The sequence below is a fragment of the Carcharodon carcharias genome, chromosome 13, assembly GCF_017639515.1.
Source record: "Carcharodon carcharias isolate sCarCar2 chromosome 13, sCarCar2.pri, whole genome shotgun sequence".
Lineage (NCBI taxonomy): Eukaryota > Metazoa > Chordata > Chondrichthyes > Lamniformes > Lamnidae > Carcharodon > Carcharodon carcharias.
Genome location: NC_054479.1, coordinates 107,030,081 through 107,174,259, shown reverse-complemented (window position 1 = coordinate 107,174,259; position 144,179 = coordinate 107,030,081). Strand labels below are relative to the sequence as shown.

General features: G+C 41.9%; 1 protein-coding gene across 3 annotated transcripts; it reads left to right on the top strand.

The window, feature by feature from the left end:
- The first annotated feature begins 28,623 nt into the window (after positions 1–28,623).
- cerk (ceramide kinase) lies at positions 28,624–98,076 on the top strand. 3 transcript variants are annotated; one of them, XM_041203535.1, is made up of 13 exons: positions 28,624–28,905; positions 39,986–40,117; positions 47,929–48,051; positions 58,079–58,204; positions 67,109–67,172; positions 70,787–70,932; positions 78,095–78,169; positions 79,382–79,534; positions 80,933–81,038; positions 82,209–82,282; positions 85,503–85,708; positions 88,098–88,306; positions 95,339–98,076. In XM_041203535.1, the coding sequence occupies exons 1-13, from the start codon at positions 28,785–28,787 to the stop codon at positions 95,424–95,426; spliced, it is 1,623 nt and encodes a 540-aa protein (XP_041059469.1). In that variant the 5' UTR covers positions 28,624–28,784; the 3' UTR covers positions 95,427–98,076. The 3 variants fall into 3 exon arrangements, with proteins under 3 accessions (XP_041059469.1, XP_041059468.1, XP_041059470.1); XM_041203534.1 differs by having other exon boundaries at positions 39,983–40,117; XM_041203536.1 differs by lacking the exon at positions 47,929–48,051 and having other exon boundaries at positions 39,983–40,117.
- The last annotated feature ends 46,103 nt before the right edge of the window (positions 98,077–144,179 follow it).

Genomic DNA, 144,179 nt, shown 5'->3' with positions numbered 1-144,179 from the left:
AATAAAAGCAAGTATCCCATAAGCCTTCTTACCTACCTTATCTACCTGCCCTGCTACCTTCAGGGACCTGTGGATATAGACACTGAGGTCCCTCTGATCTTCAATACTTTCCAGGGTCCTACCATTCATAGTGTAATCCCATATCTTGTTAGCCCTCCCCAAGTGTATTACCTCACCCTTTTCCATGTTGAATTCCATTTGTCACTGCTCTCCCCACCTGACCAATCCTTTGATATCCTCCTGCAGTTTACAGCTATCCTCACTATTTACCACCCAACCAATTTTTGAGTCATCCGCGAACTTCTTGATCATACCCCCTACAATTAAGTCCACATCATTTATGCATACCACAAACAGCAAAGGCCCCAGCACCGAACCCTGCAGAACCCCACTGGAAACAAACAGGAGAAATTAGTGCTGTTTAAATTAACCCCCCTCCTGTCCATAACATGTATGTTTGGGCTTTCCAGGGAAGCAAAATAGCCCCTCAAGATTTTTTTCAAGCCATTTGATGGGCCAGTTTTTGTCAGCCACTTCCAGATCAATTATGGTAGATCTTGCAATGTGTCTTCTGACATTTGGCTATTTGAACAAATGAGCTTAATTAACTGAATAATTAATAGTTCCTTCAGTTGATCAGAGTGATACTTCTTACATAGTTAAACAACAACAGATATGAGTTTGGCACACTGGATTGTGTATGCACATGGAAGGCACAAGGCATTGAATTAGGTACCTAGACATATATACCTAGTTCATTAAATATTAGGTATTTAATTCCCTCACCATTTCCATCACTGACCTCATCTCTGGAAAACTTCCCCTCCATGGCCTCGAACCTCTGTCCCTAATCTCACACAACCCACCTCTTCCTCCTTCCCAAGATCCACAAGCAGGACTGTTCCAATTGACCCATCAATTCAGCCTGTTCCTGTATTGAAAAATCTTGTTCTTCTTATTTCAACTCTGTTTTTTTCCATGTCCAGTCTCTTCCACCCTACATCCCAAACTCTTCTGCTTTAACCTTTTCCATTTTCCTGGTCCTAACCATCTCATTTTCACCAAGGACATTTAGCACCTCTGTACCCCCATCACACCAGGGTGGCCTGTGAAGTTTCAGGTTCTTGAACAGAGGCTCAATCAGTCCGTGACCTGCCCCCACCAGCCAAACTTTTTTTTCTCACCCTCCAAATAACAAAGCGAGAGACATTTTTCCTTACTGAAATGCTGGGGGCATGGTGGGAATGGTGCAGTTGTGTATGGGATACCCAGAAATCTGGGCCTCCCTGCATGCTACGGAACCACACAGTGGGGTCTAATCCCAGACCCTGAAGGGGTGGTGCCCAATCCACAATCTCAGGAGTGAAGGGTTTATGTGGGAAGATCTAATTGTGGGGGAGCTTTGGGATTAGGAGGAAGCACTCCTACTCCTCCTAGCACAGAAATAGTGCTGTGAAGGCACTTGCCTTGACCCCAGAACTGTCCTTGCCTTCTTGCGGCTACCAGGTTTCCTGAGGCCCGGAAGACCCAGCCAACTGCAGTTAAACCTGGCAGTACCAGGCATATCTAAAAATGAGGTGTCAACCTGGTGAAGCTATAACACAGGACTACTTGCATGCCAAACAGCATACTCAGCAAGTGATATACAGAGCTAAGTGATCCCAAAACCAACAGATCAGACCTAAATTCTGCAGTCCTGCCGCATCCAGTCATGAATGGTGGTGGGCAATTAAACAACTCACTGAAGTAGGAGGCTTCACAAATATCCCCATCCTCAATGATGGAGAAGCCCAGCACATCACTGCAAAAGCTAAGGCTGAAGCACTTGCTACAATCTACAGCCAGAAGTGCTGAGTGGATGATCCATCTCAGCCTTCTCCGGAGGTCCACAGCATCACAGATGCCAGTCTTCAGCCAATTCAGTTGACTCCACATGATATCAAGAAATGGCTGAAGGCATTGGATAGTGTGAAGGCTATAGCCCCTGACAATATTCTGGCAACAGTACTGAAGACTTGTGCTCCAGATCTTGCCGCGTCCCTGTTCCAGTGCAGCTACAACACTGGCATCTACCTGGCTATGTGGAAAGTTGCCCAGGTATGTCCTGTACGCAAAAGGCAGGACAAATCCAACCCAGCCAATTACTGCCCCATCAGTCGATCATCAGTAAATGGAAGGAGTCAGCAACAATGCTATCAAGCAGCACTTACTCACTGACGCTCAGTTTGGGTTCCGCCAAGGTCAGTCAGCTCCTGACTTCAGTACAGTCTTGCTTCAAACATGGACAAAATAACTGAACTCCAGAGGTGAGGTGCGAGTGATTGCGTTTGACATCAAGGCAGCATTTGTCCAAGTGTAGCATCAAGGAGCCCTAGCAAAACTGGAGTCAATGGGAATCAGGGGGAAAACTCTCCACTGGTTGGAGTCACACGTAGCACAAAGGAAGATGGTTGTGGTTGTTGGAGATCAGTCATCTCAGCTCCAGGACATCACTTCAGGAGTTCCTCAGGGTAGTGTGCTTGGCCCAACCATCTTCAGCTGCTTCATTAATTACCTTTCTTCCATCATAAGGTCAGAAGTTGGGATGTTCGCTGGTGATTGCACAATTTTCAGCACCATTTGTGAGTCCTCAGATACTGAAGCAGTCCATGTCCAAATGCAGCAATACCTGGACAACATCCAGACTTGGGCTGACAAGTGGCAAATAACAATCGCACCACACAAGTGTCAGGCAATGACCATCTCCAACAAGGGAGAATCTAACTATCGCCCCTTGACATTTGATGGCATTACCATCACTGAATCTCCTACTATCAACATCCTGGGGATTACTATTGATCAGAAATTGAACTGGACTAGCCATATAAATACTAAGGCTGCAAGAGCAGGTCAGAGGCTAGGAATCCTGCGATAAGTAGCTCACCTCCCGACCCCCCAGAGCCTGTCCACCATCTACAAGGCACAAGTCAGGAGTGTGATGAAATGCTCCCCACTTGCCTGGATATTTGCAGCTCCCACAACACTCAAGAAGCTCGAAATTGTGCAGGACAAAGCAGCCTGCCTGATTGACACCACATCCACAAACATTCACTCCTTCCATCACCGACACACAGTACAAACAATGTGTACTGCAGGAATTCACCAAGGCTCCTTAGGCAGCACCTTCCAAACCCACAACCACTACCATCTAGAAGGACAAGGGCAGCAGATAGATGGAAACACCACCACCTGGAAGTTCCTCTCCAAGTCACTCACCATCCTAACTTGGAAGTATATCGCCATTCCTTCAATGTCGTTGGATCAAAACCCCAAACTCCCTAATTGCACTGTGGGTGTACCTACACCACATGGATTGTAGCGGTTCATGAAGGCAGCTCACCACCATCTTCTCAAGGACAATTAGGTATGGGCAATAAATGCTGGCCCAGCCAGTGAAGCCCATATCTCATGAATGAATAAAAAAAACATAGGCTTCCAGCTTATACTTAAAATGCCAACCCATTTCCTGTAAACAAGTTAGCTGCCCACCCCTTGTTCCACCACAGTAAAACCCAGAACTCAGCATGTTAGAACCAGCTTAAATTTTTTAACCTGTTTAATACCCCCACTTTCACCCAATCTCACTCATTCACCCAAGGTGTCCCTACAGGAATCCCTGTGGATCCTAGCTGTACTGGCCTCTTCATGAGATGTATGGAACATTCTTTGTTCCAGCATTACTCGGGTCCTCTCCCTTATTTCTCTTTTGGTAGGTTGATGACTGTGTTACCATTTCCTCCTCTCACCCTCTCAACTTGGCATCTCATTTTCACCCCTTCACATTGTCCACATCTGATTTTCCCCTCCTTGGCTTCTCTATCTCCATATCTGTGGTTAGGCTGTCCACAAATGTCCACTACAAACCCACTAACTCCACAGATACCTTGATTATACTCCTACTTTGCTTCCTGTAAGGGCTCTATTCCATTCCTCCAGCTTCTTCGTCTCAATCACATTAGTTATGATGATGCCAGCTTATGCATCAGGCCTTCTGAAATGTTTCCCTTTTGGCTCAAACAAGGGTTCCTATCCAAATGCTTGACAGTGCCATCCACCATATCAATTACTAAATTTCTACTGTCATCCATTCTCCCCCCTCGTCGACCCATGATAGGGTTCCCCTTTCTCCAACGTCAACACCACCGACCTTCACATTTCGTAGATCATCCTCCACCATTTCCACCAATTCCAGCAGTTTTGTGGGCAACAGTAGCCTTCTCCTCCTTAATAGGTTTTCAAGGCTTCCTTCCCCTCTGCTACACTGTAACCATTTACACTTTCTTTAGATCCATTATCACCTCCTTTTGCCTTTCACCATCATAATTTTTGTTATTTATCACTCCTCCCTTCCACCATGTCACAGACATCTTCCTTTTGTCCTTTTCTTGCTTCCGCCCCCACCCCATTCCATTTTCCTGGTTTTGTCCTTGCTTAAACAAGGCTCATCTAACATCTTCCAGTTCTGACACATGATCGTCAATTGGAATGTTAACTCTGTTTCTTTCTCCACAGATGCTGCCTGACCAGCTGAGTGGTTCCAGTATTTTCTATTTTTTTTTGGATTTCCATCATACTTTTATGATCCAATCTGAAAGAACTGAATTTAACAAAAATCCCAACAAGAAAAGCAATGGACAAGATTTCACTTTTAAAAACTTTTACTGTAACAAACAAATCCAAAATCAGCATAAATTAGACTCGAATTAACAGGCAAATTGCAGTCAATTATAAACCATAAATTACACATTAAATGGCAGATACAATAAGACAGATCTTACAAATTTACTCAGCAGTCCACTCAGCATATGTGTCATCAATCTCAGCTCAAAATTCTTTCAAACACTGTCTTTCTGATGAAGAATTCCAGCTCTTCTTCCAGGATTTAACTTAATCCCCAGCTGATTGCAACACACAACCAACTCGAGTTCCACTTTCACAGTGTTCACCCAAATAGCACAGGTCTGCAGAACCTCCTCAACTCCGCTCATGACAATCTTGATGGTGTAGATTCACGAATGTTATCTTCAAGTAACAGAAAAAGCTGCAGCAACTGTGTATTTACCTTCTCTTAGTTTCTGGATCGAGATGCCATCTTCTTCTGGTACAAGAGGAAAGTGGTGGTGTAATGGTAATGTTACTAGAGTAGTAATTTAAAGAACCAGGTTAATGCTCTGGAGACATGGGTTCAAATCCCACTACATCAGCTACTGAAATCTCAGTTCAATTAAAAATGGTATTGAAAGCTAATCTCTGTAATGGTGACCATGAAACTATTATTGATTTTAATAAAAATTCAGCTTGTTCACAAATGTCCTTTAGAGAAGAAAATATGCATCCTTAGCTGGTCTGGCCTATGTGTGACTCCAGACCAAACAGACTCTTAACTGCCCTCTGAAATGTCCTAGCCAGCCACTCAGTTCAAGGACAATGAGGGATAGGCAGCAAATGCTAGCCTTGCCAGTGATGCCCACACCCCTTGAAAGAATAAAAAAGAGATTTTATCAGGACCAATAAATGCATTATGAGCAATGCCAAAAATACTATATACACCACACCAAGCGATAGGAATTAATCTCAGGTGGTAGCTCAAAACAGGCACTACTGGATTGGCCACCGGTTTTGCGCCACTGCCCAAAACAAATTTTTACCGCCTATACTTTTCTCCTTTGAGATTTGTCATTAAAAAATGTAGAAACCATTGAATAAAATAAAAACAAACACAGCACCAAAATGAAATGCAAAACCAAATGGAGATACTATAGTTAAAAGAAAAAACTTACAAATAACAGAGTCAAATATAAATTAATCTCATTGTCAGATAGATTTAAATCCGACCTCCATAATTCAGCACTACACATCTGCTTCAATAGCAGTTTAAGATTTCTTACCCAAAAATTCAAGAAAGCACAAGAATCTAATGAGATTTGTAGCACTACAATAATAAAGCCTCTGAGAATTGCAAACAGGACATAAGGTACCATAAAGCTTATGGTTTTACCTAGTTTGAAAAACGAAGGGTCATTATCAGGCCTTGATGTGAAAGTTAATATTCCCCCCATGGATTTGGAAGAATATATCCCAATTTATTTGACAGGCTGTAGAACAATGCTTATCCAGCATTTTCTTATCTCATTAAAATGTATTATTTTTCATTTCATGCTTAAAAAAAGACTATAAATAAGGTAGAAAGAACTCACTGAGGAGTTTTGTTTCTTTTTTTGAATACAGTAAAGCCACAGACTGAAATCCATGGGTGAGTGAATTTCACACTGCAGAATTCTGGCTGATACTTCAGTGCAGTAGTGAAGGAGTGCTGTACAGTAAGATGAGCCCTCTTTTTGCTGAGATATTAAATTGAAGCAAGAGGAAGTGAGGGAGGAGTGAAGTAAAAAGGCACTTCAACCATAAGGTTCATGCCTTCTTTTTCTCATTGTTGTTTCTTCAAATTACTCACAATCACTCTTACAGATTGCACCACATCTGCACAATGCACAGTATATTAGCATGTAAATACTGAAGGATATTTAACAGCCATCACATAAAACAACACTCCAAGTGACCATATGCAGCCCAATTTGGCTGTGAGCACATGAATCATGCAGCGAGATTTTGTTGGAGGATTTTTTTTAGCTGAAGCCCTTTTATAATTTCAGTGTAATAAGTGTTTCACGTGGAAGTTTCAATGGCCGGAATCTTGCAGCACCTCTTGTGTCAGGGCTGGCAAACCGCTGAAATCTCAGTTCGCATCAGTGAGACCAAAAGACCCCATCAGGGTGAGGGGCTGGAAAATTCTGGCCAATGTGTTATCTTGTGCAGAATGCACATACATGACAAGCATTCAAGGGACTTTAAGGTAGCACGAGAGGGAGAAAACACTTTATTGTGTTCATATCTCATCCATCTGCTGGTATAAAGTAATGAATATTCTTATTTTTGCTGATTTGATCACTCTTTAAACTTCTTGAAATTATCAAAGAAAAGGTGGACAATTATTTCAGCCAGAAGTTAGAGGATCTCATTAGAAAATACATTTTCGGAATCTCAGAAATGCAGTCAGAAATCAGTTTACTGAAACCCACTCAGTTGATAGAGAAATCTATTGTATTATAGATTAAAATTATTGATTTGTCTCAAGATTCCAAAGGTGCTATGCAAGTAGGAAACACATAAATTTAATCTAACATAGCACATTGAAAAAAGTGCATGCCATCAATCATTGCAGGACAGCTCACTACCTAACCCTCAACAATCAATTAATGCTTCTTAAAAAAATACATTAGCCAGCTCTCACAGACAGCAACTAAGTAGATAGTACTTTAAAACAACTCCTATTCCAAAAAATAAAATGAGATTGCCTGACCGAAAACAAACATCCAAAGCCAAAATCAAAGATGATGTCACAAAATTAATATTCAACAGCAGGAAAGCCAACATCCGAAACCCTAACAGTCTGTCTCTGAAATATTGAATTAGGAGTGAACAACTGAATCGAGAACCAGAAAGTGAAAAATGTATTGATTTGTAAAAAATGAGCATAATACAAATTAAGCTGACAAAGGCAAAACTAAGCCTTGAAACCCCAAGCTGTGCTTTGTTCATGGACTTCAATCATACCCAAATCACCTCCATCTAAGTAGAAATTTTGGCAAAGGATAGGAAACTTGAACCTAACATTAACTCATCTCCTCCTCACTGGTCAAACATTTTGGGAACACCAAGCAATCTTCTCCCATTCCCCCCAAACATAAAAATCATAATTGTACCCAAACCCCACTTGAGATATCCCCTCTCCTCCGCCTTACTGAGAATTGAAAATAGATTATGACCCATCCCCAAGTTCTTGCTCCCTCCCTTTCTCTACTCCCACCCTCCCTCAGAAATTTGCAATATAGACCATTTCACAAAGCTACAAAAGAGGTCTTGTGATGAACATGGATTCCAGAACCAAAGAATCAAGAGTTAGAAGTGCAGAAATTAAAAAGTCAAATTCCAAAGAGAGCTACGGCAATTTGGATCAGACTGTTAAAAATTACAGTATTCTTACACTGTAGATCAAACTGTTGTAACATATGTTCATGTAGGAATCTCTTCAAATCTTGATTTGTATACCATGGCATGTGAAGCTGACTGCCTCTGCAAAACTTGGAGAATTAAATTAATTATGTGGATGAAAGGCATTAGTTCTTTGCAAGGGATCGTGTCTTATCCCAGCTCACAAGAGTTTCACAGCCTTTCAGACTTTTCATTCATATTACTGTATGTATAGGAACTTGCAGAAATTATCACAACATATTGCAGTGTGATAAGACGCTTGCCCTAATTATGGAGAAGCTTTCACAACCCATTGGGATGTAGCTTCCGATCTCCCCCAGCATCGTATTTCCCAAAGATGCGCTGGGGAATCTCCTTTGAAGTTCGCAGGTAAGGTTTGCATGACAATTACCCAGAAAGCAAACTTCCCCTGGACAACTGCCCTACACCAGGAACCATCCGAAAATGCAATTTAAATCGCAAACTTTGGATGATTCAACTGGGTTACTTCAATAGTTAGCCAGAAAAAGTTAGAAGGATTAAAACCACTTCTAACTTCTGGATAACTATTGTACAGACCCAGGGGATTACCCCCACAACCCCGACTACCCCCCCCCCCCGCCTCCCCCCCCCCCCCCCCACCCCCCCAATGGGACTCCCCCACCCCCAAGGGACTACAACCCCTGACAGGAACTTCCCACCCCATGGGATTCCCCACTGTCACGGGGATTCTTTCGCCTATCCCTGCAAGGCCCAACCCAACCTCTGAGCAACCCCCCACCAATCTCTAACCCCATGCGATCTCCAAACCACCACGACCTCCCGCCCTCCAAAAACCCCTTGATCTCCAACCCCCAAGGCCTGACCTAACAGCCCCCTGCCCGAAGCCCAACCCGACAGGAGGCCCAACTCTCCCGACCTCCAACCTCCGAGATCCCCCAGCCTCCGACCCCGTGATCTCTGATCCCCCCCACCTCCTAAATCCTATCCATTTACCTTTGAAACTTACCTTCTTCCTGGCCTGTCAAGGACCTTTAAACTTCACTGGACCTTTCACTTAACTGGTTTAGACCATAAGACCTTAAGACATAGGAGCAGAAATTAGGCCATTAGGCCCATCGAGTCTGCTCCGCCATTCAATCATGGCTGATAAGTTTCTCAATCCCATTCTCCCGCCATCTCCCCGTAACCTTTGTTCCCCTTACCAATCAAGAACCTATCTATCTCGGTCTTAAATACACTCAATGACCTGGCCTCCATAATGAATTCCATAGATTCACCACTCTCTGGCTAAAGAAGTGTCTCCACATCTCTGTTCTAAAAGGTCTTCCCTTTACTCTGAGGCTCTGCCCTTGGGTCCTAGTCTCTCCTACTAATGGAAACATCTTCCCCACGTCCACTCTTTCCTGGCCTTTCAGTATTCTGTAAGTTTCAATCAGATCCCCCCCTCATCCTTCCAAACTCCATTGAGTATAGACCCAGAGTCCTCAAGCATTCCTCATATGTTAAGCCTTTCATTGCTGGGATCATTCTCGTGAACCTCCTCTGGACCCTCTCCAGGACCACAACATCCTTCCTGAGATATGGGGCCCAAAATTGCTCACAATATTCTAAATGTGGTCTGACCACAGCCCTATAAAGTCTCAGCAGCACATGCAGCTAGTGCCGTAAAAAAAAAAGGGTCATTGCCTCGTTCTCTTCAGTTTAGCTGCACTTGGATGCTAGGCCCTGGGATTGTGCTGCATTGCCTGGATCTTGCCCAGCCTGAATTAGGAGGTTGGGTGAGATAGGAACGGAAAAAAATTAAGGTAAGAAATTGGGCACTGAATGGCAATCCGACGCTGCTTGCCATTCTGAGGAAGTTCAAGTCCTATAAGCAAAGAGAAGAATATCTGTTTGATTTATGAAGGAGACTGATTTAATTAACTCAGGAATTAGAAAACGAAAAGTTAGTCAGCACAATGAATGGTATGTTTTGTATTACATTTATTAGATGTAAAAACAATTGCAGTAAAATTTTAATTTAAATTATATTTTATGTATACATCTTAAGGAAGCATCAGCTCAGAAATTGCCAGTAAAATAATAGCAAGTTCACCAGGCCTGCAATTATTAATGTATACAAACTTGTGATAGAGAAGAGCTATGCCATGAATTCCAATTTGCCACAAATTGCTGGACAATTACCACCACTCCACCTAATGGAGTCAAGTCAAAACCAAAAAAATTACCATCTCTCCATGAATCTGCCCATTATTGGTCATGAACAAAGAACAAAGAACAAAGAAAAGTACAGCACAGGAACAAGCCCTTTGGCCCTCCAAGCCTGGTCTGATCAGATTGCCTGGCAACTAAAACATTTTGCACTTCCGGGGTCCATATCCCTCTACTCATGTATTTGTCAAGCTGCCTCTTAAACACCACTATCATACCTGCTTCCACCACCTCCTCTGGCAGCGAATTCCAGACACTCACTACCCTCTGCGTAAAAAATTTGCCCCGCACATCTCCTCTACAGTTTTCTCCTCTCACCTTAAATCTATGTCCCCGAGTAATTAACACTTCCACCCTGGGAAAAAGCTTCTGATTATCTACTCTGTCCATGCCACTCATAATTTTGTAAACTTCTATCAAGTCGCCCCTCAATCTCCGTCGCTCTAGTGAGAACAATCCGAGTTTCTCCAACCTCTCCTCATAGCTAATAACCTCCAGACCAGGCAGCATCCGGGTAAACCTCCTCTGCACCCTCTCCATCCCTCCATATCCTTCTGGTAACGTAGCGACCAGAATTGCACGCAATATTCCAAGTGTGACCTAACCAAGGTTCTATACAGCTGCAGCATGACTTCCCAACTTTTATACTCAATACCCCTGCCAATGAAGGCAAGCATGCCATATGCCTTCCTGACGACCTTATCTACCTGCGTGGCCACTTTCAGTGACCTGTGGACCTGTACACCCAGATCCCTCTGCCCGTCGATGCACTTAAGGGTTCTGCCATTTACTGTATAATTCCTGTCCTATTAGACCTTCCAAAATGCATTACCTTGCATTTGTCCGGATTAAGCTCCATCTGCCATTTCTCCGCCCAAGTCTCCAACCGATCTATATCCCTTTATATCCTTTGACAATCCTCTTCACTATCTGCAACTCCTCCAACCTTAATGTCGTCTGCAAACTTACTAATTAGCCCAGTTACATTTTCCCCCAAATCATTTATGTATACTACAAACAGCAAAGGTCCCAGCACTGACCCCTGTGGAACTCCATTAGTCACAGCTCTCCATTCAGAAAAGCACCCTTCCACTGCTACCCTCTGTCTTCTATGACCAAGCCAATTCTGTATCCATCTTGCCAGCTCACCTCTGATTCCATGCGACTTTGCCTTCCTGAAGTTATTGGAGTTGTGGCCATTAATACGCTACACTTCACCACAGCGATTTAGGCACGGTAATTCTTTTTTAAAATTTGTTCTTGGGATCTGGGCATCACTGGCAAGGCCAGCATTTATTGCCCATCCCTAATTGCCCTTGAGGAAGGTAGTGGTAAGCCAGCTTCTCGAACCACTGCAGTTCATATGGTGTAGGTACACCCACAGTGTTGTTTGGGAGGGAGTCCCAGGATTTTAACTCAGCGGCAGTGAAGGAATGGTGGTATAGTTCCAAATCAGGATGGTATGTGGCTTGAAGGTGGTAGAAGTTGTGGATTTGGAAGTAGCTGTTGAAGGAGCCTTGGTGAGTTGTTACATTGCATCTTGTAGATGGAACACACGGCTGCCTCTTTGCACAATGTTTACATTTTTATTTAATTTTTCATAGCTGTTGGAAACCTCATCCCGCCTGTGGATGAGATTTCCTAAAAAATCCAAGACCTTCTGACCTTTTTGCCTGCCTGCCAACAGCAGCAAAAATTTCTTTCAATTATGACTTTAATAGGCCTTTTAATTGTCGGCGGACACTCTGCCTATTTGCACCAGTATTGGAGCAAGTGAATGTTTAAGATGGAGGATGGGATGCTGATCAAACAGGCTGTTCTGCCTTTGTTGATGATTTTCATTCGTGTTGTTGGAGCTGCACTCATTTAGGCAAGTGGAGAGCATTCCATCACATTCCTGACTCGCACCTTATAGGTGATGGACAGGCTTTGGTGAGTCAGGAGGTGGGTTACTTGTTGCAGAATTTCCGGCCTCTGACCTGCTTTCCACAGAATCACAGAATCACACAGTGCAGAAGAGGCCTTTCGGCCCATCGAATCTGCACCGACACGTGAGAAACACCTGACATACCTACCTACTCCCATTTGCAAGCACTTGACCCATAGTCTAGAATGTTAGAAAAGCAAAAAACTGCGGATGCTGGAAATCCAAAACAAAAATAATAATACCTGGAAAAACTCAGCAGGTCTAGCAGCAGCTGCGGAGAGGAACACATTTAATGTTTCGAGTCCATATGACTCTTCAACAGAACTAAGTAAAAAGAGAAGAAAGGTGAAATATAAGCTGGTTCGGTGGGGGCGGGGCCGGGGGGGGGTGGCGGTGCGGCGGCGTGGGACAAGTAAAGCTGGATAGAGGGCCAGTGATAGGTGGAGAGAGTCAAAAAATGTCATAGACAAAAAGACAAGGAGGTGTTGAAGGTGGTGATATTATCTAAGGAATGTGCTAATTAAGGGTAGAAAGCAGGACAAGCAAGGTACAGATAGCCCAGTGAGGGTGGGGTGAAGGAATCAAAATAGGCTAAAAGGTAGAGATAAAACAATGGATGGAAATACATTTAAAAATAATGGAAATAGGTGGGAAAAGAAAAATCTATATAAATTATTGGGAAGAAAAGGGGGGGATTTGAAAGGGGGTGAGGATGGAGGAGAGAGTTCATGATCTAAAATTGTTGAACTCAGTATTCATTCCGGAAGGCTGTCAAGTGCCTAGTCGGAAGATGAGATGCTGTTCCTCCAGTTTGCGCTGAGGTTCACTGGAGCAATGCAGCAGGCCAAGGACAGTGATGTGGGCATGAGAGCAGGGAGGAGTGTTGAAATGGCAAGCGACAGGGAGGTCTGGGTCATGCTTGCGGACAGACCGAAGGTGTTCTGCAAAGCGGTCACCCAGTCTGCGTTTAGTCTCTCCAATGCAGAGGAAACCATGTTGGGAGCAACAAATTCAGTAGACTAAATTGAGGGAAGTGCAAGTGAAATGCTGCTTCACTTGAAAGGAGTGTTTGGGCCCTTGGACGGTGAAGAGAGGGGAAGTAAAGGGGCAGGTGTTACACCTTCTGCAGTTGCATGGGAAGTGCTGTGGGAGGGGGTTGAGGTGTAGGGGGTGATGGAGGAGTGGACCAGAGTGACCCAGAGGGAACGATCCCTGCGAAATGCAGCCGGGAGGTGAAGATGTGTTTGGTGGTGGCTTCATGCTGGAGTTGGCGGAAATGGCGGAGGATGATCCTTTGAATGCGGAGGCTGGTGGGGTGATAAGTGAGGAAAGGGGAACCCTATTCTGTTTCTGGGAGGGAGCAGAAGATGTGCGGGTGGATGCGCGAGAGATAGGCCGGACACGGTTGAGGGCCCTGTCAACCACCGTGGGTGGAAAACCTCAGTTAAGGAAGAAGGAAGACAAGTCAGAGGAACTGTTTTTGAAAGACGCATCATCAGAACAGATGCAACGGAGGGGAAGGAACTGAGAGAATGGGATGGAGACCTTACAGGAAGCGGGGTGTGAGGAGCTGCAGTCAAGGTAGCTGTGGAAGTCGGTAGGCTTGTAATGGATATTGGTGGACAGTCTATCACCAGAAATTGAGACAGAGAGGTCAAGGAAGGGAAGGGAAGTGTCAGTGATGGACCATGTGAAAATGATGGAGAGGTGGAAATTGGAAGCAAAATTAATACATTTTTCCAAGTCCAGACGAGAGCATGAAGCGGCACCAAAGCAATCATCGATGTACCTGAGAAAGAGTTGTGGGAGGGGGCGGGAGTAGGACTGGAACAAGGAATGTTCCACACACCCTATAAAGAGACAGGCATAACTGGGGCCCATGTGGGTACCCATAGCCACACCTTTTATTTGGAGGAAGTGAGAGGAGTTTAAGGAGAAATTGTTCAGTGTGAGAACAAGTTCAGCCAGACGGAGGAGAGTAGTGGTAGATGGGGATTGTTCGGGCCTCTGTTCGGGGAAGACGCGGAGAGCCATCAGACTATCCCGGTGGGGAATGGAGGTGTAGAGGGATTGGATGTCCATGGTGAAGAGGGAGCGGTTGGGGCCAGGGAACTGGAAATTGTTGATGTGATATAGGGTGTCAGAGGAATCACGGATGTAGGTAGGAAGGGACTGGACAAGGGGAGAGAGAATGAAGTCAAGATAGCTAGAAATGAGTTCCGTGGGGCAGGAACAGGCTGACACGATCGGTCTGCTGGGACAGTCCTGTTTGTGGATTTTGGGTAGGAGGTAAAAGCTGGCTGTCCGAGGTTGGGAGACTATCAGTGTGAAAGCTGTGGAAGCTGTGGAAGGAAGATCTCCAGAGGAGATGAGGTCAGTAACAGTCCTGGAAACAATGGCTTGATGTTCAGTGATGGGGTCATGGTGCAGGGGGAGGTAGGAGGAAGTGTCTGTGAGTTGACGCTCAGCCTCTGCGAGGTAGAGGTCAGTGCGCCAGACAACAACAGCACCACCCTTGTCAACGGGTTTGATGACAATGTCAGGGTTGGACCTGAGAGCACGGAGTGCAGCAAGTTGAGAGAGAGACAGGTTAGAATGGGTGAGAGGAGCAGAGAAATTGAGACGACTAATGTCACACTGACAGTTCTCAATGAAAAGATCAAGAGAAGGTAAAAATCCAGAGGGAGGGGTCCAGGTGGAGGGAGAATATTGGAGGTGGGTAAAAGGATCTGTTGAACAGGGAGAGGACTCCTGCCCAAAGAAGTGAGCACGGAGACGAAGGCTGCGGAAGAAGAGTTCAGCATCATGCTCAGCCTGAAATTCATTGAGATGAGGGCGTAAGGGTATGAAACTAAGTCCTTTGCTGATCACTGAACATTCAGCGTCGGAGAGGGGAAGGTCAGGGGGTATGGTGAATACAGGGCCGGGTCTGGGATTGGAAGACAGGATGGAGACAGAGGGACAGGCAGGGCTGGAGGGTCCTGGATGGGTGTTGGTGTCGATGAATTGTTGAAGCTTGCGTACCTTTGCACCTGAAAGAAAGAGACAAAGTCCGCAAGCATGACCCAGACCTCCCTGTTGCTTGCCATTTCAACACTCCACTCTGCTCTCATGCCCACATCACTATCCTTGGCCTGCTGCATTGCTCCAGTGAACCTCAATGCAAACTGGAGGAACAGCATCTCATCTTCCGACTAGGCACTTTACAGCCTTCCGGACTGAATATTGAGTTCAACAATTTTAGATCATGAACTCTCTCCTCCATCTCCACACCCTTTCCGATCCCCCCCTTTTTTTCCCAATAATTTATATAGATTTTTCTTTTCCCACCTATTTCCATTATTTTTTAATGTATTTCCATCCATTGTTTTATCTCTACCTTTTAGCTTATTTTGATTCCTTCACCCCACCCCCATTGGGCTATCTGTACCTTGCTTGTCCAGCTTTCTACCCATAATTAGCACATTCCTTAGATAATATCACCACCTTCAACACCTCTTTGTCCTTTTGTCTATGACATCTTTTGACTCTCTCTACCTATCACTGGCCCTCTATCCAGTTCTACCTGTCCCACCCTCCTTAAACCAGCTTATATTTCACCTCTCTTCTATTTTTATTTAGTTCTGTTGAAGAGTCATACGGACTCAAAACATTAACTGTGTTCCTCTCCGCAGATGCTGCTAGACCTGCTGAGTTTTTCCAGGTATTTTTATTTTTATTTTTGTCTTAAATGTTATGATGTGCCAAGTGCTCATCCAGGTACTTTTTAAAGGATATGAGGCAACCCGCCTCCACCACCCTCTCAGGCACTGCATTCCAGACCGTCACCACCCTCTGGGTAAAAAAGTTTTTCCTCACATTCCCCCTAAACCACCTGCCCCTCACCTTGAACTTGTGTCCCCTCGTGACTGACCCTTCAACTAAGGGGAACAGCTGCTCCCTATCCCTCCTGTCTATGCACCTTTGTAGCCACAGTATTTATATGGCGGGTCCAGTTCAGTTTCTGGTCAATGGCAACCTGCGAGATGGTGGTATTGGAGGATTCAGTGATGGTAATGCCATTAAACGTCAAGGGGAGATGGCTAAATTCTCTCTTGTTGGAAATGTTTATTGCCTGGCACTTGTGTGGCGGAAACGTTACTTGCTGTTTATTAACGCGAGCCTAAATGTTGTCCAGGGCCAGAACATTCCAATCTTCGGGCGGATGCACGCCCGACCCGAACAAGCATAAAATGACTTGTGATAACATGGGGCAAGCATCCCGATGTCATCACACGATATTTCAGAAGGGGTGGGAAGTAGGCAGAGTGCCCGCCGACAATTAAAAGGCCTATTAAGGCCATTAAAGTCATAATTGAAAGAATTTTTTGCTGCTGTTGCGGGCAGGCAAAGAGACCAGGAGGCCTTGGATTTTTTAGGAAACCTCATTCACGGGTGGGATGAGGTTTCCAACAGATATGAAAAATTAAATAAAAATGTAAACATTTCATTAATAATTAACGTGACAGAGTCACATGAGGGGACATGTTTTTTAACAATTTAAAATTCTTTATTTTTATGTCCTAAAATCTTCATCTCCCTGAGGCAGCTCTGTGCCTTAGGAAGCTTTTCCTGCGCACACCTGTGCACATGCGCGGAGGTTGACGCTCACCCCCCCCCCACAACTGCCCCCCCCCCCCCCCCCCACCCCACATACAGGCAGCAGTAAGCGCTGCAGCATGCATTTCATGCTGGGCGGACCTTTATTCACCCGCCAGTGTGAAATCGCAGTCCAGCCCTGAACGCAGGCTGTGGTCGGCTTCCCGACCACTCCCACCTGCCCAACAAGGGCAAAATCCTGACCCAGGTCTTGTTGCATGCAGGCATGGATTGCTTCAGTACTTAGGAATTTTGAATGGTACTGAACACTGCTCAATCATCAATGAACTTCTCCATTCCAGACCTTTGTTGGAGTGATGGTCATTGATTGTCAGGAAGATATAATAATTTTCATAACGTAATTGGAATTTATTGCAAAGTAGAGTAATAGTCGGGTCTGTGTATATGGGTGTGTGTGTGTGTGTGTGGGTATGGGTGTGTGTGTTTGTGTATGAGTATGGATGTGTGTGTGTGTTTGTGTGTGTGTGTGTGTGTGTGTGACTTAATTTGCAGCTGGTCTGAAAGCTATGATGCATCAGAAGATAAGCTAGGTTTGAAATAAAGGCAGGTAAACATAGATGTAAAGGGAACATTTGCATTTTCAAATAAACCAGACTGGCTTGAATTCAAAAGAGGGGGTGAAATGTTTCACCTAGCCAGCAGAAGTTAAGAAACAGTGTGTTCATTTTCCCCAAAGATGACTGGTAAAATTGGTACTATGATAGATTTTATTGTTAGAGAGGTAACATCCAAAGACACACTGAGACAATGGGATTTTTTTATTCAAAGGGGAAACTATGTATAAAGGAGAGAAGGCTATGCACAAGGGCAAGCATTCTAAGATCTAACACAAGTGTGAAAAGCCTCTAGCGTCTAAGCCTCAAACTGCTGTCTACAAAGAACTAAAGTTGAGAAAACTCACTTTGAATTCAACTGTTCAGGGTATTGTGTGTCATTTTGCCTGCATCTTTTAAAATCTATGGGCAGAATTTTGCCCTTGTCGGGCGGGCTCATCGGTGGGGCGGGGGGGGAGGGCGAGATTGGTCAGGAAACCAATCGCCACACGCAATCGGGGCCCGACTGCGATTTCACGCTGGCGGGCCAATTAAGGCCCGCCCAGCGTGAAACGCGGCTCATCACTGGCCAGGAAGGGCTGATCGGGTGCAGGGGCCTGTTGGCCGTCGGGTCCAATGTTGACCGGGCGGCCTGTTTAATAATGGCCCAGGCAGCCCCAAAAAGGCTGCCAGGGAAGGACATCTGTCTGCCGTTGTGAAGATGGATTCAAGTGCGGCAGCAAACGCCAGGCGGGAGGGCAGGTTGGGTGGGGACTCGGCCCCCGTTTTTCCAACAAGTTCCTCGCTGTCCTCCTGGAGGAGGTGGATGCCAGAAGGGACACCCTTGTCCCCAGAAATGGGAGGAGGAGGCCACCGCATCTCACAAACAAGGCATGGGAGGAGGTGGCAGCCCGAGTGAACAGTCACAAAATGGTGCAGCACACCTGGGTGCAATGACAGAAAGGTGTACTCAGGAAGGGTGAGTACCGTGTTGGCATGGGTCAGTGTGTTGAATTGTTTTGGGCTGGCCATCCCCCTGTGGAGCTCATGGGTGTTAGAGTCTGAATGCCAACTGTCTATCATGCCGGCACTGGCCAAGGGGCTGAACCCTGGTTGCTTTGACTGAGTGCTTTGCTGCTCAAGGGCCACAACTTGGATATGCCCTGCAAGGTGATCCTCAACTGGGGTTGGCCAGGTTGCAGTGGCGCTGCAGGTAGAGGGTGGACTAATCAATGCTCCTTTGTCCTTCCAGGAGAAGACATCCCATAACAATATTGAGAGGTCACGGACTGGAGGAGAACCCCTACACCTTCTCATCCTCTCCTGGTACGAGCAGGAGGCCTTGGACCTCGAAAGGTTCCATGCACCTCATTCAAGCGGCCGCAGTGAGGCTGGGATGTCAAACGAAGGTAAGAGTGCAGTGCATTGTGAGAATTTCAGCTTGTGCAACCATTCTAGCGTAGTCTTTTCATTGAATAGAGCCTCGAACCTGGAGTCCCCATTGATCATTGGAAGACAAGGGCACCATGATGCAGACCTCTGTTGTCTCACCAGCTGCCTGGCATGCACAGTGACAGTGTGATGACTTTAACTAATGACATGTCCTTCTTCTCCCATTTAGGTTCACCAGCAGTCATTCGCTTTCTGGACCCTGAAGGGCCACCCCTGACCCTGGAGGACCACCATGCTCCTCAAGCACCTGTGTCACACCCACTCTCTGAACCAGGCACCAAAGCAGATACCAGCACCTCGGTGGGCATTAGTTCGGCGGCTAGTATCTCGGTGCACATTGGTGAGGGTGCTTCATACTCGCTTGAGGTGCAGACGGAGGCAGAGTGTGCCCAGGGTGCCGGCAGATGGAGGACTGCTGAAGACCAGGATGATGCTCATTCAAAGACTGATGATAAGCCACTAGAGTCATCCATTAGGCAGCAGATGCTTGACATCCAGCGGGTTGTGCGGGACGATCTGGCAGAGATCCAAGAGGGTATGCATGCTATGGTCTCCATCGTGGAGGAGTCCCTGCGGAACATGAGCACAGTGTTGACCTTCATGGCTGAGCGCAGTGCCTTGTCCATGGAGAAAGTGACAACTCTCATGGAGAGGCTGCTCCAGGAACGGAATCAGAGGTTCCTGGGGTTGCACTTGGACCTGCAAGCCCTCACACAGACACTAACCTCAGCTGGTCAGTATCCATGTGTCAGATGGATGGGGCACCCAGCATCCTCGCTAGATGCCCGTCCATCAATGGCAAGCAGGGAGGTCCACAGCAACCTCACATTGGTGCACGAGCTGCTTGTCGTCTCTGAGGGCTCATCTCCGGGTGCTCTGGATGATGGCAGCAGCTTCTCCGCCCCTCTGCCAGTGACCACTGCATCAGATAAGGCTGCGGCGAATGGCCATTCCCACCCTGGTGGGGCCAGCACGGGCCAGAGGATGACCACCAAGGTCATCAAGGCCAACAGGACAACACAGTCAGCAGGCTGTCTCCAAAGCTGGTGCCAGCGAGGGGGGAGCACCTAGACATAGCACCCATACACGTAAGTTTAAAGCACCTTAAACACAAGAAAGGTGATCTTTTGTTCCTCCATTTTTTCTTTTTTTAATGGTGTGAATACAAACACCGGATGTTATTCCATTCAAGACTATGTGAGTTCCAACCTTAAATTACATTTACTTTTGCGTTATTGGCCTGAGTGTGCTTCATTTGTTTTCTAGGTGCAGGGTAGGCCAGTATGTAATGTAATGGGTGGCTCGAAACTTTATTGCACAGGCACTGAATGTATCTTGAGGGCCAAGGAAAGGGCTGTTTCTATGATCCAGGATGGAGGTGGCAGCCTTAGCATAAAGTGATAGTTCTTATTGGCAGCCCAGCTGAAGGAATGTTGGATCAAGGCGTCCCTGGTGTCCCTGCCTCCCTGGAGGTTACTGAGGTCTGGCTCCATGCCATCAGCGTTCTCCTCACTGTGCTCCTTTTCTGACTCATAACTAGATTCATCCTCTGTGGCCTGTGCAACTGCATCAAGATCCTCTTCCTCCAGTGGTCCCCCCTTGCCAGTGCCAGATTGTGGAGAGCACAGCATGCAACCACTATCAGTGACACCCACTCTGGGGGGTATTATAGTGCACCCCTGAATGGTCCAAGCATAGGAAGCGCATCTTGAGAAGACCTACAGTTCTCTCTACCAATGCTTTTGTGGGAGCATGGCTCCTGTTGCACTGCTGCTCTGCCTCTGTTCTCAGGTGGCAGAGAGGCGTCATGAGCCACCTTTTCAAGGGATAGCCTTTGTCACCCAGCAGCCATCCATCCAGTCAGGCTGGAGCACTGAAGAGCCTTGGCACCTGGGTGTGGGAGTGTTTGAAGATGTACGTCCCCATCATGGGAGCTGCCTGGGTACCTTGCACAGACTTGCAGAATCTGCATCCTGTGATCACACACCATCTACACATTCATGGAGTGGAAGCTCTTCCTATTGATGAAGGCACCGGGCTGACCTGCTGGCGCCTTGATGGTCACATGTGTGCAGTCAATGGCATCCTGGACACGATGGAATCCAGCAATTGCTGCAAAGCCTCTGGCTCGCACAGCCTGGCTGGCCTCGTCTATACAGAAATGAATGAAAGTCAATACCCACCTGAATAGAGCTTCTGTCACCAGCTTGACACAACTGTGGACAGCTGATTGGGAGACTTCACACACATCCCCCACTGAGCCCTGGGAAGAGCCGGAGGCATAGAAGTTGAGGGCCACTGTGATCTTCAGAGCCACTGGCATGGGGCATCCACCTACACAGTCGGAGCTGATCTCAGGGTCAATCCATCACCAAATGGAGATCACTGTCTCCCTTGAGAGGTGGAGACTCCTTTGGCATTGCATCTCGGACATATTGAGGTAGCTGTATTGCCACCTGTAAATCCTGGCAGCAGGATAGCTTTGTCTTCTGCATCCCCTTCTGCCTTGGACTTCCAGCTGGCCCTGCACCCCTTGTGCCTGCACCTCTCCTCCCACAGGTCCCTCCTCTGGAAGCTGCATTGAGATACCTGGCCTCTTCTCCCTCCTGCCCCTCTCTTCCTCCTCAGAGGAAGTGCCTTGAGCGGAGACCACAATCCCCATTACCAGGGTAAGGGAAGGCTGTCTGATACCTGGAAGGGTCCACACAGCCCGAGTCCTCAGGGGGCCTGGAAGACACCAATGAGTCCAGAAGTGAAGCGTGGAAATGCTAAGAATGAAGCCCCAATCTGAGATTAAGCTGCCAAGTCTCAATAAGCCACCAGCAGCAAGTTATCACCAAAACTCCTCACTATGCATATTGACAATGCTACTGACCCTTCTTATCCTGCCCTTGGATGAGGTTTTGTAAATTGTGGCCTGCCCGCCTGCCTGTTTTGCCTGTGTGGTGAGTAAAATATTGCACGCCCAATGTTAAATTGCTGTCAAGGGTCTTAACTGGCCTGTTAATTAATGGCGGAAGAAGTTCCAACTTCTGCCCCTGCCTGCCAAGCGTAATATTGCACAATTGCACAATGATGTTGGGACACTTGCCTGACGTCATCGCGTGTAATTTTATACTCGAGCGGGTCAGGCACATGCCACCCACTCAGCAAAAAATCTGCCCTATGTGGCTCACTGGTGCCTTTACGAAACTGTGACTGTGAGTTAGATAAACTAGGGGATTTAGAAGTTATCATTGTAGTAGTTTGCAGATCTATGTATGTAATTAAAATCATTTCTTCTATTAATAAAAGTTTAATTTAGTTTGAATTCAAAGCACACGTGTCAAAACATTCAAATTGCAAAACAGTTGTGGCAGTTGTTTCAAGTTTCCCTTTAAGACTTGAGTAGCTCAGCATTTACCATCAGCTGTGCCATAACAGTTGAAGGAGCAAAGCTGATTCGGCCTAGAACGTTACCCTGAAGAACTCCTGCAGCGATGTCCTGGGGCTGAGGTGACTGGTTTCCAATAACCACAATCATTTCTCTTTTTGCTAGGCATGACTCCAACCACTGGAGAGTATATCCTGATTCCCATTGACTTCAATTTTACTTGGACTCCTTGATGCCACACTTGGTCAAATGCTACCTTGATGTCAAGGGCAATCACTCTCATCTCATCTCTGGAATTTAACTCCTTTATCCGCATTTGGACCAAGGTTGTCATGTCATAAGTACCAAGTTACTTATGTTTTTTATGGTCCTGGTCACTCACTCTTGGATGCCCAGACAGGAAACTATGAAACTGTGGAGCAGTACTCACTCAGTTGGTAAATATTTCCTAGAAGTTTTCTAAATTTTATTTTTTTCCTTACTTCTCCTTAATGTTTCTTTTTTCTCTCAATATGCCCTTGTTCTCTCTCTACTTTTCAGAGTAATTTGACTCTGATTCACCCTATTTCTTTCTTTGCTCTTTGTACTGTTTCTTTCTCTATCCTAAAATTTCATTGATTAAATGAGCTATAGCATTTGACCAAACATTTATTAGGTGCCAGATGCCTTGTTGATATCAATGCACCATTACCAATGCACATTTCTAATAATTTGTGGCACAAAAGTATGATCTAAAGGGCAAGATTTTAAAAAAAACTTTTCCATTCTTGCCACAAGGTGTACCACTCCAACAATTTCTCAGCTATCATATTACAGTTAGAATTAGTTTCATTGAAATCTATGGTCACTGCATAATTGGAACTCGATTTGCTTTTACAATGATCTGCTTTTGAATTTTAGATTTTTAATGTTAAAGAAAAAAAATCCCATGAACATGGGTAAAATGTTTTTTCCAATACTACTGACTTCTCTTACTTTACATGAATAACTGTATGACAGCTGCTTCCTGCCTTTATCCTGCTAAATTTTAGTTACTTGACCACCCATCTCTTAATTGTATCTGATCTATATTTCATTCTTCCCTCCTGGACTTGTTGCTATCACTGGGAAAGGGATGGCTTCCACAATTTCATGAATAATTCCTCATGACGTCTGCTTCATGCAAGGATTCAATTCATTTCTCCCAATTCCTTTGACTCCATCACATCTATTCCATGCCATTTGCTATGCCAGAGCTTCTGAAATGCACTCCACCTGAGTACACAGGATCCCCAACTAGTCTGTTCCACTTCCTGCGCTTCTGCTTTCACATCTTCCTCCAAGTACAACTCGATAAGGTCATCATCATCCTTCAATCCTTGTCTTCATCATCCAAGCCACCAGCCCTCATATCGCCCCAACTTTAGCTTGTGGTGTGAATCTGGTAGGTGGGGCAGCCAGCAAACCAGGACCTTGGTTCAATGTAAAAAGAAATTCAATGACCTCTCAGCAGCAGCAAGGTTGAATACATCTCTTCATCCTTCTACCTCTTTCATCAGCACCTCACAACAGTACTCTCATCACTTTCTTACCACTGTCAATTATTCCCTCCCCTCCATCACCTCCTTCAACAAATTAAAACATCTCTTTAATTCTCATTCCAAATGTTCACACCCTTTCCTGTCCTCTCTTCACACCATACACTAGCTGAACTGATCTTGCAGAGTGGCACAGACATGACCAGCCAAATGGCCTCCTTCTGTGATGTAACCAGTCTATGGGGTGAATTTTATGGACCCCACTGGGTGTGTTTTAGGAGCAGGGGGGACTAGCCCACTGTCTTCCCATCTACCCAAACCCATTCTCCATAATACAATGGGTGGGTAATGTAGTATAAAGAAAGAGTTAACAAATGTGATATGCTAATGTATGATGTAGATGTTGATGTACCACGGACACTAGTCATGTGTTAGACTCGAGAGAGAGAGGTTGGAATCATGCTGAAGAGCTATGTGCCTACCTGTTTAGAAATACTACTAATAAGCAACTATTAAGCAGATAGCAAAGTATATCTACAGTTTGTCTAAGAACCACACTTAGAGTCCAAGACCGAAGGACCCAATCTCAGAATAGGTAAGGTTCTCACTATGCCATCCACTACCCCCCTCCCCCCTTAAGCTTATTGAGGCCCTTAACTGCCCAATTAAATAGTAATTAAGGTCTTCATTCCATCTCCACTGTCATAATTCACTGGACAGTGGAAGGTAGATTAGTGTGGGAAGCCCACTTTTTCACCATCTGAGGTGAAAAAGTGGGAAAGAAGTGGGTGCACCTCCTTCAGGGATGCCCTGTCTACGTGAACCACCCCCGCCCCAACCCCTCTCCCACTACTCCCTCGGGTGAATGATCCCTCTCCCAGACTCCCTCATTCTGGCATCCATGCTGTCTTCTTCGTGGAACTGCTTGCAATCCTAGCAACACCCATTGTTGAGTTTTGGCGCTGCTGGGACTGCAAGAGATGCCAGCCAATCGGATCTTCCTTCCACTGGGGGGGCGAAGTCCCACTCTCAGTTTGTTAAGGTCACCTGCAGCCAGGGGTGAGTAATATGTACCACTCCCCACCCCCATAAAATTCACCCCTATGATTCACTGGTGTCAATCTCTTCTCACATGGTACCACTTACAAAACCATTAACTACTGCCACCATTCCTGCCTCACTTCACATCTCACACACTACACTTTATACTTAGCACATCTCCATCCTCAATTCACCTTGCTTCTTCAACACCTTTTAAAGCTTCCAATAAATGCACAAGTACCACATAACTACATTCAACTTTTCAACACGCATGACTCTAATTCTTTTTGCAAGACAAGACAGCACGTAATATGAGGAGAAGTAAAAGGATGGGTAGAGGAATCTGTAGCATCATCAAACTCATAGAGGCAGAGCAAGAAACCCTGAACTTCAGAAAGGGCCATGAGCCTCAGGAAAGACAAGCTAGTGGCAACACAGATGTATTAACCTGAGCAACTTCAACCTTCATTCCCATGTACAGCTTATTTCTTCCATCCTAACTCTTCTCCCTGCAGAGACTCCTTCAGAACAACAATCACCCTGAGAATGCACTATGAGAAGAAAACTGCTGCTCTCACAGAAACAACTGCATGGAAAATTGGGAGGTGTGCCAAGGAATTTCACCGCTATGTCTAAGAGCACGCATGGAGGAGTCCACATCCAGACATTTGGTCCCACAATGGAGGGATTGTTGGATCGAATATATAAAGGCTTTGAAGAGGTTGATTATGTTCTGCGATATACTCTCCTTTAGATTACTGAGTATGATGAAGCCCAGCCTAAAGGAAACAGAAGTGGTGTAATGGGAGTAGCACTTGCTGGACTCTGTCAGGATGTCTGCACATTCGCCCGCTCAAACAACCAGAATGCCAGCATATCAGTTGGGCTGAAGTATCCCCCCAGTTGCTGAACTACAGCAGCTTGCAACCTGCCCTCACAGGCCTGAGCATTCAAAAGTTACCAGCTACCAGTATTTCAATGGCTCCCACAGAAGGAGCAGCAGCCCCCTTCCAACTATCACTATGAGTTGATCACCTAAGTGGGAAATGGATGGAAGGCATTTTTTATGTTTGACAATAAATTAATCACCTTTATCACATTGACACCTTGGTCCTGCTGTGTGATTTCATAGCAGCTTGCGAATTAACATTTACAGAATGTCATTGATATAAAAGAGTGGGGAAGTATGTAACAATGGAGATCCACAGTTCTCTGAGCAGGGTGTGAGAAAATTAACAAAATCACTGACTGCAAAATGCTGATGTGGCCCTCATTCCTCTGGTGCTCCCTCCTTCCAGCTGGTTTTTCTTATTTTCGATGACTTTGCTGCAACTCTACCTCCAAAAGGAGATCTCTCTGCATGACACTTCATCTAGGGTGTACTGTAGGTAGATCCCACTGAGCAGTCCAAACACTGAAAACTCTCCTTCAGCATCCCTATCATATCGGAAATTTGCTGGTACACAGGCACTAAAGCAAGGCAGTTAAGCAGGTACTTTACAGCCTTCCAGACTGAATATTGAGTTCAACAATTTTAGCTCATGAACTCTCCCCTCCATCCTCATCCCCTTTCCAATCCCCCTTCTTTCCAATAATTTATATAGATTTTTCTTTCCCCACCTATTTCCATTATTTTTAAATGTACTTCCATCCTTTGTTTTATCTCTATCTTTTAGCCTATTTAGATCCCTTCCCCCACCCCACACCCACTAGGGCTATCTGTACCTTGCTCATCCTGCTTTCTACCCTTAATGTCACCTGTTATCACATTCTTTAGATAATATCACCACCTTCAACACCTCTTTGTCCTTTTGTCTATGACATCTTTTGGTGATCTCCACCTATCACTGGCCCTCTATCCAGCTCTACCTGTCCCCCACCACCCCCCCCACCCCCCGTCCCAGTTAAACCAGCTTATATTTCACCTCTTTTTTATTTTTCCTTAGTTCTGTTGAAGAGTCATACGGACTCGAAACATTAGCTGTGTTCCTCTCCGCAGACGCTGTCAGACCTGCTGAGCTTTTTTTTGTTTTTGTTTTGGATTTCCAGCATCCGCAGTTTTTTGCTTTTATCTCAGTTAAGCAGGTTGCCTTTCTTGTCTTGTGATAATTGAAAGACCAAAAGTGCAGGGGAAATCTTGAGTCGATTTGTGAGGGAGTTTTTTTATGAGTGAATAATAGAATTGTAGAAAGTTTAGAACTCAGAAAGAAACCACTTGGCCCATCATGTCTGCATCAGCTGAAAACAAGCCACGCAGCCAAATCCCATTTTCCAGCTATTGGCCCATGGCCCTGCAGGCTACAGCATTTGAGGTGCATATTTAAATGAGTTGAGTGTTTCTGCCTCTACTACCCTATTAGGCAGTGAGTTCCAGAACCCCTACCACCCTCTGGATGAAAAGATTTTTTTCCTCATTGTCCCTCTCATCTTTCTACCAATTAATTTAAATATATGCCCCCTCATCATTGACCCCTCTGCTAAGGCAAATAGGCCCTTCCCATCTACTCTATCAGGTATCCTCACAATTGTGTACATCTCAATCAAATCTCCCCTCAGCCTTCACTGTTCCAAGAACAACCCCAGCCTATACAACCTTTCTGCATAGCTGCATTTTTACAGTCCTGGCAACATCCTCATAAATCTCCTCTGTACCTTCTCTAATGCAATTACATCCTCTCTGTAATGGTGACTGCACACGTTGAAAAACATTTGAGAACAATAGGATTTGAAGAGTGTAAGGGAATGTAAGTGGAAAGGGAGATGAAATTACAGAATCAATCACAGATTACCTCGTCAGTGCTTTAGGTCTTGAGTGAAGAAATGCCACGGGAGATATTGAGGATGAGAGAGTGGCCACAGGAATGGATGAGGAGTTTGTATGAAAGGTGATATTAATGGAAGAAATTTGAAGGGTAATGCAGTTAGATTAGGAGTGACTTGGTGGAGAAATTGAGAGAAAAGAAAAGCATCTCAGTAAGGAAGTCAACCTGGGCATGGGGGAGGTGGGAATTAACAATGAAGATTTTAAAAGAGAATTGGGAAGGATGGACGAGCGTGAGAAAATAGGAAGAGGAGGGACATGTCACCATCACAGCAAGACCAGTGGTGGAAAATGTAGGCAGTTGGTGAGGTTTCTGTCAAGGCGAACAAGTCACTATCCAGGGGCCATGTTTATGTCAGGGCTAGGGTGAGGTTGTTTTTTGCTGAATAAACACTCTGAATATACAGAGAGAATGGCAATTTTTGGTCTGCCATCAGGCTCAGGCAAGAAGAACCACTTGCATTTCAAGTTCCTCATCGTACCTTTGAGCTACTCCAAAGCACCTCACATGCATTATTGTTGAAATGCAGCTACTTTTGTTCAATGTTACTGAGGGCAGCATCAAGCTTCAGCTTGATAACCCCTGTGTTCTCTTTCAAGGGTTCCACCTGGTGAGATGCCAAGGGTGAATGGCAGCCATGCAACAAACAGATCAATGGAGAGGGGAACCAACTAACAAATTGCAAGTAAGACACAGATTGTAAAATGAGAAAAGACAGGTTGCCATTGATGAAAATGAGTAAATGACATTTCTCGCCACACATTCACGTCAAATATGACAATACCAATGGGCACCGTCCTCCGTTGTTGCTGTCAGTTGAATCTGGAGCGAGCGGGGCCACCTTGGCCCCGCCCCCCCGTGCCAACAGCCTTGGCCCCGCCCCCCGTACCAACAGCCTTGGCGCCCCCTCCCCCCCCCACCCCATGCGAACAGCCTTAGCCCCCGCCCCTCTATTACGTCTGTTTTCTGGGCGCCGGCGTTCTCTTACGGCTGTGCGTGATGACGGAGGCAGGGCGTGTGGGAGAACCGCTAGCAGGTCGGCGGGGAACAACAGGGAAGAACGGATCTGTTCGGGGCTGATTGCGCCCTGACAATCGAACGGAGCTGGTGTCCTTAACCCTCTCCTCCCTCATCCCCAACACCATTAAGCGTCATTACGATCGTTTCCGGCCAGCCATGGAGCGGCCCTTGCCGTTGCTGCTTTCGCGCTTGTTAGTCAATAACCAGTCATTTGAAGTCACCTTAACCGAGTCGGTTTTGTCGTGGCAGCCGCCGTGTCCGAGGAAAGCCGGAGGAGGTGAGTGAAGTGCCGCTGCTTGTTGTCTGCTGTTTCTCAACCAGGGAGAGTGTGAAGCAGCTGTTGGGTATGAGGGAGTGGGGGAAAGGGTTATTTATTTTTAATAAGCACCCCTCTCGCTGTCAGTGAAATGGACGGTAACCAAGTCCGAGCCAAGGTGAGTGGGTGAACCTGGGGGTCACGGCTGTGTTCGTTTGAAAAGCCACACACCTTACGACAAAGGATTAATATATTCTAACGGACAATGCCCTGAAATCCGAGGGTTCCTAACCCGCCTGCTGGCCGGCTCCAGGTACAACCCTCATCATCAGGCATTTACTGCTCGCTTTGAAGTTAGGTACAAAGAAAAGTTGAATGAACTTCACTCAATGAACTTTGACTTAATGTCCACGCACTTTCTTACAACTGTCCTGTCGTTGCGGTTTTCTCCCCCTGTCTTATTTGCTATATCATTCAGAATTCCTAAAATGGTAACTATTTTATAGTTATTTACAATTCATGCTTTTCCCAGTGAGCGCAGGAAACGGTGATGTTCGTTTTTAAAAAAAACGGCTTAGCTGTTAAAAAGCTGCAGTGAACCATTACATGTCTGTCCACACATTTAAGTATACTCATACAAGGGTAGCATTTGGCCATCCCGATTTGCCCTTGAGAAGGTGGTGTTTGCCCATTACCAAGAATTACTGTAAATAAGATTGTATTATGCACTGCATTAAATTGATCAAAAGAACAAGATTTGAATACGTTTACTTTGTAATTGTGTATAAGCATTTCATACTTAGGTGTTCCCACAATGGTTTCAATGCCATTATCCACCTGTTTCAGTAAAAGTAGTGTATACGTTTTCTAGTTGATTTTGAGGAAGCATTGCAAAAAAAATAAACTAGATCTGAAACGAGTAATTGAAGTAATTGGTCTCCGTTTGATTAACAGAAAATAAGATGCTCTGGCTACATAGCAGTGTGAAATGTGCAGTAAAACAAGTCGAATCTTTGTCATTCTGGATTTCTTTGTGACTTTGTAAAGCTTGGTGTTTTAGAATAGGAAGTGAGAATTGGCAACAGAGTCACTTTTATTTGAAAGATGAAACTAAAAGCAGTTGCAGTAGTTCAGATTAACACTTTGTGGAATCAGCCCTTCAGATCTGCAAGGTCTCAAACTTCCACTCTTGGTCACCGTTCAGCGACTCTTACAAGAAGCATGCACCTACAGACGTCAGATGAGACGAAATTCTGCTTCCATTGTGATATTCTCCAGGAGTCCTGTGGGTTACTGGCACTTGTCAAGACTTATATTTGAATAATGGCCACTTGGGGTAGTTTCAGAAGGAAACTTGCATGTAATGGGCTGTAAAACAGCATAGCATTGAGTTCTTGACAGACATGAGAAATTCTTTACAAATTTTTTTTTGTTTAATATTTGAAGAATAACCTTTTACAGCCATTTTTCACTTTTTAGTAAGGGTTTGATTTTTGAAAATTATTACAAATCAAATAGCATCAGTTCCTAAACTTAAATCACATATTGGATAATGTTTTGTATAGATAGCTCAAGCTTTTCACATGGGAATGAATGGAAATGGGGCAGGGATATGTGGCTTGATTTGACATCATGCAAAATGATCTTGGATGTTGCAATGGGAATTTGTGTTATTGTGTTGACATTTGCAGTTGTTGGAGTTTCCATGTTATTGTTGATGTGGAAAAATTGCGCTGCAACAAGTTTATTTTTAAAAAAGCAGCTCTGTTGTGACTGGTTGGAAACATCAGTCCAGTGAAATAGAAGCCAAATCTTTGTAGGTTTCTGTCTGACTTGTAAATTTTTGTTATTTTAGCATAAATTCACATCCCAACTCATGTCTCCTGAAATTTTCATTTGGGCGTAAATCAGTCAGTTCCCAATTATATACTTTTATTCCAAAGTTTTGCAAAAGTGATTTGAATCTGTTTTTGATGTCAGTTCCATAATTCACAAGAACAAGAAGTGATGGGTGTAGGGTGGAAAGATGGTCTTAATGGTGGACAACAGTTCCATGTTTCCTCACCTGTCAGTATCCATATGAGCCAAGACAGTGTTCAGGATATTCCATGAACAAGTGTACAATAATCTGAAAGCCACTTCAATTTATACAGTGCCTGGAGTGCATTTTAACATAGTAAAATATCCCAGGGCATTTCACAGAGAATGTGATAAAACAATGTTTTATACCAAGCCACGTGAGATGATGTTGAGACAGGTGATCAAAAGTTTGGTCACAGAAGCGGATTGTAAGGATTGCCCTAAAGGAGGGGTGTGTGATCAAGAGGTGGAGAGGTTTAGGGAGGGAATTCCAGAACTTAGGGTGTTGCCAGCTGAAGACATGGCTAGGAATAGCAAAGCAAAGGAATTTGGGGATGGCCCAAAGGCACGCAGAAATCCCTTGGTTGTGGGGCAACAGGTGGTTACAGAGAAAGGGGGAGAAGCAAGACCATGGTAAAATTTGAAAACAAGGATGAGACTTTTTAAAATCAAGATGTTGTTCACCCAGGAGTTGGTGTAGCTCAGGAGTGATCAGTGCATAGCACTTGATGAAAGTTAGGATGCAGGCTGCAGAGTTTTGAAGGAACTCATTTTCAAAGGGTGCAAGATTAGAAGCTGGCAAGGGGAGCATGGAAATTGTCCAGTACTGAGGTAACTAAGATGCTAGCATCCCATGAAAGAAAAAAATACAAGGATGAGGGTTTCAGCAGTAGATGAGATGAGGCTAGAGTGGAGAAAAGCAATGTTAAGCTTTTTATTCTGCATCAAAATACTCACTTTCAGTTTGTCATCAGAATGTTACTCTTTAATGCAATCTTTGTTTTTCAGATTTGAAATTTGCTATTTCTTTTCTGTAAAGTTTGGTTTCTTGAGGCCTTTTGGTCATGCTTGCTTGTGTGTTTGAGTCTTCTGTGGGAACCGTCTATACCTTCAATGTAATTCCATCATTGCTCAGTCTGTTTGGTTCATCATATATCAGTGAACTTGGCTTTTGCTATTGTATTAATGAACAGTTTGCATGCAGGAGAACAAAGGTCTAGAGAAAGAACAGCTTTGCTTTAAATAAGAATGTACCCAGTTGTTTAGCAATTAATGCTAGTTGGCTACTATATTCTTGAGCTTTCTTTGGGTTTGGCAGCCCCTTTTTTGTCCATACTTTATTTGCTTGTGGATTCTGATCCTCTGCACTGATCTCTGATCCATGTTTCTCTCTAGCATGTTTATTGCTTGTGTGATGGGTAAAGCACATTTGATGGAATACAAACAGTTCTCACTTTGCTCGTTTTACTGTTGGAAATTTTTGATAACCAATCAATCTGGATTATTTTTTGGAAGAGGGAGAAGCTGAAAACTCACGTGAAAGTTAGTTAATCTTTTTCCGCTTCAACTTTATTGCTTAGCCCCAGAGTCTCTAATTTGTTGTAGCACGAAGACCTAACCTTAGTGGATTTGAAACCGAGCTCTTGTCTGTAAGATACCATTTAAATATTAGATAAAGGTATCAAATGAAGTTCTGTCCTGTAACCTTTTTGAGGTTTTGCTATATTGTATAATCTGCACATTTCAAGCTTGAATGCAGATTTTCAAGAGTGCTAAAGGCTTGATCCTGTGGGGCTTTACCAATCTGCTAAGTGTCCAAGGATATGTTCCAACAATTTTGAAATATTTTCTTTAAAATAGTGCAATTTAGGGGAGGCAATGGTGTAGTGGTATTGTCACGGAGTTAGTAATTCAGAGACCCGGTGTAATGCTCTAGGGACCTGGGCTTAAATCCTACCACGGCAGATCGTGGAATTTGAGTTCAATAAAAAAAAATCTGGAATTAAAAGTCCAATGATGACCATGAAACCGTTGTCGATTGTTATAAAAACCCATCTGGTTCATTAATGTCCTTTAGGGAAGGAAATCTGCTGTCCTCATTTGTTCTGGCCCATATGTGACTCCAGATCCACAGCAATGTGGTTGTTTCTTAAATGCCCTCTGAAATGGCCTAGCAAGCCACTCAGTTGTAACAAACCGCTACAAAGACACAAAAAAGGAATGAAACCGGACGATGAAACCACCTGGCATCAACCTAGGCACCAGAAATGACAACAGCAATCACAGCCCTGCTGACCCTGCAAAGTCCTCCTTACTAACATCTGGGTGCGAAAATTGTGAGAGCTGTCTCATAGACCTGTCAAGCCTGACATAGTCATACGGAATCATACCTTACAGATAATGTCCCAGACTCCTCCATCACCATCCCTGGATGTCTTGTCCCACAGGTAGGACAGACCCAGCAGGGGTGGCGGCACAGTGGTATACAGTTGGGGGGGAGTTGCCCTGGGAGTCCTCAACATCGACTCCGGACCCCATGAAGCTTCATGGCATCCGGTCAAACATGGGCAAGGAAACCTCCTGCTGATTACCACGCACCGCCCTCCCTCAGCTGATAAATCAATGTTCCTCCATGTTGAACTTCACTTGGAGGAAGCACTGAAGGTGACAATGAATGTATTCTGGGGGGGGGACTTCAATGTCCATCACCAGGAGTGCTTGGTAGCACCACGACTGACTGAGCTGGCCGAGTCCTAAATGACATAGCTGCTGGACTGGGTCTGCGATAAGCGGTGAGGGAACCGACGAGAGAAAAAGATACTTGATCTCATCCTCACCAACCTGCTTGCTGCAGATGCATCTGTCCATGACAGTATTGGTCGGAGTGGCCACAGCACAATCATTGTGGAGACAAAGTCCCGCCTTCACATTGAGGATACCCTCCATTGTGTTGTGTGACACTACCACCATGCTAAATGGGATAGATTTTGAACAAATCTAGCAATTCAAGTCTGAGGCGCTGTGGGCCATCAGCAGCAGAATTGTACTCGAACACAATCTGTAACCTCATGGCCCAGCATATCCCCCATTCTGCCATTCTCTCCAAGCCAGGGAATTAAGCCTGGTTCAATGAAGAGGGCAAGAGGGCATGCCAGGAGTAGCACCAGGCTTATTTAAAAATGAGGTGTCAGCCTAGTGAACCTAAAATACAGGACTACTTGCGTGCCAAACAGCATAAGCAGCAAGTGATAGACAGGGCTAAGCGACCCCACAACCAACAAATCAGATCTAAGCTCTGCTGTGTTGCCATATCCAACTGTGAATGGTAGTCAATTAAACAACTCACTGGAGGAGGACGCTCCACAAATATCCCCATCCTCAATGATGGAGGAGCCCAGCACATCAGTGCAAAAGATAAGGCTGAAGCATTCGCAACAATCTTCAGCCAGAAGCGCCAAGTGGATGATCCATCTGAGCCTCTTCTGGAGGTCCCCAGTATCACAAATGCCGGTCTTCAGCTAATTTGATTCACTGCACATGATATCAAGAAACAGCTGAAGACACTGGATACTGCAAAGGCTATGGGCCCCGACAATATTCCGGCAATTGTACTAAAGACTTGTACTCCAGAACTTGCCGCGCCCCTAGCCAAGCTGTTCCAGAACAGCTACAACACTGGCATCTACCCAACCAAGTGGAAAATTGCCCAGATATGTCCTGTACACAAAAAACAGGACAAACCCAACCCAGCCAATCACCACTCATCAGTCTACTCTCGATCATCAGTAAAGTAATGGAAAGGGTCATCCATAGTGCTATCAAGCGGCACTTGCTTAGCAATAAGCTGCTCACTGATGCCCAGTTTGGGTTCCGTTAGCTCCTGACCTCATTACAACCTTGGTTCAAACATGGACAAAAGAGCTGAACTCCTGAGGCGAGAGTGACTGCCCTTGACATCAAGGCCACATTTGACAGTGTATGGCATCAAGGAGCCCTAGCAAAGCTGGAGTCAGTGAGAATCGGGGGAAAACACTCCGCTGGTTGGAGTCATACCTAGCACTAAGGAAGATGGTTGTGATTGTTGCAGGTCAGTCACCTCAGCTGCAGGCCATCACTGCAGGAGTTCCTCAGGGTATGTTCTAGGTCCAACCATCTTCAGCTGTTTCATCAATGACCTTCCTTCCATCATAAGGTCAGAAGCGGGTCTGTTCGCTGATGATTGCACAATGTTCAGCACCCTTTGCAACTCCTCAGATACTGAAGCAGTCCATGTCCATATACAGCAAGAACTGAGCTTGGCCTGAATAGCCAAGTGGTTATGGTACTGGGCTTGTAACCCCAAGATCAAGAGTTCAAATCTCACAATGGCAAACTACGAAACAATGTAACTTCATCTGAAAAACAGATGGAAATGTGTTTGTACTCGAAAGAGTTACAGCAAGACCTGAGTTCTGGTATGATAGCCAAGTGGCTATGCTACTTGGCTTGTAACCCCAAGATCAAGAGTTCAAATCTCACCATGGCAAATTATGAAACAATGTAATTTCATCTGAATAGGAACAGATGGAAATGTCTTTGTACCCGAAAGAGTTACAGCAAGACCTGGACAATATCCAGGCTTGGGCTGAGAAATGGCAAGTAACATTGAGCCACACAAGTGCCAGGCAATGACTGTCTCCAACAAGAGAAAATCCAGTCATCACCCCTTGATGTTCAATGGCATTACCATCACTGAATCCCCCACTATCAACTTCTTGGGGGTTACCAGAAACTGAACTGGACTAGCCATATAAATACTATGGCTACAAGACCAGGTCAGAGGCTAGGAATCATGCGATGTGTAACTCGCCTCCTGACTCCTCAAAGCCTGTCCACCATCTACAAGGCACAAGTCAGGAATGTGATGGAATACACCCCACTTGCCTGGATAAGTGCAGCTCCTACAACACTGAAGAAGCTGGACACCATCCAGGAGAAAGCAGTCCGCTTGATTGGCACAACATCCACAAACATTCACTCCCTCCAACACTGCCGCACAGTAGCAGCAGTGTGTACCACCTACAAGATGCACTGCAGGAATTCACCAAGGCTCCTTAGTCAGCGCCTTCCAAACCCACGACCACTACCACCTAGAAGGACAAGGGCAGCAGATAAATGGGAACATCACCACCTGGAAGCTCAGTCCCCTCCAAGTCACTCACCGTCCTGACTGGGAAATGTATTGTCGTTCCTTCACTTATCGCAGGATCAAAATCCTGTAACTCCCTTCTTAGCAGCACTGTAGATGTACTTATACCACATGGACTGCAGCGGTTCAAGACGGCAGCTCACCATCACCTTCTGAAGGGCAATTAGGGATGGGCAATAAATGCTGGGCCAGCCAGCAAGCCCACACACCGTGAATGAATAAAAAAATAATAATTGGTGCATTCTAACAGTAGTTGCAAATAGGTGGTGTCTTAGACATTGGAAATTTAAACTACAAGCTCCATGTGAAAGGATGAGAATTGATGCAAATTCAAATTTGTAGAATTATAGTTATTGAAAGATCACTTTGACACCAAGTTCACACCTTTCAGCTCTTCCTTCAGCTGGACAGAGGTGGTAACAAACTGACAAGAATTATCTTGGCCTAAAAAGATAAATCACTGGACCAGAAATTTACTTAGATTTGACACCTACGCTTGTTTGGCAATTTAAAAAAAATGTCATGGGTCTGGAAGAGAAGGCAGAATTTTGTAACTTCGGCTGTAGCAAGCATGCATAAGCATGTAAGTGGTGAGCAGTGGAAGCCACCACATGCATATTTGTCTGTCGGTATTTGCATTGGCTATAGCTTTTTTTAGAAGGAGAAATAAAGCTATTCATTAAATCCACTCACCTGTTCCATATATTAAGGCTGGAATGGTTGGAGATGACTCTATTTAGCTACAATTTTAACAAAAACTTAAGTTCCATGAGAATGAACAGTATTGTTTGGTATTAAGTTTGTACTTTGTTACTTAAGTGGTTACAGTTGTTTTGATATTCTTGCATTTGGTTTAATTGTGCCCTCCCTAATACTGCTTTTAAACATTGCTGCTAACAGTCCTTTTTTGCAAGGAAATATCACTATTGTGACACGCACAATGGGCCTTTTATGTATTTTCAGTGAGGTTTGCTATCATTTGTGTGGTTTCCCGGAGTTGGATGGCAACTGAACTGTCCAATAAAGCAAGTACTTGAAATGAAACATGCATCCCAATAACTTCTTTTAATGCTCTGTTGTCTAACAAAAGAAGAAACTCCTTGTGGCAAAAAGTAGGTGGAGGGAGTTTGCAATTACAAGTATCCAGTTGATCATTTCTAGTGTATTTGTATGTCAGTTTTCTTTTCAAAATTATTTTGAAACAAGTTTAAAATATAATAAAAACCAACAATTGAACAAAATGAGTCAGTTCTTAATTTGATAGAAATACTTAACAAAATTATTCACTGCACACAATTAACTAGATCTAATCAATTGTATAAATTTTGTAATGTTTCTGACAACAACGTGGAGACTAATCTAAAACTCTACCTGTCCTATTTTCTACTGCTACTCTTCCAGGGTCCTGCCTAACCACAATGCTATGCCAAGCAAAGAATATTGCAGGCTATTTTACTGATTCTGTAAACCAAGGCTTGAAACATCTTCCTGCACATAAGAAAACAAGAGGAGCAGGAATAAATCATATGACCTGTCAAGCCTATGCTATCATTCAATATGATCATGACCGATCTTGGGCTTCAACTGTACTTTCCTGCCTGCTCCCCATAATCCCTTATTCCTTAGACTAAAAATCTGCTTATCCAGCCTTAAATGCATCAACAATGGTGCATCCACAACCCTCTGATGTAGAGAATTCCAAAGATGCATGACTTTGAGTGAAGAAATTTCTCCTTATCTCAGTCCTAAATAATTGACCCCTTAATCCTGAGACTCTGCCCCGTGTCCTAGGTTCACCAGTCAGCAAAAACAACCTCTCAACCCTATCAAGTCCCTTCAGAATCTTTTATGTACTGAAGATACAAATAATTTGCAGTTAGATTGTCATGCAATGTCCTGAACTTTTTAACCAATGCAAAGTGTTCCACAATTTATATAGTAGTGCAGAATAATGTGTACTTGTTTGCAGTTAATGGACTCTTAAGATTATTTTGTTTTATTATCTTGGTTATTATATATTGTGAAATATCTGAGTGTTATCTGTTGCTAAGTTTTGTTATCTATCTTGAACATTAATGGTATGTTGTGTAACGTAGAAAATAATCAATAGACGGTGTTGTAGCAACTTCAAAGTTCCAGCGCAGTAGAAATAGTGTCACTTGACTGCATTTGTTTTCTTGGCTTAGACACAATTAAGTTGAAATTCACAACCTTGTTTGTAGCCACATGCTTTCCCCAATAGCCAGTAGACGCGGAGGCTGCGAGCCAACTTATCAGTTTACAGAAAACCAAAATATCATCAACCTGAAATGTCAATTCTGCTTCTCACTCCACAAGTGCAGCCTGACTTGCTGAGCATTTCCAGCATTTTCTATTTGTCTTTGTTTTTATTTCAGGTTTCCCAGAGTGTTTGATTTTCTTCTGCATTGCTGGTCTCTTGGAGTAACCCAATTTTCATCTATGGTACTGGAATCTCTTTCTGTGATAAGGTGGTTTTCTAAGTAGTGGCAATGAATTTAAAAACAAGGAGATGATGCTCAACTTTTTATAAATCTCCAATTAGCTGGAATATTGTGTATAATTTGGAGCACCATACTTAAGGATGGCAAGGTCTTAGGGAGGCTGCAGAAGCAATTTTACTAGAATGCTCCAGGGATGAAAGAATTTTGCTGTGTGGAGAGATGAGAACACCTGGAATCCTTCTTACAGCAGAAAAGATTGAGGGGTTACCTGACAGATATTCAAAATTATGGAATTTTGATGAAGCAAGATGAGAGCAGGTATTTGCTTAGGCAAGTGGGTTGATAACCTGAAGTTGAAAATAAAAAATAATTAGCAAAAAAACATATGGGAAATGAGAAATATTTTCACATTGATGTTAATATCTAGAACACAATAGCTTAAAATGGGGCATGCACTTGAAGAGGAGTAATTTGAAATGTTATGGGAGAAAAGCCCGACGATGGAACTAAAATGGGCAACTATTTCAAAAGAGTTGCCAAGATGGGCTAAATGACCTCTTCTCCTCTCCTGTAAGATTCACTGATTAGACACTCTCGGCGATGGTTTTCGTCATTGGCAAGGGACATGATCTGCAAGTCTGTAGGTGATGATATTGCAGGTGGGGAGAATTGCATCCTGTCAAATGCTATCTGTGGCAAAATGTTCTGAAGTGGTTGTCTTTTTGAATTTTTCCCACACCAGTCGGCCACAAAGGCTTATTCCTGTACCAAATGGTGGATAGCTTAACTAGGTCCCAGAAGGCAGATGAATATAATTGCTGGGTCTTTTTTACCTTAAATTTTGGGCAAATTCAATTTCTATACTTTGGATATCTACAGTTCTGAGTTGCTGGTTTACTTTGAGCTAACATGGCTAAAGTATAACTTAAGTTGCAAAACTTAATCTTAACTTCGTTACTAATATATTATTATACACTTACCAATCCAGTCTGGAAATCTGTTGTCCAGAAACATTTTGAGCAGACTCTGATGTCATCAGCATCATTTTGGCACCGTACTTTGGGAACAGAAACATGGAAGATGCAGACTTTAGATAAGTAAATTAAAATGTTGTATGTTTCAGGTAAATATTTATATCTATGCATTTGTGGTGAGGCATTCTAACATGATAATCCTGAAAATTTCAAAATCCAGAAATGGCTTGGTCCCAAGCATTTCAGACAGGAATGGTTACAGTGTATTTACTTTTCCACTATTTTAAAATACATGTTGCACATTGGCCCCAGGAAGTTCAAATCCTGTAGAAGTGTCATGTAGTCGTTGCATTTAGTACAGCCGTTATAGATTAGTTTAATGTAAAATGTTGTTTAAGTAATTAAACTGCAGGTACAACTTGCATTTTCTGCATGAAACATAACCCACCATAACATAGCTGTGAAAATCAAAAGTGGGAAGCAAAGGTATTAACAGCCTTGGACTCAAACAAAATGATTATTTCTTAAGTAATTAGGTATTAGAATGATAAGTCATCTAAAGGTGTTGTCTATAAAAGGAATTGTAATAGAATAACATCTGTTTATTTTTCAAGCAGGGAGCCATTCTGTGCCTATCTGTGAGATTATTGCTGTTCGTGAAACTGAAGAAGATGGAGTTAGTAAAGAAAGTGGAAGATGGCAGAAGATGCCCTCATTTTCCACTGAGCTAACTTTGCATGCGTTCACAGGTACAGTTGTTCATTGTTCGACCAATACTTTACTATAGTTTCATTTAACTATGCGTTATATATATTATAATTCTGTCTGAATTTCAGATTAGTTTTGGCTTGCCAGCTTTCTTTCTTACTGGATAACAATCAGCAAGCCTGGCTGATTTTTTTATTCTACTAAACTCAAGGTTATTCAAGCCAATTTTGGCATTCCTATTGCTTAAATCAGCTAAGTAAGCACAAACTGAAGATCAAACCAGGGTTTTTCCCACTCTCCAGGACTCTACTCAGCTAGTCATCTGGGACATTGAGTTGCATTACTTGAACTTAAAATGCTTACAGACCGTGGTCCTTAAAATTTGTATGCTGGCTTTATTTACATATGTAATTTTCTCCATTACTGGCTCAATTGTTTGCTCCCACCACTGAGAGCTGCCATCAGCTGATGCTTCTGTAAACCCAGCCATTTGGAAGTACCCAGAGACCTCTTTGCAATTAGTTTTGCCAGTAGACTGCTTCCGCCCACATCATTACTTTGTGACATAGTGCATTGGTATAGCATATACTTAGTTCTGTTTTATCTTTTTCAGCTTTATCTCTGTGGGTTCTTGCATGCATCTTGCTTGCTTTTCATACATGGGAAAAATAGTTATTTGTCTTGGTATTTGCCACAGTAATGGACACAATTTTCAGTAGTAGCCTACTACTGTTTGGTCATCCATAGTGAGTCCAAGTATATGGACAGTTATGTAGGTAGGACAAATGTTTGCTTAATATTAACCTTCAGCTGTATTTTTGCTTTGTACCCCTGCTATTTAAATATTGTATGAAACAAAGCTCTGAGCAGATGTTTACTGTATTAACACAAATATTTGTCTAGTATTATCTACCTCCTGATAGTTTCATTTTCTGCTTTGGTGCAGGCTTTCTTTCCCTCAGCATGCTCCCATGCCTTTCCCACAACCAAATTTGTTTTTCCCCCCTAGATTAGCTAAGTTCCTGATGTGGAAATTGCCATTTAGGCTCCAACATGACGTCGTCAATTTGGGTGTGGAATGCCATTCAATCACATTGTCAGAATACAATGTTGCCATCATCCGTTACATCAAATGGTTGTTAAACAAATACATGCAAACTTCAAGTTACCTTCCAGGTAACCTATTCATTTTATGGTCACCCTCCTTTTTAAAACAAAAAAAACCTTCCTCCCATACATCTTAAATGTACAGCCCTGAATCTGTGTGTCTCGTCTTATTGTCCTGGCATTTCTCAACATGTTTAATTTTTACTTCGCCCCTTCCATTAAATTTCTTGTTTACCTCTTTGACTCCTGTTGAGAAGTATGTTTTTGAGGATTAAGATCCCTAGTTTAGCAGGTCATTCTTCACACTTATTTCATTTGACAATGGGGAGAAGTGTCCTGGGAAGAGTGCCCTGCAGTCAGCATCACGATGAAGCAGTCTGGGAAGAGTGCCCTGCAGTCAGCATCGCGGTGAAGCAGTCTGGGGAGAGTGTCCTGCAGTCAGCACCACGGTGAAGCAGTCTGGCGAGAATGCCCTGCAGTCAGCATTGCGGTGAAGCAGTCTGGGAAGAGTGCCCTGCAGTCAGTATCGCAGTTAAGCAGTCTGGGAAGAGTGTCCTGCAGTCAGCATCATGGTGAAGCAGTCTGGGAAGAGTGTCCCTCGGCCAGTCTTGTTGAAAATAACACAAGTGACACCACAAGACAGCACGAGAGAGTGGTGGAGAGATCAGAACTAGTACGAGTGCGGGGAAGCTTCAAAAAGTGACATCAGCACAAAGGTGAGAGCTGATTGGTGAGTAGTGGGTAAGTGTTTTTCTCCAGTTTTCCTCCAGTTTAAAATAGATTAAGCTAAGGAAAGGTCAGAGTTCTGGTTTTTATTTAAAGTATGTAAATAATTTCACGTGTTTTTACTGTAACTTAAAGTAAGGGTTTTTTTTTTTCAACTAGTCATGGCAGGGCATCTCAATCCCGTGTTATGTACCGCCTGCAGCATGTGTGAAGTCCTAGATGCTCCTTGCGCTCTCACCGACCACGTGTGCAGTAAGTGCCAGCAGCTGCAGCTACTTGAGCTCCGAGTTTCAGAGCTTGAGCAGCAGCTGGAGGCACTGAGGTGTATCTGCGAGGCTGAGTTTCATGGATAGCACATTTTTGGACGTGGTCATCCCACAGCTTACAGAAGAGGAGACAGAGAGGGAATGGGTGACCATCAGGCAGAAGAAAGGTGTCAGGCAGGTAGTCAGGGAATCCTCAGGGTGCATCGCGCTCAAGAACAGTTTTTCTGTGTTAGAAAACGGTGAGAGTGATGGTTCCTCTGGGGATTGCAGCCACACTCATGGTACTGTGAATGGCTCAGCTGCAAAAGGGGGGATGAAAAAGAGGGGAAGAGCAATCGTGGTAGGAGACTCGATAAGGGGAACAGACAGGTGTTTCTGTGGCTGGAGACATGACTCCAGGATGGTATGTTGCCAGGGTTAAGGATGTCACTGAACAGCTGCAGGGCATTCTAAAGGGGGAGGGCAAACAGATAGAGATCGTGGTGCATATTGGTACCAATGACTTGGGTAGAAAGAGGGATGAAGTCCTGCAAGCAGAATTTAAGGAGCTAGGAAGCAGATTAAAAAACGGACCGCAAAGGTAGTAATCTCTGGATTACTTCCGGTGCCATGCACTAGTGCGTGTAGAAATAGCAGGTTAGTCCAGATGAATGCATGGCTGGAGAGATGGTGCAGCAGTGAGGGCTTGAGATTTCTGAGACATTGAGACAGTTTCTGGGGAAGGTGGGACCTGTACAAGGTGGGCGGGTTACACCTGAACCGGAATGGGACCAACATCCTTGCGGGGATCTTTGCTCGTGCTGTTGGGGAGGATTTAAACTAACTTAGGGGGATGGGATCCTGAGAGGAGGTTCAGCAGGGGAAGATGCACAGCCAAAATTATAAGAGAGAGCAAGTGAGTCTGGAAGGCATAGAAGTTATAGGCCAGTTAAGCCACAAGGGAGTTTGGCACGGTTGGATGGTATTTACTTTAATGCAAGGAGTCTGACAAATAAGGCAGATGAGTTGAGGGCACAAATTAACACATGGTGGTCTGTTGTCATTGCTGTCACAGAGACATGGCTGAGAGAAGGGCAGGATTAGCAGCTCAATATTCCAGGAGATCGGGTCTTCAGGCGAGACACAGGAGGTAAAAGAGGAGAGGGTATCACAGTATTGATCAAGGAATCAATTACAGCAGTAAGGAGGGATGATATCTTAGAAAGCTCCTCCAATGAAGCCATATGGGTAGAACTGAAAGACAAAAAAGGAGCAATCACATTGCTGTAAGTGTCCTATAAGCCCTCAAGCAGTCAGAGAAATAGAAGAGCGGATATGTATGCAAATTTCACAAGTATAAAAATAATAGGGTAATAATAGTGGAGGATTTCAACTTCCCTAACATGAACTGGGTTAGTCATAGTGTGGTAGGTTTAGAGGGAGTGGAATTCTTAAAATGCATCCAGGGGAGCTTTTTAAGCCAGTACGTAGAAAGCCCTACAAGAGAGGGGACCGTCCTGGACTTAATTTTAGGGAATGAAGTGGGCAAGTGGTAGAGATATCAGTGGGGGGAGCAGTTTGCAGATAGTGATCATAACTCCGTTAGAAAACGACAATGATGGGCCAGAAATTAGAGTTCTAAATTGGGGGAAGGCCGATTTTAATAAGATCAGGTATGATTTGGCCAGAGTGGACTGGGTGCAGCTACTTTTAGGTAAATCTGTGTCAGAGTAGTGGGACTCATTCAAGAAGGAAATAGGGAGAGTACAGGGCCAACATATTCCATTAAAGACAAAGGGTGGGACCAACAAATCCAGGGAACCCTGGATGTGGAGGGATATACAGGATTGGATAAAGTAAAGTAAAAAAGGGAGGCTTATGGCAGATGCCAAGGGCTCAAAACAGCAGAAGCCCTAGAGGAGTATAGAATGTGTAGGGCGTAACTTAAAAAGGAAATTAGAAGAACAAAAAGGAGGCATGAGAAAACATTGGCAGGTAAAATAAAGGAAAATCCAAAGTTATTTTACAAGTACATTAAGAGTAAGAGGAAAGAATAGGGCCCATTAAGGACCATAGTGGTAATTTGTGTGTGGAGCCGGGAGACTTAGGTAGGGTTCTAAGTGAATACTTTTTGTCGGTGTTCTTAAGTGAGAGGGACAACGTGGGTATGGAAATCAAGCAGAAGGACTGTGATATAATTAAAGAATTTAGCTAAGAAAGGGAGGAGGTTCTAAGTGGCCTGGCATGCTTAAAAGCAGGTAAATCTCTAGTCCCGGATGAAATGTATCCCAGGCTGTTGAGTGAGGCAAGGGAGGAGATAGCAGGGGTGCTGGCAATATTTTTCAATACCTCTCTGGCCAGAGGAGAGGTGCCAGAGGACTGGAGGACAACCAATGTGGTACCGTTATTCAAGAAGGGAGGAAGGGATAATCAGGGAACTACAGGCCAGTCGGTCTAACCTCAGTGGTGGGGAAACTATTGGAAGCGATTCTGAGGGACAGAATTAATCTACTTGGAGAGGCAGGGATTAATCAAGGACAGTCAGCATGATTTTGCTAAGGGGAGGTCATGTCCGACCAATTTGATTGAATTTTTCGAAGAGTTGACCAGATGTGTAGACAAGGGCAATGCATTTGAAGTAGTGTACTTGGACTTCAGCAAGGCTTTTGATAAGGTCCCACATGGGAGACTGATAACTAAGGTAAGAGCCCATGGGATCCAAGGCAATTTGGCAAATTGGATCTAGAATTAGCTGAGTGGCAGGAAGCAGAGGGTGATGGTTAAGGGGTGTTTTTGTGACTGGATGCCTGTGTCCAGTGAGGTTCCACCGGGATTGGCGTTGGGTCCCTTGCTGTTTGTGGGTAAATGATTTAGACTTGAATGTAGGAGGGTTGATCAATGAGCTTGTGGATGACACAAAAATTGGTGGAGTGGTAAGTTGTGAGGAGGAAAGCCTTCGATTACAGGAGAATATAGATGGGCTGGTCAGATGGGCTGATCAGTGGCAAATGAAATTTAATCCGGAAAGTGTAAGGTGATGCACTTGGGCAGGACAAACCAGGCATGGGAATACACAATGAATGGTAGGACCCTGGGGAGTACCGAGGATCAGAGGGACCTTGGTGTGCATGTCTACTGATCCCTTAAGGTAGCAGGACAGGTAGATAAGGTAGTTAAGGCATATGGGATACTTGCCTTTATTAGCCAAGGCATAGAATACAAGAGCAGGGAGGTTATGCTGGAACTGTATAAAATGCTGGTTTGGTCACAGCTAGAGCATTGCGTGCAGTTCTGGAATCTGCGTTATAGGAAGGATGTGATTGCCCTAGAGAGTACAGAGGAGATTTACCAGGATGTTGCCTGGGCTGGAGAGTTTCAGTTATAAGGAAAGATTGGATAGACTGGGTTTATTTTCCCTGGAGCAGAGGAGATTGAGGGGGAACATGATTGAGGTGTATAAAATTATGAGGGGCATAGATAGTGTAGCCAGGAAGGAACTTTTCTCCTTGGTGCAGTGATCAATAACCAGGGGGCATAGATTTAAGATAAGGGGCAGGAGGTTTAGAGGGGATGTGAGGAAGAATTTTTTCACCCAGAGGGTGGTGGGAATCTGGAACTCTCTGCCTGAAAGGGTGGTAGAGGCAGAAACCCTCATATCATTTAAGAAGTATTTGGATGTGCACTTGTGATGCCGTGGCATACAAGGCTGTGGGCCTAATGCTGGAAAATGGGATTAGAATAGTTAGGTACTTGTTTGACCGGCACAGACGCGATGGGCTGAAGGGCTTTTTTCTGTGCTGTGGACCCCTATGACTCTGACTGGAAGCCTTAATTGATTGTTTCTTGCACTGTCTTTGGCGCCATCAAATAGACAAATTCAAACTTTAATTTTTCATAACTTGTATTCGCAACACTCTTGAGATCTTGGTAATCATTGGATGCTCATTGTGTGAGCGGTTTTAGGCTTGAAGGCATGTTGTAAAAGTTAATCTGTTAATCTGTTGACTTGCTGTCTCGCCTTTGATTTTTCAGATGCCATTTAATCAAATGTTGGCTTTTTAAAAATGCTTGTGTATTGATAACAAAATACTTACTTTTGTCGTCATGTGTTTGAGGATGTCAGCTACCTCTGATTCATGTAGGGTCAGTAACCTGAGTAATGCTGCTGGCTTCCGCATTGCTCTCTGCCCATGAACAGCAGAGCTTGAGCTTTTTAAACTTGGCTGCATGCCTGGAGTTCTTCCACTTTAATTGAATATTGGTTAGATTTGAATTTTGAGACGTAGCTGAGGGACCATTGTCTCTGCACGAAATGATTGAAAAGCAAGTTTCAAAATTCCTCAAACAACCTAAAATGCAAATTGTTTAAACTTCACACTGGGTTGTAGTTGCATTGGGGTGATTATAATCTTGTTGAGGGCTTCAAACCTCTTAACTGTGCTTTGCTCCAAAATTATCTTCCACAGTTTGTAAAAATAATACTTAAAAATGATTTTTACCAGTGCAAATTGTACCTGACCTATTGGGCAACTTGGCCTTTCTATATCAAATTAAGAACACTTGGCCTTGTTTCAACCAGACTCTCAGTAGTCCTTTGTGTGTTTCTTAATGACGTAAAACATTTTCAGGCAATGCTGTGAAGTCAAAATCAATCAATTGATGGTTTTGAGTAATGGAAAAACAATTTTGAAAGAACATAAAGTGCACTTTAAGCTGTAAATGCAATAAATACCTTTAAAGGCAGGAAAACTAACCTGGACCACGATGCCAAAGTTATGGTGGTTGTTGAATAAGCCTGCATTTAGTAGAATTCAGAATCTGGAGTATTATTCAAGACCTTTTTGTTTAAAATTGCTCATGATCAATACCATTGTTTTATTGAGCACTTTTTATACCACTTTGAGAAAGCTGCCAAGAAGTAACTTAAAATCCTCATTGTATTAATTTAACATGAATGAATGTTGACATCTCTCTGAAGTTCATATCAACTCCAGATCTGAAGAAAACACCATGCATTAGTTCTATCCTAGTGCAAGCTCATGGACGAGTAAGAAATACAAAGACCTCCTTATTGGTTGCAGATGTTAATGACCTTCATTTTGTTGATAGCATGGAGACAAACCTACAAAGATATTTCTGAACCATGTGATGCAGTTTGTAACCAGGCAACTGGAATGCAATGAATTCTTAGCCTGGTAATGACCTGAAACTCGATTCTCAGTTTATGACATACTTAATGGAATAATGGCTCAATTTCAAAATAAAACTTCGCAGTGTTACTTAAGGATTATGTCGATATGTTGAAAAGAAACCTCAGAAAGCCTTGAAAAATGTTTGGTGATGAATTGAGGTAATCTTCTTGGAAATGTGATAATCACTTGGTTCTTTAAATGGACAAATTGAAGTTGTGATCAAGGCTATGGCAGTATACATGTGGATTTAGGCTGCCTGGAGCTTTAGGGAGTAAACAAGTTTTCCCTGAAAATTGTTTTTGTAGAGTTCTAATTACATAAAAATTATAAATGTTCTCTTGTCATCACTGAGGTATTGTACATTTGTATTTTTTACTGCAGAACGACTGGTTTCTTCTAAGATCTGATTTTACAGTATGGTTTGTAGATTTTATAAGATGAAGTAAAATCTGCTTTAAACTTGCCACACTCTGTTGGGGTGCTTATCCAACCACATAAGTACTGTAAATGCACAAAATTGTCTTCAACTTAGATTCAAGTGCTACAAATAATTTCATAACTATTTCCTTTTTTCATCTTTAGTATATTATGTGCAGAGATCAAAAGGGCACCATTGGAGGTGTAGTGAAGTGACCTTTTACTGCAGTGATCACCTACTCTATAACCAGTGGGTACAAACAATTAAGGAACAGTTGGATTTACAAGGTACTGTATGTTTCTGTGAAACAAAGATAAAGCTGCCAAACGCGTGATATTTTACAAGCCAAGATTACCTAAGGTGATGTGGAAAATTAATGATTGTTCATTCTGCCTCTCTGAAACTAATTAAATATGAAATACTACCATTTTACTCTATGTACAATAGTTTTGACTTCAACCTCCATTTTACCCACTCTGCACTACCTAGTTTGTCATGCTTTCATGTTTCACGTACATTTCAAATCCTAAAAATGTTAACACTTTTATCATAGAGGGTTTCGTACTCAAGACACCAGTACGCTGAGCTGCAGATAGGAATGTCATGACAGTTGAAAATGTGTTTAGTGTTGGCTTGCATTGAAGTTGTACCTTCCTCTTTATATTTGGTAAACTTTTTAGTGTCCAGTTTCAATTCAGCGATAAATATCTGGTTAGCTGTAATCTCGGTATTATCTCTATTGACTGGACAAATCAGATTGGCAGGGATAACATGGAAGACGAATTTGTAGAGTGCATCAGGGATTGTTTCAGAGCGATACATTGTAGAACCTACCCGGGAACAGGCTATTTTAGACCTAGTAATGTGTAATGAAGTAGGATTAATAAGAAACCCCATAGTTAAGGATCCTCTAGGGGGTAACGATCACAATATCAGAGAATTTCAATTTCAGTTTGAGGGTGAGCAACTTGGGTCTCAAACCAGTGTCCTCAACTTAAATCAGGGCAATTACAGAGATATGAAGAAAAGAGTTGTCTAAAGCAGGCTGGGAAAATAGACTAAGGGGAAGGTCAGTGGATGAGCAGTGGCGGACATTTAAGCAGATATTTCATAATGCTCAGCAAAAATTTATCCCGGTCAAGAAGAAGGACTCGATGAGAAGGATGAACCACCCATGGTTAATAAAGGCGGTCAAGGAGCCTACCAATCAAAAAAAAAGGCACACAAAGCAGCGAAAGCTAGTGGCAGGCCAGAAGATTGGGAATTTCTTAGGAACCAGCAGCTGATGACTAAAAAGCTAATGAAGAGGGAGAAAATTAGTTATGAAAGTAAATTGGCAAGAAACATAAAAACCACCAGCATGAGCTTGTAAGGGTATATAAAAAGAAAGAGAATGGTGAAAGTGAGTGTGGGTCCCTTGGAGGATGCGACTGGAGAATTCATAACAGGGACCAGGGAAATGGCAGATAACTTAAACTGGTATTTTGCACCAGTCTTCACGGTGCAGGACACTATAAACATCCCAAAGACATCAGATAAGCAAGGAGCTAATGGGTGGGAAGATCTTGTAACAGTCTCTATCACGAGGGACAAACTATTTGACCAACTAATGGGACTAAAGGCAGACAAGTCGCCAGAACCTGATGGCCTGCATCCAAGGGTTTTCAAGGAAGTGGCTGCAGAGGTAGAGGAAGCATTGGTCGAAATGTTCCAGAACTCACTGGATTCCGTGAGGGTCCCACTGGATGGAAAACTGCTAATGTGCCATCCCTGTTCATGAAGGGAGGGAGACAAAAAAAAGGGAATGATAGGCCATTCAGCCTAACATCTGTCATTGGGAAAATGCCCGAGTCCATTATTAAAAAAGAAATAGGACATTTAGAAAAGATTATTGCAATCGGAGTCAGCATGGTTTTGTGAAAGAGAAATCATGTTTGACAAATTTGCTAGAGTTTTTTGAGGTTATAACAAGCAGAGTTGATAAAGGAGAACCAGTAGATGCAGTGTATTTGGATTTCCAGAAGGCGTTTGCTAAGGTGCCACATAAAAGGTTATTGCACAAAATAAGGGCTCACGGTATTGGGGGTAATGTGTTAGCATGGATTGAGGATTGGTTAACACACACAAGACAGAGTGTCAGGATTAATGGGTCTTTTTCAGGTTGGAAGGATGTATCTAGTGGAGTGCCACAAATTATTCAATTATTTACTAATTATATTAATGACTTGGAGGAGGGGGTAGAGTGTAATGTATCCATATTTGCTAATGGTACAAAAATAGGTGGGAAAGCATGTTGTGATGAGGACATAAGGAATTTGCAAAGAGATGTAGACAGGCTGAGTGAGTGGGCAAAAAAACCTGGCAGATGGAGTTTAATGTAGGAAAGAGTGAGATAGGAAGAATCAAAAGACAGACTATTATTTAAATGGAGAGAGACTGTATAAAAAGTGCAGCATAGAGGGATCCGGGGGTGGTGTTGTGCATGTAATACAAAAAGTTAGCAAGCAGGTGCAGCAAGTAATTAAGGCAAATTAAATTTTGGCCTGTATTGCTAGGGGGTTGGAGTTTAAAAATAGGGAAGTCTTGTTATAACTGTACAGGGTGTTGGTGAGGCCGCATCTGGAGCAGTGTGTACCGTTTTGGTCCCCGTATTTAAGAAAGGATATACTGGCATTGGAGGTGGTTCAAAAGAGATTCACTAGGCTGATTCCTGCAATGAAGGAGTTGACTTATCAAGAAAGGCTGAACAGGTTGGGCCTTTATTGATTAGATTTTAGAAGACCTGAGGGGTGATCTTATTGAAACATATGATTCTGAGGGGGCTTGGCAGGTTAGATGTTGAGAAGGTGTTTCCACTAATGGTGGAATCTGGAACTAAGGGACATAAATAGAGAATAAGGGGACACTCATTTAAAACTGGGATGCAAAGGAATTTCTTCCCTCAGAGGGTAGTGAATGTATGGAATTCTCTACCCCAGAGAGTTGTGGAGGCTAGATCACTGAAAGTACTTAAAAAGGAGGTAGATAGATTTTTGAAATATTGGGGAGTTGAGGGCTATGAAGAACTGGCACGAAAGAGGGGTTGAGGCCTGGGGCAGATCAGCCATGAACTTATTGAATGGTGGGGCAGGCTAGAGGGGCCAAATAGCCTACTCCTGTTTCTTATGTTCTTATTCCCCATGCCCCCACCCTAAATTGTATCCTTGACTTGTAATAATTAGTGCATCCAAGTTGAGTATGATGTACATGTTAACAACAGCACTTACTTTGAAAATAATTTGTGAATAGTCATGAAGTTAAGTTGTAGCAGTCAGGGCTGTAAATTCCTCAGAGTGGCAATCGGCGTTGGATTGCCACACCATGTCCACTTGGCTACATCAAATTCCTTCTGTGCCTGTCTTACCCGACCTTCCAACTCAGGTTGGGCAAGGTCCATGCTGCGCAGCCATCTCCGAAGTCCAGTGTTGAAGCTGAGCACTGTCAAATTGGAGGAGGACATGCCCCCTTTTTTTTTTTGCAGCACTAGCTGTCGTAAAGCCAATAAGTTTAAAGGTCACATTGAAATTGACAGGTAAGTGCCTATGGTGAGTGAAAAGGATTTGGGAAGTGGAGGTGTTCAAAGGTCAGGTGGGTATGTGCGCAGGGTGTCAGACATCGGGGATGGTGTGGGACGAGTCAGACATCTGGAGGTTAGAAGAGGTTTTAATTCTTCTAACTTTTTCTGATTAGCTATTGGTATAACGCTGGTGGAACCATCCAAAGTTTGCAATTTAAAGCCGCATTTTCAGATGGTTCCCAGTGCAATGCAATTGTCCAGAGGAAGTGTGCACTTCTGGGCAATTGCTGTGCAAACCCTTACCTGGGAAGTTCCCAGATGGGTTCCCCAGAGCAACTTTGGGCTGCTTGGAGGTAATGTCCGAATAACATCGAGAATGGTCTTACAAGGTTGGGCCTTGAGTTTGTAGGATTTCAAAACGGGCTTGTTTCTCTCTTGGAGTCTTAATTCGGAGCAAGCCCATTGTTCTCCTCTTGGCAGAGTGATCTGATTGTGCATTTTGTCTGGAATGAAAAGGTATCAGATTACCTTCTACTTCAGACTGAGTCCATACTTCAGTTGTCATTTGTCCCATTGATATTTTAACCATGATGGAGTTGAATTTGTGGCCAGCAGTGGCATATGTACCAGCCCTTTTGTTTTCTGTGCTGCCGCCTTGACTGCATGTAACCTGTCTGTAACCAAAACACTAAATAGTCATTCCCCAGGAGGATGTGACTCATCTGTCTGCTCAGTGGTTTAGCATAATGCTTGACTTTGTGCATTCTGCTGTATTGGTTTAGTCCCATGTTTCATGCCAAGCCCCTGCACATTGATAAAATTACTGTTCAATTACTGTTGATGGTGGCTTTGTTGATTTGGCAGGTTTCAGTTAGTCAAGTAGCTTCAAGTTCAATAACTTGGAGATTTTGCAAAATCCATTCTAAGTGGTTCAGGTCGGTAAAGTTGTGAACACGTTGACCTGTGTGATGTGGCATGCAGTTATGGAAGAGACCCTCAAGTCAGAATTTAGGGCTTGGGTAAAATATACAAATTATGTCTTAATACTATGTTGGCAATTTGAGTGTAGGTTTGGTGCAACGGCATGACATACTTGGAATAGAAGTGTGTAAAAAAAAAAAAAAAAATTATTGCCTAGCGTCATGTAGGCTTATATTCCATGTCTAAAATGCAAGTGTTTTCTAACTGCCCCATGCAATTTGAGTCCCAGAACCAATATTTCTTGATTCCTAGAAGCACCCCACACGATCATTGGGTTGTCACCATACCTACTATTGCTTTTATAGAGATTGTGTATTCTGAATTTAGATGACGTAAGCTCCGATGAATTGTTGTGGTCTACGTTTTCATGCAAATGGGAAAATTGTGTGTAGTACATAGCGGGAATGTTATTTGATGTAGCCTCGGCCTGGGACATTACTCCCAAGTCTCTTATTTCATGGGAGTTTAGTATTTCATGGGAGTTTAGTGGCTTCAGTTGCACTATTGATTTTACAGGACCTGAAGACCGTAAAATGCAAAATGTTAGAATTGGATGAGTGGCAGGCACCACTCATGGGCTGAACAGGCTCTTTCTGTTCTGGAAACTTGATATTGTAATGCAAAAAGTGAGATTTTGATTATCAATGAGATCACTGTTTATTATTTTCTTGTTTCCAACTATTAACCCACCTTCAACCTCATTGCCCACCCCCTTCCCCCCAAGTCCCCTCATATCGTTGGAGGAAAAAAATTCTACCCCAAACTTTTCTTCAACAACTGTCAACTGCCTTTTTCTAGGGATGAGAAATTTCTGCCATTTGTTGGAATTCTGGCCTTTTAATTTTTTTCCAGCCTCCTCCTAGCCCAGGGGAGCTGTCACTCAGTACCTTTCTTTAATTTGCCCACCAGTCGCTTTGTGTGATTGGGTGATGTAGAGGCCATGCCCTCAGTTGTTGCTGCTCCCATGTGCAGCCTGCAGAGCACCTTCCTGCACTGGGCTGCCTTTGTGGTCCCACCATAGCTGTTAGAGTCACTGGCACAGAACAGCTTGATCTTCTCTCCCAACCTGAGACCAAATTACTGATGGAGTGACTCGGCCGCCACTCAGCTTCAGGTTCCGATCCTAGAAATGAGGGAGATTCCAGCTGGATGTGGTCTCAACCATATCCTGCACTTAGCAGCAGTGGCCTAGGCCCCCAGGGCCCGAGCTCCTCTCCCCTGGGAGAGGTGGCTCCCCCTTCCCTGACAATGCCAATCCAATTGGTGCCGGCTGAGGAGGAGATGCAGCCACCCACTGACGGGGGGGAGGAGGGGAGTAGTGGCTCAAGGAGCACCTTTTCAGTGGCAAGGAGACGTGACTGGAATGGCTGCAGGTGCAGGCGGGAGTTAGGCCAGAGCAGAAGGGGGAGTAGGGGTGATGGGACGCGGGGCCAAGGGCAGGGATCAGGGTAGTTGGGGAGGGGGTTTTAAAGGAACATAAATGGGTGGGGGTAGGGAGATCATGGGTTGGTGGGGGGGGGCCTTGAGACATGGGGGCAGGGAGTGAGGCCACTGTGGAAGTGGACGGGGGAGTGGGAATAGGGGCGGGGGGTGTCACAGTGCCAGGGAAAGCAGACTTAAGGCCTGGGGGCTGGGAGTGTGAGTTCGGGTGAAGGGGCAGCAGAGGTAGTTGGCTGGGGGGGTCTTGGGGGTCAGAGAAGCAGGACCAAAGCATGGGAGTGGGGTCTTGGGCTGGTGGGTGGAGAAGGAGGAGGGGATGTGTGAATGGATGAGGAGGTAGGCAAGAGTTAAATGAGTGGCGAGGAAGGACATATATGGGGGTCTGAGTGGGGAGGGTAGGCATGAGTGGGGATGATTAAGGTGGGAGGAAGTGCATGAGTGAGCGGAGGGGCTCACTGGGATGGGAGGACATGAGTGGGTGGGAGAGGTGTATGTGATGGGGGAGAGGAGCTGATTACAATTTATATGTGGGTCAGGGGAGAGGGGATTCACTCAGTCTTCTGGCATCAGGGAATGGACAGAGTTTGACTGAAACCTACATGCGCGCACACGTTTTCACAGTACTTCAAAAACAGATTTTCATATTTATATAATGCATTATTACAGATTGATCTATAATATGCAAACTTTAATAATAACACTCCTAATGATACTGTGCTGTTTTGTTGTTGCTTTGATTTTGCTGGCTTCTGGGGTCACAGTTTTTTTATGTATACCCCTTCATGGGATGAAGGTTATTGCTGGCAAGGTCAGCCTGTGTTACCCATCTAAATTCCTCTTGAGAAGGTGGTGAGTTTAAATGGAATCACATTAGAAAATAGTATGATTTGATAGAAATGCATTGGTCCACTGTCTTGATGGTAATAAAAGGTAAACGAAATGTTTCCACCCACTTGAAGTCTAATAATGTTAACCATTTGAAGTGGCCTAGAAGAATTTGCATTTCACTATAATTGCATGATTCTTTGTCTCTCTCAATTTTCAGACCACCACCTCTCAACTTGCTCAAAACCTCCCATGCTTCTGCTTTTGATGCGTGAATCAATGCTGAGTCACTTATTCACTTATCATTTTGTGTTTTTTATTAGTTCATGGGATGAGGGCATCACTTGCTAGGCCAGCATTTATTGCCCATTCCCCACTTGCTCTTGAGTTGATGATCAGCTGCTTTCTTGAACAGCTGCAGTCCATGTGGGGTCAGTACATCCGCAGTGTTGTTAGGGACGGTGTTCCAGGATTTTGACCCAGTGACAGTGAAGGAATGGCGATATATTTCCATGTCAGTATGGTGAGTGGCTTGGAGGGGAACTGTCAGGTGATGGCGTTTCCATGTGTCTGCTGCCCTTGTCCTTCTAGATGGTAGCTGTTATGGGTTAGGAAGATGCTGCCTAAGGAGTCTTGGTGACTTTCTGCAGTGCATCTTGTAGATGGTACACATTGCTGCCACTGTGTGTCAGTGGTGAAGGGAGTGAATGTTTGCCAATCAAGCAGGCTGCTTTGCCCTGGATGGTGTCAAGCTGCTTGAGTGTTGTTAGAGTTGCACTCATCCCGGCAAGTGGAGAGTATTCATCACACTCCTGACTTAGGCCTTGTCGATTGCTGGACAAGCTTTGGAACTGAGGCGATTGACTTCCAACCAACACAGTCATCTACCTTTGTGCTTGGTACGACCCCAACCAGGAGAGAGTTTTCCCTCTGATTCAGGAGGTGAGTTATTTGCAGCAGGATTTCTAGCATCTGACTGACCCTTGTAGCCACAGTATTTATATGGCTAGTCCAGTTCAGTTTCTGGTCAATGGCACCCCCATTGATAGTGGGGGATTCCACGATCATAATGCCATTGAATGTCAAGCGGCAATGGGTAAATTCTCTTGTTGGAGCTGATCATTGCCTGGCACTCGTGTGGTACAAATGTCACTTTCCACTTGCCAGCCCAAGTCTGGATATTGTCCAGGTCATGCTGCATTTGGACATGGACTGCTTCAGTACCCGAGTACTGGAAGGATTGTCATTGATGAAGCAGCTAAAGATGGTTGGGCCTAGGACACTCCCCTGAGGAAATCCTGCAATGGTGTCCTGGAACTGAGGCGATTGACCTCCAACCACCACAATCATCTACCTTTGTGCTCGGTATGACCCCAACCAGGAGAGAGTTTTCCCTCTGATTCCCATTGACTCCAGTTTTGCTCAGGCTTCCTGATGCCACACTCAGTCAAATTCTGCCTTGATGTCAAGGGCAGTCGCTCTCACCTCACCTCTGGAGTTCAGCTCTTTTGTCCATATTTGAACCAAGGCTGTAATGAGTTCATCTGAGTGACCTTGGCATAACCCAAACTGAGTGTCAGTGAGCAGGTTATTGCTAAACAAGTGCCACTTGATAGCACTGTTGATGACTCCTTCCATTGCTGGTGATCGAGTGTAGACTGATGTGGCAGTAATTGACCAGGTTGAATTTGTCTTGCTTTTTGTGTACAGTACATACCTGGGCAATTTTCTACATGGTTGGGCAGGTGCCAGTGTTGTAGCTGTACCCTAATTGCTTAGTTTCATACTGTACCTTTCTCAGCACTGATGTCTGAAATTTTAGGTTTGTAAACTTGAGCATACACAACTCTAAAAGGCTAGTTGTCCACTTTCACATCCTGCTTGACCATCTCAAGAATAGCTTGGCACTATGGAGTTTCTCTCCCATCTTCCTCCCTTGCTCTATCTTCACTGCTTATTACTTAACGGGCCACATTCTCTACTCACTTGACCCACTCTTGACTTAACCATCTGACTGCACAACTAACTTTCTTTTGTCCTAGTGCTCGCTGACACTTAAAAATTGATTTGCCTAAACAATGTTCCTCTTCCCTTAAAAACTGGCATGATCACCCACCCTTGACCCTTTATCCTCACTGTCTTGCTTTTTTCCACTTTTGTGGGTTCTAGCATAGCCAATAGGACTCTGGCAGTACTTCTTCCATTCCTTGTGTCACATTTTTGGCCTTTCCTTCTCATTTACACATTGCCCTTCAATGATCTATCTGTATGCATGAGGCAACTAATTTAATTCTTGTCAAAACTGCATTCTCTGGTCCCCCCCATACCCATTTCAAGCTGCAAAATGGAGCTGAGCCAGGCAGTGCCCAATTTCAGCGACCTGAAGCTTACATCCTGACATTGTAACTGATATATGTTGTTAACCTCAAGTATTTGTGTTTCAGATTCGATTGGTAATCTGGCTACAGTGTAATGTTAATATTCTGTACACTACACATCTTGGAATAATGTTCAAGAAAAAGCTTACTCGTTTATAACTCTTAAAACATCTTTCTAAGCAACTCTGTAGAGTTTAAAAGCTAAGTAAGATTTCAGTCAAAACATAATCACTACCAGCAAATAGTGGAACACTTCAAAATGCTGGCAGTGCAGCACACTGGCATCAGCATTTTATTGAGTTCTTGTGGACCCAGATGTTTACAACCTTTAAATAGATCATTTCCTGTATGCATTTCCTGTGTATTTCTCTTGCATCAGCAAATTGCTTGGGGAAAATGCTGAATGAATACATTTGAGTTTTACTATAGATATTCATACCTTGCTCAATCTTTTAATCAAAGTTTTGAATGTGTAACTTAAAAAAAAATCACTTCATTTTGATCATGCTGGAAATAAAAGTTGATCTTTGTAATATTCTCAATGCTCTGAAGCGCTTTCTGTGACAAGTGATGAATTGTGTCAGTGCCCTTGTAACATGTAAGCTTGAAGAAATCTCAGGATATTGAGTTGGCTCACTTGGTCCAGGAAGCTTAATAAAAAGCACCCCCCCCCACCCCCCCACCTTGTTTTTTCTGCTGTTGGGCAATTGTGCAAGTCTTAATGCTCCTGTTTAACAGCTTGGGATGTTTATGTTTTACCATGTTAAAGGCACTATATTAATGCTAGTTGTTAAGAATTGGCTACAGGGCAGCTTTGGCAGATTGCATCCACTTTAACTATCTGAAATGGTGATGGAAAAGGGACATCTAAACAAGGGATGTAAAACCAAGGGAGGAAATACAGGTACAAATGGCCATACCTGCTTTTCAAAATGTATAAAAGATTTTGTTAGCCATTGTTGAATAGCAAGAGGAATACTAAGATTTCAAAATGTGTTTAAGGAGTTAAGCTGACTGACAGCTCCATTGTCATCTATGCTGATGCTCAGACTTAACCCAATGTTTTTTTTTAGCCCTTTTATAATTTGCCAAAGAATTTCAGTAGCAATTAAATATTTTTGTTTTCTTTCACAGCTCTGCGACCAAAACACTTAATTGTATTCATTAATCCTTTCGGAGGGAAACGATTGGGAAAGCAAATATATGATGATAAAGTAGCCCCTCTGTTTCAGTTAGCTTGCATTACTGCAGAGGTGATTGGTGAGTAATTGTTTCCTTATTAAACTTGTGGTTTAACAGTTGATCACAATTTAAAGAGCAGGGAAACTATATTAATGATTGCTTTCAGGCTAAACTGTCTAGTGTTGTAGGAATACGTGTTTACTCATTTGAGAAGGTAGTTGAATTGCACATTTTGTGATTGTGACTTTTTATGGGTTTTAATAATGGCTGTTTTCCCTTTCACCTGTTACTTCTCTAATCTTCATTATCTCTTGAGATATCAACTGCTTACTCTAGTGAGGTTACATGAGTATTGGTTAACCTTTGGCTGAAGTGGCTAATCCCAACTAAACAAGATAATCTTTCTTCCTATTCTCTACACACCCGCACTTCTAGAACCAAATTCATTGATTAATGATCAGAGATGGGAGTCTTGCTAATTTCCCCTTAACTCAGGGTATTAAGGGCAATTATAGTATCCTTTACACAGGAATCAAACCTGGACCTTCCTCATTTTTAGCAATCCACTGCTTTATCCAAGTGAACAATGATTGGACTTTACCAAAATCACTTACACTTAGTATTTGCTCACCTTAAAATAATCTTGAACAACTTGAGGTTTTCATCAACTGCTTTACAGTTCCAGCTAGTGAAAAGTTATTTGACACTTCCACAGTCTGCTGAACTGTAGAACTTGAATATTGTATAGTTTTTATCTTTTGAAAAAAGTGACATGACACCTGTCTACTTGTCATTTGTTTTTCAAATCCCTTATCCTGACTTGACTCCAACAATAAAACACCAAATGAAATTTTAACGTGGCATTTTCTAATGAATAATATTATTATTTCTTCTATTTTGAAGTTAAAAAAATTGCAAAAGATTGATTTTTTTTAAAATGGAGAATATTTACTTCACAGATGGCATCCACTTCTCACTAGTTTTGTTCCTTCCCTGGAGCAACAAGCTATTATTTTTGGTTAGCTGTTTCAGTCACCTATGTCTGAATTTTAATGCTACTATTTTCTACAGCATATGGTAGTGGTAACAGTGGGATGTAAGTTTGTTGGCTGTTTCTTTTCATTCAAAATAGTATGCAATGACTGAAAACTGGATGTTGAGATGTATTGGCAGAGATGTAGAATACAAAGTTAAGGGATTTGTTGCGCTAATAAATAATTGTCTTTATAAAACACTTTTATCAGCATTGTTGAAATGACTGGTCCACACATTGATTGTGATGAGCGTTAGGTAAGCAAGCATATTAGCCATTCTACAGATTAAAAAATGTGGATTTATGTGAAGCCTTACCATACTTACCATGTCATCAAGTCACCTCAAAGTACTTTTCAAATTGAATTACGTTAAAATTGTAATTGATTATGGGGGAAAAATTTTGGCGCCCGTTTTGTGCAAAACTAATAGAAACAGTAAGCATAGAAATGTAAAATAAAAGCAAAATACTACGGATGCTAGAAATCTGAAAGAAAAACAGAAAATGCTGGAAAAACTCAGCAGGCCTGACAGCATCTGTGGAGAGAAAAACAGAGTTGACGTTTCGAGTCCGTGTGACCCTTCTCCAGAGCTACTGAGAAGTAGAAATGTGATGAAGTTGCACAGAAATGTGTCAGTTAGCCCTTAAATCTGCTCTGCTTCCCAAATAGATAATGGCTGATCTGTACCTCAACTCAATTTTCCTACTGTTGCTACTTATCCCTTGATACACCAGGCCATCAAAAATATATCTGTCTTTCTTAACCTTGAAACCTCCATTTGTCTTGCATCTACAACCTTTTGGGGCTGAGTGTTCCCAAATTCTGTCACCCTGTGGGTGAAAAAATGTTTCCTGATTTTTGTTCCTGAATGGCTTAGCTCTAATTCTATTCCATTGCCTTTTTCTTGGTGTTCTCGCCAGAAGAAATTGTACCTTTGTCCATCTCGGTCATTAGGAGAGCTCTATTCTTAATCATGCACATGAACAAGCAACAGATTAGTTTTTGTCACCAAACCTTCACAGAGACATTGTTGTACTAGAAAGGTGCAGAAGAGTGAGAGAATAATGGCCTGGAGTTAATTTGCAGTGGTGCTATTGGGGGCAAACACCATAAAGTGGACTGTGTCCTGATCTCCCAACAGTGAATTCACTACACAATTTGCTGGTAAATGAATAAGAATACACTGCTGTTAACATAACAGCAGATCAGGAGCTGTGCAGCCAATGTCTGATACGTGTCCGTCGTTGTCTGATGCTGAATATAACGTTATTTAATGTTTCCATAAAAGTAAGAGTTAAACAATTTGTGCATATATCCTATTTTCATTTGTTAAAACTTTTTGAGTAAATATTTTCTTCTCTTGAAATTAAATCTTGTTGCGTATAATTGGCATGGTACAAAAGGAATTGGTTGGCAAACAAGGGCCTCTCATTGTGAATCCTCATACCAGGATAGCATTTCTGCTGAATTCCTGTCTTGTCACTAAGTTCTTTTAAATCAGGTTATGGCATGAAGGTGAAACTGTTTTGTTAGAAAATGTTTAAACTTTTTAACCCCTTTCGTGTGCACGGAGCTTGTACCTCCATATCATCTGGCATATTTCGCTCCCATTTGACTCCAAGTTTTGTTGTCACACCAGATGCTTTAATGGCCAAATGCTCTCGTTCAATTATTTAAAAATAACACTTCTAACAAAAATTAAATGTATTTGCAAAGCTTATTTATATTTCCCTTTTTGAAAAAGCATGAAAGGAAATTCCAGTAACCTGCACTGAACATCATCAGGAAGTCCTTGTATTTTCCATTACTGGAGTTTTGTTTTTAAATAAAACTGTACAATCTCTCAATGTATAATCAGATTGTTCCCAAATAGCTTCATTTAAGTATAACTCTCCTTCAATGTTTTGAACACTGGGAATTTTTCTTTTGGTAGAAATTTCATCCAAACTGTAAAAACACACTGATCAACTGAATGCTTCAATGGTTGAGTCCCCCATTTCCAATGTAAGTAAATAGACCAAGTAATGGCCAAATTGACTCTGGCAGTCAGAGGCATTAATTCAGCAAATTTGACCCAGCCACTGATTTTAAGGGGGATGTAGAGCTGTGGAAAGTAGCTATCCAACATTTTTGGTAAAGGTCTTTGCAGCAATCAACAGTCCTCGCATCTAATGTTGTGGCATGTTTAATGGCAGATGTAATTCACATCATAATTGCCTGGAATTCCTGCACCATAATAGAGATATATGCTGTAAATATGTCCAGTGGCACAAGTTTTCAGCAAATTTAAGTGCAACAGTCCCTGAAGTTAAATTATTTTGTATGGAGGAAGTTTAAGAAAATGTATTTCTCTGAATATATGAGGCTTATAGCCACACACCTTTTTGAATGCCTAACTTGAAGTTTGCAAATTCTCACTTTCAGGTATAGTGTAAGGGGACATTTGTTCAAAAAGTAGACATCAGAAACTGCAGATTGAACAGGTTGAAGAACGTTTATAGTTCAAATGATTGTTATAGAAAGGTAGAAGCTTAAATCTAGGTCCACGATAGGGTGAATTGCAATTCCATGTGAGGAAATTAATAACATGCCTACAATATAATTCAGTAAATCGAATTATTATTGTTTATATAGGTTTCGGTTGCACAAATTTTTTATAAAATTAGAAGAAAAATCAGGAATGAGACTTTTTGGTGTGCTGTTTAGTCATTCACAACAAACAAGCAAGTGTGAAGGAATACCCTTTTTAGCACTGTGCGCCCAAAAATTAATGACTGAGCTGAAAATATCTGTTCTAAATAGTTTAAGGTTAAATGTTGTCAACTAGCCTGTTCCTTCAAAACATGGTTTGCCTTCCAAATACTGTTGATGCAATGGTTATCTGTTGTGGTTTCAAGGTCCCAGTAAATTACATTGAAAAATACAATTTTTCAATAACTTCATGTTGTTAATCCTATTAGAGTGGAAAAGGCAGCTGCTTCCTCAATGGCTTCCTTTCCACATTGGAGACTGCCCCCACCCACCCAGTGGGTGCTGCTCCCCCTAGCCTCTCCAGTAAGATCCCCCCCTTCTCCCACATGGCCTCACCTCCCTTCCCAGTTCGGATACCTTCCACACTTATCTGCTTCTGGACTCTTGAACTTGAATCTGGGGATGGTGTTGATCAATCTGAGTGGCAGCTCTCCGACCCGCGACTTCTGCCTGTGAGGGGCGGAAGTCCAGTCTCCAGTTAATGAATGTTAAATGGCTGTGGGGCTGATTGATCGCCGGGAATGGGTTGCCCATCAACTCTTCGGGTGGTGGGGAATCTTGCCTATGGAGAAGAAAGACCAAATCGTTGCTTTAACATGGTGGAAGATAGCCAAAAGCTGAATTTCCTAGCAGGTTTCAGGTTATTTTCTTCGAGGTGAATAATAGATTCCTCCTATAAATAGTTGATTAAAATTTACTATGTCATTTCTTGAAACAGAGTAGCAAAATGGTTCGTGAAATATAATTTCATTCCAGTTTCCTAATAGGAAATTGACCATTTAGAGCAATCCTCGTAAAGCTGCAAATATTGTTCAGATTTACCCACAAATCAGGATTTGCAATTTGATGTATCTGTATTAAATCCAGGTGCTATTACAGATGAAAGGAGCAAGGCTATTTCCTTTGTCTCTTTGTTAGGGGTGAATGTCCTTTCTGTGGATGCCAAATGAAGGAAGCAAGATAACACGTTGAGTTGGGGCTTCTGTAAATTTTAATGCAAAAACCTTTAGATCTGGTTGGATATCTATCATCTTGCCCCTGTCCTGGTTCATTTCATCTGTTCATTTGCCATGATCAGTTTTCTGAATTCCATCAGCACTATTATTCAGCTGGCTTTGAGTTAATTTTCTAGCTTTTTGTCAGCATCCCGTCAGTTATCTCTCAGTTCTGAAGTGTGATCTGAGGTAGAAGTAAAGATGAATAATTTGCAAATTTTTTGATAAAATTCGTGTAATTGGATACATTTCTTGGCATTTAATTGGTGCCTTTCCTATCTATGGAAACATTTATACCAATTTCGCTAATGATGTCATTTAAACTATTGTCTTCCAGTTCATGGTACAGCTCACTGAGTCATCACAATAACAGGGTTTGTATAAGTGGAAAATGAGATCTAGTAGTCTTGTACTGACAGGCCTGGCACTTGTTCAACTTGTTAAAGTTGCATTGTAAATCTGTGTGGAAAGCTGCTGATCTAGTTATCACATCACTGCAGAAAATGCCTGTCTGATTTTGTTCTAGTCTTACCCTTTTAGAAAACAACTTTTGAACTAAAGCTGAACTGTAACAATGTGCATTTGTGGGGTAGAAAAAGCTGTTGAGTTTTCCTGTGCAGCATCAAGACTTGCACAGAGTGGTGACCTGGTTGTGTGGTGAACTTGTGTTGGTTCCATTGTGACATGGGATGTACTACAGCATCCCAAATTCACATCACAAAGTAGTACACAAATTGCAGTCACCCTATGGATACTTCATGGCTCTCTGGACTGCATTAGCACGTAAATGTGAATTGTGCAGACAGGCTGTACAGGTTACACACGCTTGCATACTCTGTATTACTGCACGTGTAGAGCCTTGTGTCGATGTATTGAAGTGGAGCCACGGTTCAGGATTGGAGGAATCAGTTGTGTATTGAACAGTTATGTAAGTCAAGTCAAAGTAAGATTAACAAAACAACTACTAGAGGATTAGACGGTTCAGTATTTATTAATCTTGTAGAGTAGTAAAAAAAATCAGTTTTGCTTGTTGTCAAATTTTAACCTTGTTCATGTTGGTGATCCTGAAATTCGATTCATTAAAGCAGGATCAAATGCCCTTTTGTAGTGTGCATTATGCTTTATTTGGAAAAACTGAGGATTTAGCATTTTTTAGGTACGCAATTAGTGACCTGCCCATCACCATTACTGTTAAGACAGGCAGCACACAAACTTGGTGGGGGTCCATGTTGCTGGATGCCTGAATGCTTGTCGGGGGCCTGAGCAGCATTCGCAGTGAACGCATGGCACAGACAACCCACTCCTCTTAAAGGCAGCCTGTTTCTCTTAAAGGGGAGCTGGGCTGAATCACTGAAGGAGGCTGCTGCTCAATGTTCATACTGCAATTCTAAGCAAGAAATATAAAACACCAGGGTAGAGAGAAGACTCCCAGATTCATGGATGAGGCACCGGAGGCCTTTGTGATGTTGGTGGACAGAGGGAGAGTGCTATTTTTTCACAGGGGACCAGAAGATCCTCGAGGACTACCTGCATAAGGTGGCCAGGAGGTCAATTCTTGGAATCTGGCCCCATGGACATTATAGCAGTATCACAAGATCTGACCTCATGGGTGATGGTCAGTGAATTCAACTTCACGTGACATCTCTTACACAGTGTTCTGCTAATCCTCTATGCTGCTCAGTGCACCACGTCCCAGTCACTCACCTACTAACAGTCCCTGGCACGGAGGACTCGAGCCTAGTATTCATACACCTTCATATACAGTGATGTCAAGCTTCTTGTGTTTCCACATAGATCCATCTATTCAGCTATGGTAGTCATATTGCCGAAAGGACAGCACAATCACTGACATTCTTCCCTCTTTCTGGCAGGACAAGTTTACCCATTACAGAATCTCCTCTGACTTGTAAAAGAGATGGTGCTGTGCAACATGGGGCCAGCTGCGGCAGCACCTATGTCACCTGGTGTCATTAAGAACATTGACGATGATAGGATTTCACTCTCTTATGCCCCTTCTCAACTTCCAGCTCACCCGCATCCTGTTATCTGGCATGATGAGCAGGTTGCAGATGGTGAGATCTTGGACCTTTTGCTTTCCACCCATCCCCCTCCCTTACCCCAACCTTTCTTTTTCTGACTTGGTGCCCTCAGACACCCAAGAACTGCCACTTGCCCACCACAGCTAGCACTGACGAAGAGACCCAATCAGTTGATCTGGCGCCATCACCAGCTCAGATATTGCCACCGTATGTACTTTGGAGTCCATTTGAAAGTTGGGATTTGCATGTGGTGAGTCACTGGACACGAGTGAACTGCAACCAGGCCGAGGGGAAGGATAATTTGTGTACCAACTCCCTGGAGGGTGAGCTATCAGACTGGTTTTGCAGGGAGTTCAGATGAGGACTTTAATGGGGCACAGGAGTACACTCAGGATGTATACCAAGATGCTGGATGAAATTGTTGACCTGCTGGACAAACTTCTGTCACTGGAGGATGGAGAAGAACATCTCCAACTTGCCAGAGGGCATTGTGCAGAGCTTGCTCTTTCTGCAGCCTTGTCTCGCATGTCGTGCTGCAGACCCAGTGGCACTGCAGCTGCAGCCCCCATGCCTGCTGTAGTCTTTGTGTGGACAGATCACCAAATCCTTTGCCTTCCCTGTGAGAATGCAGCAACACTTGCTACCAGATCTAGAAACTCACCACTTTGCAATACCAGAAGTTATTGTAAATTACCTTCTCTACAAGTTGGGTGCCTGATCCTTAAATAATGCTACTGCTGGAATCTTCTTGCAGCTGAAAGCATGTTGTTTGGTGAGTGATGAGCAAATACATTGAATGGACCTGCGTGGTCCAAGTTTGTAAGTGAGTGTCAAATCAGCCAATAGCAATGTTTAGTGCATGACAGTGTTTGTTGAGAGGCTTCCAGCACAAGCAAGGTGGTCCAAGCAAGTGCCTTGCCAGCTTGGGATGCTGCCCTCTTTAGTGGCTGAAGATACTGCACAATTCACTTCGTGTCTCTGGTTTCTGTAGCATCATGTCCAGTGGCACATCAGATCCAAATTTTGCTCCCTTAGTGTCTAAAGCCTATGCACCCTTTAAAAATATAGCAAAATGTACTGCTGGAAGTAATGGTTGGATAATACCATAATTTAAACTAATTTTACATACATCTCCTTCGCAGTTCATCTTGTGTGCTTTCAAAAATATAATTGTCTTTTAGTAGGCACATATAGACAGCTCTTGAATGGATTATTACAGGGTTGCCTTATAACTTTGTGACCTATTTGCCCACATGTCATTCTAATTATATTCTTCTGAAGTAGATTGGGTTTGTCTAAAGCAACAGTCCATAAAAATAGCAATGAACGTTCCATATTCTACGTGATGGGTATGAGTAATAACACAGTGAGACGATACATGGTTATATGCACAGAATAAATATTAAGATATCTGTTTTGTGCTTCAATATAATGCAGATTTGCAGACTTATCAGGGTGAATGAATTGAATGCTTCAAAGGTCAAATCACTGTTATATAGTGTGATGAACTTCTCAGTAACGTTCTCCCAAGTGTGCTTAGAAAATCTATCAAAGAATTTTTGTGTGGAGAAGAGAGATCAGATTAGACCAGGGAACTAAATAACATAGTTAAGATATAAATCAGATTTAATTTTTTAATATCTAAGTTTTTGACAATACGGCTTCAAGATTAGAGCACTCCTATCTTTGATTGAATTGGCTGTGGTGCATTCAACATTGGCACCATTAATGTTGAACTGGTGAGCTGCGGACACCTAATAGGTGTGTCCACAAGCTGCTCACTGATGAAAAGGAATGATCGATTGGACTGTTGTAACCAAGGACTCCCAGTGAAACTCAAGTCACTGGGGTCGAAGGGGAAAGTTCCAGGGGCTGGAGCCATCCTTGGCAAAAAGGAAAAGGAATGCTTATTGGAGGTCAGTCATCTTAGCTGCAGGACTATTGTCAGCTGCTTCATCAATGACCTTCTGATCATTGCATCAATCTTTTCTGATCTTAGGTTATTATGTTTGCATTATGGGACCTATATTGTTGACCTGTTAATTGGGAAGTCAGTGTAATAATTTGTGCCAAAGCAATTGTTGATGAAACCCTGTTTATCTTGATTGTAAACTGAGACCTATTTGAGGGTGTCTGAGATCTGTTTTCTGTTAATTTCTCCAGTAACTGAACGTGCTAATCATGCCAGGGATCATTTGTTAGAAGCTGATCTGGAGAAGTACGATGGGTAAGTGTTTATCATGGACAGTGTTATTCCAATTTGATCAACTGTTTAAGGATTTATTGGCCAAAACAAATACTAACTTTATCACTTATACTAACAGCGACCCACAAAACATTTGCAGCGAAATTAGTATTTCTTTTTGCAATAGTACTTTAAATCTGCTTTCTTCCCATGCCATCCCTCTCATGCCATACCTAATCTATTCCTTTCATCATATCCCCATCCAATCTCTCATCTTACCCTTTTTCCCTGTGCCATTCCCACCCTCTATTCCTTGCCATCCATGCATTTCTTCTCTCCCCTTCCCATGATACTGACTACCACCCCCATCTACAAACTGCTGCTGCTGCAAGCCATTGGCAGCCACATGTCCACACTCCTGTCCTCCATTCACCCTTTGTGCACCAGGTTTCACCCACTAAATCAACCCACCAACCCACTAACCAACAGCGTGTGAACAGACAAAAACTGCATATTGTTAATATAGATTTAATAAATGTGACCTTTGATTTTAAAGAACTAACAAAACCTGAAAGTTCCATTCAAGTTTTTATTCTATATTCAATTTTTAAAGCCAGTTCATAGTGAGCTTTGATGTATACCTATGCATACATTGGTGATCATATTACATTGTGTTTTAAATGCTAGAATGTTTTTGTAATTATTCATTGTAAATTGGTAACAAAAACACAGCAATATACGTTCAGTTCACCTTGTGTCTAAAATTAATGTAATGTTGGGACTGGGCAAATATTCAGTTTATTCCATGTTTTTGACTTATTTCTTGGAAGTCTGCGTTTTATGGAAGCACAATATTGGTAACTTCTTGAAGTGTGAAACACCCTTACAGGAGTGATATCACTTGAACTCACATTTTAGTTTTAATTTCAGAAAGCAGATGAATAACTTGTTTGTAAAGTTGCCATTTCTCCAAACCCCTCACCTGACCCTTTGTAAATTGTTCCTTCAGTAATATGGTTTGGTTTGTGGTTCACTGGTATGTCTTCAAATGCCAATTAAGGGCTCAACTCTAGAAACAAGAAATATTATAATTAGCATGTATTTCAAAAGGGAAAATCTTGCTTAACATCTTTACTGAATTTTTTGAGCAGGGTAACAGAGTAGACAACAGTAATGCAGTAGATATAATTTAACTGGATTTTCAAAAGATCTTCAATAAGGTACCTCAGAGAATGGAATCATGTAGAATCAAGTGGTAAAATTGGATTGCTCGCTAGCTTCAAAACAGAAAACAGAGAATGGGAGTGAAGAGTATTTATTCAAAGTGGCAGAAGGTGGGAAGTGGTGTTCCACAAGAATCAGTTTTGGGACCACTGCTGTTCACAATTTACATTAATGATTTGGACTTTGGAATGAATAACAATTTCCAAATTTGCTGCTGGTGCCATATTGGAGGGAGGGGATAACTAATCCTGACGAGAGCTGCAGCAAATGACTGGAGAGCATTAATAAACTTGCAAAATGGGCAAATAATTGGCAAATGATGTTTAATAAACATAAATGTGAGGTAATACATTTTGATAGGAAGAATAGGCAAGTCACTTATTACTTTGAAGGTGCAAATCTAGATGGGCTAGAGGGATCTATGAGTACAAATACTTCAAAGCTTGGCCTAAATAGCCAAGTGGTTATGGTACTGGGCTTGTAACCCCAAGATCAAGAGTTCACATCTCACAATGGCAAACTATGAAACAATGTAACTTCATCTGAATAGGAACAGATGGAAACGTGTTTGTACTCGAAAGAGTTACAAATACTTCAAACACTAAAAATTACTCCACAAGTTAACAAGGCCATAAAAAAGCCAACCAAGCACCAGGCTTTTTTTCTAATGGGATAGAAATGAAAAGTAGCCAAGTTATGCCAAACCTGTATTGAACCTTGATTAGACTAAACTTGGAGTACTGCCTGCACCTCTGATTGCCATATTATAAAAATGATGTAGAGGCACTGGAGTGAGTGCAGAGAAGATTTGCAAAAATGAAACCAGAAATTTATGGGCATATAAATCAGCAAAGAATTGACAGGCTGGGTCTCTTTTCTCTTAATTGTAAACAGAAAGCTGAGGAATGACTAATAGAGGTCTTTAAAGTTATGAAAAGTTTTGATCCCGTGAATACAGAGATAAAGTTTCCATTTGTGGAGAAGAGCATAACTAGAGGCCATCAAAAAGGATAGTCACCAAGGAGTCATGAAGGGAATTCAGAACAAACCTCTTAACTCAGTGATGAGAATGTAGAACTCCCTGCCACAGAAAGTGGTTGAAGCAAGTAGTATAGATACATTTAAGGGGAAACTGGATAAGTGTAAGGGAGAAGGAAATCAACGTAGATGAGAAAAGATCGGTGGAGGCAAGGATGGAACCGAAACACCAGCATAATAGCTAGGCTGAATGACCTGTTTCTGTGCTGTATATCCTATATTATGGAGTTTATTTTAAAACTGGTGCAGTTTACTTTAGGGGAGGTGAGTGAACTCGTGTTCAGTATTGTCAAAATATAGGCAACTTGATAAAGTGGCTCTCTCACTAAGGACAGCCACTGTAAATTCTTGTATGGGAAGAATGGCATCCTGTTTGTTAACTAGTGTAGCTGAGATTTCTTTTTTAATATATAAATGTACTTGATGAAATAAAGACAAATTACATTTGAAGACAAGATAGGCAGAGAATGACAGCAATGCTTTTGACAAAAATGAAATGCTATGTTTGCTGGAAATCTCAAATAAAAATAGAAAATGCTAGAAATACTGAGCAGGTCAGGCAGCACCTGTGAGGAGAGAGACAGTTAACTTTTCAGGCTGATGACCCTTCAGAACTGAGGATGATTAGAAATCTGATAGGTTTTGTGGAGTTGAAAGGACTGGGTGGTGCGGGGGGATGAAAACCAAAAAGCAAGGCCTGTTATAGGGTGGAGGGCAGGAGAGATTAAATAATAAAAGTTTCATGGTGCAAAAACAAAAGGGAGTGGTTCCTGGGTAAAGTAAAGAAACAAAAGATGTGTCCAGATGCATTGTGAATGGCTAGATAATGGATCATAACCTTTGTCCCATAATATTTTGTGTGTTTTATGTTGCTGTTTTGTATTTTTCTCTTGTTTCATTCTTAATGCCTTTACTTTGCGTTCAAAGAACTGCTATTCAAATACCTGCATAATTTTAAAATATTTAACCAAATTTTTTGTATTCATGAATTATTATGAACAAGCTCCCTTGACAAATGATATGTTGGAAACTAGTATATTGTGAATACCTCAGAACTGATATGTATGCTGAATGTATCTGTTTTCCAAATGTTTAAAACTTAACACTTTGCTTTTTCCTGTTGATTTTTTTATCCACCTTCTCATATTTTCATTTATTCTATTCCCAAGTGTTTAAATTTCATGTGCACTAGCTTACCAGCATTTTGCAGAACCTTAGCCATTCTACTTTTAATTACTTGTGAAACTTAAGATTGTAGGATTTTTGAAAATAGTGTTGAATTTAAGTATTACAGCATGATAAAATGCGAAGAATTTGTAATGTATTTGCCATATTGATCAAATTTTGACCCAAGTATTGATGTGTTTTTGCATATTTTTACATATTGTTGGCAGGATTGTTTCTGTTGGCGGAGATGGGATGTTCAGTGAGGTAATGCATGGTCTGATTAGTCGGACACAGAAGAATTCGAGTATTGATGAAAATGATCCCAGTGCCGAATTAATTCCATGTGATTTGAGGATTGGAATTATCCCAGCAGGTGAGAAATATATTTCTTCGAAAACAAAGGAAGCCTGAAAGGTCAAAATATTCTTTAGATGTGAAATACAAAACACATGTCGGATGCTTCCACTTGTTTTAAAATCTACTTGCAGAAAATAATTACTTAATCTGCACTGGTAAATTTCAAGATAAAAATTTAACTTCCTTGTTTTTATCCTTCACTAGCTGCAAAGTAATCCAAACCATAAACAATAGAAAATAAGGAACTATGTCTCTTTGAAAATATTTGTACCACATCATTTTCCCATTCTGCACCAAATATAACACCATTTCTAGGTGGCTGCTCTGGTTTTCTCAGCAACAGTCAGGTTTCTTGGATTGTGTCCAAATTAGAGGTGTGCATTGTAACTTGTAGAAATTGTTTCTAAAATTAATAAAGTTGATGCATATCAGGAGAACTCAACAGTTGGAAATGGGTAAAAACAGATATTCTTTATTTGATTATATTCAGCATTTTTTCATAAACTGAAAAGGCTGTCAGCTTTATTTTCCGGTTATAGGTCCTTTAGTGTTTCAGGTAGAAATGGGCATCTCAATTATTGCTGGAAAAGTGAATTAGACAATAAGGAAAACCATTCATTTTACCTCTCACCAATGTGGGAGGTGAAGAAATGCTTTCAAAAATACAGTTTACCTTATTTTGAAGTACATTCACACTACAGCTATGATGCTGTTTAATAGAAAACAGTTCAGTTTTGCATCAGTGCTGCTCTTTCGTGTAAATGGAGCCTGAACCTGTAGTCAGAGGCTGATCTAATGCCAAAATGAAGGAGAGTGGGACTGGGTAGAGAAAATAGCTTTGTTCTACTTTGCATTGGAGTCTGTTCAGACCTTGACTCAATTTATCTTTGGGAAGCTTATGCTCGACAAGTTTAGCATCAGTGTGAAATGTTATTGCATCAATGTAAGCTTCGTTTGTGCATCCATCATCAGGGAAGTTACTATCAGCCTTAAATTGGCTGAGATATTTTATGATCAAAATTCCAGATAGTTAATGGCCACTGCTTTGGTACTTTTAAGCTAGTGTCAAGAAACTGAATTGGAATCATTTTTTGTGTATTCTCTGTTCAATAGAAGAGAATCTCAAGTTTTTTTTTCCAGGTTAGCATTCAGCAACTGCAGTTTTTTGCTTAGTTTTATTTTGATCTCAGCACAACAATTTTCACATGCAATGATAGTTTCTAGTCATTTAAGTATTTATTGAAACTCTATGGTGTATTGAATGCATCTTTTAAATTTGAAATGCAGATTTGTAATAAACTCTCAGTAAACAAAATATTATTTAAAGATTCAGCTTGACACATCATTATTAAACAGTTATAAGCTCTCAACGTTAAAAGTCTCAAAGTTTGCTCTACTTCAAATATACCTAACCATTGGCAGAAATAATCTGTTGGATAAGACCATTTGTTCTCTTCGAAGTGGTCAGTCATATTCACTGTATATTTTATGAATACTGTTATGATCCCAGCTGATGCTTCCACTGGATAAGCCAGCTCTCAGGGTGGAACCCAGCTTGATATATCCAACTTATTTTATGTTTAGGTATGTGGAGAGTGGCTACTGAACAGAGTCACAGGAGTCAGCTGATGAACTTTTAACAAAAGAATAAAACATTTATTAAACAAGAAAAAATGAACTATATTACAATACTCCCACTATGCTTTTACTGATACATACAGATTTGTGAGGATAACACAAGTTACAAAATCCATCTTATACTCTAATATTCACAGTAAGTACACAGTCCATGGAAACCAAGTCAGCCACACCACACTCTGAAACCAAGTGACAGGTGCCACCCCAAACAAATGCTATGGATCTCTCCTCAACTTCCCTCAGATGCTTGTGACATTTTAAGACAACCTGTCTCACTGAACTCTGTCTTTCACACAAGGGCTTCCAATCTCCACTGTCCAAGAACTTGCTTTTGAATCTTGTCCTGAACGGCGCTTTCTCTCAGATGCCTTCCACAAGGGTCCACCTCCAGGGTTTTGAACGCTTGTGCCGATGTCCCTCTCCCTTGGATCGCCTTGTGCAGTCAATCTTTCTTCCACATGCACGCACTCTTTCTGACTCAGCCATGCCAACAGTACCACTGCTTCACATGCCCATAGTAAAGAATTACAGATCTTCACCTGCCCCCTTGGATCTTCCAGCTTCTCGCACGGCTATATTGCTTTAAATCTGTGTACTGCAGCTTTCTCCCTTTAAATTTGGAGCCTTCCTTTCTGCTCTTTAATTTCTCTTCCACAGAACAGGACCTTTTAGAGATTCCTGTCCTTGCCCTTTGACTAGACTGTCCTCTTGGGACCTTTCCTGTTCCATTCCCCTGGATTTGGGGACTTTATTTCTTATTCACTGGGACGTGCTTCTGCAGTTCCTTCTGTGTCCAGCTTCTCCTGGCAGCTGGCTTCAACTTTAACTTGGGTCTTGTAGTCTGTCCCTCTGCTGTCCAGCCTCTCTCAAATCCTGGCTTCCAACTGAACTGAAACTGCTTTTCTAGTTTTCCCTTGCTCTTTGGGTCCCCTTCTTGATTCCCATTGCTAGGCAACAGCACAGTTGTTTTTTTAAACTTGTTTGTTTTAACTTCAAGAGTTGTAAAATCTCATTAGAATGCAGACACAAAACCTTGCACCTGCTGTTTTCACTCAAATGAAACAAGATCCCAGGTTTAATCATTTTAAGCCACAAAATAGTGTCATGAAAATATAAGAATTTTCATAATATTATTGAGGTTTATTATAAAGGTAGGTTAATAGTGGGGTTTGGATTAGTTTCTCTGTGTGAGCGTGTGTATGGGGATGGGGGGAGGGGTGGATTTAATTGAATTGTAGCTAACTGGCAGAGTATTTTGAGTTATCAAAAGGGAAACTAGGATTGAACTGCTGAATACATAAACATGGCTGAAGTTTTATTATTTGAGGAACATTTGCATTTTTCGATAAATTAGGTTAGTTTGAATTCTAAAGAGATGATAAGATGTTACATCTAGCCATAAGAAGCCAAGCCAAACACACTGTTTATTTTGCCCAAAGATTTCTGATAATGAGTACTATGAAAGATTTATATTCTGAGGAAAGTAAAGTTGCAAAGACGTACTGGAACAATGAAATTTACATTAAAAAGGGAAAAATGCGTTTAAAGTAGATGAGGTTATGTGTAAGTGATAAGGAATTCTAAGATCTAAAAAATGTGAAAAGACTCCAGCCTCTATGCATCAAGCTGTTGTCTGCAGGAACCGGAACTGAAGCTAAGAAAACACTCTGAATATCACTGTCCAGGATATTGTGTGCTTTGCCTGGGTCTGTTGAAATCTAAAACAAAAACTGAATTACCTGGAAAAACTCAGCAGCTCTGGCAGCATCGGCGGAGAAGAAGAGTTGATGTTTTGAGTCCTCATGACCCTTCAACAGAACTGAGTGAATATTAGGAGAGGGGTGAAATATAAGCTGGTTTAAGGTGGTGGGGGGGAAGAAGTTGGGGGTGGGGTGTGGTGGTTGTAGGAACAAGCAAGCAGTGATAGGAGCAGATAATCAAAAGATGTCACAGACAGAAGAACAAAGGTGTTGAAGGTGGTGATTAAGAATGGATGGCAGTACACTCAAGGTACAGCTCTAGTGGGGGTGGGGTGGAAAGGCTAACAGGGCATAAAAGATATAGATTTAAAAATAATGGAAATAAGTGGGAAAAGAAAAATCTATATAAATTATTGGAAAAAACAAAAGGAAGGGGGAAGGAATGAAAAGGGGGTGGGGATGGAGGAGGGAGTTCAAGATCTAAAGTTGTTGAATTCAATATTCAGTCTGGAAGGCACATTTGTTTAGATAATATCACCACCTTCAACACCTCTTTGTTCCTTCGCCTGTGACATCTTTTGATTATCTGCTCCTATCGCTGCTTGCTTGTCCCTACAAGCACCCACCGCCCCCCCACCTTAAACCAGCTTATATTTCACCCTCTCCTAATATTCACTCAGTTCTGTTGAAGGGTCATGAGGACTCGAAACGTCAATTCTTTTCCTCTCCTCCACTGCTGCCAGACCTGCTGAGATTTTCCAGGTAATTCTGTTTTTGTTTTGGATTTCCAGCATCCGCAGTTTTTTGTTTTTATCTCAGTTGAAATCTATTTTATTTTACTGTTGCCTTAATGGAGGTGTAACTGGGAGTCAGATTAATTAGGAGATTTACGAGTTATTATAGTAGTAATTTGTAGACCTATATATGTGCTTAAAATCTTTTCTTTTATTAATAAATGTTTAGTTTTGTAAAAAAACTTCCAAGTCTCAGTGCACTTATTACTTCTGAATTCAAGGCACGCATCTTGAAATAAAATACAAATTGCAAAATAGTCATGGCAGCTGTTTCAAGTTTCCCTATGGGATTTGAGCAGGTCGGCATTTACCATCCGCTGTGCCATAACAACAGATTAAACTTATACTTAAAAATACACCATATTCCTAACGCACCCAAATACATATATAACTCTCTCAAACTATCTCTATTTCCTAACAACACGCAGATAGTGGCTGGGAAAAGAGGGGCTGATTTTATTACACCTGATGCTGGAAGTAAAATTAGGTTTCCTGTGTCTGCAATATGTTCTCGTATCAAATGTTATGGACAGGAGGGGGATTGATTTAAGCAGCCCTGTTTTCTCCTCCGACTACCCATCCGTAAACAGAAAGGTGTTTTTGATCTCTGATTCCCCGCTTTGTAAGTGGTGGCATAGTTTCCCCAACCCTTCAGTTTGGAGTAATCCAATCCTCCATTAATAACCCCACAGCAAACTCAAGATAACGTAAAATAAGGGAGTTGGTTTATTTTACACACACCCCAAATGTGGGAAGGGGCTTCAGAACATCTGCCCATTTTCGCACTCATACAATAAAAGAGGGATATGGGGAAGAAGGGGGTGCATGGCAAGACCACGATAAAAGTAAGAGTTATAGTTTCATGTGAGTCCAGAATCAAAAGTCCAATGGTGTATTCCTTTAGTGGTTAACAGGCTGAAACTGTTGCAGGGTGATCTATCTTTCCAGAAGCAAAGACTTCACTAATGGAAGACGGTATGTAGAATTGAATTAGTCTTGGAGGCCCACATACAGGAGTTCGGATGTTTCAGTAGTTCACAGTGTAGTTTAGGCAATTTACTTGGACGGAGCTCTTTCTGCTTCTACCTGTGGGGTAGAAAAATGGTAGGCTGCCTGAGTTCAGTTCCACACGCTAATATTTACAGATTCTAGCAGCTTAGGGGACGTGGCATACCTCCCACTTCTTCTGGGATTTGGACGAAGGATGTATTTTTCCAGCTTTGCGAGAGGTTTAATAGAACAATCAGAGCCCCCTTTGTCTTTGCAGACAAAGTGTCTTCATTGGCCACAGCTCTGCCTTAGAAATGTAAAGGGTGTTGGTGCATTTCTTTGGAATTTGATTTTCTGCAATCACAGGGGGCATTAGCACCTCTTTAAAGCTAATAAGGTCCCTGCTGGTTTCTGAAGGTTAGAAATTCCTCTGATATGAGTCATGGCTAGCCAGGCATTTCAGGGTGAAGCCTTTGTCCATTTTTAAAATAAAATAATTTTATAAAGTAGCTAGGGTGATGTAGATATATATTTTCCTTCCTCTCTTCTGGATGGGACACAAGTCATCGATCTTAGTGGACTATTGCTACACGTTCATTAACTTGAGAGTAAACGCCTACAAGTTAACTTGTCATTTTCAAAAATGTCATAAGTTAATTAAGCCTCTCAGTTAAATTTGAGAACTAGGATTCTAAACATATGAAATTATATCTAGATCGTGTGAAAAATTGAGTGTTATTCCTCACTTGATAATTTGTGCTTTTATGCAAATCCCTTTTTTAATTACACTCAAGTCATTTGGGGCTCCATTGATCTTTTTCTGCTCATTTGTAATGGATTTTTAACCCATATGCGCGGCATATTGTGACCAACAAGTGTCTGACTGCTTATGTAAGCTTTCTAACCCCATTTCTCTCATAGTTGCATTAAAGAAACAACTTCTGTCAGTTTTGTGCTTCTATGTCTCAACATGCAGACTTGTTTTATCTGTACTCACTTTTGGAAAAGTGAAATCCAGGTTATAATTCACTGTTTCTGGGATAAAGCTTGAGTCAAATTTCAACACCTACTGCATCTTTAACAGTTTTTTTTCTGAGGGGAATTTTTACTGCATTATGCATTGTGATCCATTTTGGACTTTGAATAAATAAGTGTGAAGATGCAAATAATGCAGCTAAGCGAGTCACTTTGCATTGTGACTTGAGTAAGAAGTTACATGTTTGTGGGATAATGTTTACTACACATGTAGAAATATTACAGTTCTTTTTTAGAATAAAAACTGGCTAAACATTTCCAAGATCATAATTTTGCATGGGCCTAGGCTGTCTCGTGAACTTATATCTGAAGAACTGTACTTCATAACTTTAGGTGATGCTTGACAGCATTGTGAAAAATGTTTTTTTTTAACTGTACTTTTTCATTTTGCCTTGCAAGTTAGGTGAAGGGCTGCAGATGCTATATGTTGAACTGAAAAGTACAAAACTCAATTTCTAAGCAAATCCTCAGTAAAATAGCAGTTTATTCTCCTTTGTAAAAAATATTACAAGTAATCTATTGCACCGTGTTTATCTTTTCACTTCCATCCCCTTTCCCCTCCCCTCCCCACTTCAATTTTCAAGGCTGGCTGGCATGGTCATTTAACATGATAATTTCAGTGTCATCTAGTAGGCAACGTGCCAGTGCCGAAATATGTATTTAAAAAAAAATTGTGCAAGCTACAGATGTAGAAAGGTCAATGTTTCCACTTTATTTTGAACACTGGCAAAAAACCCTGTCTTCCATTATGTAATTGGGACATTGTGCACAGGGTACCCATAATTTTCTGCCTTTTAATTTTAATGGCTGGAAAATTGTGGAAGTGCAGCCATAATTACCACATACATGACTGTCAAGGTTCTCAAATCCTTTAGAGTAATCCTGGAGTAATCAACCTCTTTAATGGAAGCGAACATTAGCTGCCTGATGCATTTAACCTGCTGTCACCAAGAATTTTGCTGTTGCAAGAAAATATAAGAAATGGCAAATAAACCTGCAAGCAAAATTACTTCTCTTCTAGGTTCAACCGACTGCATATGCTATGCAACAGTTGGAGCAAATGATCCAATGACGTCTGCCTTGCACATTATTCTAGGTTGGTATCTTGACTCTTTAATGTAATTTGAAAACTTGTCTACCCAGAAAACATGGGGCAACTTTTTAACTACCTTATCTATACTAGTTCATTTTCCTCAGAATGACCGAGTGCTATTTGCTCTGGGTCTACCTAGTTTTGGGGTTTGTCTTTTCTCTGAAGTATTGTGAGGGGTGATAGAAAATTGTAAGTTATTGCCTCAACAAGGATCTTTTCATGTGTACCTTGGATTACAGCTTGAATTATAGTTCTAATTTTTAAAAGTTTTATTGGGCTCAAAATTTTAAGTTGCCAGATAGTAATGGTCGAAAATACTTGCATTTTAAAGGCTTCTTGAGTCAATGGCCTAGATTTTTCAAAAATTGTTCTACTTAACATTATATGGATTAAAGCCAATCTGCTAATGACGGCATTTTAATAAAGCTAATTTTTAAAATATATGTCAATGAATAGTTCAGCCAGTAGTTGTCAGAATTCCCCCCAATAGTAATTAAAAACTGAATATTATCTAACATAATTATTTTTTCAAAAGGCAGCTTGTCATCTCTTACTGGTTTCATCAGATCTGGAATTGAAACTTTACAAGCACCTGACAATCTGCAAATTTCCGTGAACTGATTAACCTCTAATTGACCTCAGGACCTCCAGTATCATTCTAAATCTGTGCAATAGTACTTCTAATACCAATATATCCTTCCTGAGATGTGGTGCCCAAAACTGAATACATAGCCAGGTTTCTGTAACAGACCCTTTAAACTGGTTGGTGGTTCTTGCTTTTTTTTTTTAAGTCTTTCACACTGCATGCATTTGAGTACAGAGCTTTTATGTCATTTACTGTTTACACTCTACCCATATGCCTTGCTGATCTGTTTCTTGTATTTAATGAGCAGGATGGCATTAGACCTCAACTGGGGAAGCACTTGGCTTTATTCCCCCACTCTCCGCCCCCCTCCCCCATCACTTTCGATCTCTCCTACCTTGCAGCCCTATATTACCCATTAGCCCGCAGTCAAAATTTTCTCCCTGATGACCTTTGGCAATGAAGATTAATTTTCTGATTTATCGGGACGTAAAACCATATTAATCGTATAGACATATCAACATTTAACTTGAACGTAATTATTCTTTACCTAATCTTTTGGAGACAAGACCATTGTGTAACTTTTTTCAGAGATAATTGTTGCATTACTGTTATTTTCTTTTTTTGTTCAGGTGACTCTCAACCCATCGACGTTAGTTCAGTTCATCATAAAAACACATTTTTGAAGTATTCAGTATCTCTATTGGGATATGGATTTTATGGTGATACCCTGATCGACAGTGAAAAGAACCGTTGGATGGGTCCATCGAGATATGATTTTTCTGGTAATTTTAATATTTTAATATACATTTGAGATGACTGTATTGTTCTTGCCCAGTTATGCAAATTGTGTAATTGTGAACTCTGAAAGGAATACCACAAATGTGCCCTTCTCTTTTCATAAATTCCCTTAGTGACTGAGGTGCCCTTTGTCCTGTTGTTTGCCTCTAGAATAATAGACTCTGACAAACATATGAACATATGAAATAGGAGCAGAAGTAGGCCATTCAGCTCCTTGAGTCTGCTCCACCATTCGATAAGATCATGGCTGATGTGTTTGTGTTTTGAGTTCTATTTTCCCATCTACCCCCGATAACCTTTCATTCCCTTGCCTACCAAGAATCTATCCATCTCTGCCTTAAAAATATTCAGTAACCCCTCTTCCACTGCCTTCTGAGGCAGAGTTCCAAAGTTGCGCAACTCTCAGAAAAAATTTCTCTTCATCTCTGTTTTACATGGGTGACCACTAATTTTAAAACAGTGCTCCTTAGTTCTGGACTCACCCCACAAGAAGAAACATCCTTTCCCCATCCACCTTGTCAAGTCCATTCAGGATCTTATATACTTCAATCAAGTCATCCCTCAGTCTTCTAAACTCCAGTGGAAACAAGTCCAGCCTATCCAACCTATCCTCATCAGACAACCTGCTCATGCCAGGTATCAATCTAGTAAACCTGTTCTGAACTGCCTCCAACACTTTTACGCCTTTTATATATTATCTATTAGAGTTAACATCACTCAATCTGCTGTCTCACCTCATCTGCCGAAAACCTCATCCGTGTTTTCTACCTCTAAGTTCAACTATTCTAAACCTCTTCTGCCCACCCTATCATCTTGCATTCTCCGTAAACTTTGGTGCCTATATTCTAACTTGCACCAAGTCCCGTTCACCCACCATCCCTGTGCTCCTGGTCGAGCAATGTCTTAATCTAAAAATTCTCTTCCACCTTTGAAAGTTCTTCCATGGCCTCATCCTTTCCAACCTCTATAACCTACTCCAGGCCTTAAATCCTGTCTGGCCTCTGCTCCTCCAATTCTGGCCTCTTGCACACCACTGATTCTCTTCACTATCTAGCAGCCTAGACCCTAAGCGCTAGGTTTCCCTTCCTAAGCCTCTTTGCCTCTCTACATCTCTCTTCTCCATTAAGGCACTTCTTAAAACCTAGCTCTTTGACCCAAGCTTTTGATCACCTACCCTTCACATGGCCTCGTCAAATTTTGTTTGATAAATTGCTTTGCTATGTTGAGGGCACTATATAAACGCAAGTTATTGTTGTTTTTGTCATCATCATTATAAAAGCCCACCATCTGTGGAGCAAAGTGAAATTTGACTTACAAAGGTACAATTAACCAATAACTCAAAATCCTATCTTTCACGAGTGTCTCCTGTTTTTTGTATATAGGTTTCAAGACCTTCCTTTCACACCACTGCTATGAGGGAGCAATTTCTTTTTTACCAGCAACTGAAACACCTGGCAGTCCAAGAGATCCAAGTCCATGTACAGCTGGGTAAGTACTCTGACATTGCATATTCTAATCCATCCTGAATCAGTGATGATGGGTATTATTGCACATTTATTTTGATGAAGTTTGATCACTTTTCTGTGCTTCTGTTCATGATTCATATTGTAAAAACTAACAAACCTGTTAGGAGGCTTATATAGTTGAACAAAAATATTAATAATTGCAATTAAAACAATGATTTACTATATTAAACAAAACTACATACTTAATAAAATCATTAATATGCATTAATGATTGAAAAAATAATTGCATTATCAAATCAAGATATTATGTACATGTTAGTTCAATGTTTCTAACGATAAGTGATCTTCTGATGCCAGCAGTAAGTACATATTATTGACCTGGATTTTGCAATTAGTGAATGGTGCTTATAGTTAATTGCATTTGTCCATAAACTTTGTAAGCTTTTTTGCTGCGACTTGCAGATATCAGTGTCAAAATGACAGCACCCTCCACAATAGATCTGGGACATGTGCGAACAGGGCAGGCAACTTGTATTGCTAAGCAATCAGGCCAAAGAATTCTTCGTGACACGCACATCGCAGACACCACACTCACAGGCACAAACAGTCTAAACCAGGAATTGCCAGTTCAAATAATATCAAATGATGTGCAGAAAGCAAAATGAAGACAGAAAGAAAGAAAGACAGGATTGAGAGAGATTAGAGAGGAAGAAAAAAAAACAAAATTAAAATATTTATAACTCCCCAAGAGTTAAAACCTGAAGGGATGTGATCCCACATTTTTAGAAAAACTTTTCAACACCAGAGCTATTGTTTGGTAGTATTAAGATTTGTATATCCTTTCCAAAATTCACTTACCCTTGAATGGCAAGTCCTAACTTTTCCTAGTGTGTTTAGTGGGTAACTACAGCAACTTCACACAATTCCATGTATGTAATATCATGTTTCTTGGCAAAATATGGATTATCAAAGCTCAGACAGCAATTTCCTGTTTTCCTCACTTAACTCCATGTACGAAAGCCATTCATTGCTGTCCAATTCCCTAACTAAGACCCTCAGCATTATGTCTACCACAAAATCCAGGTCAATCTGTATTCAGTAGAACTTGCTATTGATGTTTGCTTCAGACTTGGTGAATAATCTTTGGTTACTTTTACTGTTTGATCAAAATACTGGATATTCCTTGTTTCAGGTGTCAAATCTGCAAATACAGTGGACAACAATTGAGAATATCACCAGAAGAAAGGACATTCAAATTTGTTGATGGTAAGATCTGAAATGCTTATGGTCTGATGAATTATTTAACATGCCTATCCATGTACTTAAAGATCTTGTTTCTAGTGTATGTAATGTATTGGAAAAATATTGATGCCAGTTGTTAATGCCAAACTTGAAAGTGATGAGTGGAAGTGTTTAATGAGTATAAGTGACTTTTTTCTATATTTTTAAAATTTGAAGCACTCTATAACTGCAGCCTTTGTTCTTTATGGCTTGGTGTGAATCCCCAGTTGCGCCAGTAATTTTGGGTCGATAGGGTAGGTTTTTGCACAAAATGCTTTGCTGCTGGAAGTTTCTGCTTTATCAGTTGAAGTTAAAATGACATGTTACTGTAATTAATTCATTTTACTTGAGTTGGTTAAAGCAATTTGATATGTTACAAACTGTGAAGCTTATAATTCCATAAGGATCTTGAGCCTTGGACATTTCTAACACTTATGTGTGAAACTTAATATTTCATTCACAATTTGGTAAAATGTAAGCAATGGCCTTAATTTTCCTTTCTCAATAGCGGAGACAGCTGAGAGGTTCACCACTATTAAGGGACACAATGGCGATGCAACATAGGGCAACTTACCTTAAGCCGAAACCTGGAAGTTGAGTTGTGCCTCAATGGGCTCCAAAGGAGCCCACTCTGGTCCTGCCATTACTATTCTTAAAGCGGGAGGCAACATTAGTGCAAGAGCTTTGCTTATTTGCCCACAAATTGCATGAATTTTTACATGTGAAAGGTTAGGGGTCATGAGCACATGCGTAAGTCAACAAACAAGCAGGGCAGATAAAGGCTTTGTTCCTGTAAATGGTTATATAATTAGCAATAAAAATTTTAATGATTCCCCCAGCTCCTCTTCCCACTGGCTTCCCCTGCTCCTCTTCCCATCCAAGATTCCAAGTTTGACCTGGCCTCCAGTAGATTGCAGATAGAACCCATGCCCAACCCATCTCCTGCACTTCTGCCCTCAACCCTTCCCCTCCCTACCAGAATCATGATACGGTCCCCCTTGTCTTCACTTTTCACCCCACCAGTCTCCACATTCAAAAGATCATCCTCTGTCATTTGTGTCGACTCCAGCATGATGCCGCTACCACCAAACACATGTCCGTCGTCTCCCCCCCCCCCCCCAACAATCATCAGCATTCCATAGGGACCGTTACTTCCGTGACACCCTGGTCTGCTCCTCCATCACCCCCAACTCCTCATCCCCTTCCCAAAGCACCTTGTCATACAATCGCAGAAGGCGCAACATCTCCTTTACTTCCTCCTCCTCACCCAAGGCCCCAAACACTCCTTTTAGATGAAGCCGCATTTCACTTGCCCCTGCTTCATTTTGGTCTACTGAATTCGCTGCTCCCAATGTGACCCCCTCTGGGTGATTGCTTTGCAGAACACCTTCGCTCAGTCCACAAGCATGACCAAGACTTTCCTGTTGCTTGCCAACACACCATCTTGCTCTCATGCTCACTTGTCTGTCCTTGGCCTGCTGCAATGTTCCAGTGAAGCCCAACGCAAACTGGAGGAACAGCATATCATCTTACGATTAGGCACTTTACAGCCTTCCAGACTTAACATTGAGTTCAATAGCTTCAGACCATGAACTCCTCCATCTTCGCTCTTTTTTTTAGTCCAATTTTTAAATAAGTAATGTTTTTTTTAATTTTATCTTTTTCCCCAATCTTCCTCTCCCCCATTAAAAACAGGGCCACAAGACTATCTGTCACAAAGCATTGACTCTTGTTCTGCTATTAAAACATTCTGCTCTATTACCTTTTATGCCACCATCAGCACCTTCTTTAGTCTTTAACACTGTCATTAACATTCCCTTTTCCTGTATCCATGACATCTTTGTCAAGTTTCTCCTTAGCTCTCACCTATCCTTGACCACCTGTTTTGCTTCACCTACTCCACCCCCTCTTAAACATGTAAAATCCATCACATTTCTACTTCAGCTCTGAGGAAGAGTCATATGAGCCTGAAATGTTAACTCTGTTTCTTTCTGTACAGATGCTGCCAGACCTGCTGAGTTTTTCCAGAATTTTCTGTTTTTATTCCAGTAGATTGTAGTTGGAATACAACAGTTGGCTTTAAAGTTCTGTACTAAGTAGATCAGTGGTTCTGAAACACTTGTCGTTGAAGGACCACTTTTCAAATGGATTATTAATCATGGAAGCCCCATCTAAATTAGGATATGCAATACTCAAAATGAAAGTACTGCAGGTAAAGAATGTTTGAATAATGCTTTTAAGAAAACATTTACTTTACAGGTATCAGTGAGATGGGTCTGCCTGCCTAATATGATGTTTAACAATGGCACTGGTAAATCATTCTTCTATTCCAGACAGGATCTGTAATACCATAACTCATGAAGCTAGCACTTACCCTTAGCCAAGGCTTCAAAGTTGTCTCATAGAAGGCCAACTGTTCTTCGCTTTACAAATGATCAGCAGCAGCTGACTTTATTTTATACCAATATACACTGATGCAGGACACCAATTTAAACTCTCAGCATGTGGTATAAATCCAGACAAGCCTAAAGGCCCAAGCTAACTTTTTTAACTGATCTATATGTAAAAGCACTGTCACAGCTGCTGTAACCGTACCTTGTTTTTGTCACCACTCATGAGCACAGGATAAGTTTTATTGAAAAAACAAGTTTCAAGAAATGGATCCCAAATTTTTCATTGGTGAAATGTTGTGCAGTGATCGGATAAGGATCATGTTGAAGCACATCCTTGAGCATTTGAAATAGTCCTTTGCAAATACAGCGATGGAGTTGAGGAAGCGCTAGTAGAAGCAATGGCCAATCACTAGTTGACTCATGATTATCAGCAATTACCCACAGGCTCGTGAATCTGCTGCAAATGACTGATTTTCATCCAATTGCTGCATGACATCTCTGGTTGCTCCTCATTCACTTATTTCACAGACTCCCTGAAAAGTCTTTGGACCCCAGTTTGAGAACCACTGTACTAGCTGTGAGAATTTATACAGTTACTGCTCTCCTAATTTCAATCAGTGGCACTGATATGTATGACCCTTTATTGAGGACATGATCATTTCTAGTTTTGATGTTCTCTTTGTTTAATGGCATGATATCCCTTATTGTCCAGGCTGTAAAATGAAAAATAACTTAATTGGTACAGGCGCAAGTGTAAAGGTTGTGATCTGGCCTTCGCTGGTTTATGTTAACACTTGTTTTTCTTATTTTAGAAGAGCAAGAACAGTGGAAAGTGATCAAAGGAAAGTTCCTGGCCATAAATTCAGCAAATATGAGTTGTGCGTGCCCAAAGTCTCCCAAGGGTCTTTCACCAGCAGCACACTTGGCTGATGGAACCATTGACCTTATTTTAGTCCGCAAGTGTTCAAGACTCAGTTTCCTGAGGCATCTTATCAGGCATACAAACAACAGTGACCAGGTATAGATTTATTGGATTTTCCACTTAATGCTACTGGCATAGCAATACAAAATGGCCACAGTCTTGTAGCCTCACTAAATTACTGCAGTTTTTTTCAATTTGTGCAATGTATATTTTTGTATAATAGCCCATCCCCTACTTGAGGAAAAGCATTTTCTTTTAAGTTGTTGTGTTAGGAAGATATTGATTTGACAAAATTAGCAAGTTGAAACTAAACCATGATGATTTGGTATTAAAATTAAAACCTTGCAAATACTGTAATCTAAAGCCAAAAACATGCCGCAGGTTATTCAGTCAAGGGAAAATATGGGTTAATTTTTCAGATTTAAGGGTTCTGAGCAAGTATCTTGCACTCAAAGCTTTTGACCGTGTTTTGTTTGCAGGTGCTGAATGACCTACTTGCGTTTCTTGCATTTCACATCTCTTTCAATTAATGTAGAGATAGCATTCAGCTGCTTACAGTACTGTCATGTAACTTGTAGCGTGAGTCAAACCAAAACTTTGCATAGTAATAAATCCTTGTTGCATGACGTTATATGAGAATATATTATAATTGACTTTAAATCTAATTTTAAATCTCAATGTAAACTTGCAAAATGAAATTTAGTTGTGTTTAACCAATAATGAACCACAAACATGTGATAAGATTAAAATCTTATATTTAAAATGTATATACCTCCAACATCCACTCCCTCCACCACTGATGCACAGTGTCAGCAGCGTGTACCATCTACAAGGTGCACTGCAACAACTCACCGAGGCCTCTTCGACAGCACCTTCTAAACCTCTGATCTCTACCACCTAGAAGGACAAAGGCAGCAGATGCAAGGGAACACCACCACCTGCAAGTTCCCCTCCAAGCCACACACCATCCTGACTTGGAGCTATGTTGCCATTCCTTTACTGTTGCTAGGTCAAAATTCTGAAACTCCCTCCCTAACTGCACTCTGGGGTTCAAGAAAGTGGCTCACCACCACCTTCTCAAGGGCAATTAGGGATGGGCAAAAAATGATGGTTGAGGCAGCAATGCCTGCTTTCCATGAACTAATTTTTTTTAATTGGGTTATGTATGTTGTACAATGCCTAGTAAGCACCCTTTGTTTGCAGCAGCTATGGAAGTGGGAGGATGTTTAGTTTGACAGCTTTCAAAGTCAACCACTAACCTTTTAAGTAGTCAGACTTCAAAAATGGCACATCATTGTACTAATTAATGCCTGTTAAAATTCCTAAAGAACTAACTTGAAATCACATTTAATGACATGGATAAAGTGGAATTGTATCAGTTTAGGCTTTGGCTTATGCAGTGATGAAATTAATTCTTATTGCATAATATTAAATCCTTGTTACATGTCCTTATCTGGGAGTATTTTATAAGTGACTTGAAATCTAATTTTAATACTCAAGTTAATTTAAACTTGAAATGTCATTTACAAGAATGCTTTGTTTTCTCCTAATGCTTAAACCATCTCGGTGTTCTATCTCCACTGTAGCACCCTTTGAATTAAACTTGTGACAGTGGACAGTCATTCGTATTTATGTATAGGGTAAATCCTTGGAGTTAATATTTAACTAAGGAACAAGGGGCAGGTTTGTGTATTGCTCACCTGGGTATCTTGTTTGTATCACAGGTTGATTTTTTTTAAAAACAAGTTTTATTTTTAAAACATGCCCAATGGTTAATTTTGTGCTATAGTAGGGTTACTATTGCATACAGTGACTGCTACAACAGCTGCAATATTTTGTAATCTTCAAGAAATGTAGCAAAGGTTAAGTTTACCAATTCAGCAAATTGCTAAATTAACAAGACAGTTTGAGTCTTTCCTTTAAGTATGCACTTATAAGCATCATAGCATGCCATATCTTGCATTATATTAGTTGCATTTAAAATTACCATTTTGAAAATAATCCTCCACAAATACAACACTGTTCAAGAAAGCTTACATTATGCCTACAGATTATGCAGTGACACACATTGGCATTCCTCTGATTTTAGTTGAGCCAGTCAAACTGCAGACGCACTAATGTATATGCCAGTAGAAAAAAATGGAATATATAACAGGTTATTCACAATGTCGTGTCAAGTGATAGCTTGAAGGCACATGTTTGTTTCAGCAATGTAACACCAGGATATTTAATTGTTAAAGAAGTTGATCAGAATTTGATAAAACATTATTAAGCAGAACTGGGAAAAGTCATCAAATATGTAACATCTGTAATTTGATATGGTGCTAATGTAAATCATGGGGTGTGAGAAAACTCAGACTGCAGGAGCACTTCTGCAATTGAACTTTTTAATTGGTAAACTGGCATTATTTATTCAAGTACTATTTGAAAAACCTATGCATTCAAAAGTGTTAACATTCGCAACATTATTCTTTATATATTTCAGTTTGACCTTGCATTTGTTGAGGTTTATCGAGTGAAGAAATTCAAGTTCACACCAAAGTATTGTGATGAGGAGGATAGTAATATCCAGGATGTTGTTAAAAATCTCTTTGGCCAGATCTGTAGGGATCATCCCAGCTGCAGCTGTGCACAGCTTCAGAGCAGTTGGAATTGTGATGGTGAGATAATTGAGCACACAGCCATTGAAGTGAGGTACGTATTTATTGTGCAATGAATTATCCTAGTCTGTGAACTGGTTGCACAGAAAGACTACAGGTCACTGACGACGTGAAAAATTAATTTTCCACTGTTCAGTAATGGGTGATGTGACAAATCACAAATGGACATTTCATGTTTTCATACATATATGGATAAAAGTGATGTACCTTTTGAAGTTTAAATAGCTAATTCACTCTTGTACCTGGCGTATGTTCAGTATGATTGACTTCAAGATCTAGTGAAATTGAGCAATCACTTTGCAACATAGACCTATCACTCACCATGGACTTTCCGATCTAAACTTGAAACCACCTGGGATGAATATAAGTGTCATATATTATAAGATAGTTGATTAAAGCATACATTCGAAGGGAGGCAGAGTCAATGTGGTATTGTCACTGGACTGGTAATCTAGAGATCCAGGCACTCAGGCTGGAATCCCACCACGGCAGATGGTGCAATTTGAATTCAATAAAAATCAAATTAAAATTCTAATGATGATGAAACCATTGTTGAGTGTCGTAAAAACCTATCTGGTTTGCTAATGTCTTTTAAGGAAGGGAATCTGCCCATCCTTACCTGGCCTGGCCTACATGTGACTCTAGATGCACAGCACTGTGGTTGACTCTTAACTACCCTCTGAAATGGCAGTTAAACCACTCAGTTGTATCAAACTGCTACAGAAAATTGGATAAGGAATGAAACCAGACAGACCACCCAGCATCGACCTAGGCACTGGAAACGGCCACAGCAAATTCAGCCCTGTCAACCCTGCAAAGTTCTCCTTATTAGCAGCTGGGGGTTTGTGCCAAAATTGGGAGAGCAGCCTCACAAACTGGTTAAGCAACAGTCTCACATATTCATACTCACAGAACCATAGCTTACAGACAATACCCCAGGCACCACCATCACCATTACCAGCAGAGATGGTAGCATATTCAGGAGGGAGTTGGGCTGGGAGCCCTCCAAATCGACTCCAGACCCCATGAAGTCTCATGGCATCAGGTCAAACATAGGCAAGGAATCACCATGTCAGCAAATGAATCAGTACTTCTCCATGTTGAACACCACTGGGAGGAAGCACTGAGTGTGGCAAGAATATACTCTGGGTGGGGGACTTCAATATCCATCACCAAGAGTGGCTTGGTAGCACCAATACATTCCAAGCTGGCGAGTCCTAAAGAGCATAGCTGCTAGACTGGGTCTGCAGTAGGTGGTGAGGGAACCAAAAAGAAGGAAAAATATACTTGACCTCAACCTTACCAACCTGCCTGCTGCAGATGCATCTGGCCATGACAGTATTGATAGGAATGACCACCGCACAGTCCTTTGGAGATGCAGTCCCTTCTCCACATTGAGGATACCCTCTATCGTGTTGTGTGGCTCTACTGCCATGCTAATTGGAATAGATTTCGAATAGCTCTAGCAACTTGACACTGGGCATCCATGAGGCGCTGTGGGCCATCAGCAGCAGCAGAATTGTACTTGAGCACAATCTGTAACCTCATGGCCCTGCATATCCCCCACTCTACCATTACCACCAAGCCAGGGGATCAACCTTGGTTGAATGAAGAGTGAAGGAGATCATGCCAAGAGCAGCACCAGACATATCTAAAAATGAGGTGTCAACCTGATGAAATTACAACACAGGACTGCTGCCAAACAATATAAGCAGCAAGCAATAGACAGAGCTAAGCCATTCCACAACCCCTGGATCAAATCTAAGCTCTGCAGTCCTGACCCATCCATTCAATGAATGGCAGTGGACAATTAAACAACTCACCGGAGAGGAGGCTCCACAAATATCCCCATCCTCCATGATAGGGGAGCCCAGAACATCAGTGCAAAAGATGAGGCTGGAGCATTTGCAACAGTCTTCAGCCAGAAGTGGCATTTGGATGATTCATCACAGATGCCAGTCTTCAGCCAATTTGATTCACTCCACATGATATCAAGAAACAGCTGAAGGCACTGGATACTGCTACGGCTATGGCCCTGACACTATTCCAGCATTGTTACTGAAGACTTATGCTCCAGAATTTGCTGCACCCCTAGCCAAGCTAGCTCCTCAGTGTTGTGTCCTCGGCCCAACCATCTCCAGCTGCTTCATCAATGATCTTCCTTCCATCATAAGGCCAGAAGTGGGGAGGTTTGCTGATGATTGCACAACGTTCAGCACCATTCACGACTCATACTGAAGCAGCCTATGTCCAAGTGCAGCAAGGCCTGGTCAATATCCAGGCTTGGGCTGCCAAGTGGCAAGTAACATTCATGCCACATGAATGCCATACAATGATTATTTCCAGCAAGAGAGAATCTGACCATTGCCCCTTGACATTACAATCGCTGAATCCCCCACTATTAACATCCTGGGGATTACCATTAACCAGGAACTGAACTGGACTAGCCATATAAATACTGTGGCTACAAGAGCAGGTCAGAGCTAGGAATCCTGCGGCAACTAACTTGCCTCCTGACTCCCCAAAGCCTGTCCACCATCTACAAGGCACAAGTCAGAAGTAGGGTTGAAACTTCTCCATTTACTTGGATAGGTGCAGCTCCAGCAACACTGAAGAAGCTTGACACCATCCAGGTAATGCAGCCCATTTGATTGGCACTCCATCCATCACCTAAAACGTTCACTGCCGTTAACCCCTTTCTTGAATAACTGTGTCACATTTGCCACACTCCAATCCTCTGGTGTCTTCCCCATATCTTTAATATTATGGCAAAAACTTCTGCCTGTATCCCCACTTCCTTCAACCCGGGATGCAAGCCATCCAGACCAAGTGACATTTCCAATCCAAGTGTAGCCAGCCTTTCTAGTGCATCCTGCCTCTGTTTTCATCCTATCCATTACCTCTACTATCTCTGCTTCCACTGATATTTTTATGTTTGGTAAATAATAAAACAAAATGCTTATTAAGTATTCTAGCCATACCCTGCACCTCTAAGCATACATCACCCTCATTGTCCCTAATAGGCCCCTCCCTGCCTCTTACTACCTGCTTAATATTTATATGATGACAGAAGATTTTTGGGTTTCCTTTTATGTTAACTGCCATTCTATTCTCATTCTCTTTCAGTCTTATTTTCCTTCTCACCTCCCTATTCAATTTATTGTATTTGGCCTGGCTGTTGCTTGAAGAGTTCGCCTGACATGCATCATACACCTTTTTAAGTTTCATCATATTCTCTATCTTCCTCGTCATCCCAGGAGCTATGGCTTTAATTGCCCTACTCTTTGCCTTTGTTGAAATGTGCCTTGCCTGTACCTGAAAAATGTCCTTAAAGATCATCCATTATTCCTTTACTGCTTTTCCTGCCAGTTTTTGATTCCATTTTACTCTGGCTATATTACCACATTTCCTGCTGAATTTAGCCATCTTCCAATTTACAAGTTCTACTTTAGATTGTTTCTTGCTCTTCTCCATGATAATCTAAACATTGTGATATGATCACTGTTAACCAGGTGTTCCGCTGTGGGCACATGGTCCATTTGGCCGATCTCATTTCCCAGTACCAAATCTAACAATGCTATCTCCTTAGTTGGACAGGAACATACTGGTCAAGGAAGTTCTCCTGAACATGTTTCAGAAATTCCTCCCCTTTCTTTCCTTTTATTCGAAGATTAGTTACCCAAATATCAATTGGGCAAAAGTCCCCAAATATCACCACTCCATTGTTCTTGCACATTTGTGATTTCCTTGCAGAATTTCTCCTCGGTTTCTCTCTCTCGCTATTTGGAGGCATGTAGAATTTCCCAAGTGATGTGATCATACCTTTCTTGGTTCTCATCTTTAACCAAATGGATTCTGTCGTTTCCCCCTCAAGGACATCCTCTCTTTCTATCACCACAAAGTCTTCCCTAATCAGTACTGACACCCCACCTTTTTTTTACCTTCTCTAGATTTTGTGAACACATTTTTTATCCCTGAATATTAAGTGCTTGTACCCCTGAATATTGAGTGCCTGGTTCTCACCATTTTTAAGCCACATTTCCATTAATGGCACCACATATTCCCACATGGATACTTGTTCTGATAGCACACCAACCTTATTCACCACACTATGCGCTTACATACATGCATTCTAAAGCTATCTTTGTAATCCTTGTCATACCTCTTTGCTATCTAATATGGTACTACCTTTTTCTCTAGCACTATCCAATACTCACTTTATGCACCTTATTCCTCCTTTCTTCTTCTTTATGCTTACACCCTCCACAATTACATTAGTGAACTTGCTCACAAGGATATTGGTGCCCCCAAGAATCTGAATCCCTCCCTTCTCAACCATGCCTGAAGCCAAGCATTGATCCTCCCTATTTTCCTACGACTTCTCTAGCTAACACATGACCTGGAAAGTAACTAAGAGGTTACTACCTTTGACGAGCTACTTTTTAATCTCTCCCTAGCTCCTGAAAATCTGACTAAAAGACCTCAACACCTGCCCTCCTTGTCATTGGTACCAATGTATACTATACAACATCTGGCTCACTGCCTGGCTGTTATTGTTCTAGATAGTAACAACAGAAAATGCTAGAAATACTAAGCAGGTCAGGCAGCATGTGTGGAGGGAGAAACAGAGTTAACATTTAAGGTCACTTAACTTTGATCAGAACTGGGAAGAGTTAGGAATATAATCAGTTTTAAGCAAGAAAGAGAGGAGGGCTCGTAAAAGAACAAAAGGGGTCTGTGAGTGGCTGGAGGGCAGGAGAGATTAAATAACAAAAGAGTTGATGGTGCAGGACAAAATGGAATGGTAATAGGACAAGTAAAGAAACAAGATCTGTGTAGAGGAGGTGTTGATTGGCAGAATCATGAACAGCTGCCAATTCGGAAGCCAAGATGAGGGAAAAATGAGGCGAAAATAGAAGCTTGCAAAGGAAGAGGAAACAAATGGGGCAGTAGATGTTTTGCTCAAATTGTTGAACTCAAATGTTGAGTCTGGAAGGCTGCATCTGGAAGACCCTTCTGAAGTGCTGGTGTGGAAAGTTGCATCTTCAGAACAGATGCAATGGAGACAGAGCTACTGGGAGAATGAGGTGGAGCTATTGTAGGAAGCAGGGTAGCGTGGGATTCAGTGAGTTAATAAATATTTGTTTATAGGCTATCCCCAGAAATGGAAACACAAGTCGGGAAAGGGAAGGGAAGAGACCAGGACTGACCGTGTGAAGGTGAGAGAAGGGTGGAATTGGAAGCAAACCTGAAGAAATATTCTAGTTCAGGGCGAGAGCAGGAAACAGCACTGATACAATCATCAATGTACTTGAAAAAGAGGTGAGGGACTGGAACATTCCACAGAAGGCAAGCATAGCTAGGACTCATGCAGGTACCCATAGTAGCTCCATTTATTTGGAGGAACTAAGAAAAGTTAAAGGGAAAGTTGTTCAGTGTGAGAACCAGTTCAGCCAGAGGGTGGTGGTGATGGATGGAGACTGGTTAGATTTCCGTTCAAGAAAGAAGCAAATAACCCTCTGACTGTCCTGGTGGGGGTTGAGGTATAGAGAGATTGGATGTCCGTGGTGAAGAGATGGTTAGGCTGAGCAAATTAGTAACTGTTACAATGATGGAGGGCTTTGGAAGAGTCACAGGTGCAGGTTGGAAGACACTGGTCAAGCACTGAATAAGTAGAGTTGGGATAGGAAAAGATCAGTTCGGTGAGGCTGAAAGAATAGGTCTGCCAGGGTGCAGTCCGTTTGTACATCTTGGGAAGGTAGTGGAAGCGGGCTTTTTGGGTTTGGGGACTGTATTGCAAAGGAATACACGTTACTAAGGTAAAGGTCTGTATCTGAGTTTTATTTTACAGTGCTGTTTTAAATTTGGAGGTTTGTTCATATATTTGTTGGTCACTATTTGTTGTGCAGTTTTTATGGATATACTGTTGGTTTTGACACAATAAGGGTTAAAACTTATGGCAAACATAAACAATATTTTTAGAAAATAAAGGCAAAATACTGCAGATGCTGGAGATCTGAAATAAAAACTGAAAATGCTGTAAAAACTCAGGCCCAGCAGCATCTGTGGAGAGAAAAAAACAGAGTTAATGTTTCAAGACCTTATTACTCTTCAGAGCTCTGAGGAAGAGTCACAGGGACTTGAAACGTTAACTCATTTTTTCTCTCCACAGATGCTGTTAGGCCTGCTGAGTTTTTCCAGCATTTTCTGTTTTTGTTATTAGAAAATAATAATGTTCCCTTTGCTAAAATATTTCAGCTAATATTGAATCTGCCCTAAATCAAATGTACACGATAAACCTTTCCGCTTACTCCAGTTGTCTGAATCAATATAAATCATCTTTGAGAATGCAATGTTCAAATCTATTCAAGCAGAAAACATTTTAAAATTGGCATTCTTTCAATAGAATGCATCTTAATTTAATTAGGCTCCATTTATATACTTATATTTAATCTCGCAGCATCACCATTATTGATCTTTGGAAATGAGAAGCTAATGCATTTTGTGGATATAATTGATTTATGTGTTTGCTTTCACAATGAATTGCTGAACAGTAAGAGATCACAACAAAGAAGGCATTATAAGTCGTATTATAACCACTACGTTATAATAACATTTAAGTCAACACTAATGAAAAATAAAATCATATAAGAGAGTCTTCAGTGCAATGTAGAATCATCTGCCTCTGAAGTGTTTTGTTTTCCCTCATAGTTTGCTCGCATTGTCGCTCTGTCCTCATTTACACTCATTACAACTTAGTGTACACAGTTCTCGGAGGGCCACACTTCATGGAGCAGCTTCATAGTGCACAGTTTTGGGCATAAACTTTCTACCCTGACTCAAGATTTACTAATATGTTTAAACCAACATTGATTTCAACATTTTTAAAATAATTTTTCAAACTTATCCAGTAATACACATGGAAGGATGTACACCAGGACACTCACTGTCCTAGCTGTTGACTTCTTCCTACTTTTGTTTTCTTCCCTAATTGTTCAAATTGAAAGATAAATAAACATTTTAGTATTTAATTCTTGGACTAATTTTATTTTATTTTTCTTTGTAGGGTTCACTGCCAGCTGTTGAGGCTTTTTGTAAGAGGAATAGAAGAACTTTCTGTGCAACAAGATGTTAGAAATTCATTTGCAGTTTAAGCAGATTCCAAGCTATCTCAGGACTCCTTAAACGATTTATGTCAAAGTTTAAAATAGATTATTTAAGTTTTTAAATTTACTGTGTAATCTTGTGATTCTGAATTACTTTGCATTACAGTAATATTTATTACACAAAGTGTAAGCATTAGAAGCAACAGAAAAAAACAAATTTAATGTGTAGTTTTAAGGTTTCAACTTGTCAATTTTTAATTTAAGACTTCCATTTCAAGGGGAGAATTTAAATTTAAGCTACAGTATTTCAGGTTAAAAAAGATAGATTAACAATGTCATTGCTCTGTTGCATGACACTGGTTTGAAAATTAGCAGACTTTTTAAAAATGTATAATTAGAAAGTGGCACAGAGTTTAAAAGCAAGCCACTCAATCATCTGCCTCATTTTAATTGGAGTATGTGTCAGTACTGAGTTACTGACTGCTATTAAAATTTAGACTGCAGATTTCATATTTTGTTTTTCTGACAAAGGATCCAAATTGCTTTTGTAACTACATTCTTTGAACTGAGCTAAATTTGTTTTTCATTTTACTGCACCTTGCAACTTATCAATGCAATCTGATTGTACTTTCTAAGCAATTATACAAAGTTTCTATAGTTTGAGAACAATTCTTTATTTTAGTAACTATTAATAGAGAGAAATATATAAACATTGAATTGTTAAGTGTTTGAGTTTGTACATAAATAGAAATATATATTTATTGTTGTAGTACATGAAGCTAGCCTTTGCTTAGCTTAGTATGTGTTCACTATGTGAATCCTATGTAGGTAGTAGTGTAAATGCACCAGTAGATTATATCTAACTGAACTACAGAAGGTAGCACTGTACTCACCATTTTTCTTCTGTATTTTACATTCCTCTTGTAAGAATGTTCAGTACTTCTGTACAGCTGCACGGAGTTGGTTCCTGCAGTATAGATCTTTGTTTCTTGAACCAAGTATTAATGTTTTGTTTTATTTGACTTCCATTCATTTCAAAAATATTTGTCCAGGTTGTTTTTGGTGTGTTTGTGAATATGTGGTTCCTTGTATTCTCTTTGGCATCCATTTAAATTGTACAAAGCTAATGTAAATAATTGGTTAGGATGTCATCCACACTGTCTTTGTAAAGTGTGATTTGTTTTCAATGCTTGTCCCACATAGCTTTCCCTGATTTGTTGATGTAAACAGTTCAAAAATGCTCTCAGTTCCTGAATGTGAAACTATTTTTTCCAGTAATTAATTCATCAAGCCATTTTTGATGATCTGCTTAGATTCCAGGCCAAATAACTTTGGTAAAATTGTCCCTTGTGGGGTGGTGTTGGGGGGAAACTATTTAAATAGTTTGCTAGTGAGGAATTGGTGAGACAAAATGCCCTAGATGGAAAAAATTAAAGTGAAACTATTTGCCTGATTTAATTTGGTTCACTCTTTGCTCTCACCTTACTCCACCTCCCCCCTCTCCCCCGCCCCACCTCACTTACCCTGGTCATTCATGTTATTACCAATTTTGAAGCATTGCTGGATGCAAATTAGCTGCTGTGTCTACCTACATAACGTTTTAAAAGTAATTAATTAGTTTATGAACCGCTTTAGAACATATTGAGGACTGAAAGATCTTGCAGCTTGATGCTGTGTTCCACTTCCTCAGCAATTTCATAACTGGTGTTGGATGCTGCTTTGAAACATTTTAGTTTGCTGAGTTGTCTTTTACTCAGTTAACGTATAAAAGCACTGAATTTTGCTCTACTATCTTGCCCTAAATCAAACATGGAAAATTGATCTATGAGGTCTCTTGCTGCCTTCTCCCTGCCCGACCTTAATTTTTCTCCTGTTCCTTTCACATCTGCCTGCAAATGCCAGCAAGAGACAGGATCTAGATTCATGGCCCATTTGCTTCAAGTTTGATTTTGCTGTCATTCCCTGGGACCACCAAAAAAAAAACTTATTGATAGTCTTTGGGGGTATGAATGACCTTGAGGTTGTTTGGTGGAGGGAGAATGCATAGTAGCTGTCTTTGCTCCTTTTACTTCACCTGTTGAAGGCCTTGGCCTTGGCTGAAGTATTGGCATAAAATTTAATGCTCATTTTTAGGTTTATTCTGCCTTTTTTTAAATAGTCCTCAACTGGTACTTCAGCAGCAACCCTATTGCACTGATGACAGAATTATCTGCTGTTGCAGTGTAGAGCCCTTACTTGCAGGCAGAGATGCCGCCCAAGCCTAACCTGTATACAGAAGGATGGGTTGTGGCTGAGCATCCCTGGTGAAGTCCCACTCCCACCCTCTAAGAGCAGGAAGTGGAGTGTTAGGGACATATTCTCAGTAAAAAGTGTTAAACTTCCATAGTTGATTTTCATGCAAAGATATAAAGTATTCGATTGTTTTCATTATTTTACTATATTTGAATTATCTATTCCTAATAAATACACATCTAATTAGCCAACAATTCAGTGTATCAGGTTTTCCAATTAGAGTTTGTGAAAACTCCCAATTTAAAAAGATCAGAACCCCATTTAATTATTTATTCAGTAGCTGAAATCAAACAATGCAACAAAAAACTGAGCAGGTGATGTATGTTAATCTTCCAAAATCTTTGCTACTCAGTTATTTTTAAACAGATTTAATCAGTTTTTTCATTCATTAAACACTTGAATTCTTTTCAAGAATGAGCATATTTATTGTTGAAAATGTATCCCATTTGTCTTATAGATAAAGAACTGTACTATATGCTAGTACTTTATTGGGCCACTTTTTCCTCAGAACAGTGAAATCATATAAGTAGTTTAAAAAAAGCTTGATGACGCAATTCCTTTAAGACACTAGGGGCAGGATTTTGCCGTCGACGAGCGGGGGGGGGGGGGGGCCCGCTCGCCAACATGGGATGACGTTGGGTGGAACCCCCAACATCATCCCGCCCCATTTAAATTTTCAGGAAGGTGGGGGCACAGCAAAATCAGCTGTGCGTCCGCCGACTTGTCAATGGCCAATTGAGGCCATTGACAGGATCATTTAAATAATTAAAGGCCCTGCCCGTCCAACCTTAAGGTAGGCGGACAGGCCAGGAGCCCCAGCGGGCAATAGGAAAAACATGAAACCTCATCCACCGACGGGATGAGGTTTCATGCAGGGTTTTAAACAGTTTAATAAAGCTTTACTGTAATTTATGAACATGTCCCATCTCATGTGACATTGTCACACGAGGGGGACATGTTTAGGATTTTTTTTATTTCTATTAATCTTTTTAAAAGTTTCAGCGATCTCCCTGAGGCAGCACTTAGCCTTAGTGAGATGTGCGCTCTTTGGTGCGCATGCGTGAAAGAGCGCACTCGCTTTTGGGGAATCTCCCCGCCCTCTCAGGAAGCGCATAGCGCTTCCCGCCGGATGTCATGCTGGGCGGGTCTTAATTGGCACGCCCACGTAAAATGGCGGCGGGGCCCGCTTCTCTGGCAGGGATTGGCTCCCCGCCCGCCGGAGATTGGGTCAGGCCTGCCTGCCCAACACACTGAAAATTCTGCTCTAAAGGTTTTTGTTTGTTGCCCATTAAAACTGGTTTCTAACATTGTTAACTTCCATTTTTTTTAACCAAACTGGAGTTTTTGCTCTACAGATACTGGATGAATTCAGCAAAAGCTTTTACTAGTGTGAACAGTGTGCTTAAATAATTTGCTAAGTTTGCACAATGCTATAAATGCTCAGGTAGCAATGAACTGATACCAAATTTATTTTGTAGCACAAATAATGGAATTACTGTGCAGCTAAACTCTCCCTACGCCTTCTCCAACCTCTTCACCTGCCAGGATGACAGGTCTCCTTCCCTGAAGGACATTAGTAAATCAGTTGGATTTTAAAGACATTCCTACAATTTCATGGTCACTCGCATGGCCCGTGCTTTCAATTTGACTGCTATTCAAATCATCTACAACTTTTGCTGACTAGGGTGTTTTATAATTAATTCCTAAAGTATGTGATGGATGTATTCTGTAATATGCTGTCTATTCAACCTGGGTTCAGTATGCTTGTTGAAATAATAAAGGCCTCAAATCCTCTATGATTTGCCTTTTGGTAGAAATAGTACTCCTGGATAAATATAATTGTAATCCATTTTTGAAAGTCCAGACACTTTTTTAAACAGTGAGCAATTCCTATGGTGCAATTCAAAGACACGGATAATTGCCAGCTCTGAATTTGGCCTGTTCTTTGATTAGGCCCTTGATTTTGCATCGTTCTCCATATTTGGTACCTCCTGATAGCCTTAATGATCACCATATATCAACTATATAAGCTTCTCTGCAGCATGGCTCTGATACATGTCAGTAGCCACTGAGTCAATGCAGTCTCCTTGCTCTTTTGAGAGACAGAGATTGTTATTGTCTGTTAGACCATTGTTAATATAGCAGGTTGATTATTGTACTTTTAAAACCAACCCAAAGGAATGGTAAGTACTTCTCATCAAAAATTCTATAAATCTTATTGGATTCAAGGTAACTATTGAAAACAGGACTTCCTTATACTGAATTCAGCTTAAAATTACTTGGGAAAGAAGAGTGAAATACCTGGCGAATGTTGAGACTTCGGAACCTAAACGTAAATGGTGCGCAAGATCTAATTTTTGGCCTGGTTTATTGTGCAGATTTAAGACAATTGATTGAGTATGCACATTGAAGTTAGGAGAGGGTCAAAAGTAAGACTATTAAAATTACTTTGGATAAATGTTAGTGTTGTCATCTCACTGCTGGGCTTTTCTATGCTGAAGAAATAAGAACGTTATATAGTTTTAGTCTAAGCACATTTATATTTCAGATTCAGAAACTAAACTTGAGTGTCACATTCAGATAAAAGCAAAATACTGTGGATGCTGGATATTTGAAATAAGAACAGGAAATGCTGGAAAAGCCCATGTCTGGCAGAATCTGTGGAGAGAGAAACAGAGTTAACGTTTCAAGTCCATATGACTTCTTCAGAGCTCTGAAGAAGAGGCATACAGACTCAAAATATTAACTCTGTTTCCCTCTCCGCAGATGCTGTGAAACCTGAGTTTTTCCAATATTTTGTTTTTGATACATTGAGTTTGTTTGCAAGAGATCTATAAAAGACACTCAGGTATTGAGAAAATTCCCTTTGGCAATCACCCTTTCCTGTCATGTTGACATTGCATTCGAAGATTCCCAACTCATAAATAAAACTTCTCATGAATACATTTTTAATATATAATATAAAATAAATGATAAATCAACAAGGTCTTTGTGGTTTATGTCAATTGAATCCATAGCACTTTGACTGGTGAGGGTTGGCATATTATCACAATGTTCCAGTGTTAAATACAAACAAAGTGGTGGAAGTACTCAGTTGGTTCGGCAGCATTTGTGGAAGAGAGACCAAGCTGACACTTCAGGGTGATGACATTTTCATCAGAACTGGAAAATGTTAGAGATGTAACAAGTTTGCATAGAATTGATTATCCTGAAGAAAGAACCAGAAACTAACAACAGGTAATGTAGTGTGGTAGTTAGTTTGCTGGACTAGTAATCCAGAGGGTTGGGCTATTAATCCAGGTACAGGAGTTCAATTTCCTCCTTGGCAATTTGAGAATTTAAAAATAAAAAATAAAATCCAGCATGTTCAATAATGCCTCCTTCAGGGAAGGAAACTTGTTATCCATACTCCATCTCTTCAACAGTCCCATGTTAATGTGGTTTAGTTTTAACTACCCTCTTAAATTACTTAACGAGCTATTCAGTTAATGCAGGGCAATAATCATAGAATTGTTGAAGCACAGAAATAGGCCATTCAGCTCATCATGCCTGTACTGAACCTTTGCAAGGGCAATTTACCTAGTGCCAGTGCCCCACTTTTTCCCTGCAGCCTTGCAAATTTTTCAGCTTCAGATAATGATCCAATTATGTTTTTGAGAGCTTCTATTGAATCTGCATTCTCATGCAGTGCATTCAGGTCCAAACCACACTGCATAAGAAAGGTTTTTCTTTGTGCTGCACTTGTTTCTTTTGACAAGGCACCTTAAATTGGTGTCCAAAACAAAAACAGAATTACCTGGAAAAACTCAGCAGGTCTGGCAGCATCGGCGGAGAAGAAAAGAGTTGACGTTTCGAGTCCTCATGACCCTTCGACAGAACTTGAGTTCGAGTCCAGGAAAGAGTTGAAATATAAGCTGGTTTAAGGTGTGTGTGTGGGGGGCGGAGAGATAAGAGAGACAGAGAGGTGGAGGGGGTTGGTGTGGTTGTAGGGACAAACAAGCAGTGATAGAAGCAGATCATCAAAAGATGTCAACAACAATAGTACAATAGAGCACATAGGTGTTAAAGTTAAAGTTGGTGATATTATCTAAATGAATGTGCTAATTAAGAATGGATGGTAGGGCACTCAAGGTATAGCTCTAGTGGGTTTTTTTTAATTTTTTTTTATAATGGAAATAGGTGGGAAAAGGAAAATCTTTATAATATTCAGTCCGGAAGGCTGTAAAGTCCCTAGTCGGAAGATGAGGTGTTGTTCCTCCAGTTTGCGTTGGGCTTCACTGGAACAATGCAGCAAGCCAAGGACAGACATGTGGGCAAGAGAGCAGGGTGGAGTGTTAAAATGGCAAGCGACAGGGAGGTTTGGGTCATTCTTGCGGACAGACCGCAGGTGTTCTGCAAAGCGGTCGCCCAGCTTACGTTTGGTCTCTCCAATGTAGAGGAGACCACATTGGGAGCAACGAATGCAGTAGACTAAGTTGGGGGAAATGCAAGTGAAATGCTGCTTCACTTGAAAGGAGTGTTTGGGTCCTTGGACGGTGAGGAGAGAGGAAGTGAAGGGGCAGGTGTTGCATCTTTTGCGTGGGCAGGGGGTTGTGCCATAGGAGGGGGTTGAGGAGTAGGGGGTGATGGAGGAGTGGACCAGGGTGTCCCGGAGGGAGCGATCCCTACGGAATGTCGATAAGGGGGGTGAAGGGAACATGTGTTTGGTGGTGGCATCATGCTGGAGTTGGCGGAAATGGCGGAGGATGATCCTTTGAATGCGGAGGCTGGTGGGGTGATAAGTGAGGACAAGGGGGACCCTATCATGTTTCTGGGAGGGAGGAGAAGGAGTGAGGGCGGATGCGCGGGAGATGGGCCGGACACGGTTGAGGGCCCTGTCAACGACCGTGGGTGGAAAACCTCGGTTAAGGAAGAAGGAGGACATGTCAGAGGAACTGTTTTTGAATGTAGCATCATCGGAACAGATGCGACGGAGGCGAAGGAACTGAGAGAATGGGATGGAGTCCTTACAGGAAGTGGGGTGTGAGGAGCTGTAGTCGAGATAGCTGTGGGAGTCGGTGGGTTTGTAATGGATATTGGTGGACAGTCTATCACCAGAGATTGAGACAGAGAGGTCAAGGAAGGGAAGGGAAGTGTCAGAGATGGACCACGTGAAAATGATGGAGGGGTGGAGATTGGAAGCAAAATTAATAAATTTTTCCAAGTCCTGACGAGAGAAACTTGTTTCCAGGACTGTCACTGACCTCATCTCCTCTGGGGATCTCCCTCCCACAGCTTCCAACCTGATAGTCGCCCAACCTCGGACGGCCCGCTTCTATCTCCTACCCAAAATCCACAAACAGAACTGCCCCGGTAGACCGATCGTCTCAGCTTGCTCCTGCCCCACAGAACTCATTTCTCGTTATCTTGACTCCCTTCTCTCTCCCCTTGTCCAGTCCCTTCCCACCTACATCCGTGATTCCTCTGACACCTTACGTCACATCAACTATTTCCAGTTCCCTGGCCCCTACCGCTTCCTCTTCACCATGGACGTCCAATCCCTCTACACCTCCATCCCCCACCAGGATGGTCTGAGGGCCCTTAGCTTCTTCCTCGAACAGAGGCCCGAACAATCCCCATCCACCACTACTCTCCTCCGTCTGGCTGAACTTGTTCTCACGCTGAACAATTTCTCCTTCAACTCCTCTCACTTCCTCCAAATAAAAGGTGTGGCTATGGGTACCCGCATGGGCCCCAGCTATGCCTGTCTCTTTATGGGGTATGTGGAACATTCCTTGTTGCAGTCCTACTCCGGCCCCCTTCCACAACTCTTTCTCCGGTACATCGATGATTATTTCGGTGCCGCTTCATGCTCTCGTCAGGACTTGGAAAAATTTATTAATTTTGCTTCCAATCTCCACCCCTCCATCATTTTCACGTGGTCCATCTCTGACACTTCCCTTCCCTTCCTTGACCCCTCTGTCTCAATCTCTGGTGATAGACTGTCCACCAATATCCATTACAAACCCACCGACTCCCACAGCTATCTCGACTACAGCTCCTCACACCCCACTTCCTGTAAGGACTCCATCCCATTCTCTCAGTTCCTTCGCCTCCGTCGCATCTGTTCCGATGATGCTACATTCAAAAACAGTTCCTCTGACATGTCCTCCTTCTTCCTTAACCGAGGTTTTCCACCCACGGTCGTTGACAGGGCCCTCAACCGTGTCCGGCCCATCTCCCGCGCATCCGCCCTCACTCCTTCTCCTCCCTCCCAGAAACATGATAGGGTCCCCCTTGTCCTCACTTATCACCCCACCAGCCTCCGCATTCAAAGGATCATCCTCCGCCATTTCCGCCAACTCCAGCATGATGCCACCACCAAACACATCTTCCCTTCACCCCCCTTATCGACATTCCGTAGGGATCGCTCCCTCCGGGACACCCTGGTCCACTCCTCCATCACCCCCTACTCCTCAACCCCCTCCTATGGCACAACCCCATGCCCACGCAAAAGATGCAACACCTGCCCCTTCACTTCCTCTCTCCTCACCGTCCAAGGACCCAAACGCTCCTTTCAAGTGAAGCAGCATTTCACTTGCATTTCCCCCAACTTAGTCTACTGCATTCGTTGCTCCCAATGTGGTCTCCTCTACATTGGAGAGACCAAACGTAAGCTGGGCGACCGCTTTGCAGAACACCTGCGGTCTGTCCGCAAGAATGACCCAAACCTCCCTGTCGCTTGCCATTTTAACACTCCACCCTGCTCTCTTGCCCACATGTCTGTCCTTGGCTTGCTGCATTGTTCCAGTGAAGCCCAACGCAAACTGGAGGAACAACACCTCATCTTCCGACTAGGGACTTTACAGCCTTCCGGACTGAATATTGAATTCAACAACTTTAGGTCGTGAGCTCCCTCCCCCATCCCCACCCCCTTTCTGTTTCCCCCTTTTTTTTTTCCAATAAATTATAAAGATTTTCCTTTTCCCACCTATTTCCATTATAAAAAAAAATAAAAAAAAACCCACTAGAGCTATACCTTGAGTGCCCTACCATCCATTCTTAATTAGCACATTCATTTAGATAATATCACCAACTTTAACTTTAACACCTATGTGTTCTATTGTACTATTGTCGTTGACATCTTTTGATGATCTGCTTCTATCACTGCTTGTTTGTCCCTACAACCACACCAACCCCCTCCACCTCTCTGTCTCTCTATCTCTCCGCCCCCCACACACACACCCTAAACCAGCTTATATTTCAACTCTTTCCTGGACTCGAACTCAAGTTCTGTCGAAGGGTCATGAGGACTCGAAACGTCAACTCTTTTCTTCTCCGCCGATGTTGCCAGACCTGCTGAGTTTTTCCAGGTAATTCTGTTTTTGTTTTGGATTTCCAGCATCCGCAGTTGTTTTGTTTTTATTAAATTGGTGTCCTCTGGTTCTTGATCCTTCCACCAATGGGAACAGTTTGTCATTATCTACTCTGTCCAACCCCTCAGGATTTTGAATACCTCTAACAAATCTCTTACTCTTCTCCAAGGAGAATAGCCCCAGCTCTCCAAACTATCTACATAATTGAAGTTCTTCATCCCTGGAACCATTGTCATGAATCTTTTCTGCACTCTTTCTAATACCTTCACGTCCTCCTTTAAGTGTGGTCCCCAACATTGAACGCTACTCCAGCTGAGGCCAAACCAAATTCTTTTGCAGGCTTACCATAACTTTCCTGCTTTTCTGTGGCCCTATTTCTAAAGCCCGGGATCCCAAGTGCTTTTTTTTTCAAACTGCTTTCGACCTGTCCTGCCACCTTCAATGATTTGTGCACATATACATCCAGGTCTCTGCTCTTATACCCTCTTGAGAATTGTATCCTTCATATTGTCTTTCCCGTTCTTCCTACCTAATTAATCACTTCACATCTCCCTGCATTAAATTTCACATGATCTGACCAGTAACATCTACACCTGAGATTGAATTCGTTAAAAGAAATTTGTTTTTTTGGTTACTTTTAAAAAAAAATACTGAAAGTGGGTGGTTACAAGGTTAGCATTCATAAAATGATCTGAAGTATTTAATATCCAAGACCATTACTCAGACCCCCTCACATTGGTATGGGCTTCTTTGGGTTATAATGTGCCTTGGAGCAAATGACATAAATTCTTGTGGCAAATAAAAGTTTGCAAAGTCTTGCTTTATTTTATTTGTTCTTGACATGAGAGTGATGCTGAAAAAGCTGTGTTTATTGCATAATGCTAGCTTCTTTGAGAAGGTGATAGTGGACCACATGAACTGCCTCATGTGCTGAAAGTGCTCTCAATAATAATGTTAGGTGTAGAATTCTGGTAAATTTCAGGAGAATTTTTTACAGCAGTTTGTGTGAAGTCCTGGGACTTGGAAATGAGGTGAGCCAAGTAGATCAGATTCAGTGGGGGAACATTTTAGAAACTGTGATCATTGTATCATAAGGTTTAGGAGGACAGTAGAAAAGGATAATGGGCAATCCAGAGTAAGAATAATTAACCGGGGGAGAGCCAACTTCAATGGGGCAAGAATGGAACTGAGCCGGATAGACTGGAACCAAAGGTTGGTGGGAAAAACTATAGCTGAACAGTGGGTTACCTTCGAAAAAGTAGTAGTTCAGGCACAGTCAAGGTACATTCCCTCAAAAGGAGAAGGTAAGGCAAACAAATCCAGAGCTCCCGGGATGAAAAAGGAAATAGAAATTAAGATAAAGAAGAAAAAGAGTGCTTATGACAGGTGTCAGGTAGAAAATACAACTGAGCCCCAAAGGTTCAGAGGAGAGGTGAAGAAGCAAATAAGAGAAGCAAAGAGGGATCATGAGAAAAAAACTGGCAGCCACCTTTGGGAATCCCAAAGTCTTCCATAAGCACGTAAGTGGTAAAAGGAGGAGTTACACTGATTAGGGACCAAAATGGGGATTTACACATGGAGATGGGGCATGGCTGAGGTGTTAAGTGAATACTCTGCATCCGTCTTTACCAAGGAAGCAGATGCTACCCAGGCCATAGTGACAGAGGAAACTCCATCACTATAAGGGTTCAAAATTGATAAGGAGGTGGTATTGGATAAACTGTTGGTATTTAAAGTTGATAAGACACCAAAAGGTAATGAGTATCCAAGGATATTGAAGGAAATGAGAGTGGAAATTGCAGGGGCACTGGCCATAATCCTTCAGTCTGCCCTAGACTCAGGAGGTATCAGAGGACTGGAGAATTGCAGACATTACACCCTTGTTCAAAAACGGTTGTAAGGATAAGCCCAGCAATTACTAGTCGGTTTAACTTCAGTGGTGGGAAAGCTTCCAGAAACAATTATTCAGGATCGAATTAGTAGCCCATGGAAAAATATGGGTTGATTAAAAGAGCCAGCATGGATTTCTTAAGGGAAAATCACATTTAACTAACTTGCAGGAGTTTTTTGAAGAGGTAACGGAGAGGGTTGATAGGGTAAAGCTGTTGCTTTGGTGTACATGGACTTCCAAAAGGCATTCGATACAGTGCAGCAAAACAGATTTGTGAGAAAAATTATAGCTCATGGAATAAAAGGAACAGCAGTAACATGGATACAAAATTGGTTGAGTAGTAGGAAATGGTGAGTAATGGTTTATGGATATTTTCTGGGCTGGATGAAGGTTTGTAGTTGAGTTCCTCAAGAGTTAGTATTGGAACCATATCCCCATATTGTTTTTAAAAACTCATTCACAGGATGTGGGCATCACTGGTAAGGCCAGCATGACACCCTCTCTGAACTGCTGTCGTCCACGTGATGTAGGCGCACCCACAGCACCATCAGGGAGGAAGCTCCAGGACCCCGACCCAGTGACAGCGAAAGAACAGCTGACACTGTTCCAAGTCAGGATGATGCTTGGCTCAGGTGAGAACCCACAGGCAGTGGTATATTCCCATGCTTCCACCACCCCCATCCCTCTATGTGGCAGGGGCCATGGGCTTGGGCAACATTGTTGAAGGAGCCCTTGATTTGATCCCTTAATTCCCTCTGAGTCCAAAACACTATCAGTCTTCAGTCTTGAATATATTTAACCCTCTGGGGTTGAGAATTCCAAAGATTCACAATCCTCTGAATGAGGAAATTCCTCCTGAGCTCAGTCTGAAATGGCCAACCCCTATATAATTAACTGGAAGCTCAGTAATATCAAACGAGAGGAAATTATTCCAAAAAATCGAAAGGGCATTGGTGTTAACGTCAATTGATTATTTTTTTTAAATCCACAATCACAGCCTGGGTTAAGGAGTATTATATGAATGGAGACAGTTGAAGTTATGAGAGATGAGGGTCTTCAGTTAACGTGGAGAGAATGGAGAAGCCTGGGCTGTTCCCCCTTGAGCAGAGAAGGCTTTTGTACAGGTAGGCTGCTAAGTAACATTGAAGTTTAAAACCAGTTGTTTTACTGACTTCTTAATTCTGCTGTAGGGAAGCCAGAACTTTGATCAATAATAGTGATTGCTCAAGTTTACATAGTACATTGGATATCTCAGATCCTGTATATTTATTATTTTGTACTACTTTCCTTTCTCTTTATAACATATCCATTGCTTTGGAAAGCTTTGTTTGCCATCAGAACTGGTATAAAGTTAGTTCAGTCAGAATAAAACTGAGAATGTACTGATTCTGCATTTTGGCAGAGTTTTGACCTGTTTTGTCAGTAAATATTTAATTTGCAATGACTCCTAATTAGAAAATAGAAACATATTTCCAAATTGAGACAGCAATGAAATCACTTGATGGGTACCACTGAATGGTTCTAAATTAATACTGGATAAAATGCTTGTGAACAATGAGTTCCATACAGTAATAAATCTATTCCTGAAATTCTAAATTTCAAACACCAGTGTGTTAATACAATTATTATATTCAAACTAGAATTACCTCTGAATATAAATGGTTAAGGATGCCTTGAACAGTCAGCCTTTCATTTTGATTTATGGTTTTCCTGTATTTTAAAATTTTAGATGAGATGTTAAACTAAAACTATATCTGCCCTCTCCTGTGGACATAAAAGCTCCTGTGTCACACAGATGATGAGGAACGGTGGGGGGGGGGGGGTGTTCTTCTGGTGTCCTGACCAATATTCCTCAGGTGACATCACCAAAACAGACCATGAGGCCACTTATTTTGTTGCCATTTGTGGGATCTTGATGGGCACCAATTGGTTGCCCTGTTTTCCTGTATAACAGTGACTTTATTTCGTTGACTAAGAACACTTTAGCATGTCCTAGGGAAGTTATAAATGCATTTTTTTCTTTTTATTTACTTTCTTTTATTTACTTGTCCTCTTCAGTTCATTTTAATGCCCTGTTTTGATATTATTTTAAGGACATTCCCAAAACAACAAAAATAATTGTGATAATTAAAAATGCATGGTCATCAAAGTAAAGCGTTGCATGATGCTTTATCACTGCAGATAGTCCTTGAACAGAATCTGCCCAGAAGCCCCTGTTGCAGTGAGATAAACCTGTATAAAATAGTGTAATGATCAAGGAAATATACTCTGATTGACAGGTGGTGTTTCACAGAGATCTGTACTGTAAGATTGAGACTATTAATGATTATTGTCTTGGATGAAGGAATGGTATGCAGCGGACACTAAGGAAACAGTAATTTCTGTAGCTGGAAGCTGGTAGTTGCCAGGGGAAAATGGACAGATTAAGTGAGTGGCAAATGCTGTGGCAAAGGGCGTTCAATGTGGGGAAATGTAAGGCTGCCCTCTTTGGATCTAATAAAATCAAATTGAAATGTTTTAGAACCATAGAAAAGTTAGGGTGCAGAAAGAGGCCATTCAGCCCATCATGTCTGCACCAGACAAAAAGAGAAAAAATAAACTAGCTACTCGTTTTAATCTGACTTTCCAGCACAAGCGTCATAGCCTTGCAGGTTACGGCACTTCAGATGCTGATCCAGGTACCTTTTAAATGAGTTGAGCATTTCAGCCTCAACCACAACTTAGGCAGTGAATTCCAGATGCCCACCACCCTCTGGGTGAAAAAGTTTTCCCTCGTCCTCTCTAATCATTCTACCAGTCACCTTAAATCTATTCCCCTGGTAATTGACCTGTCAGCTAGGGGAAACAAGCCCACTATCCTATCTAGGCCCCTCATAATTTTGTACACCTCAATTAGGCCACCCCTCAGCCTCCTCAGTTCTAAGGAAAACAACCTTAGCTTATCCAATCTCTCCTCATAGCTGCAATTTTCAAGTCCTGGCAACATTCTTGTAAATCTCCTCTGCACCTTCTCTAGAGCAATTATGTCCTTCCTGTAATGTGGTGACCAGAACTGTACACAAAATTCCATCTGTGGCCTAACCAGCATTTTATACAGTTCCATCATTGCATCCCTACCTTTTGTATTCAATACCTTGCCCAATAAAGGAAAGCATTCCATATGCTTTTTTGATCATCTTATTCACCTGTAAGGACCTGTGGGGACACGCTCCAAGGTCTCTCACTTTCTCAACTCCTGTCAATAACTTGCCGTTTATTCCCTTCTTTGTTTGCCCTCCCTAAATGCATTACCTCACATTTTTCTGAATTGTATTCCATTTGACACTTCTCCGCCAACTCAACCAAACTATTGATATCATTCTGGAGTCAACAGCTACCCTCTTCAATGTCAATTACATGGCCAATTTTTGTGTCATTAGAAACTAGGGACTGTGCAAAGAGGTTTGAGTGTCCAGATACACACATCTATAAAAGCTATGTTACGAGCAGGTGAGAAGCTCCCCTTTATTAAATCTCCTTGTTTTGTAAACAAAGGTTTATGTTTCATTTTCATGAGGATATGCCTTTTCCAAATCAGAATGTATTTTATTATTTCAGCTCGCAACAATAAGGAGCCAATCAAACGATTTTCTCAAGTCAAAGAAAGAGCAAATTAATTAACCACTAAACCCGAGAAAAATAATAAAAATGTGACATCAAGCATTCGGCTCTCCTGCAGTTATTCAGGCCCAGACACACACACAGACACAGACACACACGCACATACACACACACATGCAATGTTAGGAAATAGACAGTTTAAGTAAGTTATATTTGTATTTGTGGGTGTTAGGAATGAGTTGAGCATTAAAGCTTAAGTTTGATTTGTATTTCTGTGTTTGTATGTTAAGAAAAGGTCAAATTGAGTTTTAATTTCACATTAAAAGGTGCCTGCATTTCTAAGGAATTTTATGACTCTTGGGGAGAAGTTAAAGCAAACACAAGAGTAGAAAAAACTGGGCTATTGCCTAGCAATAGGGGTCCAGAGAGGGAGACCCGCCTACACACAGAAAAAACAGCAGTTTGAGTTCAGTTGGAAGAAGGTGCCATGACAGGCAGGACATGAAAAGGGACCAATAACACATTCCAAGCTGAAGAACAAAGTCCCCAAATCAAGGTGAGTGGAACAGGAGAAAGTCCCAAGAAGACCTTATAGTCAAAGGAAGGACAAGAACCTGGAAAAGGTCCTGTTAAGTGAAGTTGAGAGCGAGGAGCAGAGGAAGGCTTCAAGCTTAAAGAGATGGAATCTGCAGGAAGTATATTCAAAGCAATATAGGCTTGTGAGAAGTCAGAATGTCCAAAGAGGTGGCTGAAGGCCTGTAACTCTTTGCTATAGGCATATGAAGCAGTGGTGTACTGTTGATTGCTGAGTCGGTGAGAGAGAGAGAGAGAGTGCATGGAAGAAAGCTTGAATGCATGCAGTGACCCACGGGAGAGGAGGTGCTGAGAAGATGGAGAAAGATGAGGGTGCTGAGGAGCTTTGGTGCCTTCAGCCTTCTCAGTCACCTGCACAGCCCTGTGTTAACCTTTAGGTGGGATTGATGGGGCTGGTTGCTGGTCACAGCAATCGTCCAATCCACCAACCATGGAGCCAACAGTGCAACCATCCTGTTAAGGGAATGCAACTCCTCATGTACCCCACATATATCAGTGCTCATACTCTGAGCGGACTCATCCAGGCTACTTACACCGTTTCCTAGCCGAGGAGCTGCTCTGCATCCACATCAAGTGCTGCAGCATACGTCTCTAAATGGGAGCGGCTAATTTCTCATAGAGTTCAGGCAGTTGAGCACCAGGAAAATGTGGAGATCACGATGGCGATCGAGTCCTCCATTCACAGTCCTAGAGTGCCCACTTACTCAGGGAGCTCCACCAGATGCCTACACATCTGCTGCTGATTATCTAAATACACTGCCCTTGAAGCTCCAAGTTCCTGCCCAGCGAGCGTCATTGTGACTTTCCTCCTTCCTCCGAAGGAGACTATGCACTAACGTCTCTGGCTCTGGCACCTCCTCCTGCACTCTCGTGTGGTGACACCCACCCTGTGCCACCAACTCTACACCCACGCTACGTCCCTCCAATGTGCCTGTCTGAGTTGGCGGAGTATGGGCTAGTATGATCTGACACTGTCACATCGGACATCTCTTCCTCCTTTTAATGGGGATGATCTGACCTGGGTGGTAGGGGCAGGGCAAGCAAGTAGAGGTGGGTCCTGTGTGAGAGACAAGAGGAGTTATTTAGGTATAGCCTTTCTCATTGTGAAAGCATACTCTGGTGCACACCACTGCCTTTAACAATGCTCGCATTGCTCTTATAACGCAACCCTATCCTTCCATCCCCTCTCATGCCAATGCCACATTGTGCTGAGTGAACTGACAGCATGACCTCTACCATTACCATCATATGCCATGGTGATTTCAACACTGCCTTTATCACCTGCTAACCGCGATTCACCATCACTTACAGGTAGCTATTCAGGCACCCTGGCAATCTCCACAGCCATCTGTCACAGCCAAGCTGACCCACCCCGACACCGTGCTATATTCACCCTTTTCAACTGCAACAACGACATGAGTTTATGTTAGCCTGATACATAGTGCATGGAGGGATATTGTTGTTCACTGTGTCAGTGTGTCACTGTGCTCATTCACATCTGTTCTGTACGCACGTATGAGCAGCTCATACAAATGTGCCAGGTCTTGCACCTTAGCTGCAACATGCAGATATGAACCTCCCCCTGAACCTCAGCGTGGATGAGTCTTGCTACTTAACTTGCTAGAACACTGGACGTTATTGAACATTTTTATGCACCAACTCCATGTGCTCTGATGGTCTCCTGCTGTGCTCATCACAGCCACAGTTTGAATCCAGGCCTTGGTTGTTGTAAGGGCATTAGGGCAGCCAGCAGGGTGGAAGGCTGGTCTTCTGTCCTGGGCCTCTTTCACCAAAATTTGAAGGTCCTGGTCAGAAAAGCATCGGGCAGCTGGACCCATCCCTTCCTATTATAAGGTGTTGGACATAGTTTGGTAGGTCTTGTTTAGGTATTCATAGTTTTAGGTAGTATTTATTAGCTACTAGAAATGATATACAAAGTAAAAGGTCTAAGCTAGGAGCTGTCTCAATGCTTTCTTCAACACAAAGCTCTGTCCAACATTACACTGACCCCGAGGTGCAAATCATGTGTTCTCTTACATCACTGCATGGCCCTTTATGTGCCAGACCCTTATACTATGTTTCCCCTGTGTCTCCTCTGTGTGACATTCTATGAATGAAAATGTAAGGTGAAAAGGGTCGTGAACCATTCAGATTGCAATGCGCTCATTTACTTTTGTGTGCTTTCATGCACCAACAATTTTCACCATATCATCATAAGAACATAGGAAAAGGAGCAGGAGTAGGCCATTCAGCCCTTCAACCCTACCCCACCTTTCAATAAGATCATGGCTGTTCTGCCCTAGGCCTCAACTCCTCTTTCGTGCCAGCTCCTCATAGCCCTCAACTCCCCAATATTTCAAAAATCTATCTACCTCCTCTTTAAATACTTTCAGTGGTCCAGCCTCCACAACTTTCTAGGGTAGAGAATTCCAGATATTCACTACCCTCTGAGAAGAAATTCTTTCACATGTCATTTTTAAATGAGTGTCCCCTTATTCTGTAACTATTCCCCCTAGTTTGAGATTCCGCCACTAGTGGAAACATCTTCTCAACATCTACCCTCTTAAGCCCCCTCAGAATCTTGTACATTTCAATAAGATCACCCCTCATTCTTCTAAACTCTTATCAATAAAGGCCTAATCTGTTTAGCCATTCTTGATAAGTCAACCGCTTCATCCCAGGAATCAGCCTAGTGAATCTCTTTTGAACACCTCCAAAGCAGTATATCCTTTCTTAAATATGGGGTCCAAAACTGTACACACTGCTCCAGGTATGGCCTCATCAACATCCTGTACCGTTGTAACAAGACTTCCCTATTTTTAAACTCCAACCCCCTAGCAATACAGGCCAAAATTCAATTTGCCTTCTTAATTACTTGCTGCATCTGCTTGTTAACTTTTCGTATTTCATGCACAAGAACACCAAGATCCCTCTGTGCTGCACATTTTTAGAGTCTCTCTCCATTTAAGTAATTGTCTGCCTTTTAATTCTTCCTACCAAGGTGCATGACCTCACACTTTCCTCACATTAAACTCCATCTGCCAAGTTTTTGCCCATTCACTTAACCTATCTATATCTCTTTGCAGATTCCTTACGTTATATCCTCATCACAACATGCCTATTTTTGTATCATCAGCAAATTTGGATACACTACACTCTGCCCCTTCCTCCAAGTCATTAATATAGATAGTAAATAACTGAGGCCCTAGGACTGATCATTGTGGCACTCCACTAGTTAAATCTTTCCAACCACCAAAAGACCCATTAATCCCGACTCTCTGTCTTCTGTGTGTTAACCAATCCTCAATCCATGCTAATACATTACCCCCAATACCGTGAGCGTCTACCTTATGCAATAACCTTTTATGTGGCCCCTTATCAAATGCCTTCTGGAAATCCAAATACACTACACCTACTGGCTCCCCTTTATTAACTTTGCTTGTTATATCCTTAAAGAACTGTACCAAATTTGTCAAACATGATCTCCCTTTCACAAAATCATGTTGACTTTGAATGCATTGAGCTTTTCTAAATGTCTTGCTATTTCTTCCTTAATAATGGACTCTAACATTTTCCCAAGGGAGATGTTAGGCTGACTGGCCTATAGTTTCCTGCTTTTTTTTGTCTCCCTCCGTTCTTGAACAGGGCCGTCACATTAATGATTTTCAAATCTGCTGGGACCCTCCCAGAATCCAGTGAGTTCTGGAATATTTTGAACAATGCCTCCACTATCTCTGCAGCCACTTCCTTTAAAACCCTTGGATGCAGGCCATCAGATCCTGGCGACTTGTTTGCGTTTAGTCCCATTAGTTTGTCAAATACTTTGTCCCTCGTGATAGAGACTGTTACAAGATCTTTCCTCCCATTAGCTCCTTGCTTATCAATATCTTTGGGACCTTTATAGTGTCCTCCACTGTGAAGACCAATGCAAAATATTGGTTTAAATTATCTTTCATTTCCCTGTTGCCCGTTATTAATTCTCCAGTCACATCTTCCAAGGATCCCACGCTCACTTTAACCACTCTCTTTTTATATACCCATGGAAGCTCTTGCTGTTTGTTTTTATATTTCTTGCCAATTTACTTTCATAATCCATCTTCTCCCTCTTTATTAGTTTTTTAGTCATCCGCTGCTGGTTCCTAAAAAATTCCCAATCCTCTGGTCTACCACTAGTTTTCGCCACTTTGTATGCTTTAGTTTTTGATTGGTAGGCTCCTTGACTGCCTTTGTTAACCATGGGTGGTTCATCCTTCTCATCAAGTCCTTCTTCTTGACTGGGATAAATTTTTGCTGAGCTTCATGAAATATCTGCTTAAATGCCTGCCACTCTTCATCCACTGACCTTCCCATTAGTATATTTTCCCAACTTGCTTTAGGCAACTCTTTCTTCATACCTTTGTAATTGCCCTTACTTAAGTTGAGGACACTGGTTTGAGACCCGAGTTGCTCACCCTCAAACTGAATTTGAAATTCTACCATGTTGTGATCGCTACCCCCAAGAGGACCCTTAACTACGAGATCTCTTACTAATCCTACCACATTACACATTACTAAATCTAAACTAGCCTGTTCCTGGGTAGGTTCTGTAACATATTGCTCTAAGAAACAATCCTTGATGCACTCTACAAATTCATCTTCCATGTTACCCTTGCCAATCTGATTTGTCCAGTCAATATGCAGATTAAAATCACCCATGACAATTATAGCACCCTTCTTACATGTCTCCAAAATCTCTTGATTTATACTTTGCCCTACAGTGAGGTGACTCCCAACTGTGACTTCTTTCCCTTGCTATCCGTTATTTTCACCAAAACTGATTCAACATCATAATCTATTGTACCTATATCACTACTCACCACCGCACTGATACCTTCCTTTATTAACAAAACTACCCCACCTCCTTTTCCTTTTTGCCTATTTTTCTGGACCGTCATATACCTTTGAATATTGAGTTCCCAGTCTTGGTCATCCTGCAGCCATGTCTCTGCAATGGCAATCAAGTTATATTCATTTATTTCTCTTTGTGTTGTCAACTCATCTGTCTTGTTACAAATGCTGTGTGCATTCAGATAAAGAGCCTTAAGCTTTGACTTTTTACCATTATTACTCATCCTGGTCCTAATATCTGCTGCACTCTTCTGCTTATAGTTTCTGCCCCTTCCTGTCACACTTTGATTATCGCTCGCCTCTTCACCATGCTGCACCTCTGCTCCCTCATTTCTTTTTGATTTTTCAAACTACCCTTTAATTCAACCTCCCCCCCCCCACCCCCACCACCACCCACCCCCCTCCACAACTAATTAGTTTAAAGTACTATCTACAACCCTGGTTATACAATTGACCAGGACACTGGTCCCAGCATGGTTCAAATGAAGCCCGTTCCAAAAGAACAGTTCTCTCCTTCCCCAGTACTGGTGCTATTACCCCATCAATCGAACCCATTTTTCTGCGCCAATCTTTGAGCCACACGTTTACCTCTCTAATCTTATTTACCCTATGCTAATTTGCACATGGCTCAGGCAGTATTCTGGAGATTATTACCTTTATGGTTCTGCTTTTTAATTTAGCCCCAAGCTGCTCATAGTCCCTCAGCAGGACCTCTTTCCTAGTCCTGCCTAGGTCGTTGGTATCTACATGGACCACGACAATTGGATTCTTCCCTTCCCACTCCATTTCTCTCCAGCCCAGAAGAGATATCCTTAACCTTGGCACCAGGTACGCATTACAGCCTTTGGAACTCTCTGCCTTTGCCACAGAGAGTAGTATCTGTTCCCCTAACTGTTATCCCCTATTACTGCTACATTTCTCTTTTCTCCCCCCATTTGAATGGCACTCTGTACCACTGTGCTATGGTCAACTCACTCATCTTCCCTGCAGTCTATGTGGCGCTCGTCCACACCGGGAGCAAGAACCTCATACCTATTAGACAAGGGCACTGGCTGAGGCTCCTCCGAAGCTAAGTTCTGGATCCCCATACCTGCCTTACTCACAGTCACACCCTCCTGTCTCTGACCACGGTCCAAATTTGTTGTAATTAATCTAAGGGGTGTGACTGCCTCCTGAAACACAGTGCCCAGGTAACTCTCCCCCTCCCTGATGTGTCGCAGTGTCCACAGCTCAGATTCTAGCTCATCAGCTCTGAGTCGAAGTTCCTCGAGCAGCCAACACTTGCTGCAGATGTGGTCACCGTGGATCGCACCAGTGTCCACCAGTACCCCATACTACAGCTGCCCAGCCATCTCTATTCTATTTAATTAATTTATTTCGGTGTTAAATATTTTAACTGTGAATTTCTTAGCTGTACTCTTCAGCTGTAATGGTGTCTCCTGATTTATACCACTTGGCCAATCAAAAGAGACACTGAGGATATACCTATCAATCACCTACCTGTTTTCCTGTGACATTACATTTTGGCTCTGATGGATAGAAGCAGCTTGAAAGGGTTCTCTGCCGGGGTTTTTAACCTCTGCCGCTGCTGCCCTTCTCATGCAGGTCCACTCGCCTTGCGCTCTTTTATCCTGTGTCTCTGCTCTACTCACGCTCTTTTACCCTGTGTCTCCACCGCTCTCCTCGCGCTCTTTTACCCTCATCAGTGAGTACTTGTAAAGTTTGGTGGAAAAAACAGCTCTGCATAAACACTTGCTGCCATGTATGTAGCAGCTGTGAGTCCAAGGTATCATGCTGTGCTCTAAGACCACTCACAGCCCTGCTGGTTTCCTCCCTCTTAGTCATGCTGTTATACCATCTCAGTGTGCAGATGTGAGGAACCTGGCCAAGGGTCAACAGTGTGGGCACATCCTAACAGATGGGTCACAAGAGAGCAAATGGATGGGATAATGACCATGGCAATGTTCATCATTCATTACTACATGACTGCAGAATATCTATACCAGGTAATGGCAGCAAGATGATGCCACCTCCATGGCTGTGTCTTGAGAATCCATTCCATGCTTTCAGTGGTTCAGTACAGTAAACTTTGATTAGGCAGCAACAATGAAAATTCTTGCATAGAGAAAGCCCATGATGGGTCATCCACTTTAGGGTCAGCCAACAGTTGGACAACATTTACAGCTTCAACACTCACCTGACAGGACTCCCCCCAGGCACGAGGACATCACCATTGGCAACTTATCTTACATGGGTCTTTCTGAGGGCTGCTCTTTATCTGCACCCGAGCCATTCAACCCGCGCTGGGCCCACCTCTGGCCCCTCCCTACTTCTGGCGTCACCCACCCTGACTCCAATTCTACCTGCACCCCACCTCAGAAACTGTACGCCCCAGCCCTAGACTGAAAATCGGAAGTTTGGGCAGACATTTTTAAAGGTCAAGTTTGCAGAGCCGGGAATTCTCCCGTCTCTGTGCACCTGACCTGGGAGTGAAGATCTGGGCCATAATCTCAAAATTAGAGCTTGGCCATTCAGGTATAATCAGCAGGAAACATTCTTCCAAACAAAGGTTATTGGGAATCTGCAACTGGATGCTGGTCATTTTTTTGTTAGATATTGGTATATGATTACAGAACTAGACCAGACAGTACCTTGCTAATCAGCGTTATATTTAGCGCTGGCACGCTTTGCCTATTTCATGATAATGAAACTGACTAATTTTAGTTTTTAGTTTTGCCCATGTAATTAGGAGCAAAGTTTGTTACCCAATAATTTTAGGCTCAAATTTAAGCCCAGGCCAATTTCTGCTCTATAAATTTCACTCGAAACCAAAATAACTCAAAAGCTTACACTAAATAACTGAAAGTATACCGTGGCCTTGAGGGGATGAAAACATGGGCTACAATCATTGTCTGGTTGATGAATTTCACTCAAATTATGTTTTGAAACTTGTCAAATCTGTAGGAAGGAATGCAATTTATGACTAATGTTAGTTGTGTGTATCTTTTTTAGGATAAGTAATAGCTCCCATGCAAGCAAAATTGTGCGATATCAACTTTAATGCTTGACAACACATATTTAAATATGCAATTTTGGACATCTGGTCAGAAAGTTAATATAACACCTTCATTCAAGAAAGGAGGGAGACAGAAAGTAGGAAATTACAGGCTAGTCAGCCGAACATCTGTCATGAGGAAATTGCTAGAATCCATTATGAAGGAGGTTATGGCAGGATACTTAGAAAATCATAATTTGATCAGGCAGAGTCAACATGGATTTGTGAAGGGGAAATCATGTTGAACTAATTTATTAGAGATCTTGAGGAAGTAACAAGCAAGGTGGATGCAGAGGAACCTGTGAATGTGATGTACTTGGATATCTTTACTACACAAGATAAGATTATTTGGTATAGGAGGTAACATGTTGGCATGGATGAAGGATTGGTTAGCCTACTGGAAGCAGAGAGTAGGGATAAATTGGTCTTTATTGGGTTGGCAAGCTGAAACAAGCCAAGGAATTAGTGCTGGGCCTCAACTATTTACAAACTACGTCAATGATTTGGAGGAAGGAACTGAATGTATAGTAACTAAATTTGCTGATGACACCAAGATAGCTAGGAAAGGAAGTTGTGAAGAGGTGGTAAAGAGTCTGCAAAGGGATATAGACAGGTTAAGTGAATAGACAAAAACTTGGCAGATGCAGTATAATGTGGGAAAATGTGAATTTGTTCACTTTGGTAGGAAGGATAGAAAAGCAGTATACTATTTAAATGGAGATAGATTGCAAATTTCAGTGATACAGAGGGATCTGATCCTGATACATGAATCACAAAAAGTTAGTTCACAGGTAGAGCAAATAATTTAGAATGCAAAAGAAATGTTGGCATATATTGCAAGGGGAATGGAATATAAAAGTAGGGAAATTTTACTGCAGCTGTACAGGGCTTTGGTGAGACCACATCTGGAATACCATGTACAGTTTTGGTCTCCTTATTTGCAAGGAGGTATAACAATTGCACTAGAAATAGTTCAGAGAGTGTTACACTCAACTCCTTCCTGGGATAAGGGGTTCAAAGGTTGGACAGGCTGGACCTATACCAATTTGGAGTTTAGAAGATGAGAAGTGATCTTATTGAAATATATATGATCTGAGGAGATTTAATAGGGTAGCTATGGGGAGGATGTTTCAATTTGTGGGAGAGAATAGAACTAGGGGACATAGTTTAAGAACCAGTGGTCTACCCTTTAAGATGGAGATGAGGAGAATTTTTTTCTCTCAAAGAGTCATTGGTATGCGGAATTCTCTTCCCCAAAAAGCAGTTGAGGCGGATCATTAAATTTATTCACGGCAGAGTTAGACAGATTTTTAATAGACAAGGGAGGCCAGCATTGTCAGGGGCTGACGGCAAAATAGAGTTGAGACCACAACAGATCAATCATGGCCTTATGGAATGGCAGAGCAGGCTCGAAGGGCTGGACGGCCTACTTCTGCTCCTAAGTCCTATGGTCCTAAAGGTAAGATCAAACTCTACACAATAGCTATTATACAATTTTATCTACCCTAATGAAGTCCTTTATCTTTTTAAACATCTCAAATATATAGCTTCTCATCACTTTAAACTCAAGACAACACAAAACAAGTGTATTGCAACGTGGCCTCAATTTATTCCATAGATGCTGCCAATTTAAGCAAAACTGGATAAGGGAAGTGTAAGATCCCTTACACTCACAATCATAACTTTTGTTGAAGCCATACCTATCATTGCAAATAAACTGCTATTGCTTTCTAAGAATCTAGAGCACAGTATAAAGAGGGCAAAAGATTTCTTGGGCATAAATGAAGAATTATTGAGCGTGCATTCTTATTTCCAAGGTTGCAGTTAACCATTTTACACTACAAACTTTTAACCCAAAACTCTGAATACATGACCGACAGCAACAAGTTTTATGAACGATACATACAAATATACAAATTAGGAGCAGGAATAGGGCACTCAGCTCTTCCAGCATGCTCTGCCATTCCAAAAGATCATGGCTGATCTGATTGTAACTTCAGCGCTTTTTCCCACCTATTCCCAATAATGTTTCACCCCCTTGCTTATCAAGAATCTATCTACCTTTGCCTTAAAAATATTCAAAGACCCTGCTTCCACCGCCTTTTGAGGAGCAGAGTTCCAAAGACTCACAAACCTCTGAGAGAAAACATTTCTCCTATCTCTGTCCTAAATAGGCAACCCCTTATTTTTAAACAATGACCTCTAGTACTAAATTCTCCCACAAGAGGAAACATCCTCTCCACATCCACCCTGTTAAGATCCCTCAGAATCTTATATGTTTCAATCAAGTTGCCTCTTACTCTTCTAAACTCCAACCTTTCTTCATAAGACAGCCTGCAATCCAGGTAGTAATTTAGCAAGCCCTCTCTGAACTGCTTCTAATACATTTACATCCTTCCTTAAATAAGGAGACCAATGCTGTACATATTAACCCAGATGTGGTCTTATCAAGACCTGTATAACTGAAGCATAACCTCCATACTTTTGTATTCAATTACTTGCTGCACCTTCATACTAGTATTTTGTGATTCATGCACTAGGATCCCTAGATTCCTCTGCATCTTAGAGCTCTGAGCTTTTTTATTTTTCCTGCCAAAATGGACAATTTTGCACTTTCCCACATTATACTCCATTTGTCAGGTCTTTTCTCACTCACTTAACTTATATATATCCCTTTGTAGGCCCCTTGTGTCCTCTTCACATCTTACTATCCTACCAATCTTTGTGTCGTCAATAAATTTAGCAACCATACCTTCGGTCCCTTCATCCAAGTCATTTATATATATTGTAAAATGTTGAGGCCCCAGCACTGATCCCTGTGGCACACCACTCATCACATCTTTCCAACCGGAAAAATACCCATTTATGCCTACCCTCTGTTTCCTGTTAGTTAGCCAATCTTCTATCCATGCCAATATGTTACCCCCTGCACCATGAGCTTTTGTTTTTCACAATAACCTTTGATGAGGCCTGTTATCAAATGCCCTCTGAAAACCTAAATACAGTGCATCTGACTTTATCCACAGTATATGTTACTTCAAAGAACTCCAATAAATTGGTTAAACATGATTTCTCTTTCACAAAACCATGCTGACTCAGCCTGATTACCCTGAATTCTTCCAAGTGCTCTACTATTCTATTCTAACATTTTCCCTATGATAGAATTGAGGTAACTGACCCGTAGTTTCCTGCTTTCTGTCTTCCTCCCTTTTTGAATGAATGCGATTTTGCTGAACAAAGTCCAATCCTATGCATTCAGTCTTCATTGCACTTCTTGATTATGCACTTTCAATCAGATTTATATCAGTCATCCAAATATGCTTGGTATTCATGAGCATGAATTTCTAACCTATAATATTTGCAACATAAAAAGTGACAGAATGAGACATACAATATTGTGCAAAATCTCAGCTCCCATCAAAAGAACATAGCAGTTCACAATTTAAGTGTTTGTGATGCCTTGGCACATTTGACGACATTCATTAATAAGTTCCTATGTTTGATTTAATTTGCTTTTGCATTTTCTTTTGAATTTTTAAATTGTATCAGCAGTTTATTACCAAAGTAATTTTCACATTGTCAGCACATTTTAGCACCTAAATCTGAATATTTTTTGCATCAAACAGTGCACGCTCCACATTTCTTCAAGCTATCAGTTCCTACATTTGGGTGCAATTATGATTGAACCTGATTGAGATTCTGGAGCAACTGTTGGGGATCTGCAGTAATTATTCAAAAATTCAAAGGAACTTCTCAGAGACGGCTGCTCCTGAAGCTTCCTCAGGAGTATGGCGTCTGAGACTGATTATATTGAATGATATTTAACAAAGTTTGAGGTATTAACAAAATACTACTCCCTCTGGATGCCTGTCTTTTTTTTAAACCAGACAATTATCTACAGCTGAGCTGAGAAAAACCTCCCATGTCGAAGCTCCCTCACTTCAAGCAACGGTAGAAAGTCAAAACTCTGATTCTACAGACAGGTTTTTTATTTGCCCAATGCTGCTACTGTCTCAGATTCTGCCTGTTTTTAATTTAAAATCATTGCGAGAACAACTTGAAAATACAGTACCTCATTCACACAGGACAAGGATATATTCAATAATTTGTGTAGCTTGTAACAGTGCACAACAGACACACAACTGTAAAGCCTTTCTGTGGCAGACACCTGCCTTCAAATATTAAATTACATAATTTATAAAACTGCCATTGAAGATACATAATTCTAGACCAGTGGGGATTTATAATCAGGAGAGGTTATCTGTCCAAATATTTCAGCACTGACAGGCCATGTTTTCAGACATTTACTTGGCAACCTCATACAATTTTCTTTAATGAGGTCATTGCACAAGACCAACAACCTAATGTCGACTATGACACTCTATAATACTGCGGTGAAATGTTTTCTCATCTGACTGAAATGAGATGGGTAAAATAGAGCAATCTGTCAAAATATGGCAGATAAGTTGTAAAAATACTGTCTGCTCACTTTCCAGACACAAGGAATGGACCTAATTTTTCCTCTTTCTCAATTTTGGTAACTTTGCAGGGAATAATTTCAATGATTCTATGAGCTTAGAATCAAAATACAGCAATCAAGGACTATCAAATGGAAATGGTAATCATGCAAGGGAATTATTAGAGACAGGCTCTAAGGACGTTCTGCCCTAATTCCTTGTGGAATTGAATGATTTTGCCTTCTGTCACAGACACTTTAAAAAGTGTTTCCCCAAAGTCGCCCATGAACAATGTATTTGTATGTATGCCTGTGTATTTTCTTACCAGTGGAGTGAGAAATTCAATTTAAAATAACCCAGCAGCAAAAGCATTTTACTTAAAAAAGAAAAGATTAGTTTATTTCACTTTATTGCTCTGGAAGTTACTTAAGAAAAGATAAAGTTACTAACACACACACACACACACAAAGTTTAGTTACAAAAGAAGATAAAAACGATACTTATAAACATAAATCAAGATTAGTCCATTTTCAGCCTAGGCCTAATGTGTTTTGAAGTTGAGGGGTTGTGTTGTCTGAAGTGAAGGTCTTGTAGTTGCAGAGTTGTCTCTGCAGTTGTGATGGCTTCCACTGTCAAACTGCAGGAATTTGCTTTAACACAGGCTTGTCCACACTTTCCATCGGGGGGCCACATTTCCATTTTCTTCTCACTCAAGGAGCCAATCAGCAAATTTCAGGACAATAAAGTTTGGCACAACCTTAAACATGAATTTCAAAGTAAAGTTGAGGTATGAAGAAAATAAATAACTTGCTGAGCAAAAATAAAGCAATGTCAAATTGATAATTAAAATAGAGTACTTAATAAAGATCACCATTAAAGTGTGGTAGGGACAGAGTCTATTTGTCGGGCTCACTCCTAATCTCTTGGTGTTCACTCACTTACCCTCAACCACTGTGTGTGTTGGTGTGTGGGGATGAGGGTGAATCCTAAAACTGTGAGTGAGCCAGACATACACACACAAACACTCCCACACTCACACTATCACTCACTCACTCTCTGTCTCTTACACTCACTCACTCCCTTCTCAAACTCACTCCCATACTCTCCCTCTCCCACACTCTCACTTTCTCTCCCATGCTCACTCACTCCCTTTCCCACATTCACTCACTCACTCTCTCTCTCTGCCTCCGAAACTCACACTCTCTCCCTCCCTCCCACACTCACTCACTCTCTCTCTGCCACATTCATTCACTCTCCCTCTCCCACATTTATTCACTCTCTCTCTCCAACATTCATCCACTCTCTCTCTCTCCCACACTCATTCACTCTCTCTCCCACACTCACTCATTCTCCCTCCCACACTCATTCACTCTCTCCCACAATCACTCACTCTCTCTTTCACACTCACTTATTCTCTCTCTCCCACTCACTCTCTCACTCATTCTCTCTCTCCCACTCACTCTCTTTGTCTCCCACACTCGTGCTCTCACTCTCTACCTCTAGGCAGCATGTCTTCATCCTCACCATGCACCCCCCACCCCATCACCCCCCATCCACACCATCGCATCCATCCTCCTCCAGACTGTAAGCGAGCCTCTCCCTCCCCCACCCAACCACTCTCACTCATGAGCCTATAAGTAGCAAACGAGGGAGAGGAACAGTCTGTGATTGGAGAGCAGTTTCTTTCAGAATCTTCCACTACACTTACTGGCATTTTGAAAAGTACCTCCAGGCCACACTGGGGGGGCTTCACGGGCCACATTCAGCCCACAGGACACGCGTTGGACAAGCCTGCTTTAACAGGTGAGCTTAATAGGTGGTTTACAGGGAGGAGAGAATGCTCCTTACTTCTGTTCTGCAGTCCTGGCACTTTTAGCTACCTAGTTACTTTACAGCAAATTAGTAGCTGTTTTAGATGCCCTCCTCTATTTCTCCTTGGGTTGAAGCTTCTTCAAGATAGTTCTGTGGATCTGCTTCTTGTAGGCAGCTCGCCCTACCTTTTTCAATGCTTTTTGCAGGTAAGGCAAAACGGCCACCGTTATCTTGTGACCTGTACAAGAACGTAATCATGTTCCATATAAGATAAGTGGTAATTCCATTGTAGTTAGCCAAAGTTTCTGCTGAAGAGTCATACAGACTCGAAATGTTAACTGTGCCCCTCTCCGCAGATGCTGTCAGACCTGCTGAGTTTTTCCAGGTATTTCTGTTTTTGTTTTGGATTTCCAGCATCCACAGTTTTTTGCTTTTATCTCCTTATACCCTGTAGTGATCAAAAGGGTCAAGGTTATTCACATCTTACAGTGGCTTATCAGTTAGTATCTGTGATTGGAGGAAAAGCCATCAAGTCAATGAATTTCTGGTTTATTCTTTTGGAAAACTCGTTGAATTTTAAATGTATATGTCTGGGGATATCTCCTGTGAGCCGAAGAGGTTCCAGCCCAAGCCCATAAGGAGGAAGTCACATGACCCTAGGAGTCCACTTTGAAAATGGTCTTTAAACTCAGTTCAAGGTTAACAAAATGTGACCTTCGAAACAGTTTTTTCTAAACATTTATAATATCGTAACTACACACTGTAACACTTCACTAATATAGAAAATATCATATGTATATTTGGCAACTAATAAAATTGCTGTTGAGTATCTACATTGTTTTGATTATAACCAAAAAAGTTATATAGTTTATATTAGAAGTATGGTCATATGATAGATATGGAGGAGGGAAGCCTTACAGTCCATCATAATTGATCCATCCAGAAACACCTGAGGTTCCCACCTCATTGAATCCAACTAACTTTTTTTAAGTTATTCCAGAGTTTTTGTCTTTGCGACTGCACTCATTATCTCAGCTGACATGTTTGTTACACTACTTGTACGAAGTAGAACTTCCTAACTTGAACCCTAAATTTGTCTTTAATTAGTTTCAACTTCTTTGTGGCATCATGAATTAACAATTTGTTTTAATTGGTTTAATTTTAAGTATGTTCCTGATCTACTTTTTCTACACAATTTATTATTTTCCAACCATCTACAGTTGGGGATCAGAATCATGTACCATCTTCAGGGCTTGAATATTTACCTTGTGCTCAGTGACCAGAACTGAGCTGAGTATTCAAAAGATGACCCAATCAGAATTCCATACAGTTTCAAGCTTATTTACTGCAGCTGAAACTTTACTGTGTTGGATAGGTAGTTCAGCATCCTTTGCTTTGTCAAATGAGACTCCACTATAAGTGGTTATGTTGAAAGCTATGACTATCAAACGTGTTCAATGTCACCTCTTGTAATTTTCACACCATTCATATTAACGTTTACTTATTTTGTTTAACTCATTTTGTGCCAGCGCCATATTAGAATACAAAACTTACAATACAAAGGCACTGCCTTCAATGAAACATGCATATCAAAGACTTGGATTTGGATGGATGGTTGTTCTATGGAATGGAAACAGTTGAAGAATCAGAAGGCTGCGGAGAAAGCTCCCAGACCCTCTTTCTCATACATGAGCAATTATTGAGTTGTTGCACAGGATAGGACAAGAATTATTTTTAGCAGAAAGAAGAGAGAACCAATTGCAGATATGGAAATGTAATGTTGCCCTGGCCAACCAGGGAATGAATTGATTATCATACGGATATAAAAACAAAAACCTGCGGATGCTGGAAATCCAAAACAAAAACAGAAATACCTGGAAAAACAGCAGGTCTGGCAGCATCGGCGGAGAAAAGCAAAGTTGACGTTTTGAGTTCTCATGACCCTTCAGCAGAACTAGTTCTTAGTTCTGATTGGAAGGAAGTAGCTTAAATAGGCAATGCCAATCGATTGTTACAGTCTTGGAAATAGACCCCCGGTCATTGAAAAACCTCCAGCCACCAAAATTCCATCAGGTTATCTGAGAAGCCCAGCATTTCTTCACGTATTTATTTCTTCCACCAGAGAATGATTTAGATGTACTGGTCAGTTAATTTTCACATGTCTGAAATGAAGCACAAAAAGCAATTAGCAGCATTGTGGTGAAACATCATTCATTCCATTGAGATTATTCAATAAATTGTATATACTTGATTTTTACATTCTTCTGAGTATGTGTTATGATGCCTGTTGAGACCGATAACTTTTAAAAGAAGGATATGAATTTCCCAATGACTAATGGAAAGGATTGCATGATAAGATTTTGCGTAATAAAGGAACTAAAATCAAAATGGACTAAACATTATTTAATAGCCAATTAATATACCAAACTACACAAAAAACATATTCCCATTAACTAATTGACAACCGCAAAATGCTTTAAACCACGTTTATATGTTATGATCTCAGCAGATATTTAGCCTTGCAGATTAAGTCCCAAACTCCTCCTGGCTTTCCAATAGGATCCGTTCTCCCTGCCACACCAGCGCAGGTCTTCCAGTTTCCTTTGAAAGTCCCTTCAGTCAATTGTCTGAGTATCGTCAAACTGACTTCCAGTAGCAAGGCACCATCTGGCAATCCTTTGGTCCTTAAATACCTCCAAGTCCTGTCCCTTCAAATAGTGAATCTGTTTTCACCAGCTTCCTGCTTAGTGGTTAATAAAAACAGTCTTTCCCTCTGGTTGGCATGGCAGCAGCTATTTTTGGTCTCCCTCTCCAGGCCTCTCTGAGTCGGACAGTCTGTGTCCAGAAAGACCCGCTGCCCTTCTTTTGTGCCAAGGTTTGAAAACTGGCACTTGAGTTTCTACGGGTTTCAGCCTGGGCCTTCTTCCCCATAATAATCACATGGGCCTGTCTCTGGACAGATTTCAGCATTAAGGGAAGATGTAAATGCATTAGAAGCAGTTCAGAGAAGGTTTACTAGATTAATACCTGGAATGGGTCGGTTATCTTCTGAGGAATGACTGGACAGGCTAGGTTTGTATCTCTGGAGTTCAGGGTGAATATGGAAAGGATGTTTCCTCTCGTGGGAGGATCTAGAACTCGGGATCACTGTTTCAAAATAAGGGGTCGCCCATTTAGGACAGAGATGAAGAAAAGATTTTCTCTCAGAGGTTTGTGAGACTTTGGAATAATTTTCCTCAAAAGGTGGCTGAAGCAGAATCCTTGAATATCCTTAAGGTAGAGCTAGATAAATTCTAGATAAACTAGTGGGTGAAACGTTATCGGGGATAGGCAGGAATGTGGAGCTGAGGTTATAATCAGATCAGCCATGATCTTATTGAATGGCAGAGTAGGCTGGAGGGGCCAAGTGGTCTACTCCTGATCTTAATTTGTATGTTCGTATGTTTTCACCTTATAAAGCCTCATGTTGATAACAAATGACTTTCAGACTGAAGAAAAATACAGTCCCACAGCAACAGGTAGTTGAAGTAGTGGTGAGAATCTAACCATCACCCCATGACATTCAATGGTATTACCATTGCTGAATCCCCCACTGTTGACAACCTGGGGGTTACCATTGACCAGAAACTGAACTGGACTAGCCATATAAATACTGTGGCTACAAGAGTAGGTCAGAGGCTAAGAATCCTGCTGTGACTAACTCACTTCCTGGCTCCCCAAAGCTTGTCCACCATCTACAAGGCACAAGTCGGGAATGTGATGGAATACTCTCCACTTGCCTGGATGAGTAAAGCTCCAACAACACTTAAAAAGCTTGACACCATCCGGGACAAAACAGCCCACTGGTTTGGCACCCCTCCCACAAACATTCACTCCCTCCGCCACCAACAAACAGTAGCAGCAGTGTGTACCATCTACAAGATGCACTACAGAAACTCACCAAGACTCCTTAGGCAGCACCTACCAAACCCACGACCACTACCATTAGAAGGACAAGGGCAGCAGACACTGGCAACACCACCACTGGACGTTCCCCTCCAAGCCACTCACCATCCTGACTTGGAAATATATCACCGTTCCTTCACTGTCGCTGTGTCAAAATCCTGGAATTTGTTCTCTAACAGCACTGTGGGTGTCCTGCACCACATGTCTCCCGCGATTCAAGAAGGCAGCTCACCACCACCTTCTCAAGGGCAATTAGGGATCGGCAATGAATGCCGATCTAGCCAGCGACACCCATATACATGAATGAATAAAAGAAAACTTCACACTAGGCTTATTCAAACAAGTAATCACAGAGATTGCCAGTATGTCAGTATGGAAATGAGAACTAGCAATGCAAATACTTCAACACATGCACGTAAGCCTGTGTATATTCAGTGTAGAGCATTATCAAACCTACCTTGTCATTCTGTTGCTTTAAATCTGTGAATAATTTTCTGATTTTTAAAAGCATGGTTATTGTATACACAGCATATTTCCCTAACCAACACTACTCGTGGCAATCTTTGGTATCAGACATACAGAAATTTATTTTAAAGTAACTATAGCATTTAATAATGTTGAGAATATCATAAGCAACAAAACGCAAGCCACTAATCAATCTTCATTACTTTGGTCCTTTTTTGTAAAAAGTGGCTTGAGACGAAATCAGACCAAGCAATTAGCAACAAATGCAGTTCACATATAAAATGTGCCCCTTTCTTTTGTTTATCCTGAAAATCATTGTTCCTTATGCAATGGGAGCTGATGGTTGTGTGCACAGTGATTTATTACAGCGTAAGTAAGAGATCCAAGTAAAACCTCCTCATGCTGCAAGATGAATAAACATTCAAATTCCAGGAGACAATCTGATTAAGACTGCAGATGAGCCTTTCATCTTCATTCTACTCCAGCCTTTCCTCCTCACAAAGTGCATCTGACTGCCACAGAAGACACTCAGCATCAGCCATTCAAAGACATCTGAAAGTTTCACTTTCTGCAGATTGGACATCAAACCAATTTCTTCAGAAGACTATTTGCAATTTCCAATCAAATGTGAACCCACCACTTAAATAATTTTTTTTATGAACAATTAATTTTTACACTTCACATAACATTAAACTGAAATATTTAGTGAAATCAACAGTGCATATGTACGCTAATTAAAAACAAATTCTAGATGCATCCAAATTACAGAGTCATTACGGCACAGAAGGAGGCTGTTCAGCCCAGAGTCCATGCCAGCTCTCTGCAGAGCAATTCAATCAGTCCCATTCCACCGTATAGTCACTGTGGCCATGCAAGTTTATTTCCCCACCCCCACTTCCATCACCCTTGTACGCAGCATATTCCAGGTCATTATCATTCACTGATTAAAAAGTTCTTCCTCACATTTCCTTTGTATCCCTTGCCCAAAACCTTAAATTTGTCTCCCCTAGTCCTTTTACCATCAGCTATTGGGAACAGCTTTTCTTTGTCTGTTTATCTAAACCCTCAATCTGCTTTGCTGCAAAGAGAACAGCCCCAGCTTCTCCAACTTAACCTGGTAGCAAAATTCCCTCATCCGTGAAACCTTCGACTAAATTGAATTTCTCCTTGTAGGATAAGTGTAATTGCTATTGCACAAGTCTTGTCTGTCAGTACTAATTTACTGCATATTATAAGATTTCACTGTATATTGTTTTTGATGAGGGCAAAATAAACGTACTTTATGGTTTCTCATTTACCCCAAGCCAAATACTTTAGATCGGATAGAATTTATTATTAAAAATAAAAAGTCTTCATTCAAAAATAGATATTTCAAGTTTTCATAGAAGAAAAACTAATTGCAAACACTAAGGGGTAAAGTTTCGATTTTCATTCCATTGAAATCAATGAATGGGCGGACGATCCCCCTCAACAAATTATCACCCAGTGGTGAAGATAGAAATTGACCTCATTTCACCTTCATGGCTGTTAGTATTATGTTGCCTCTTCCTTCTTTATGCTTTATACCCCTGCTCTCCTCCTGTTCCTCCTGGCTTCACAGGGTGGGTCTTTCACAAAAATCATTTCGATTTTATTTACCTGGAGTTATTGGCTTGCCATCTGTCCCCCTCATTGGTGACAATTTCTCAATGGGATTTTTCAGCAAGGGTTAGGCCCCCTCACATTTTTAAATGGCCTAACGCATGTTAAAGGCATATGCCTAAGACACGATAGGAAGGGTCTCACAAATTTAGCAGTGAGTGCAGTTGGGCACAAGCCATCTCACTGCTAAATTAGAATGTTTTATGCTCATTTTATGCCCAAAAAATAGCACATAACCAATTTCAACCCCTTAGACTTTTAGGATATAATGTTATCAAATGGCAACAGAATTTCATTAACTGCATGAAGTCCAGATGTCAATTCAGAACTGTGAAACAACCCCAATGTATATTTCAGATCAACTGTCCCTAGAGGCACAGTTGTCATTCAAATGAGGTGAAAATTACGGGGCCTATTCCATGGGCTGATCACCACTGTCACCGCCTCCCAAACTGGGTTGGAGACTTTGCTGCCCATCCTGCAGCCAGAGCAGGGCTAGAGCACATCCTGGTGGGCCTCCACGGCATCCAGCAGTTGCTTGAGGTACCCGTAGTTGAAGCAGGAGGCTGCAGTCTTTTATCCTTTGCTAGCCATGTCTCCCAGGCAGCGTGGTGAACTGGTGGTGATGAGCGTTTTGCTGGCGGCTGCCTTTTAAAGATGGCGGCCGGCGTGATACAACAGCTCGTCATGGAAACGGCATATTTTACGGGAGTGAATAAGTAATGAGGCGGGCTTGCAACGATGTGGCGTGAAAGCCCATCATTTTTGTCGTCGAGTAGGATTCCATTTTACCTGCCTGCTGGGAAAATTCCACCCCATATGTGGAATGAGTGATGAGCATGTCTTCACATATCATCTACTTACTGAGGACCTGTTAATGTTTTAAACAGTGTACATATAGAACAAAATACTGTTATCTCCCTGATTGCAGAATCAATAAACTTGGTCTATTTTTCTCATAGACAGCTCAACTCCATTTTGAAATTTGATAAGGAAAGACTGCTTCTATTTTAATTTTAGTTATTTCAAAGATGCATGAAATAAAAAACAGAAATCTTTCTACTTCTTACTGACTAAGGAGATAGGACAATGTGTTCTACATATAACATATATTTCAATGCAACTCTTTCTTTGACCAGTCTTACTGTTGTCAATCCTTTTCCTTGGTGACAATTTATTGGTGCTCATTTTTTAATCTGACCAACCGCTTCTTATTTTCAGTTTACTTCCTTTTCACTCTAAATTTTCAAACATATATCCAACTTCCTCAGTCTTATTACACCAATGATATTAAAGCTTAGCCAATAAAATATCACTGAAGTTATATAATAGTTCGCCAATTTCTTGCTGTTGAGTTACTTTTTCACTTTAAACAGATAATTTTTGAATATGAATAGAGATTAGATCAGTGTCTTTTTTCTATCACATTAGCACTAGGCTAAAAAAAGCTGGCCCACCAAACAATCCTTCTTCCCTTAAAATCCTGTTGTAGCTCTTGTTAACAGTCTAAGACAATGAATGAATGTAAAAATTGTGATGCAAATTTGTGCTTGTGCCAGTAATAACCCTTTATACAGCAACACAATTAATGGAACAATTTAATTTTCAATTCACGGTGGGATTTAAGGGGATTAGCATTAGATCAGTATAATTGTGACCCATTAGAAAGGTTGAAGTTCCTAAAATCATGTTTGTTGTACTATTGAGTCACACCGGAGTGGCAGGGGCACATTTAATCAACCACATAAAATAGTTTCTTGACTTTAGCCAACTATTGAGGGAGGCACACAGAAGAAGCTAGTTGCTTCCATACAATGAAGCGAAGAAGTGAGTTACCCTGACACCACCATCTCACATCTCTCAGCAGTCAGTTACAGAGCTTGGTCAATGAATTCTGAGGTAACATTTGGTCTTTAACATTGCAGGTACAGGGTTTTATGCACTGGGAGTTAATAGGACCTTGAGTTCATGCCCATTATACTTCTCTATCCATCTATTTTAATGAAGGAAAAATGATGTTGATGTGTGCCCAAATGTCCAATGCACGCACCAGAAGCTCAAAACACTGAATTGTGAATGATAAAGATGAAAATGCAGCCTGATGCATGGTGAGGAAGAATCTCAATGCAAAAATAAAAAAATACTTCTTCAACAACTCTGTAAAAACGCTATTTTGTAAATAACATGCTAACAAGACAGTTGTTATTGATTATAGACAATTATCTTATTTGCCAGATTATCTGTAACTACTCAACATATTTTTGCTAAAAGGTCACTATGTGTAATGTTACTTCATAGAATCATAGAATGATTCAGCAAAGAAAGAGGACATTCAGTGAGTCACATGAATGTCAGCTCTTTGATAGAGCTATCCAACGAGTCCCATTCCCCTCCTCTCTCCCTATAGCCCTGTGAATGCTATCCCTTCAAGCATTTATCCAATTCTCTTTTGTTAGTTACTACTCAATTTGCTTTCACCATCCTTTCAGGTAGTGCATTCTGGATCACAAGTGAAAAAATGTTTCCTCATAACACCTCTGGTTCTTTTACCAATTACCTTAAACCTGTGTCCTTTGGTTATTGTCATTTTTCCCCACTGGAAACAGCTTCTCCTATTTATGCATCGCAAAGCCATTCCAGATAACCCGAGTAATCCTTTCTCTATTATTTTAGAGTCTGTACAGTTCAGCTGCATTCTAATCATAAGTAATGAGGCAACTGTCATCATTCACTGTGGTAGAAAATGAGGTGCATCTTCAAAGGCTGCAATATGGACACACCAAAGAAGATGCTCCTTCAATTGTCCATAACAATGTATCTTTCCTTACAACTTTCTTTGGTCACTTAGTAAACCCATGAACTGTTCCTGAGGAGCTATCGTGAATGCTGACAAAATACTTGATTGAAGGACAAATGCTTTTGATCTCTGAAAATCCAACAATCTGTTATCCCTTTTTCTAAGTTTGACCTTTCAGTTCAATTGACTTCTTATTGTGTTCAAGGTTGTTTATCAAGCAATGTGAGAGTTGCTGCAGTTTAGATATTTGCACAGATGTTACCATCACCTCTCAAAGGGCTGCAGATCAAGGTCCAAACAAACGTCAAAAATATCTGGAAAATAAATGTTCAGCTGTTCATAGTAATTTAAAATTTGGGCACCCTATGGTGTGACTGCAGTGGATATACTAACCATATTGTTCCCCTTTGAAACAAATTCTAGTTATTGCTGGAAGAATAATTTAATTGAGATTTGTAAATCCATCAAGGCCTTTACCTTGTCTTCAGATGTTAGTGTGCAAGTATCAAGACAGAAACACCAGTCACAACAACAACAACAATAAAACATCATACTTGTGTGGCACCTTTAATGTAATGAAATGCCTCAAGGCTCTTCACAGGAACATTATAAAATGAAATAATGACACCCAGCCGCTTAAGGAGATATTACACCAAACAGTCAGAAGCTTGGTCAAAGAGGTAAGTTTTAAGGAGCCCCTTAAAGGTGGAAAGTGAGGCAGAGAGGTGTAGGGACTATGTTTCAGAGCTTGGCACCGAGGCAACTTAAGGCACAGCCCCCAACGGTGGAGCAATTAAAAGTGGGGATAAACAAAAGGCTAGAATTAGATGAGCACAAATATCTCAGACAGTTGTGGCGCCGGTCACAGAAATTTACGACCATGAGAAAAAAATTTAACTGGTCCTATGTGCCACACAGCACACACTAGCAGATCACAACAGCATATCATTGATTAGTATTAGGTTCTTTGATTGAAAACATTTCTAAAGACTAAAGCAACAGACAAAACAGTTACAGGACTTTGTGCATCTCCTGAGTTTGCTATATTAACTCTCCCCACATCTCACTGTTTTGTGACACCCAGATTTTCGAATGGTCTGGTAATTTCAGAGGACAGTATATATCCCAAACAATTTGGAATTTTTAAAATTGTAAATTCTACAGTACTTTTGATAAGGAAATCTAACGTTCTATTACAGAATTTTATTTTCCACAATAGGCAACATGCCGCAAATGCTGAAAATCTGAAAGAAAAACAGAAACTGCTGGAAACACTCAACAGGTCAGGCAGCATCTTGGAGAGCAGAACAAAGTTAACATTTCATCTTATGATCGTTTGGAATATAAAAGAAATACTCACATGGCGAATCCACGATTCCGTCAAAGGAAACGTCACTAACCCAGCTGGGAATAGTACTTACTCATTTCCAATCTCAAGCATGTCTGCATTATATATAGTTTTTATCGTTTTCCTAGTTACTCTCTTCTTGTTGTGATACTGAAAGAAGTTATTGTTTTTTTGCCCCACGTTCTATCTTTTCCTCTCTGATCACCTTCAGTCAACTCAGCTTAGTGAGCCCCCACACTTTTCTCCCTGCAGGGTTGGTACAAGACCTGTTCCCATTTTATTGCACTTCTAATTTGTTTGCTGATCCATTAATAGTCCTATTTGAACAGTCTGGATTAGTTGGTTTTGGCATTGTAATTATCCTTCATGCTCAGCATTGTACCTTTAAAAGTGTTCCACTTCATTTCTAATAAAGTCTTGGTTGTTGGACAATCTTCCTCAATTTATTTGCTTTAGTTCTTCCTTCATGGGTGTTGTTTAGCTCATTTGGCTAGCTAGCTAGAATGTGGTGCTGAATGATGCTAATGGTATGAGTTCAATCCCTTGTAGTTCATGGAAGGTTGTCTCCTTGCCTTGCCTCATGCTTGAGGCTCAGTTGTACCCCACAAGCTATATAGCCATTTGTCTCTCTCTAACAGAGAGAGATACCTATGGTTCCTCATAGACTACCTTACCAGTTGTCCCTCCAGTTCAATAAATAAGGTAACTTTAAAGTTATGTACTTGGCTCCTAGCCTTAGCTATTTCTGACTCCCAGAATATATCACCTTTTATCATTCTCTGGTTGGTGTTCTCCATTTTCTGTGAATTTTCTAGATTATTTACAATTCTAGATCAAGATGAGCCTATTGTCTCACATGGATCACTTCATGCACTAGGTCAAGAAAAAGTCATGCAGTGCCTCTACCTGCTGACTTTAAATAATTCATAGATAATTTATAAAGAATTTCCAGTTTATATCTGAATGATTGAAGTCTCCCAATAAAATTGTCCCATTTTCACATACTCTTCCTACCTGTTCATAGAAATATTCATCCTCCTCCTTATTCTGACCAGATGGCACATACCACATCACTATATCAGCTTCAGTCATTTTAACATTAATGACATCAACTCAGACTAGTTAATTTTGTAGCTTTCTACCTCTCACCGAATCAACTTCTTTTACTTGTTGACATATGGGCCTTCATCACTTTCATTTTGCGCACTGTTTTCTAAACATCATGCTACTTGAATATTGCGCTTATTCCCATCCTTTGGATTAAGCTATGTTTTGGATATTCCTGCCATATCATACACCTTAATTCAACCCTAGAGATCACCAGTGCTCTCTTCTATATCTTTTTATCATTTTCCACTGGTGAAATTTTGAACAAAGTTTGATTCTAATTATGTGTGAAATGTTATTTAGTGATGGTTACTGCACTGCTTCAGAAAAAATAGCACAATTTGATTGTTTCTTTGAGCATGTAGTATTTGAGTGTGTGTGACTTTCCCATTCAATGTTTTTCTGGTGAATTAATTGTCTTGGAATTGTGAGCTTTTTTAGGTCTCGTCTTTTCTGTGCCCTCCTCAGGAGAGCTGAGGGAGAAGCAATGGAGGCTACATCGAATTCATAATACCCCTACATCAGTGACTTCCTCTAGTGTACCTGCATCTTTGCCAAGAGGGTGCTGTCTTTGATTTCGTGTAGGCCTTTGGTGGAAGCTCTGGAGTGCAGGGAACTGCCATTGACATGAGTGAGAACAAACAGCTCCTCACACATGCCACTTCAAGAGGGTATATACTCACAAAGGCTCATGATCTGTCTAAAGAACAATGGAAAGCTGTGTGTTCTCTAAATTATTTTGTCATATCTCTGTAAGCAAGTTGACCATGGGGCAATCTATCCATGCCAGAAATATTGATGAAGGGTCAGTTCTGATGTGTTAGCCTATTTTCCCCTTACAGATGCTGAGTGACCTGCTGTGTATTTTAGCACTTTCTGCTTTTGTGCATTGGTTGTTATTTTACATTTAGAAGCATCTGAAAAGTGACTTCAATTCAGATCTTTAAATGGAGGATTTAACAGAGAGAAAAAGAATTATGTAAACTTTGATAAATGTGGTGCTGTACAACAAAACATTTATACAGATTGTGTCACAACAGCTGTTTCTCACACTATGGTTGTCTACATTATTAAAACATGGTAAGATATATCAATATGGCAGCAGAGTAGTTTCATTATTGCCCTGAGAAATGTCAGTGCAAAGCGATAACAACAAAAATTCAGGAAAACATGCAATTCCTTTTAAAAATCAACTCAATTTCCACAAACATATATATTGTATACATTCTATTATTCCAATGACTCTATGTTAATGAAGCCTCCCATATTTATCAAGCCTTACCAGCGAAATACAAATTACAGACAATGACTCAGGAAATTTTCTCATTAGTAGAAATTAAAAGTAAAATTATTCTTTAAAAATAAGTGTCTTGCATCCCCTTTTTTCTTTCCTTTAGTGCATTGCAAGTTGTTGGTCTATTTGAGACATCAGAATATCAGCATGGTTTATTTGAGAGTTGATCTGTCTTCAGGGGGAGTCCAGAACCAGGGGTCACAGTCACCAGGGTAGACCATTTAGGACTGAGATGAGGAGAAATTTCTTCATCCAGAGAGTGGTGAACCTGTGGAATTCACCACCACAGAAAGTAGTTGAGGCCATAACATTGTATGTTTTCAAGAAGGAGTTAACTATAGCACATGGGGCGAAAGGGATCAAAGGATATGGGGAGAAAGCAGGAGCAGGCTATTGAGTTGGATAATCAGCCATGATCATAATGAATGGCGGAGCAGGCTCGAAGGGCCAAATGGCCTACTCCTGTTCCTGTTTTCTATGTTTCTATGTTTCAGCCAGTCAAGGGTCCTGAAGTGTGACCTGAAATACATCACATGCTGATTTTCTATCCCTCCCAGAATCCTTGCTGAGTACCACTCCTGTCTATTAACCTAGAATCAGCAACTTACCATCTGGCTGCTGTAAAAGAAAGAAGGAAGCCTTGGATTTATATGATCACTGGACGTTCCAAAGCCTTTACAGCCAATGAAGTACTTTCAAAGTGTAGTTATTGTTGCAATGTAGGAAGCACAGCAACCAATTTTTGCACAGCAGACTCCCACAGTCAAATAATCTCTTTTTGTGATGTTGATTGGGGGATAACTGTTGACCAGGACTCTCCTACTCTTCTTCAAGATAATGCCATGGGATCTTTTGGTCAGAATCTTCCGAGCCCGCTGACGGTGGGCATGCTAGGTGGCATGCACGGAAAATATAGTGGGGCCCACTTCACAACGGCGTGAAGGCAGGTCATGATCTTCTGCTCAGCCCGCAAACGGCGTAGCGCGCTTCCCGCGATCGGTCAGCGGGGAGCTATTTGTAATACATTAGCATATAATTAAAAGGCTCTTGGAACCCTGCCATAGCGTCCGTCCATGTTGGCTGGAAAGGACGCAACGTGTTTCACAACAGGTGATGTGGACTTGGTGGCCTTTACTTTGGGGGAACTGAGGTGAGTGAGCAATAGCGTTCGCCACAGCTCACCTGTTGTTTACAGGCCTCAGGTGTGCCAGGGTGCGGGGGAAACTGAAGCCTGGCCCTGCAGGTGACTGCTGAGGGCGTGGGGGTGGGGTGCTGAGTGTCAAGTGCTGCCCTGGTGCTGCATCCTGCGCACAGGCAATCGAGTTGGGGGGCAGGGTAAGCGAGGGAAGTGGCCACGCATTAGGGATACCTGTATAAACTGGCCATGCCTCTACAACTAAGGCAGATCAGGCGCAGCCACAGTGATATGATTGGGGTCAGGCTCCTAGGCTGCCCACCCATGCAAGAAACACAAAGGCATAAGGGGCCACCAAGCGCTCCATACCTTACCACACACACACACCCCCACCGCTCCACCCCCACCGCCCTCCCCCACCCTCCCGGCACAGTCTTCGAGTCCACCACCACTTTATTGGACTGTGGAGCAGTTGGACTGCACACGTGATACAATCTCCTCGCCAACACTGGCCATGTAGCAGTCACTGCCGGAGGTGCTCACAGCCCCTTGCAATCTCAGCATCCTGGTTTGGACCAGTGTCCCCCATGTAGCAGGTTGACAGGGCAGCCATACAGCACAATCATCTCTGGCCATCCGAGGGGTGACTAGCACTCTCCGGGAAGCGTTAAGGGGCAGTCACACAGGGCCAGGAAAGGTTCTAAGTACAGCCAAGATAACCACGTCTTTCTCTCTTTCATGCTGTAGGGGGACCACATCAGGATGATGGATCCTGGTAACCTCGCTGTATGCCTGATGACCTAAAGAGACTGTAGATGACAGAGGAGAGAGCGACTGAGGCTCCTGGCTGCGCAAAGGCAAGAGCAGCAACCTCATGAAGGAAAGGCAGGAGGGGCTCATGCACACACTGCCCAAGAGTGACAGCGAGCCGTGGCTGGTCGGCACCTAGCGACACCCAGGGTCTATAGACGCCGCCTGTCCTTCCTGCAGATGACTGAGAATCAATCCCGCCAATGACTATGCATGTCTAAGGATCTGGTGGCTCATGTCTGTCACTTACTGCAGGATTTGGCACCAAGGGCACATGGAGGGCATCCACTGCCAATAGCTGTGAAAGTGACTGCAGCGTTCAATTTCTATGCCAGTGGCTCCTTTCAGGGCTTCACAGGTGACCTCTGTGGGATTTCACAATGTGCCATCCACAAATGCAGCCATGAGGTCACGGCTGCCACCTTCTCCATGGCACAGAACCTTGTGCTTTTCGCCCGGGACCGGGACAGCCAGGATGCAAGTGCCATTGGGTTCTTCCTGATCTCGGGATTCCCACAGGCACAGGGTGTGACTGACTGCGCTCATGTGATGCTTAGGTCTCCATCGCTACACCCGGTGAACTTCATCAACCGGAAGGGCTTCCACTCACTGAATGGGCAGCTGGTATGCATCCTGCCGGTGTGCGCATGGTTTCCAGGGAGTGTGCACAACACCTACATCCTGAGTCGCTCTTAGATCCCTGCAGTCTTCCAGGGTCCAGATGCTGCAGGGTTGGCTCCTTGGGACCAGGGCTCCCGCACAGGCCGTAGCTGATGACACCTGTGTTGTGACCTCATACTCCTCCATCGTGCCTTGCAATCTGAGGAGTGCAGCAGACATCCCATCCTGATGTTCCTGAGCTTGCCTTTGCAGCCCCAGCAACTGTGACATGACCGAGTCCAGAGGCTCGTCATCTGACTCAGACTCAGCAATGTTCTGGCCTCCAGCAGTCTTCCAAGTGCCGGGGACCTGGGAATCCCTGCCTCTGCCTGCTGTGGATCAAAAAGTGCAACGTGCTCACCAGATTGTGGTCCTGGGGTTACTCTAAAGCTAGGCCCCACTGAGGTGTGTGTCTCTGCGCTGGTGGAGGGTGTGCGTGAGCACTGTGACGGGACTTCAAAAGCAAGGGGAGATAATTAGTGCATGGCAGTGGCCAATGAGAGAGGACACATCACTCATGACATGGTTGTCTGATGGATGTTGCACTATTGAATCCTCACTTGGTAGAGCAGCGCCAACTTCACCGTCAGCACAGAACTGGTCCCGGTTATCACCGGCCAGCAGGATGGCTGTTTGCGAATTATGTCGGAACTTTGATCTCCGGCATCTCTCCACTTGTCTGTGACCTCTCCCTCCTGTTGTGAGCCAGTTTGTCCTGCATGGATAGAGATGGGGAGAGTGTATCAGGACTCCTGACAGGCCAGGTGATAAGTATGCCTGGCCTGTGTGGGTGGTGAGTGGTCCCATGGATGGGATCAGGACAATCATGGCATGTGTGAAAGAGTGAATGATGATGTCCCTTGCACTGGCAGCGGGTGAGGGCACTGTGGATGTGTGATGGGTTTGAGAGTGTGTGAGTTGGGAGTGATGAAAACAGTGACTTACCCTGGTGGGACAGAGGAGGTCATTCATCCTTATGCAGCACTGGAGGGCATTGGCACTGCCACTGCCTCCCAAACTGGGTTGGTAACATTGCTACCCATCCTGCGGCCAGGGTGGGGGTAGAGCACATCCCGGCGAGCATCCATGGCATCCAACAGTCACTCAAGGGACCTGTCCTTGAAGCAGAGGCTGCAGTCTTTTTGCCTTTGCTGGCCATGTCTTCCAGGCTGGTGGCGATGAGCGCTTTGCTGGCGGCTGCCTTTTAAAGATGGTGGCTGGCATGATGCAACAGTGGGGTGATGGCGAGCAGGCGTTTGAGAGCCCGCCTGCCATGGAAATAGTGTGTTTTGCAAGAGTGAATATATAATGAGGCTGGCTCGGGACGATACAGCGTAAAAACCCACCATTTTCATCGGTGGGTAGGACTCCATTTTCCCGCCCGCTACCGCACTTAGTGCAATTCTGGGAAAATTCAGCCCTTCATGTCCATCAAAGAGGGCAGGCAGGGCCTCAGTACTGCACTGGAGTGTCAGCCTAAATTTTTATGCTGATGTCCTGGAGTGGAGGTGGAACCCACAACTTTCTGACTCAGCGGGGTACGACCGGGGGGACCACGGCTGTCACTTATACACTGCAATGTTGATATCTTTATTTTTTTGAAGCACATTTTTTTCCAAAACTCAAATTTAATCAAAAGTTAAAGAAACAAAATCTCATCAAATACATTTGGAATAAATCAACATTAGAATGGAATTATTCTGTCTGGATTAATAATGGTAATGCTTCTGCAGCACAAAGAAAGTATTACATTACTGAAGTAAAATGCTTTTATTTCTGTATAATTTTAAAGACAGCAACCTAAATGGTTCTGACTCTTTCATTCAGTACTTTATCCACTTAATTCTGGCATGCTCACCAGGCTGTTTTTGAGACACAGGATACTTGATTAATGTGAGGTAATTTGCATTCAAGGAAAAAACACATTGATCGTATTAATCTAAAGAAACACCTTCTCCACCTCTATCTTGGACTTATCAAAAGCTAGAGTACACTGGAACCTCCCTACCACTCCACAATCTACTTCAGGGGGAAAAGCTCCTTCTATTAATATTAACTCACATTTATTTTTGGCATTGTTTTCTCCTTACAATGAAGTCTTTGTTGGCAAATGAAAGTGGAGACGCACATCTCAGATTTACCGTATTGTTCAAGTTTATGAAGAAAGGCATTCCTCTCCTGCCCCTAAACTAAGATCATTTATATGTCATCAATCAAAATTTCATGACATCTATTTTGCTGCCAAATTTTCAATAGCAAATTATGAGGTTTAATAATAGGAAATTACAGTAAAAATTGGTTATCATTTAGGCACAATTATTTCTATAACATAGCGGAAAAGAAAATATACCAAGTGTAAACACAGTGGATTTTTTAAAACGCTTTTTTATCTATGTTACCTTTGAATCCTTTAAATTCATACTTATAGCCACACACATTAACAATCAGCAAACAAATAAATTGATCATAGACACATCATCACCCCCTTCACCAACCTGCCCCCGCCCCCCCACCCACCCACCATGTTATTCCTGTTCCCTTCCTCCTAGCTCACTGGAAGGATCTGATGTGGAAGGTGACAACCATTACAGGGAAATTACATAAATTTTACTGTGTCCATTAATAAATAAAAAGGATTGTAGACTACATGAGTAAAGAAGCAATGATGAATTTATACAAAGCAGTTGTTAGGCCTCAGTTATATTTTAGGAGCAGTTTTGGATACTATTATAGGAAAGGCATTAAAGCTATATAGCACTCGCGATGTAGATTCTCCAGAGGTTAGCTGAATGTGCTCTATAGGCTTATTTGTCAGTCACCATTCAAGTTTATTATGATACAACTTAAACATACTAAAGACAGTGTTTTATCTGTATTACACATTTATCAATTCATTTAATCATTCATTGGTCCAGCCAAGTCTATGAGTAAACACTGATGTTTTCACATATTTAAAGAACAAAGTGATACATGTTTGTTTTCTCTTATAATCCTCCATCACCTGTACTAATCCTGACTAAAATGGGACTACGAATTTAAAACAGCCATATTAATATTTCACAATCTTTAAGATTTAGTTAAATTCAAATCCATTTATGATCTTTAGTGAAGCACTATAGTCTTCATTTGCTCTGAAGAAGTCATACAGACTCGAAACGTCAACTCTGTTTCTCTCTCTACAGATGCTGTTAGACCTGCTGAGCTTTTCCAGCATTTTTTGTTTTTATTTCAGTTTCCCAGCTTTTGTATTTATTTGGTAATTATTTTCATGCTTTCCTGTCTTCCTCATTGTTTGTGACATTGAATTCACCTAGGCCTTGATAAATTGCCAGATTAGTTGCCTGAACATTGGCTCTATAGCATCAAAAGGTGCTAGCTTTCTTTATAATATTACAACAAAAAGGCCATTTTTATCATAGTGTATGAGCTGTGCTTTGTGAAGCTGGTGTCACCACTAACAGAAAGTTTTCCTGTCTCCTTTCCACCCTGAGTTAATTGAACAAAAATTTAGATCAAGGATATCATCAAGTGGGTGCAAGACATTCTGCAAGGGAACAGCCAAATGTGGTGCATGTTGGAGCCATTGACACAGGTAGAAAGAATGTTGAGGTCCTTGAGGCCAAACTTCAGGAGCTGGGAAAAAGATTTAAAAACAG

Coding starts and splice junctions, on each gene's coding strand:
- cerk (XM_041203534.1), top strand. CDS start 28,785: ATGGAGCGGCCCTTGCCGTTGCTGCTTTCGCGCTTGTTAGTCAATAAC. Junction 70,933..78,094: donor GATTGGAATTATCCCAGCAG/GTGAGAAATATA, acceptor CTTCTCTTCTAG/GTTCAACCGACTGCATATGC. Junction 79,535..80,932: donor ATCGAGATATGATTTTTCTG/GTAATTTTAATA, acceptor TTTTGTATATAG/GTTTCAAGACCTTCCTTTCA.